Below are 144,179 nucleotides of genomic sequence, written 5' to 3' on the forward strand. Positions count from 1 at the left end.
GATCCTAAAGCTGTTAGACAGCCTAGTTATTATATTTGGAATTATTGCTTAAATTATGTTTCTTTTGATAATATGTATTTATTTTGACAACTATCAAGCACTTAACAGTATCTATATAAAGGTGGATTTTTTTCATAAATCACACTTCAGCAGAGAACTATCCTGATATGCCAAATCAATAGATGCCAGCTGTGACAGTGGGAGTATTGCTATATAGTTTTCTGCCCCCATGCTCCAAATTGAAGATCTGTCCAAGTTATCAAATTTTCTAAGTAACATCATTCTCAATTTCATCTGGCAATATTTTCATCTGGCATATAAAAAATGCGAGGGACTCAGAAGAAAATGAGAAGAGTTGCTATTTCTAGGCATCTGTCTAGAAATCAAAATATAAAGACTAGAGTTCTTGAGTGGAAGAAGTTTTATCATTGAGTACTGGGAAATAGATATCATGCATGCACAAAAAGTAGAAATTTAAGGTCAAAGATAGGATATGCGATGCGTGTGTGCTACGTCACTTCAGTCCTGTCCAGCTCTTTGTGACCCAATGGACTGTAGCCCGCCAGGCTCCTCTGTCCATGGGACTCTTCAGGCAAGAACATTGGAGTGGAGATGCAATTCTTTTGTTGTTTTTGTTGGGCTGGGTCCTCACTGCAGCATGCTGGCTTTCTCTAGTTGAGGTCAAGGGCTCCTCCTGATGCAGAGCACAGCCTGTAGAATGCCCAGCCTCAGTAGTCGCGGTGCACAGGCTCAGCTGCCCCATGCTATGTGGGATCTTAGTTCCCTGAAAGAGAGGGAGAGATCAAATCCATTTCCCTGCTTTGGGAGGCAGATTCTCAACCACTGGACCACCAGAAAATGCATTTCTATTTACCTCCATGTAGTATACCATCTAGCTTTTGCTGACTCAAGAGAACCTTTCATTTAATCATCCCATTCTTTCTCTCAATGACTACATTCAAGAAAACAGAGCAACTTTTCTCATATCCTGATCTTGTCTCACATGAAGGCCTTTGCTTCTCTCTCTATCTGTGTTATGGATTAAATATTGTGTCCCCTCAAAATTCGTAAAAGTCCTAACATCTGACATAATGGCATTTGGAGGTGGGGCCTTTGGGAGGTGATTAGATCATGAAACAGACTAGAACAGCCTGCTGTATACTTCCTTTAGATTTCCACGTCACTAATTCCTTGACACCCAGATCTCCACTCAAATACTCTATCCTTAGAATAACCTCTTTTCACTATCTTCCTATATGTCTTCTGCCATCACTTCCTACCACATTTTCAACAAATGCAACACTTTGCAAATCTTTTTTCCATTAAACAAAAACATCTTAAATAAATTAATCATAAACTAACAATCTCTCAAAATTTGTTATTTTTGTCTTTTTGATTGTATCAAAATACCTATACAAGGGAAATATGAGAAACTTTATAAAAATATTTCAATGGATATCCAATAATTTGGATTAATTTATAATATAAAATTTAAAAAAATATATGAATACATGTGTGTTATATACTTGTTTGCAAAGATGAACTACATAAATAGAACAAGAAAATTTTGGTTTTACAGTTTTAAAGAAAAATCTATTCCTTGTGATGCAGGGGTAAAGAACCTGCCTACCAATGCTGGAGACACGGGAGACATGGGTTCAATGCCTGGGTCGGGAAGATCCCCTGAAGGAGGAAATGACAACCCTCTACAGTATTCTTGCCTAGGGAATCCCCTGGACAGAGGAGCCTGGAGGGCAACAGTCCCTGGGGTTTCAGAGTCGTACATGACTGAGCATACATTCAAGCTCTCTCATCTATAGTAATATACTAGACAGTATGTTGATAAGATTCTGTGACTATAAAGCATACACAAAATAGAATTTAAAATGAATAACTATAGTGCATGAAAGAGGAGATAAGACAATAAAAGAAATCATTAGGAGTCAAAGCTATAAGGAAAATGTAAATCCAAGAAGTAAGCAAGCCCCAAAGCAGGTGGCTGCCTAAAGGGATATAACAATCTTCATAATACCAGAATCAAAGCAAATGCACAATGGAGAACAATGCTAAATAATGATACATAAACATGTGGACTATGATGAAGCAGAGAAAATGAAAAAAACTTTGGATTTATACTTGATCATAGCAGAATTTCCCTAAAACATTTGAATGTGAAAAATCATTTCACAGAAGAATCAGTACTATATAATTATTTTAATGCAAGATTCAAAATCTTGCATAAGTATATGTATAGATATACAGATACATAAGATACATATAGATAAGATACATATGAGTCATCCAATACAGAAACGTACACAAACGTATACACAGACTGACATTAACACACAATACTCTAAATAAAAATAAAAAAATAGTGAACATGACACTTAGGATATTGTCACATTGTTACCTCTGTTGGAGAGGGAGGAGAATGCATCATGGAAACAGCTATGAAGATGAACACAAAGACTTCAGGTATGATGTTTTATTTCTAAAGTAGAGGTGAAGATAGGTAGTCATATGCTTTAGTATTTACATCTTTTCTATAATACAATTATACTCCTTTGTATATATGAAATAGAACTGAAAAATATCTTTATAAAGTTAAAGCCGTTGCAAATTTATTGTTAGTGATATAACTATGGCAGACAGCATGAGAGTTCTGAGGGTTTGGTATTTTCCACAGGTAATATAAACTCCTTATTTTGTCAACTTATTTAATTAGTGAGCTAAAATAATTAAAGTGTTTTAAGAAATTCTGGACTATTTTTAGCTTGCTTTCTAAACTTCCTTTATCTCTTTCTACCTAAGAATGACTGTTAATTTTTTTTTTTTTTTTTTTTTTTGCAGAAAAATAGGGAACAAAACTGGTCTGACCTTCGACCGTTTCATTTCATAGCTCTTCTAAATGCAACTCTATGCAACTTAAGTCCTATCAGACCCTGGGCAAATCGCTCATTTATTCATTCATTTTTGTTCACATTATCATATAAACATCATGCATTGATATCTACTCTGTGGCAGGCACTGTGTGTACAAAGATGGATAAAGCATAAATCTGACAAATGCAGCTCACAGCCGACCAGAACAGGAGGGCTCTGAAATCAGACTGCTCTCCTAGCCTTGATTTACTTTCCTGTTGAAGTATGTGTCTGGAAACTTTCCTGTATCAGTATCTTTACTGGGATCCTGAGAACCTGATTTTCAAGACATGTTTGAAAAAGTAAGAGAAGGGGAGGGTCTTGACAGGGATTCTACTCCCAGCGTATTCCCAGAATGACATGTCTTTCTGTGCCCAGGACTTCCTGCTGCCATGCTTTTACTATCCCCTTAAGGATCTCTAGGGTATCCCTAAAGAAAGTCTATACTGGCCTGATAAATGGCTATTCCCATAAAACAAAACATTTTTATTTATGCAATTCTTTCTGTTTTTCACTTCCTCTCATTCATAGTCTCAACCCTGAAACTCCATCATTTCTCATAATTAAGCCCTCAGGACTTCACATGCTGTCTTCTTTTTAACTACTGAAGGAAACAGAATGTCTGTGAGAAAAACAGCCTGTGGGTAATTCCTGGGTTGGCATAGCTTTAGGGTGCTCTCAGGTCCTGTATGAAGTCTTTCTTAAACAATACCTCTGGGGACCCTTTCTCAGAATGTGGTTACTTAAGGTTTCATTTAAGAAGCAAATGCTTCTTGGCTGAGCAAGCAGAGTAGAAAGCAGCCCAACTTGTCTAACTGAAGATGAGGCAACTGAGTTTTACCATGTGAGGGCTTCGCTCGTGGCTCAGATAGTAAAGGATATGCCTGCAATGCAAGAGGCCTGGGTTTGATCTCTGGGTCAGGAAGATCCCCTGGAGAAGGGGAATGCCCATTCCAGTATTCATATCTGGAGAATTCCATGGACAGAGGAGCCTGGGGGAATTGCAGTTCATGGGGTCAGAAGCCACTAAGGGACTAACAGCTTCACTTTCACCTCATTGTCAGTATCCCAGAGACACCTACGAACCATACTGCATGGCTTGGAGACTTCTGAGTCCTGTAATCAAACTGCTAGCCTAAGATCTGGAGACTAGTGCTTCACCTAAGCAACAGGATGATGTCTGCTTCTCTCCCTAATTGCTGCATAAGGTGAAAATAAATCTCTATAGACAGAAATGGGCAAGTTCCATACGACATTGTAATAATGGATATCATTTTTCTTTCCAAAATTTCTCTGGGAAAATTGAAAAATGGCTAAATGAATTAAGGATGAAAATGAAACAAAATATCAGGCAGTCATCACATTATTTAATAATAGTACTTTTAGTAAAACATAAACAACTTTCTAAATCAAAACAATGATACTACAAAATGGGAATGTTTGAAATCTGAGCGACTGAACTGAACTGAACTGAATGGATGCATATAAAGTTCATCCTGTACATACTAATAAGCTTCTTTCCTTGAGGCCTTAAGAAAGATACTATGGGACATAGGATGATAAAACAGAAATGGCCTCTGACCTCAAAAGGATAGTATTTAAGGAGAGTAGATAACACATGTACAAAAATACCTAGAACAAGGTGTCAACTGAAGAATAAAAGCACAACCTAAAAGTTGAGAGTTATATGTTTAATTTGGCTGACATAATGAGGACTTCATACCAAGGACTTCAAGCCTGATGGGCATCATATCAAGTAACCTAGAGAAACTGCTCTGAGGAAGTGAGGGAGGTAGTTAGGATGTGTAGGAATTTTGCAATGAAGGGCAGGTAGTAGGAAAAAATATATTACTGTTAATTAAAAAGAAAAAAACTAGATGCCTCAAGGAATTTAGCACTTTTCTATATATGGGAAGATGTAAGAGTCTAGGCTCACAGAAATCCTTCTTTGGATATGCACCTCACCTATCTGTGTCTGCACATCCTGAGTTTCTTCAGGACTTACCTTCAGGAGTGGCTGCAGTCTGATGGTAGGTATTCTTTGTTTCCTTCCTAAGTTCCCTCTGGGCTCATGAAGTCACCATTGGTGGGCTGCAATCACTGATGATAATAACATCACTTGTTTACTGAAGTGGCAGGCCACATTTTATTCCTCAGATGTACGAACAAAATTCTCCAATTTGAATACAAAGTTTTCATCCTTGGCTATATAAGCAAAGAAAACAAACAATGACCAAATACTTAGGGAATATAAGGTTTGAGAAATATTAGGATATTTTGACTAAATTTTATATGACGGTTTTTAATTGTACAAGTTTTTTGGGGTAGGGGGAATTTCATAATTGTAACCTAATTTCTTTAAAGATTAATCTAGCTGCAAAGTTTGGAAATGGTGAGAAAAATGAGGCTGGAGACTATGTAATAAGTTATGTAACTGAGGTATGAATTATCTGGAAATATAGAAGTAGATATGGAATGGAGCAATAGTAATAAATATAAATCTTTCAGCCACAGAATGTATGAAATGACAAAATAATTGATGTAGGAATATTAAAAGTGTACACCCAAGAATTCAACTTAAAAGTTGTTTACAATACAGAAACTCACAGACATAGGAAACAAATTAATGGTTTCCCAAGGGGAAGTGGAAGGAGTGATGAATTGGGAGCATGAGGTTAACAGAAGCACACTGCTATGTATAAAATAGATAACAAGGACCTACTGTATAACACAAGGAACTATATTCAATATCATATAATAAACTATCACTGAAAAGAACTTTAAAGTAACACGCATACATATATGTGTATGTATAAGCAAGTAACTTTTGTTAGACATTTGAAACTAATGCAATATTGTAAATCAACTATACTTCAAGAAAAAACTGAAATAAACAAAAAAATTCAATTTAGCAAATACTTCTGAGTGAGTGCTTGTTATTTCAAAAAATATGTTTTATCCTCGGTTATTTGATTAAACTGTAACCTATATAACCAAGATGACAATAATATCACCAATAATAACAGAGAAAAATCAAACTGTCTTCAGGGATAATCTAATAAATTTTGTTTGAGCAGAAGTTGAGTGTGCCATGGCAGAGGCATTAAGAAAGCACACACTGAAGGGTATTTGCAGATTTGGAGGGATAGATGGAGAACACAGCAGAAAAGATAGATAGAGTGGGCATTGATTTTTAACAGAAAAATAATATCTGAAGTTATAGAGAAAAGATGAAAAGAGTATATTTGGAAAAGAGGAAAAAGTTTCCCCTACATGATTTCTTACATTTTAAGCTTTAAAAGGTAAAAAAGATGCTAATAAGAGAGATACGAACAGCCATCAAATATCTGTTAGGGAGGGAAGTATTTCAATGTGGCTAAGAAAAGCCAGAATTTCAAGAGGTCTGTGTAATCATAAAGCCAAAAAAGAAAGCATTACTTTATAAATTAGCCTTCTTGAAATGGTAAGAATGAATTTATTGATAAAACTTGATAATAACAGTTTATATTGAAGAACAAAGAAATCACAAGGTAATCGCTAAGAGACACATCAGTGATACAAAAGTGGAGACAATGACATTGACAACGTCTGCAAAAACCTTTAAGGTAAAAGAAAGGATTTTACTACAAAGGGAAGTCAAAGAGAAGCAGAGTCTAATTCTTTTTTTTTTTTTTTTGGTATAAATGAGGTCCTGTACGGTGGTGCGGTGGTAAAGAATCCGCTTGCTGATGCAGGAGATGAAATAGATGTGGATTCGATCTCTGGATTAGGAAGATCCCTTGGAGGAGGAAACAGAAAACCATTCCAGTATTCTTGCCTAGAAAATTCATGGACAGAGGAGTCTGGCAGGCTACAGTCCACGGGGCTGCAATGAGTCGGATGCTACCGAGTGACTGAGCATGCACACACACATACACGTACAAGGAAAAGGTCAAAGTACATGCAGGGAGGGGAAGAAATTGACAGAGTCAAGTATCTAGGTTAACTTTTAGTCTTTTGGCCATAGAGGGATGTTTGACCCACTTCTTTCTCAATTTCAGCTTGAAAATCTACCCTTTCCTTCTTGGTTTGTATGATAATGGTGGAGCTGATTTCATATCCCCTTCATTCCTTGGTGATGGTGGTTTAGTCACTAAGTCATGTCCAAATCTTGTGACCGCATGGACTGTAGCTTGCCAGGCTACTCTGTTTGTGGGATTCTCCAGGCAAGAATATTAGAGTGGGATGCCATTTCCTTCTGCAGGAGATCTTCATTTGCCTTCCCTAACTCAGCTGAGCAGGATCCACTCCCAACTAGTGAGAGTGCATGCATTTGTGCTCTGTTGTTTCAGTTGTGTCTGACTCTTTGCAACCCCAAGGACTGTAATCCACCAGGCTCCTCTGTCCATGGGGTTCTCCAGGCAAGAATACTGGGGTGGGTTTCCACGCCCTTCTCCAGGGGATCTTCCCAACCCAGGGATCAAATCCACAGCTCCAGCATTATAGGTGCATTTTTTTGCCCACTGAACCACCTGGGAATTGCTTTAGGAGTGGTTCAGTTCAGTTTAGTCGCTCAGTTGTGTCAGACTCTTTCCGACCCCATGGACTGCAGCATGCCAGGCTTCTCTGTCCATCACCAACTCCCAGAGCTTACTCAAATTCATGTCCATAGAGTGGATAATGACATCCATCATTCTCATGCCTCTGTCGTCCCCTTCCCCTCTTGCCTTCAATCTTTCCCAGCCTCAGGGTCTTTACAAATGAGTCAATTCTTCCATCAGTTGGCCAAAGTTTTGGAGTTTCAGCTTCAGGATCAGTCCTTCCAATGAATATTCAGTACTGATTTCTTTAGGATTCACTGGTAGGATCTCCTAGCTGTCCAAGGGACTCTCAAGAGTCTTCACCAACACCCCAGTTCAAAAGCATCAATTCTTCTTCACTCAGCTTTCTTTATAGTCCAACTCTCACATCGATACATGACCACTGGAGAAACCATAGCTTGACTAGACTGACCTTTGTTGGCAAAGTAATGTCTATGCTTTTTTTATGCTGTCTAGGTTGGTCATAGCTTTTCTTCCAAAGAGCAAGTGACTTTTAATTTCACGGCTGCAGTCACCAACTGCAGTGATTTTGGAGCCCCCCAAAATAAAGTCTCTCATTGTTTCCATTGTTTCCTCATCTATTTGTCATGAAGTGATGGGACTGCATGCCATGATCTTAGTTTGCTGAGTGTTGAGTTTTAAGCCAACTTTTTCACTCTCCTCTTTCACCAAGGCTTTGGCATAGTCATAAAGCAGAACTAGAGGTTTTTCTGGAACTCTCTTGCTTTTCCAAGGACCCAACGGATGTTGGCAATTTGATCTCTGGTTCCTCTGCCTTTTCTAAATCCAGCTTGAACATCTGGAAGTTCATGGTTCACATATTGTTGAAGCCTGGTTTGGAGAATGTGAGATGAGTGGAATTGTGCAGTAGTTTAAGCATTCTTTGGCATTGCCTTTCTTTGGGACTGGAATGAAAACTGACCTTTTCCAGTCCTGTGGCCACAGCTGAGTTTTCCAAATTTGCTGGCATGTTGAATGCAGCACTTTCACAGCATCATCATATAGGATTTGAAGTGGCTCAGCTGGAATTTCAGTACCTCCACTAGCTTTGTTTGTAGTGATGCTGCCTAAGTTCCACTTGACTTTGCATTCCAGGATGTCTGTCTCTAGGTAAGTGATCACACCATCGTGGTTATCTGGGTGCTGAAGATTTTTTTTTTTGTTGGTATTGTTTTTCTGTTTATTCTGTGTACCAAAGTTTCTCCTATGTACCAAAAGTTGAGGAGTGGTACCTGAACAAAAGTCTACCATATCGGAGACATTTACATTCAATTCTTGGGGGTTTGTTTGTGGTATAAACAAAAAGGATACATGGACTCATTATTCCCTTAGATCTGGTGATGATTTGAAATTATTTTGAAGTCTATGTGGGGACTGAAAAGGAAGTCAATGCAGCAGAATGCACAGGAGGAAAATGCGGGAGAAATAGTATCCTTGCAGCAACATTTAGTCCCTGGGTCTGACAATTCCTAAAGCCATTTATACCTATGGGTTTTTTATTGAAATAAATCTATGCATTTTTACTACTGCCTACATTTTATCACTTGATGAAAGAGTCTTAACTGATACACAGGTCTCATAGAGGGTGGAGGAAAAAAAATAAAGTAGAATATGGGTTTTGAGACTATGGAATAATTGGATAATATATATACATATAATTTTAATTAAAAACAGTAATATTAGAACATCATCCTTAATAGATGAGATAAGAATAGCTGCTGAAGGTAAAGGAGCAAATTAGTTTGGAGTACTAGAAATCACAGAAAAGTTATGAGCCAGTTACCATGCAGAATAAATGAGAGAGCTAACAGAAAATGATTAAGCAATTACTGTTATAGGGGAATTCATTTAAGCTGGTTGCTTTTATTTGATTTGGCCTGAATTAGGTCAATAAACTCTATAAATGTGTAGCAACTCAGAAGTGAAAATTAAGTGGGAAGTAATGAAGCTTGTAGTACGTCAAGACTGATAGAAAAATTCTAGGACAGAAAATTCTGGGGTTTTGAGGTTCTGGGATCAGTATAACATGGCTGATCATGATGCTCAGGTGGTTAAAAAGAAACATGTAGTTAAAATAGAGATGTGTTATTTACTACAATAAAGTGAGAAATTGAGAGATAAGTCATTCATAGTGTAAAAGGAAGTTCTAACTAGAAGCAAAATGAATTAAATATGCAGTGTAGAGGTTGTTATTCTGGTCCCAGAGCTTGAGATCTGATTAAGACTGTAAATGCTTTGAGTTAAAGCTCTTTCACTAGGTGACTTAAATAGAGGTGAAGTTTCTAAAAATAAGAATTAAAAAAAAAATTGTCAGCAGACTTAAAGAAGCATTAAGTAGCAGAGGAACTCTTTGAGGGCAATGGCATAGGTTCTGTGTGAAAAATGTCTCTGAGCTAGGGTGCAGAGGTTACTAAGGAAACTGAGCCAGGGCTCTCAGGGTTAGTAGCTACTGGGCTTGCCAGGTGTCTCAGTGGTAGAGAGCCCGCCTGCCAGTGTAGGAGACGTAGGAGAGCTGGGTTCCATCCCTGGGTCAGAAAGGTCACCTGCAGGAGGCCACGGCAACCCACTCCAGTGTTCTTGCCTGGAGAATCCCAGGGACAGAGGATCCTGGCGGACTATAGTCCATGGGGTCTCAATGATTCAGACGCGACTTAGCAACTGAGCATGAACACAAGACCTATTATCAGATGAGCAGGAGATGCTAAAAGACAGGATGATTTCAGAATAGGCGAGGTTTGAGAAAAATTGTGGCAGAATTCTCATTTGAATGAGAGCATATTAATTTTATCTTTCCTTCTGTGTTAAAAGCTACCTGGGATTTGTTCAAATTGCCAACATCTGCTGGATCATTGAAAAAGCAAGAGAGTTCCAGAAAAACATCTATTTCTGCTTATTGACTATGCCAAAGCCTTTGACTGTGTGGATCACAATAAACTGTGGAAAAGTCTGAAAGAGATGGAAATACCAGAGCACCTGACCTGCCTCTTGAGAAACCTGTATGCAGGTCAGGAAGCAACAGTTAGAACTGGGCATAGAACAACAGACTGGTTCTAAATAGGAAAAAGAGTCCATCAAGGCTGTATATTGTCACCCTGCTTATTTAACTTATATGCAGAATACATCATGAGAAACGCTTGGCTGAAGCACAAGCTGGAATCAAGATTGCTAGGAGAAATATCAATAACCTCAGATATGCAGATGACACCACCCTTATGGCAGAAAGTGAAGAGGAACTAAAAAGCCTCTTGATGAAAGTGAAAGAGGAGAGTGAACAAGTTAGCTTAAAGCTCAACATTCAGAAAGCTAAGATCATGGCATCTGGTCCCATCACTTCATGGCAAATAGATGGGGAAACAGTGGAAACAGTGGCAGACTTTATTTTGGGGGGCTGAAAATCATTGCAGATGGTGACTGCGGCCATAAAATTAAAAGACACTTACTCCTTGGAAGGAAAGTTATGACCAACCTAGATAGCATATTAAAAAGCAGAGACATTACTTTGCGAACAAAGGTCCATCTAGTCAAGGCTATGGTTTTTCCAGTGGTCATGTATGGATGTGAGAGTTGGACTGTGAAGAAAGCTGAGCACCGGAAATTGATGCTTTTGAACTGTGGTGTTGGAGAAGACTCTTGAGGGTCCCTTGGACTGCAAGGAGAGCCAACCAGTCCATCCTAAAGACCAGTCCTGGGTATTCTTTGGAAGGACTGATGCTAAAGCTGAAACTCCAATACTTTGGCCACCTCATGTGAAGAATGGACTCATTGGAAAAGACCCTGATGCTGGGAGGGATTGGAGGCAAGAGCAGAAGGGGATGACAGAGGATGAGATGGCTGGATGGCATCACCGACTTGATGGATGTGAGTCTGAGTGAACTCAAGGAGTTGGTGATGGACAGGGAGGCCTGGCGTGCTGCAGTTCATGGGGTCGCAAAGAGTGGGATACGACTAAATGACTGAACTGAACTGAACTGAGATGGGATTTGTTTTAATCATGTAATAATAAAACAAAGATGTGGAAATAATTGAAAGGAAGAAATTTATATTTACAGATTCTTAGAAATAGAAGGCACAACATACAACCCAGGGCCACATGGGAAAGCTTAGAGTGCCCAATACATAGTCTTGGGTGATTTAGGACAGAAGAAATGCCAGCCTGATGTGTGAGCATTTAATAAAGAGGGTGGTTAAAGATGTGGGCTCTTGTTTGGGTAGTTTAATATCAAAGATACAGTCTCAGGGGAGTTATTTGCCATGTTTAGGATTTATTAAGCCCTGGGGAGTGTCTCCAGGATGAAGGCTCCCAATGCCAGAGCATCAAGAATATAAGCAATGTGAATATAGACAAAACTGTGTAAGTACATATGGTGATAAATGTTAACGATACTTCTTGTGGTGCGCTTTTTCCAGAATATACAGATGCTGAATCACTATGTTGTATATCTGGAACTGTTAAAATGTTGTATGACAAATATTGTGTGTTCATGCTTAGTTATGTCTGATTCTTTTGTGACCCCATGGGCTCTGGCTACCAGGCTCCTCTGTCCATGGAATTTTCCAGGCAAGAATGTTGGAGTGGGTTGCCTTCTCCAGGGGAATATCCCGACTCAGGGATCGAACCCTAATATCCTGTGCCTCCTGCATTGCAGGTGAATTCTTTCCCACTGAGTCACCATGGAAATTCATGGCAAATGTAACTCAATAAACTATATATAGGCAATAAATTAAGTAAATACAAACAGTATACCTTTTGAGTCAATTAGCTATTAAAAATAGATAAAGTAATTACTTGTATTTTTCTTTTCTTTGGCTGGTTTACCTCTGAATGTAATTTTTTTTTTTTTTTTTGGCTGCATGGCATGGGGGATCTTAGTTCCCTGACCAAGGGTGAAACCCGTACCCCATGCAGTAGAAGCTTGAATTTTAACCACTGGACTGCTAGAGAAGTCCCTGAATGTAACTTAAAAAAAAATTGAGATTCAATTAATTTTTCTTGAAGCAGAGTTTAGAATGGTAAAGAAATTTATTATCCTAATAATAATAATAAGTACTCATTATTATAAGTGTCTACCAGTTACTGTGCTAAGAACTTTACATTATAATGTTAATCCTCATAACAACCATAATGAGGGAAATGCTATTAGTACTATAACTTTTTGCACCTAAGGAAATTGAAGGCTAGATAATTTAAGTCACTTGCCCAAGGTCAGAGACATAAATTCAAGTACATCTGAATTTAAAACCTAGCCTTTCCATGGTTGTGTTTGCACGTTAACCATGGAGTGTTTTGCTTACTGAAGAGATCAGCGTTCTGTATCATTCAATGGAGGCATAGTTAAGACAAAATAAAAAGAGTATAGAAGCTGGTATTACTTCAGTGGTTTCTGATTTGCTTAAAATAAAACCAAGTTTGCATTCGTTTTTCACTCAATAAAAACGGTCTTTACAGAGAGACATGGCACGCAGTCCATCTTAAGCTTTTATTTTGAACATGACAGTGGCATGTAATTTAAAGAAAAAAAATCAGCCTAACACTAAGTGTACAAGGCAATAAATCTTTAGTCCCCAGAGCAACATTTTTCTGCCACCCCCTTCCTTCGGACGTAAAAAGATGTGGGACTCCTGCCAGGGAAATAAAATAAAATGTAAGAACAGTTATAAATGAAATACAATCAGAGGCTTACAATCTGCTTCTTTGCTAGCTTGCTTTATTCCTTCCTTGAGGATTCTATTTCTTCCTCTGCTTCACCATGGTATTCCATTTCCCTTGCTTTCATTTTCCTATTTTTACTGCTATTTATAACATTTGCCCTTACATTTTATTCTCTTTTATGTGCTTTCTTTCTTGTTGAAGGAAAAAATCTATATGTGATTTTATTCCTATGTGTATTCAGACATAGGGTTTGCCTTTCTTACTGTCTTTTACTACTTTTTTAAAAACGGATATTAATTTTTTTTTCCTTCTGTGTCTTTTGTCTGTATTCACTTTGTGCTGATGCTTTGATCTTACTTCTATGTTGGAAGGGGTCAGTTTCCTATGGACTATCTTGTTTAGAGGGTTTTTTTTTTTTTTCTCTCTTACTAGAGCAAGTCTTTACCCTGCTCATGGGATCAGACATCAGAATTCCTAAGTCTAAAGAAAAATGCCAAAATATATTGAAGGAGTTCACTCATTTACTTCTGCAGGCGAGAATACACTTGTTCATTTTCTCTCTCCTCCGTCTGTCTAACCATCCTCCCATCCTTTTATCAGGTATTCATGGAGCACCTTAGGCTTATTTATTCATTCAGTCAATAAACATTTATAGGGCGTCTGTGATGTGCCAGGAACCAGTGGTAAACAATTATACAGAGTGAAGTAAGCCAGAAAGAAAAACACCAATACAGTATACTAACACATATATATGGAATTTAGGAAGATGGCAATGACGACCCTGTATGCAAGACAGGAAAGAGACACAGATGTGTATAACGGACTTTTGGACTCAGAGGGAGAGGGAGTGGGTGGGATGATTTGGGAGAATGACATTCTAACATGTATACTATCATGTAAGAATTGAATCGCCAGTCTATGTCCGATGCAGGGTGCAGCATGCTTGGGGCTGGTGCATGGGGATGACCCAGAGAGATGTTATGGGGAGGGGAGGTGGGAGGGGGGTTCATGTTTGGGAACGCATGTAAGAATTAAAGATTTTAAAATTTAAAAAATAAAAAAAAACTAATGCTGCCAAAAAAAAAAAAATAAAGAGCAAAAAAAAAAGTGAATGCAAGCAATAATGGATGCATTGTCAGTAGAGAATTTTAAAACAATAATAAAACCAACTAAAAGTCTGTTTTTTTATCATCATCATGTGCTGGAAATTTTAAACAATAATGGTGCTAAAGTGATTCTGCTGATGGTGGTTGCCCACTCCCTCCTCCTCCCCTCTTCCCCTTGGGTATGGCACAGTCCAGTGTAGAAGAAAGCAAAAATCTGTGGCCGCTTGAAGGTTATAATCTAGTAGAACACAGAATATGTTTGTATGACTATATAAGTGTAAATATAGAATTATATGTCTTATATATAATTATGTAAATAAAAATATATAATCCTATCAATTTGATTGGGAATACAATTATTCATAAATGCAAAGACTATAGTCTGACAATTAGGAGATTGAATATGCAAAGTAACAATTTAGTAGAATGAGAATGATAGATTCATTAAGGCATTACCTGCTGATAGTCATAATTGAGATTAATTGGATTTCTTATATGCATCTGCTCAAAGAGGTCTTAGATCTAACTGGGAATCAGAGTTACTAGTTTTGGGCAATGGGGAATAGGAAATGTAAACATTCTCCTGCTAGATAGAGGATAGCGTTAGTTGCTCAGTCGTGTCTGACTCTCTGCGACCCCACGGACTATAGCCCACCAGGCTCGTCTGTTCATGGAGTTTTCCAGGCAAGAATACTGAAGTGGGTTTGCCACAAAACTCCATGAAGAATGAATATGAGTTCAAGTTCTGACTAGGAGATGGAACTAGCATGACTATTGGCTTCTTTCCTGGAGTCGGACTCCAGAGGAATCTGAGTAGGGAAGATGGAGAAAAGCATGACAAAGCCCTGGCGAGACTGGTGGTTTTAAACTGGTGTGTGGAGGGTACTGCCGGGGAACAGGAGGCAGTCCACCACTGCTGAGGTCAAAGTAGGGTAGACATTATTGGGGTTTAAAAAGAAAACATTAAAAATCAATGATGTATGGAAGGACCTAGAGATGATCGTGCTAAGCGAAGTAAGAGATAGAGAAAAATAAATATATGATATCACTTACATATGGAATCTAAAAAAAAAATGATACAAATAAACTTATTTGCAAAACAGGAATAGGCTCACAGACATAGAAAACAAACATAGTTACCAAAGAAGATGGGATGAGGGATATTAGGAATTGGGATTAATATTTACACACTACTATATATAAAATAGATAACCAACACAGACCTATTGAATAGCACAAGGAATTACACGCAGTATCTTGCAGTTATCTATAAGGTAATGGAATCTGAAAAGAATATGTATATGTACATATATATATTTTATATATAAATGAATCATTTTGCTGTACACTGGAAACAAACACAACATTGTAAACCAACCATACTTCAATTTAAAAGAAAAGTTAAAAAGTCAGTGTTGTAGGAATGGGACATAGTGCAAAAATCAGTATTCTTCCCTGGAAAATCCCATGGACAGAGAAGCCTGGCAGGCTACAGTCCATAGGGTTGCAAAGAGTCAGAGACAAATGATGCACGGTATATAAGATGATAGTTATAACTATAAGATGATAGTTACAAGTTTAGATAAATCAATAGTTGTAATAGATACATATGGAAAATGTTATTTGCTTCAAAGATGAATTCTGACAGATTGTGGAAAACAACAAAAGTTACCTAGAACATAAATATAAGCAAAAATTGAAGGAAAAAGCAGAATTAAAGACATTTCCCACAGATATTAACACAAAGAAATAGTCATATTACTATTATATAAAATTAAGACAAAATTATTGAGGCAGAGAGTTTCATTATTTAATTTAATTCAATTAATTCAATTTCAGTTTGCCAAGAACACATAGCTTATTATAATAAAGCATGAATATATTAATTATTAATAATATAATAATTGAAATAATAAGTTAATTCAATTTCAGTTTGCCAAGAACACATAGCTTATTATAATAAAGCATGCATATGTGAAATTACCTCAAAATAAATGAAATACAAATTGAGGAAAATACAGGGAGAAATGGGTAAGTCTACAATTTCAGTTGTAGTTTCAGCACATAGCTCTGGTTTATTGATGGTTGTGTAGTGTGTGTGTTAGTTGCTCAGTCATATCCGACTCTTTTGAATCTCATGGACTGTAGCCCACCAGGCTCCTCTATCCACAGAATTTTCCAGGCAAGAATACTGGTGTGGGTAGCCATTTTTTTCTCCAGGGGATCTTCCCAACCCAAGGATAGAACTTGGATCTCCTGCATTGCAGGCAGAGTTTTTACGTTTAAGGAATCTAAACAAACATGGGGGTTTATAGATCTCTAGAACATAATAAAAAAGCTTCTACAAAAATAATCAGTGAAGAGACATTCTGCAAACACACAAGTAAAATTTCTCAGACTTTCTGAGAAACTCAGAAAACTTCAAAGACAGGTGTCATAAAGATGAAAATCTTAGATCATAGTGTAATTAAGTTTGAAGTTAATGATGTAATATAAATTTTAACATCCCATATATTTGGAAAGTGTGAAAACATATTGCTAATAAGATCTTGATATCACAAGAAATTATAATAATACTGGAATTAAATTAAAATGAAAACACTATATATCAAATTTGCAGGATATAGCAATACACTTTAAGGGAAATATATACTCTAATTACTTTTACTAGAAAATAAGAAAACCTCCAAATTTATGAGGGAAGGGCTTATCATAATAAATTAGAAAAGGAAAAAAAAAGGATTAACCTTAGAGAAATTAGACAATGGTAGTAAAAGTAGAGTAAAATTCACCAAAATTTAAACCAATAAATTTAAAAGGGAGTCCTATTTTTGTCAAGACAGGAGAAGAAGAAAAGAAAGAGACATAAGTGAATAAGACCAGTAATAAAAGGGGCTTCCCAAGTGATGCTTAGTGGTAAATAACCTGCCTGCCAGTTCAGGAGACAGAAGAGACCTGAGTTTGATCCCTGGTGGGGAAGGTCCCCTGGAGGAGGGCATGGCAACCCATCCCAGGATTCTCACCTGTTGAACCCCGTGGACAGAGGAGCCTGACAGGCTGTAGTATCTGGGGCCCCAAAGAGGCTGGTGGGCTGCAGCCCATGGGGACACAACTGATGTGACTGAACATACACACACAGTAATAAAACACACTTCACTAGAGGTAATGTGACAACAATTTTGCCAATCATTTAGGAAAAAATTAATGGGATAAATATTCTTAAGAAAGTATATCTTATTAGAACTTTATCAAGAAGAAAAATAGCATGAACAATTCTATAAGTATCAATGCATTGGAAACACAAATTTAAAATATTCCCACAAACAAAACACTAAGCTCAGAAAAATTGGACATAACTTGCTGCAAATTTTCAAAAACATCATGCCAAGTGTACTCAGTCTCTTACAATAAAAGGGAAATGAGAATGCCCTTCAATGGCATCAATGAGACAGTTATCAATCCTATATAAAAACTAGACAAAGCTATACAAGAAAGGACATGACTATAGATTGAAAAAAGAAGGTCTAAAGAAAATAATAAGAAATAAACACCCAAATATATAAACAAAATGTAATTCACTGTGACTGTCCTGATTTTATCCCAGGTATGCCAGGGTGATTTAATATTAGACAATCTAGAAATTTAATCTGACAAATTAAATGATTTAAAAGGAAAAAATCATATGATTATTTCTATGTGTGCAGAAAATCTCTTTATCAATATAATAATCATTTGTGAAGAAGATTATTAATAAATTAAGAATATAAGTGGGCTTTTCAGTATGATAAAAGGTACAAGAAAACTTGAGCAAACATCATCCTAAATGAGAAGAAGCATTGAGACTGCTTCCTTTATGAGAAGACGCCCATTGTATTAGTCACTGGGGTCCTGCCTCATGTTCACTTGACTCCACTTTACTCTGTCATTACGGCAACCGGCTGCATGTGGGTATAAACTGCCAAGCACATTGCCTCAGGTACCCCAGACGTTTTCACTTTCTGTCTCACGGTTTTCCTAACTCGGTGACTTGAAAGAACCATGAAAATTTAATGGGCATCCATGTATACCCACCCTGGGGTAATGAGAGATCAATGATTCATGGATAATTCTTGACCAAAGAGGGGCAGGAACCAGACCTAAATGCTCCTCCCTTCTCTCAAGTTACCAATTGTGAGGTGTAATCTTCACAGCATCTCATATAATCTTGATGATACTCCAGCCTTCTTTATCACAGAGGTGATCAATCAATGATTCACCCCTGTATTGGCTTTCTCTCCTTATATATTTTACTCTCATCAGTGTCCTACTCCTCTTCCCTGGGGTTTTCTCCACAAATAAATTACTTGTATTCCTGGGTTAATCCTTCCTAAGTGTCAAACTTTATTTTTTGAAGTTCCAAAATCACTGCAGATGGTGACTACAGCCATGAAATTAAAAGACACTTACTCCTTGGAAGGAAAGTTATGACCAACCTAGATAGCATATTCAAAAGCAGAGACATTACTTTGCCGACTAAGGTCTGTCTAGTCAAGGCTATGGTTTTCCAGTAGTCATGTATGGATGTGAGAGTTGGACTGTGAAGAAGGCTGAGCGCCGAAGAATTGATGCTTTTGAGCTGTGGTGTTGGAGAAAACTCTTGAGAGTCCCTTGGACTGCAAGGAGATTCAACCAATCCATTCTGAAGGAGATCAACCCTGGGATTTCTTTGGAAGGAATGATGCTAAAGCTGAAACTCTAGTACTTTGGCCACCTCAAGCTAAGGGTTGACTCATTGGAAAAGGCTTGATACAGGGAGGCATTGGGGGCAGGAGGAGAAGGGGATGACAGAGGATGACATGGCTGGATGGCATCACTGACTCGATGGACGTGAATCTGAGTGAACTCTGGGAGTTGGTGACGGACAGGCAGGCCTGGCGTGCTGCGATTCATGGGGTCACAAAGAATCGGACACGACTGAGCGACTGAACTGAACTGAACTGAACTGAAGACAGATGCTAACAACATTCTGTCCAAAACTGTACTGAGAGCCTTAGACTATGATTGAAAGTATAAGAATTGGAAGAAGGATATACATTCTAGTCTGTTTTTTTCTGTAATCATATATGGATGTTAGAGTTGGACTATAAAGAAAGCTGAGCACCGAAGAATTGGTGCTTTTGAATTGTGGTGTTGGAGAAGACTCTTGAGAGTCTCTTGGACTGCAAGGAGATCCAACCAGTCCATCCTAAAGGAAATCAGTCCTGAATATTCATTGGAAGGATTGATGCTAAAGCTGAAGCTCCAATACTTTGGCCACATGATGTGAAGAACTGACTCATTTGAAAAGACCCTGATGCAGGAAAAGACTGAAGGCAGGAGGAGAAGGGAGTGAGAGAGGGTGAGATGGTTGGCTGGCATCACCAACTAGATGGACACGAGTTTGAGTAAACTCTGGGAGTTGATGATGTACAGGGAGGCCTGGTGTGCTACAGTCCATGGGTTTACACAGAGTCGGACATGACTGAGTGACTGAACTGAATTGATACAATCTAATGATACTTGCAGATGTTATAATCATTTAATTAGAAAAGCAAAAATAATCTACAGATATACTATTGAAGATAGTAAAAAGCATTTAGAAAGCTGGCTGGATATATGATTAAAATACAAAAATTAATTTCTGTACACTAATAGCAAACAGGTCAATATTAAAAAGATATTGTATACTAACAGAAACAGAACATCTAAGAATATTTAACAATACATATATAAGGACTTTATGAGAAAAACGTTTCATTGTATTAAGGTATATTTAAAAAGACAATAAAGAGGGACATTATGAATTATGTAATTAATAATATACAGAAATGATTCATTCAATCTGTAAATTTCATTCCAGTTAACAATTCCAACAGTGTTCTTTTTGGATCTTGATGATTTGAGTCTTAAATTTTGTGCAAGATTTAAAGGCCATGAATATTCAAGACATTTCTGAAGAGGAAGACAGTCTTTTGTTTAGAATATACTTTAAAACTAGAGGATTACTTGAAAAAGATTTGAGAAAAACAGAAATGTGAGAAGATCCACTGGATTAAAAAGGAAGATAAGTGCAGGGTTGAAGGTATTGATAACTCTGGTATTTAGAGGAAGGTAATATTATGCCAACATCCATTGGATCATCAAAAAAGCAAGACAGTTCCAGAAAAAGATCTATTTCTACTTTATTGACTATGCCAAAGCCTTTGACCATGTGGATCACAATAAACTGTGGAAATTCTGAAAGAGATGGGAATACAAGACCACCTGACCTGCCTCTTAAGAAATCTGTATGCAGGTCAGGAAACAATAATTAGAACTGGACATGGAACAACAGACTAGTTCCAAATAGGAAAAGGAGTTCATCAAGGCTGTATATTGTCACCCTGCTTATTTAACTTCTGTGCAGAGGACATCATGAGAAACGCTGGACTGGAAGAAACACCAGCTGGAATCAAGCTTGCCGGGAGAAATATCAATAACCTCAGATATGCAGATGACACCACCCTTATGGCAGAAAGTGAAGAGGAACTAAAAAGCCTCTTGATGAAAGTGAAATTGGAGAGTGAAATAGTTGGCTTAAAGCTCAACATTCAGAAAACGAAGATCATGGCATCTGGTCCTTGATGGGGAAACAGTGGAAACAGTGTCAGACATTATTTTTGGGGGCTCCAAAATCACTGCAGATGGTGACTGCAGCCATGAAATTAAAAGACGCTTAATCCTTGGAAGAAAAGTTATGATCAACTTAGATAGCTTATTGAAAAGCAGAGACATTACTTTGCCAACAAAGTTCCGTTTAGTCAAGGCTATGGTTTTTCCAGTGGTCATGTACAGATGTGAGAGTTGGACTGTGAAGAAAGCTGAGTGCCGAAGAACTGATGCTTTTGAACTGTGGTGTTGGAGAAGACTCTTGAGAGTCCCTTGGATTGCAAGGAGATCCAACCAGTCCATTCTGAAGGAGATCAGCCCTGGGATTTCTTTGGAAGGAATGATGCTAAAGCTGAAACTCCAGACTCATTGGAGAAGACTCTGATGCTGGGAGGGATTGGAGGCAGGAAGAGAAGGGGATGACAAGGGATGGCTGGATGGCATCACTGACTCAATGAACGTGAGTCTGAGTGAACTCCGGGAGTTGGTGATGGACAGGGAGGCCTGGTGTGCTGCGATTCATAGGATTGCAAAGAGTCGGACATGACTGAGTGACTCAACTGAATTGAATTGAATATTATTAAATATCTTGAAAGTGAAAGTCACTCAGTTGGATCAGACTCATTGTGCCCCTATGGATTATACCCTCCATGGGATTCTCCAGGCCAAAACACTGGAGTGGGTAGCCTTTCCCTTCCCCAGGGGATCTTCTGAATCCAGGGGTCAAGCCCAGGTCTCCCACATTGTGGGCAGATTCTTTACCAGCTGAGCCTCAAGGGAACCCAGGAATACTAGAGTGGGTAGCCTATCTCTTCTGCAGCATATCTTCCCGAACAAGGAATCAAACTGGGATCTCCTGCATTGCAGGTGGATTCTTTACCAACTGAGGTAGGAGGGAAGCCCTCATTAAATATCTTAGGTACCAGAAAATAAGAAATTTATGTTTACTCTAAGGTAAAGAAAAAAAAATAGAACATGTATAATGTGATGTAATTTTAAAATACATTTTATAGGATACACTGAGGAGAAAGATGTGAAAGAAAAGCCAGATTGGGAAGCTTTTATTGGAAAAATTGCTTTATTTTTTAAATTTTTATTGGAGTATAGTTGTTTTGCAATGTTGTGTTAGTTTCCTCTGTAGAGTAAAGTGAATCTACTATACATGTACATATATCTTACTCTTTCTGTATTTCCTTCCTATACAGGTCACCACAGAGCCCTGAATAAGAGTTCTCTGATCTATACAGTAGGTTCTTATCAGTTACCTATTTTATACATAGTATCAACAGTGTGTATATGTCAACTCCAATCTCCCAGTCCATCTCATCTCCCATCTCCCCACTTGGTGTCCATATGTTTGTTCTCTCCACCTGTGTTTCTTTATATGTTTTGCAAATAATATCATATGTGCCATTTTTCTAGAGTCCACCTATATGAATTAATATGCAACATTTGTTTTTAAATTGCAGGAAATAAGTAATTATTATAAGTAGGGTAAGAACAACAGATAGAAGAAAGAAACAATAAAACTAGCATCATTTTAAGCAGAACCTTTTATGTTCCAGGCACCTGACATGTATTACTTATAATCTAAATAATCCACAAAAAGGATCTTTATTTTTAAAATAGTCTATGAAAACGGAGATTTAGAGAGCTCAAATTATTTTCCACAAGCACAGTAGTAATAAGCGATTGAATTAGAATTTTTGCTTTAGTTACCCTAATATTCCTATTACTGACATATATTTATATATATATAATTGTTAATACCTTCGATATTTCATAGTGGAGACTAGTTTTTTTTTTTTTAAAGAAAATACTCAGTAAACACAGTAGTTGTGGTATATGGAGATGGTAGCAGAGAGATGCAGCACTATATGCTGTAGCCTCTTGGTGCCATATATAATCATTTCCAGAAGAGTTTAACAGATTATCTGAAACTCAAATACTCCAGAGTGGAGAATAAGGCCCAGAGGGAACAATTTAAATTCATCTTCATATTCATAACCTGGACCTAGATATTACTGTGAAAGAGTACCCTTAGGGGTTCTGAGTTCCCTTAGTCACATCACTGATTCATCATGTGATCTTTGGGAAATCCAGACAGCTGTCTGCCCCTTATTGCCTTTTATCAGTAAAATGAAGATTGCAATGACAGCCTGAATATCTCATGGCATTACTCTGATAATCAGATGAAGCAATGACTGGACTCATTTCTACATGAATGGATTGCTAATCATATACCATTCATTGTAAATATTAAAATGTGCATGAAAGCAATGAATTAATTAACAACCAAACTACTGTCAAGAGCTAAGAAAGAGAAGAAAAATTGTCCTATATAATAAGATAAATATTTGACGAAGAGGTCTTTTTCCTGATTGTCCTCAAGGGAAAATGAGACATTAATTGGATCTGGAGTAAGAATGATTAGTAAATGGCCCCTTTAGAAATCTTAACTCCATCCAGTGCCTATTACTTTACTGAAGTCAGGAATGGGGTGAATTTTTAAAAACTTGCATTGAGTAAAATTCAGAAGTAATCTAAAGCACACTCTTAAATACAATTTGAATACCTCAGTGAAATTAACTTACTTCAATTCCTTATACCCCCTCATTGTATAAGACTTTAGAGTCTTTTATACAGGTAATTCTTTAAATGGATATGATTGTTCCCATTTGTGTCATAGTAACTTCTACCACTCAACTTCAATTAAACAGGCTACCATTTTTAAAAATATATCTATATTTTCCTGAGGATCACTGAATGAATGTATATAGAGGATAGATTTCAGGAACGTAACAAAGGAATTGGAGATATATATGCGTTTGTGTACACAAATATTTCCTAAGGTCACATCACTTGTGAGCATTATTGAGGAGGGTTTTTAAGCTAGGTTTGTGAGGCTTGTTACTCTAGAATACTGATTTTAACCAAACCGATATCCGATAATGAAACAAAATTGTCACAAAACAGAGAGATTAGTAAACTTCGAACATTTTCTTTTGTCCAAGAGAACGATCTTATACATAGCTTCCAAAAAGCTTATACATAGCCTTGGATATCTACCTTTGCATAGACTTTGGTTTTTGTTTATTGTCCCAGCTAATTACCTTAAGAGACTATTCTGTTTTGTGGTTCTCAGAGAGGAATCAAGCAACAATTTTATACACTAATATTTGTACATATAAATACTCATTTTGTGTACACACTTCTGGATTAGGAGTGAAGTGTGTGTAAAGGAGGATGGCTTCTAGTTTCTCCACTTGGTCCATGCACATATCCATCATCCTTAGGGACTTTCTGTTGCATAAATATCAGAATTATTCCTACGCTTGGTTACTATCTCCTTTTGAATATTCTTAAGGGACTCCAATTTAACTTATTCAAATTGAATTCTATCCCTGTATATTGGTTTTATGATACAAAGGTATGTTGCTCCAATGATTAGCTAGGTCTGATTTCATTTACATATTCTAGCCAGCAATCATAAAGCATTCAGTGATAAATTCATATTTACAAACTTCAAACAGCTGACATAACTTGAGTATATTATTGTATATTAATTAACGTATTTGAAATTAGTCTAAGTATTTCTGAATCTTTTGCATACTTGTGTCTGCCATAAGAAAAAATTTGATCGGAATCTTATACCTTCCATAGTTACTAATATATGTTACTCTTTTCTGAGTTTGACCTTTGGAGTCAGTAATATTAGGTCCAAAAAGAACAAAACTTGTTACATATCCGTAACAGAATATAAAAATGATGAATTGCTACATGAAATTCAATTAGTATTTTATTAATAACCATGAATACCTGGTAGCACATGTATTTTAAACTTGAAATACCAGTTCTAAGATTGGCTTTTGTTATTATCGTTTTAGTATCATTGCATGTGAATGAGAGATTAAACAGAAGCACCGAAGAGAAGCTAAATATCTCATCCTCAGCAGATATTTTTGACTAATTTAGCGTAGCTATGGGCACATCTCTCGCTTCAATATTCATCATTGCATCCTTCAGTTGTGCTACAGAAGACACAAAAAATAGACTTAAATGAACTTTTTCATTTTCACATTTATGGGACACTGAAAAAACTGTACCTTTAAAAGTTTCTTTTTTCAGACTAGAAGTGATCAGTTCCAGATGATTTATACTCAGTTTTAGATGTATAATTGCAATTATTGGGCTTCCCTGATAGCTCAGTTGATAAAAAATCTGCTTGCAATGCAAGAGACCCTGGTTTGGTTCCTGGGTCAGGAAGCTCCACTGGAGAAAGGATAGGCTACCCACTCCAGTATTCTTGGACTTTCCTTGTGGCTCAGCTGGTAAAGAATCTGCCTGCAATGCAGGAGACCTGGGTTTGACCTCTGGCTCGGGAAGATCCCCTGGAGTATTCTGGCCTTCAGTTGTGCTGCAGAAGACATAAAAAATAGACTTAAGTGAGCTTTTTCAGCTTCATATTTAAGGGACATTGAAAAAATTCCTTTAAAAGTTTCTTTTTTCAGACCAGAAGTGATCACTTCCAGATGATTTATACTGTTTTAGATGCATAATTACAATTTATTGGTTGGTTTTTTTAGAAGCTCTCAAGGGTTAAGGTATATTTTTTCTCATGTTTATTTTGTGATTTGTTTTTGTTGTTGATGATTGGCATAGCAAATGAAACAATGGTGCGAATAATTATAAATTCTTTGTTCTGTATTCAAATATTTATCTCTGATTGAAAGTGGAATTATGTATCTTAAAAGATTGACTGAATGGCCGGAACAATTAGGAAGCAAAAGTGGAAAGGTTTTCTCTTGTTTTACTATAATAAACTTGCTGAGGTGTTAGACAAATGTATTGAGCACCAGCTATTCACACGGCTACATGCGTGCCAAATCGCTTCAGTCATGTCTGACTTTTTGCTATCCTGTGGACTGTAGCCCACCAGGCTCCTCTGTCCATGGAATTTTCCAGGTAAGATTCCTGGAGTGGATTGGCCCTACTCTGGGGGTTCTTCCTGACCCAGGGGTCAAACTCACATCTCTTATATCTCACGAATTGGCATGAGGGTTCATTACAACCAGAGCCACCAGGGAAGCCCTAATTCAAGTGTCTACTCAGAACAAAGCATGCAATCAACAGAGAGAATAGAGCAGACCTAGGACACGTGGTTTAGATAATTATTTTCATAAACTGTAAGAATATGAACAATGGAAATATAGACTACAACTATATAGTTGTCATTTAAGCCATCCTAGCTATTGTTTCTGGTATGGTTCAAGAAGGCATCAGGGAAGAAAAAACCTGAGGGATTTTCAAGATTAAAATGGAGAAAAAGAGCAAACAGCCTGCTGAGGGTGTAAATATTTACTTATAGACAATTTATAAAAATTAGGATGAAAATGAAAATTGAAATGGTAGATTTTAGGATCTGAATAACAAATGAAAATTTTTGGAGTTTATTCTTTAGAAAATAGAGAACAGAAGAGCAATTGGATGACTGGACTAGAATATTATTTTAGGAAGAAAACTATGGTAATCATAGGTGCTTTGTTTAAATATATGGGTGCAAGAAAGTTACTCCAGGAAGAAATAATGAGAGTGGAGAGACCAGCTGGAGATTGGTACAGGCTACAATAATCAACTATATATTTTTTGAAATTTCTGTTCTGACCCCATTGTCCCATACAGGTAACAGCTAAGCCATTTTTAAGTTTATTGTTCCAGGAAAGGGATTGCACGTAAGAAAAACAGAATATTTAGAACACTTAAAATAAAAAATTAAGGTAGACATTTGAAATGTATGTCAAAGACAGCATTGAGGTAATAAAAAATTATGAATTTTGAAAGCCTGTGTTTTAAAATATTTTATGCCTTGAATAAATTGGGTTATACACTTATGTCATAAAAAGAATGTTGTAAGACTATAGACTACAGAGGTGAAAACACCAGAGTCTGTGTCTCCTGTTCAAGGCTAAGAGATATGAAAGGCAGTGAAGTTTATTGAGTTCAGTTCTGCCATTAAAATTGACTTGTGCACCTAGTTTAAGAGGAAGTGGTACAATGTCACAATTCTTTTGTCTATGGAGTGCTTTAGGAAAACCAGCACATTTTCTCCCCCTCTTTCCTCCCCCATCTGCCACCCCAAACTGCCTTCCATCACACCCAATAACACACATAACATAAACACAGGCCCACATTCCTAGAAGAAGGCATATGTAGTGTAGGGGGGGATACAGCAGTGGTCCATGAGTGTTCAGAACAGGAGATGGGTAAGACAGACCTGAGAAATGCCAATGTCTTCAGGGTAGATTGAATGTAAGTGAGACCAGAGACTCCTCAGTAACCCATTTCCCTCTGTTACTCCTAACATTCTATTTGGCAAATAGAAAAGAGGGTGCAGACCTTACTGAAAAACAAGTTAAAAAAGAGACACATGTACCCCAATGTTCATCGCAGCACTGTTTATAATAGCCAGGACATGGAAACAACCTAGATGTCCATCAGCAGATGAATGGATAAGAAAGCTGTGGTACATATACACAATGGAGTATTACTCAGCCGTTAAAAAGAAGTCATTTGAATCAGTTCTGATGAGATGGATGAAACTGGAGCCAATTATACAGAGTGAAGTAAGCCAGAAAGAAAAACACCAATGCAGTATACTAACACATATATATGGAATTTGGGAAGATGGCAATGACGACCCTGTATGCAAGACAGGAAAAAAGACACAGATGTGTATAACGGACTTTTGGACTCAGAGGGAGAGGGAGAGGGTGGGATGATTTGGGAGAATGGGAATTCTAACATGTATACTATCATGTAAGAATTGAATCGCCAGTCCATGTCTGACGTAGGGCGCAGCATGCTTGGGGCTGGTGCATGGGGATGACCCAGAGAGATGTTGTGGGGAGGGAGGTGGGAGGCGGGGTCATGTTTGGGAATGCATGTAAGAATTAAAGATTTTAAAATTTAAAAAATAAAAAAAATAAAAAAATAAAAAAATAAAATAAATTATTGGAAAATAGATTTCATTTATACCTGAGATCTTTACCTTTTACATTTATATTATAATCTTCTATATTATAGATATATCTATAATCAATCTATATTATAAATATACTTATATGATAGTTTATATTATAATCATATATATATAATTTATATTATAATCCATAACATTTTAGGCATATCTCTTCTTTTCTCTCTGCTTTGATCCTCCCTGAAAAGTAGATAAAGCCAAATCAATCAGAAGATGCAGATTCAAGCTGTCAGGTAGCTTCCTTGTTCTGCTTAAGTAAAATGGCTATTCCTTTATCCATGGTGCATGTGCATGCTCAGTTGTATTCAAATCTTGGTGGCCCCATGGACTGTAGCCCACCAGGCTCCTCTGTCCATCAGATTTCCTAGGCAAGAATACTGGAATGGGTTGCCATTTCCTTCTCCAGGGGATCTTCTCAACCCAGGAATCAAACCCAAGTATTTTGAGTCACCTGCATTGGCAGGTGGGTTCTTTACCAGTTGAGCAACTGGGGAAGCCCTTTAAACATGGTAGTGAGAAAACAATAAATACATATGATAGATGTTGGATACTGTTACTAGAAAACAATGGAAACTATGTCCTTTAAAATACAATTTTCTCATCCTAAAAATACAGACAATAAGACTACATGTTAATCCTTAAAAGAAAACAACCTGTGATCATAAGATGTTGAAAGATCATGACAATGTAGAATTAAACAGAAAAGTGAAACCTAAATGGCCCTTAGTTATGAAAGAAATTGTGGACTAAAAGACAGGATTAAGTTTAGAATTAGAAACTTTAATACTGTTAAGTATTTTCTGAAACTCTTAAAAGGATAACATCAAAGGGACAGTTCTGACAAATGGTACATTTAATTGCTGGATTCCCTGAAAAAGAAAAGCAGCTATGAGATTACACTGCTATGCTTCACCTGGATTTATGCTCTTTATAATTAGCATGATTTATTGCCTGCATATAGAAAATAACTTCAGTCGAACAACCCTATCTAGGCCATGTCCCAGGAAGAGCACTTGTCAACAGTGGGCAGAGATAAAGAAAGAAAGATAAATAGGTCAGCCAGAGTCATAGGAAATTAGTAGGAGGAATGAGAGATAGTGGCAGCAGCAAATATGGGATGAGGTCAGGGTGTGAGAAGACTCTTGAGAGTCCTTTGGACTGCAAGGAGATCCAACCAGTCCATCCTAAAGGATATCAGTTCTGAATACTCATTGGAAGGACTGATGCTGAAGCTGAAACTCAATACTCTGGCCAACTGATGTGAAGAACTGACTCATTGGAATGACCTTGATACTGGGAAATATTAAAGGTGGGAGGAGAAGGGGACGACATAGGATGAGATGGTTGGATGGCATCACTGACTCAATGGAGATGAGTTTGAGTAAACTCCGGGAGTTGGTGACGGCCAGGGAAGCCTGGTGTGCTGCAGTCCATGGGGTCTCAAAGAGTAGGACAGCTCTGAGTGCTGAACTGAACTGAACAGGGTGTGGTTATTGGGAAATCAAAGGATAGATCCAATTTCTAAAAAGACAAAGTAAGAGGATAGTTATTAATTTAAACTGTCAGGAGTAAATGAATCTCCAGATGAGAGGTGCTGGGCCTTCACTTGGACAGCATATGGTCTAGGGTGTTTTCAGATACAGATAATAAAAATTCTAAATCATACTGACATAAAACGTAAGAAGCATATTGACAAGTAACCTAAATGTATAGTGGTCTCTAGGAGTCTGTGACCGGCGCACTAAGCACAGGCTGCTGCGACTGGCACACTAAGCACCGCCGAAAGGAGTTACTCCATGTCCGAGGTCAGGGGCAGAAGCCTGGAGGACCCCATGCCTGAAGGGCGGTGGCCAAGAGGAGTTACCCCCCGTCCGAAGACAAGGGCAGTGGCTGAGGGTGCCAGGCTGCGATGGCACAGGAACGGCAGAGAAGAGCTACCCTGCGTCCGAGGCCAGGGACGAGGCTGAGAGGAGCCACCACGTGTCCAAGGAGCAGTGCCTGCACAGGCACAGGAGGGCCTAGAGGAGCCATCCCCCGTTGAAGGTCAGGAATGCCGGTGATGAGGAGATACCTGTCATCCAAGGTAAGGAGCAGTGGCTGCGCTTTGCTGGAGCAGCCGTGAAGAGATACCCCACTCCCAAGGTAAGAGAAACCCAAGTAAGATGGTAGGTGGTGGAAGAGGGCATCAGAGGGCAGACACACTGAAACCATACTCACAGAAAACTACTCAATCTAATCACACTAAGACCACAGCCTTGTCTAAATCAATGAAACTAAGCCATGCCTGAAGGGCAACCCAAGACAGGCGGGTCATGGTGGAGAGATCTGACAGAATGTGGTCCACTGGAGAAGGGAATGGCAAACCACTTCAGTATTCTTGCCTTGAGAATGCCATGAACAGTATGAAAAGGCAAAATGATAGGATACTGAGAGGAACTCCCCAGGTCAGTAGGTGCCCAACATGCTACTGGAGATCAGTGGAGAAATAACTCCAGAAAGAATGAAGGGATGGAGCCAAAGCAAACACAATACCCAGCTCTGGATGTGACTGGTGATAGAAGCAAGGTCTGATGCTGTAAAGAGGAATACTGCAGAGGAACCTGGAATGTCAGGTCCATGAATCAAAGCAAATTGGAAGTGGTCAAACAAGAGATGGCAAGAGTGAACGTCGACATTCTAGGAATCAGCAAACTAAAATGGACTGGAATGGGTGAATTTAACTCAGATGACCATTATATCTACTACTGAGGGCAGGAATCCCTCAGAAGAAAAGGAGTAGCCATCATGGTCAACAAAAGAGTCCGAAATGCAGTACTTGGCTGCAATCTCAGAAACGACAGAATGATCTCTGTTCATCTCCAAGGCAAACCATTCAATATCACAGCTATCCAAGTCTATGCCCCAAACAGTAATGCTGAAGAAGCTGAAGTGGAATGCTTCTATGAAGACCTACAAGACCTTTTAGAACTAACAGCCAAAAAAGATGTCCTTTTCATTATAGGGGACTGGAATGCAAAAGTAGGAAGTCAAGAAACACCTGGAGTAACAGGAAAATTTGGCCTTGGAATGCGGAAAGAAGCAGGGCAAAGACTAATACAGTTTCGCCAAGAAAATGCACTGGTCATAGCAAACACCCTCTTCCAACAGCACAAGAGAAGACTCTACACATGGACATCACCAGATGGTCAACACTGAAATCAGATTGATTATATTCTCTGCAGCCAAAGATGGAGAAGCTCTATACAGTCAACAAAAACAAGACAGGGAGCTAACTGTGGCTCAGATCATGAATTCCTTATTGTCAAATTTAGACTAAACTGAAGAAAGTAGGGAAAACCGCTAGACCATTCAGGTATGACCTAAATCAAATCCCTTATGATTATACAGTGGAAGTGAGAAATAGATTTAAAGGCCTAGATCTGATAGATAGAGTGCCTGATGAACTATGGAATGAGGTTTGTGCCATTGTACAGGAGACAGGGATCAAGACCATCCCCATGGAAAAAAAATCCAAGAAAGCAAAATGGCTGTCTGGGGAGGCCTTACAAATAACTGAAAAGAAGAGAGGCAAAAAGCAAAGGAGAAAAGGAAAGATAATAGCATCTGATTGCAGAGTTCCAAAGAGCAGCAAGAAGAGATAACGAAGCCTTCTTCAGTGATCAATGCAAAGAAATAGAGGGAAAAAACAAAATGGGAAAGACTAGAGACCTCTTCAAGAAAATTAGAGATACCAAAAGAACATTTCATGCAAAGATGGGCTTGATAAAGGACAGAAATGATATGGACCTAACAGAAGCAGAAGATATTAAGAAGAGGTGGCAAGAATACATGGAAGAACTGTACAAAAAAGATCTTTAACACCAAGATAATCACGATGGTGTGGTTACTCACCTAGAGCCAATCATCCTGGAATGTGAAGTCAAGTGGGCCTTAGAAAGCATCACTACGAACAAAACTAGTGGAGGTGATGGAATTCCAGTAGAGCTATTTCAAATCCTGAAAGATGATGCTGTGGAAGTGCTGCACTCAATATGCCAGCAAATTTGGAAAACTCAGCAGTGGCCACAAACTGGAAAGATCCGTTTTCATCCCAATCCCAAAGAAAGACAATGTCAAAGAATGCTCAAACTACCACACAATTGCACTCATCTCACATGCTAGTAAAGTAATGCTCAAAATTCTCCAAGCCAGGCTTCAGCAATATGTGAACCATGAACTTCCTGATGTTCTAGCTGGTTTTAGAAAAGGCAGAGGAACCAGAGATCAAATTGCAACATCTCCTGAATCATGGAAAAAGCAAGAGAGTTCCAGCAGAACATCTATTTCTGCTTTATTGACTATGCCATAGCCTTTGACTGTGTGGATCACAATCAACTGTGGAAAATTCTGAAAGAGATGGGAATACCAGACCACCTGACCTGCCTCTTGAGAAATCTGTATGCAGGCCAGGACACAACAGTCAGAACTGGACATGGAACAACAGACTGGTTTCAAATAGGAAAAGGAGTCTGTCAAGGCTGTGTATTCTCACCCTGCTTTTTTAACTTTTATGCAGAGTACATCATGAGAAACACTGGACTGGAAGAAATACAAGCTGGAATCAAGATTGCCGGAAGAAATATCAATAACCTCAAATATGCAGATGACACCCCCCTTATGGCAGAAAGTGAAGAGGAGCTAAAAGCCTCTTGATGAAAGTGAAAGAGGAGAGTGAAAAAGTTGGCTTAAAGCTCAACATTCAGAAAATGAATATCATGGCATCTGGTCCCATCACTTCATGGGAAATAGATGGGAAACAGTGGAAACAATGTCAGGCTTTATTTTTTAGTCTCCAAAATCACTGCAGATGGTGACTGCAGCCATGAAATTAAAAGACCATTACTCCCTGGAAAAAATGTTATGATCAACCTAGATAGCATATTCAAAAGCAGACACATTACTTTGCCGACTAAGTTCTGTCTAGTCAAGCCTATGCTTTTTCCATTAGTCATGTATGGATGTGAGAGTTGGACTGTGAAGAAGGCTGAGCGCTGAAGGATTGATGCTTTTGAACTGTGGTGTTGGAGAAGACTCTTGAGCATCCCTTGGACTGCAAGGAGATCCAACTAGTCCATTCTTAAGGAGATCGGCCCTGGGATTTCTTTGGAAGGAATGATGCTAAAGCTGAAACTCCAATACTTTGGCCACCTCATGCAAAGAGTTGACTCATTGGAAAACATTTTGATGCTGGGAGGGACTGGGGGCAGGAGGAGAAGGGGACGACAGAGGATGAGATGGCTGGATGGCAACACTGACTCAATGGACGTGAGTCTGAGTGATCTCCGGGTGTTGGTGATGGGCAGGGAGGCCTGGCATGCTGTGATTCATGGGGTCGCAAAGAGTGGGACACGACTGAGCGACTGAACTGAAATGAACTGAGACATTGGTTTGCTCAGGGAACAGACTCCGTTTCTCTGCCCTCCTTGTGTATTGCTTTGGTCCTCACACTGGCTTTCCTTCTGATTTGCAAACTAGCTGGTGACTGCAACACAATTCCTTAATTATATCAAGCTGATATGAAAATTCCTTCTCTTATGAAAAAACTAGTCTTTCCTTTCTTTCCTTGCATTTGATTGGTTCAGCTTAGCAAAAGACAGCACCCAAATCAGTAGCAACCCCTAGACAAATGTTTTTCATTGACTGGATTAAACCTGGGTCCTTCAGTCAGTCAGTGAAAAAGGAGATGAAAGTATCATGGTTAATTTAGGATAATGAAAATCAGCTTCCTCTTATACAAGGCTGCATAATTATAATTTATGAAACAAAATTAGTATTCTGTAGGGAAGAAGGAGAAAATGATTTACCCATTTTACTACTTTAAAAATAATTTTTATAAAATACAGTCTTCTGTCAGGTCCGGGAGAGGATTTTTCCCCCCAGATTTTAATATCTCTAAAGTTGGAATGCATCTTACAACCAATGGTATATTAAGGTTAAATTGGTAATAATGTATTTTATCTGCTTCATGATGATATATAATACAATGTTACATGTTACAGGCAATACATCATAATTGATTTCAGGTAATATGGCATTTTCTTTAAGTATTCAAAGAAAACTAAAGGTGTTCATTTCAGTCACTCAATGTGAAAAACAGATAAATTTAATGGAAAAAAAAGTAGTCTTAAGGATTGGAAGAACATAACCAACAGTATGATGTAGATGTGATTGGAAGGAAGATAAGAATATTTGATTCTCACTCATCCACACATTTATAAGTCCAAGAGTCTCAGTAAATGCCAAGCAAGATAAACCCAGCAAAAATCGCATTTACATCTATCACAGTCAAACTAATAAAAATCAAAGATAAAGAAATATCCAGAGAATAGCCAGAGAAAAACAATTTATATAGTATACACAGGGGAAAAAAATGATACAACTAAAATCTGACTTCTTATCAGAGACATTGGAAGCCAAAGCATAAGGTAAGAACATCTTTAAAATGTGAAAAGAAACAAACAAAAAATCCTATGAAATAAGAATTTTCATCCAGTCTAAATATCTTTCATAAATATATGCTGCTGCTGCTGCTGCTAAGTCGCTTCTGTCGTGTCCGACTCTGTGCGACCCCATAGACAGCAACTCACCAGATTCTGCCATGCCTGGGATTCTCCAGGCAAGAACACTGGAGTGGGTTGCCATTTCCTTCTCCAATACGTGAAAGTAAAAAGTGAAATTGAAGTCGCTCAGTCATGTCTGACTCTTTGCGATCCCATGGACCTTCATCCATGGGGTTCTCCAGGCAAGAGTACTGGAGTGGGGTGCCAAGATAATCTCAGGAAAAGAAAAACTAAGTCCCCAGGAAATCTGTGTTACAAAAGAAAAGCATGAGGAAGTTCCTCATAGTGGAAATATGGATCTATGGAGCGGATTAAAAATGATAAATAGCTTGTAAATATATACATCTATATGTAATTTTCTCTTACTTTTGCTTATATAGTTATTTGTTCTCTGAAGTTATCATCACCGATGTTAAATCAATGGCATTTGTCTTCTGACAAACACCAATACAGTATACTAACACATATATATGGAATTTAGAAAGATGGTAATGATAACCCTGTATGTGAGACAGCAAAAGAAACACAGATGTATAGACAGTCTTTTGAACTCTGTGGGAGAGGGAGAAGGTGAGATGATTTGGGAGAATGGCATTGAAACATGTATAATATCATATGTGAAACAAACCTCCAGTCCAGGTTCAATGCATGAGGCTGGGTGCTCGGGGCTGGTGCACTGGGGTGACCCTGAGGGATGAGATGGGGAGGGAGGTGGGAGGGGGGTTCAGGATGGGGGACACATGTACACCCATGGCTGATTCATGTCAATGTATGGCAAAACCACTACAATATTGTAAAGCAAAAAACAAAGCAAAACAAAACTGAACACGAGAGAACATTGTATAACAATCCAGCTGTTCCTTTAGTGCAATACAGTAAAACTCTGAAATTAAAGAGAGAGAGAGAGAGAGAGAGGGGAAAACATCGTGTCTGTGGCGTTTCTGACAAAAATAAATTACCTGAAACTAACCATGGGCAAACATCAGACAAACCCAAACTGAGGGGCATTCTAGTCTCTTTCAAAAACATGAAAACTCAGAAAAGAAGAGCAAAAGCAAAATTAACCAGATAAAGGATAAAGAACTATTCCAGATTCAGGGGAAATAAGATACTGAGACCAACTGCAATGTGTGATCCTTGATTAAATCACAATTATAGGGGAAAATCTCTCAAAAGTGTTATTGGGACTATCTGAATATGAATTGTTGATTAGATAATAGAATTCATCAATTCTCATTTTTCTTATTTTGATTTTTTAAGGATAAACCTGTTCATATCTTCCCCTTGTTTAAAATTAGCTAAAGGCATTACTGGTCTTTTAAAAATCCAAAATCATTTGTATCATCTAAATGGCATGTTCAGCGTGCTCTGTCTTCTGACTGCTTAGTTTCTTTCATATCAACATTTTGTATACACTTCCAAACACAAAATACCTACATGTGCACTCTGCCTTTCTCATCATGATCTTTACTTTGTTTCTCAAAGATTTTGATGTAACAACTGTCCTTTCTTGTTTAGGGTCTTTGCTCCTATTCACCTCACTCAAAAATTTCATTCCCTACCTGACCCCTATACCGCTTCAAAACTCACCTTAAAAAAAAATTTCTTCCACACAAAAATCTTTCTTCTTCCTTTTGTATACTCTCCAAATATTATATATATCTAACATAAAATGTAGACTAATTTTAATAATCAACTATATTACTAGTTGGATACCAGTCCTTCCCACTAGAGTGTACACATTGTGAGGGTAAGGAATGGGCTAATTCTCTTTAGTGCTTTTATCTTCAACATTTAGTTCAATGCTTGCGATATAGACACAGTATATTTTTGTTTTATGTGTATACAAGAAACAATGCAAGTGTGGAAAAGAACAAGTGTATGTGAGTTTTGTGGGTACACAGAGAGAAGTTAAGAAAGCTCTTAAGTGTCTTCTGGATCTCTAATTTCCTTCTAATGAAAGTGGTTGCAGCTATTGACACCTAAGAAAAATCGATCTAATTTTGCATCACGCGCTTATACTTCATGAGCCTCAACGTATTGACCAATAGATCACTCTAACAAAAGCCATGCACCTAGCGGTTAGAAACAGTGGAAAGCTTCTAATTTCTGAGATAACCTCACGTGTGAATGCTGTGCCTTACTTCTGTCCTGAGTTCTATACTGCATGATGACTGATTGAACTAATAAGCATCTGACTTGGGTAGGAGTTCAAATTTCGGACAGACCAGAGATATAGAGATTATTTTTAAAGAATGGTAGTCATTGTAGAAGAAGATATAGAAAATAAAAGAAGAAATTAAAGTAGAATACCAGAGTACTGAGAACACTGTCCTTTGAATGACAGTCTTGAGAATAAGGAAAAGCAGATATCTTTTTTTTTTTTTAATGGGTGATAGACACAATAGCATTACCACAATATTCTTGGTCTTTCCTGTTGTATATTGAGAGGCAGGGACTCATCCTACTGTTTTACTTGAGATCTAGTTGTGTGGTTGCTGTCATGATTTCTTTTGTTTCTTTATTTTATGTCTATCTTCATAAGCAATCATCACTACTTGGATAATTTGATCTTGTGACTCTTACTTCTGACACATCTTTTCTGTCCTTCTGACAAATCTGCTCTGAGGAAAAAAAATCAAGATTATAAACTGTGTTCTAAGGTTAGTCAGATAGTCAGCAATGGTAATCTTTTATTAGGGTACTGATTATATTCTTGTTGTAAAATTTTATCATTTATTTGGGTAGGATTTTCTTTGACGAAAATCAATTTTTGCTACAAATAAGTAAAACATTTGTGTTAATTTCCTTTAGTATCTTATGTATTTCTAAGTTTATTACAATTATCCACACTTACAATATTAGTATAACTTGAAAATAATGATTAACCTACACAAAATTATAAACAGAATTTTATACATTCACCAGGTTATCAAGTTCATTAGATCACTTACCTATTTGCCCTGTAATCAGATTCATGCTATAGCTAATAAAATAGACTATTCAAACATGAAAAGTCACATACGTGTGCAAACACATGCTCTCACAATATTCCGTGGACTGAAAACTGCATTAAATTTACTCAGTCATTATTTTTTTATCATAACATTTGAAAGCTTGAAAAAGTTTGTCAAATCTGAGGTCAGTATTAACTTAAAAGGACCCTATATATTTTACAAAGGGAATTTTATTACTTTTCTTTGTTCAGTGTGTGTCTTGGGAAAAACATAACAGATTTGATGGAACTGAGCACTAATACAGTGATTTCAGTTAAATACATATTTTATAACAATGATACCCTTTATTGTTGCTCTATGTGTCTTTTCAGGAAAGAAAAAAGTAAATGTTCAAGTTAGGGTCAAGACCTTGAAAGACTCTCCTGAAAAGATATTTGTCTGAAATATGTCATTAGAGATTACACAACCAGTAAAACAGCAATTTCCAGCCATTCAAGAGATGATAAACCACCGCAAATAATCTTGATAAGGACCACAATTAAAAAAAACCAATCTTACCCAGGCCTTGTGCTATGTGCTGTGCTCGGTCTCATCCTATTATTCGCAGCCCCAAGAACTGCAGCCCTCCAGGCTCCTCTGTCCATGGAACCTTCTAGGCAAGAATACCTGAATAAATTGCCATTTCCTACTCCAGGAAATTTTCTTGACCTAGAGACCCAAGGAACCAGTCTCTTGCCTCTCCTGCATTGCAAACTGATTCTTTCTGGCTAAGCCACCGGGGAAGCCCATCCAGGCCTTAGGGCTACCATAAAAAAATCCTTTCAGACATCTAGTCAAGAAAGCCAAATTTTTAACACTGGCAAACATTTATTAAGGTAACTTGGACCCTCAAACGAATTGCTGACAGAAGATGATGCTTGAATCAAACAAGAACATTTCTTGCCTCCTCTATCTCGTTGCATCATTATCTTTGGGCAACGTTCCTCTGTACATTGCCAAGTCTTCTGCTGAGATGTGTCCCTTCCTTTTGTGCTGGTCCAGCTGTCCTTGCTCAGTTACCTGATGTATAGACTGGCATTAGATCCATGTCCATTTATGACGCATTTTCATGTGTGATCATTAAATGCTTTAAAGTGTAGCTTCAAAAGAAAAGAAAAAAGAAAAAAATATTTTAAATGCATTTCAAAATGTTGAAGTTCTATCTTAATTATGAATTTTATAGACATCCTAGAGTATACTTAATAATTATTGCATTTTTGTTTTATAACAAAATGCAATAAAGTAGTCAATTTTATATCAAGTAATGCTTAATGCATCTGGTTTTGGATGGAACATATTGATATCTTTATCATGCTGTGGTTTAACATTTGATAAACATGAATGTTTTGATAGAAATATATTGTTATATTCTCAAATAATAAAAAAGGAATGCTAGCTTAGAAGTGTTTCAGGAAATAGACCTTAATTATTGTATAACAGAATAATATGAAAGAGTGAGTAGGTAATATGACATATTGGTGAATTTCAGTTTGTGGGTAGAATGGAATATAAAACTGTCATCACTTCAAAGAATCAGACAGAAAGTTATGAATAGAAAGTATTAGGGTGAACATTGACCAAAAAGAACTTTTTGGAAAATCCAATTCGTTCTTCCCTAGTCCCCTCTTTGTTGTCAGATAATGAAGTGTAACCATCAAGAGCTTTAATATTTTACTAAGAAAAAGTGAAATCTTTGATAAAAACAATTGAGTTTTTCCTACAGAGGAAGTATAAAATAGGGATCCCCATTATGAAATTAATTACAAATGCAGTTGATATCAGAAAATTACATACCATCACTCAAATTTATAAACTCAAATATTGAAAGCAGAGTGGGTTACTAGTTCTAGGAAAAATTACTTTATCAAATGACACATTTAAATACTCTAAAAGTTCAAATAAAACTGCATGGAAAACTTAACTGTTAAATCTGCATCCTTGATGATATATCTTTGCAAAGGAGGTGAGAAGTGCATTACCAGTAGCTTCCTATTCTTCTGAAAATATCTTGTGAAAAATGTCGATTTTTACGAATAGTTTAAATGACAAAAGGTAAAAAGTTGGTGGAATAATTGCTTGAAGGGGAGAGAGTATGGTTTGGAAAAGCATAAAGTAAGCTGGCATATAGAAAACATTATAAATGTGATCTATCTGAAGACTCTTTTAAAAATGAGTTATAATTGTAATAATGATAATAATTTGTGCTAGTTTATCCCTAAGTGCCTTGAATATACTGTCTGTACTAAAAAGCTTTATTTCTGGAAACATAAGCCAGAGAGTGTATTTGAAATTATTCTAAGAATAATAACAGCTACACTTTACTGAATGCTTACTGAATGAATTCACTTTGTGTCTTTTCTTTTCACAACAAACTACAGGTTAGTGTTAGTGTCCAAGTACATCCACAGAGCCCAAATTGCTAGAAATTTACTTTTGTGTTGTTTAATCAGTAAATTCTGTCTGAATCTTTTGCAATCCCATGGACTATAGCCCACCAGAGTCCTCTGTCCAAGAGACAAGAATACTGAAGTGGGTTGCCATTTCCTTCTTCCGGAACTAGTGATTGAAGGGATTTAAAGCCAAATGGTCTGGTTTAGAAATCTGTTTCCTCTCTACTATCCATATTGTCACTAAACTGTGTGTCAACAAAAAACAACCTAGAAGGCAAGACTCAAACAAAAAACATTTATTTGGTCAAATAATTGCAATTCAGGCCATACAGGTTCATATATAAACCCAAACCCTGTTGTACTAAAGAGCAAAAGGAAGGGGCTTTTAAAGGTTAAGACAGGGGTTTGCATTACAAAGCATTTACGTTGGAGCATATTTAAATTGTAGTTGGAAGCAGAAGTTGGTGGTGGTTTAACCACTAAGTCCTGTCCAACTCTCATGACCTTGTGGACTGTAGCCTGCCAGGCTCCTCTGTCCGTGGGATTCTCCAAGCAAGAGTAATGGAGAGGGTAGCCATTGGGTCAGTCCCTGGGTCTCATGCACTGCAGTCAGGTTCTTCATGGTCTGAGCCACTAAGGTAGCCCAGTCCCTCTTGGCAAAACATGATTCATTGTTTAAACTGTCACTAGTGGTGGTGGTTTAGTCACTAAGTCGTGTCTGACTCTTGCGACCCCATGGCCTATAGCCTGCCAGGCTCCACTGTTCATGGGATTCTCCAGGCAAGAATACTGGAGTGGGTTGCCATTTCCTTCTCCAGGGGATCTTCCCGACCAAAGAATCAAACCTGGGTCTCCTGCATTGCAGGCAGATGCTTTACCAAGTGAGCAAGGGAAGATCCATAAAACTGACACTAGAGGGAGTTAAAGTAAGGATTACTGACTATGCCAAAGCCTTGACTGTGTGGATCACAAAAACTGTGGAAAACTCTTCAAGAGATGGGAATGCCAAACCATCTGAGCTGCCTCCTGAGCAATCTGTATGCAAGTCAAGAAGCAACAGTTAGAACTGGATATGGAACAACAGACTGGTTCCAAATAGGAAAAGGAGTACATCAAGGCTGTATATTGTCACCCTGCTTATTTAACTTATATGCAGAGTACACCATGAGAAATACTGGGCTGGATGAAGCACAAGCTGGAATCAAGATTGCTGGGAGAAATATCAATAACCTCAGATATGGAGATGACATCACCCTTATGGCAGAAAGTGAAGAGGAGCTAAAAAGCCTCTTGATGCAAGTGAAAGCGGAGAGTGAAAAAGTTGGATTAAAACTCAACATTCACAAAACTAAGGTCATGGCATCTGGTCCCAACACTTCATGGCAAATAGATGGGGAAACAATAGAAACAGTGAGAGACTTTATTTTTGGGGGCTCCAAAATCAATGCAGATGGTGACTGCAGCCATGAAATTAAAAGATGCTTGCTCCTTGGAGGAAAAGCTATGACCAACCTAGACAGCATATTCAAAAGCAAAGACATTACTTTGACAACAAAGGTCCATCTAGTGAAGGCTATGGTTTTTCCAATAGTCATATATGGATGTGAGAGTTGGACTGCGAAGAAAGCTGAGCGCCAAGGAATTGATGCTTTTGAACTGTGGTGTTGGAGAAGGCTCTTGAAAGTCCCTTGGACTGCAAGGAGATCCAACCAGTCCATTCTGAAGGAGATCAGTCCTGGGTGTTCTTCGGAAGGAGTGATGCTAAAGCTGAAACTCCAGTACTTTGGCCACCTCATGCGAAGAGTTGACTCAGTGGAAAAGCTCTGATGCTGGGAGGGATTGGGGGCAGGAGGAAAAGGGGATGACAGAGGATGAGATGGCTGGATGGCATCACCGACTCAATGGGCGTGAGTTTGAGTGAACTTCAGGAGTTGGTGATGGACAGGGAGGCCTGGCGTGCTGTGATTCATGGGGTCGCAAAGAGTCGGGAACCAATGAGTGACTGAACTGAACTGAACATGATAAAATAAATATACAGAGAGCACATCCCAACATAATAAAAGGTATTCATGACAGACTCATAACTAATGTAGTGCTCAATGGCAAAAAGCTGAAAGCCTTCCCACTAAAATCTGGAACAAGACAAAGATGCTCACTATCACTACTTCTATTCAACATAGTATTAAAAGTCCTAGCCACAGCAATCAGACAAGAAAAATAAATAAAATTATCCAAATTGAAAGAGAAGAGGTAAAATTGTCATTGTATGCAGACCACATGTGTAAAAATCATAGATTTGACTATACAGACCTTTGTCACCAAAGGAATTGAAGCTAGTCAAGATGAGAGTTTCAAGAGGAGATGCTGTGAATCTTTTATATCTCCAACCACATAGGGAAAACATTTAAATTATAAGTCTTTTAATATAAATAGGGGATGTTCTGGGAAAATTGAAGTGCCTCTTCAACTTTAGTTTTAGATTTGGAAGACTTTGTGGAATAAGGACCATTCCTCCCAATTCTTCAAAGAGTTAGGCTGTAACCTGGATGCTAAAGGACTGATAAATGCTTTCACCTATGTTGGACATCCTACCCCCACCCCAATGGGTACATTTAGCCTAGAGGAGAAGGGCTCTAAATATCAGCTTCTAATTTGACCAATTTTTTATTAAAAAGTTACACTAAAATTTCTTTTTAATATCTTGTCAATTTTTTGTGATGTGCTTAGTTGCTCAGTTGTTTCCCACAGTGTGACCCCATGAAACTGTATCCTGCCAGGCTCCTCTGTCCATGGGGATTCTCCAGGCAAGAATCCTGGAGTGGGTTGTCATGCTCTCCTCCAGGGGATCTTCCCAACCTAGGGATGTTCAATTCAGGTCTTCCACATTGCAAGTGGAATCTTTACTGTCTGAGCCACCAGGGAAGCCCAAGAATACTGGAGTGGATAGCCTATCTCTTCTCAAAGGGAACTTCCCAACTCAGGAATCCAAGCAGGGTCTTCTGCATTGCAGGTGGATTTTTCACCAGCTGAGCTACCTGGGAAGCCCCTGACAATTTTCAGTTGAGCCAAACAGTAAACATTGGGGAAATACTGAACACCTCAAAACAGTTCAAAATATATTATCTTTACAAACTCTAGAGTCACTCCCAAAGATAAATTAAATAACCAACAACTAATGTCCTAGGCAGGCAGAAGGATAATTCTCATTCTTGGGATATAAACTAAGACAAGCAAGAAGACAATAGATTTTGGGGGAGAGATCCTTAGGGAAAAAATGGGGTCAATAACCAATAGGTATGGATTGGGAATAAAGGAAGATAAAAATGTGAAATTTTATTTCCCTGTCTCAACTGGATATAGTAATGCAGGGGGGCTGATTCTAATAAAAATTCTCACCCTTAGTGTTCTTCTTTTAGTTTTTCCAGAATGCCATCTGCAGGTTCTGAGTCAGGTTTAAAGTTGGGAGTGCGATTTCAATATTTCCTAGAAATCAAGAAGTTTTTCTCTTTTTTTTATTAATTTTTAATTTCACCTCTGTTGCTTAAGGGAATAAGACAGCAGTTTACCAGATAATTCTTGAGTCTTGCCAGCTCTTGGAGAGGCACACACTGTAGCCATCCTTCAAAGTTAGATATGGAGTGTAACTTAGTGGATTTTGTTTACATTTAACTAGGTTTTTTTTAGGTACTACTTATCCTTTTTATTATTATTTTTTGCAATGAAACTTTCAATAAAGCCATGTTGAAATTAGAATACTTTGCCTTTAAGTAAACTCTTTTCTAAATTTCCTTAACCTCTCTCTCTCTTTTACATTTTTAAAAATGTAGTTTAATAAGAAGATAATTATTTTACAATATTTTGTCAGTTTCTGCAGTACAACAATGGGACTCAGACTAAGTATTCATATAACTCTGCCTTCTTGAACCTCCCTCCAACATCTCATCCCACCTTTACAGATCCTCACAGAGCACTGGGCTGAGCTCCCTGTGTTCTATAACAACTTCCTACTATTTTATACATGATAATGTATATGTGTGAAAGTGGTATATGTCTTATCAGAAAGTGAAGAAGAATTAAAGAGCCTCTTGATGAAAGTGAAAGAGCAGAAAGAAAAAGTTAGATTAAAACTCAACATTCAGAAAACTAAGATCATGGCATCTGGTCCCATCACTTTATGGCAAATAGATGGGGAAACAATGGAAACAGTGACAGACTTTATTTTGGGGGGGGGCTCCAAAATGACTGCAGATGGTGACTGCAGCCATGAATTAAAAGACGCTTACACCTTGGAAGGAAAGTTACGACTAGCCTAGACAGTATATTAAAAAGCAGAGATATTACTTGGGCGCCAAAGGCCCATCTAGTCAAAGCTATAGTTTTTCCAGGAGTCATGTATGGATGTGAGAGTTGGACTATAAACAAAGCTGAGTGCCGAAGAATTGATACTTTTGAATTGTGGTGTTGGAGGCGACTGTTGAGAGTCCAACCAGTCAGTCCTAAAGGAAATCAGTCCTGAATATTCACTGGAAGGACTGATGCTGAAGATGAAGCTCCAATACTTTGGCCACCTGATGCGAAGAGTCAACTTATTGGAAAAGACCCTGATGCTGCGAAAGATTGAGGGCAGGGGAAGGGGACAACAGAGGATGAGATGGTTGGATGGCATCACTGACTCGATGGACATGAGTTTGAGCAAGCTCTGGGAATTGGTGATGGACAGGGAAGCGTGGAGTGCTGCAGTCCATGGAGTCATGAAGAGTCGGACATGACCTAGTGACTGAACTGAATATATTATGTGTGAATGATTTTAATCTGACTGGAACATTCTTAATAATGGCCATTGTAATCACTGGAGGGTTGGGAGCAGTTTTGTAGGAACTTAGTTGCAAACGTTCAGCACACATTTCTGTCCAGTCATATTTTGGCATCCTCAACCTGATGGTTACCAAGTCAAGCTCTCAGGACATGAAACATGCTCAGTAAGATTTTGCCATCTTTGCAGATATTTACAAGTGTGTCAAAGTGGTACTCGACTCTTTAGAAATTAAAGATCTCATTCAATTTGCCCAGTCTTAAATTGTCTATGGTAGCTATTTTCAATCCACTAGGACCAAAATTTACAAGAGAAAGACTGTGATTCCTCAGTACAAAACTAGCTAGAATCCTTGAGGTAGGAGTCTCTAGAGGAGACTAAGAAAAGACAGTCCAATAATGTGGAAAAATGCACACACAGAAAAGAGTAGGTTGATACTTAGCAAGCAGGGAAACCCTTCCAGTGGTAATGAAAAAAAATAAAATGTAGAGTGCTCATCAAATAGGGAAACTTCTACTGAGGAGAAGCCTTCCAGCAGCGGTTGCTCTGGACCAACACAACTGTACCTTCTCTCAGAGAACGGTGACTCCTTCAAACAGAAGGGGGAATATCAATGCTTTGAGGACTCATGGTGAGAGGAGCTGCCATTCACCAACACCGTGAGTACAAAAGTCTCATACACCACTCCAGGAGACTCCTGTCCTACAGCAGTGAGATTGCCTCAGGTCCCACTTCCAACACAAAATATGTCAACCTAGGCGAACCCAGAAGGCAACACTCAAACAAAAGTCATTTATTTGGAATAGAGTAATTGTAATTTGGGGCATATAGAATCAGATAGTGACCCAAAGAGTGTCTTAACTGGGAAGTAAAATTCAGGGGCTTTTAAAAGCAAAGAAAGGAGATGTATATTTTAAAAAATTAATTGGATTTGGAAATAGAAGCTAGTCTTGGCTAGCAAAACATGATTGATGACTAAGGCTATCACTAGAGGAAGGTAAAAATCTATTACTTTGACAATAGTGTTTTCATAGAGCCCATGAAATATTTGTGTTTTGGCCCATTTCAAAAATTCATGATTCTGCCTGGTGAAGATGTACCTTAGATCTTTTTGGTCTCCTGGTTCCATTTTAAAACCCCTTGACATAAGGAGTTCATTTTATTTCATGTTTTACACATGACAAATTCTTTATCTCAATAAATAGTATGGTAGAAAGTATTTTTAAAAAGAAAAAAAAAAAGGTGCATTTTTCAGCCATGGAGAAATATGTGATATGGAATGGAGATATTTTTCATAAAGTGGAAATTACAGAGAACATTTTCATAATTATTTTAAAAGGTTTACTACATAACTTCAGTCTGTGTATTAGCTTAAGAATATAAACATGAATTACACACAATTAATTTTGTTGATATCATTAGCATGTTTTGTATATTACATTTAAACATAGAGCTTCTTTAAACTATAATGCAAGTATACTTATCAATTTTATCATAAACATTTTGTTTCTGACAAGTGGAACTATAAGTTACTGAACTTTAAAGACTCTTCAATCAGATTTTTCTTTTAATATAATTATTCAAGACTATAAAAGAATGATAACTATAAACTTTGCATAAAAAATATGACATGCCATCTTTATATCTTTACTTTCACATTTTAGTGTCAAGCAGATATGCAAAGTAGTTTTCTTCAGAAAATCTGCTGAGAATAAACAGAAATCACCACTCATTTCTGGTCCTCCTTGGTGGCTCAGCAGTAAAAGAATCCATCTGCAATGCAGGAGACACGGGAGAGGCGAGTTCGATCCTTGGGTCAGGAAGATTCTCTAGAGAAGGAAATGGCAACCCACTCCAGTATTCTTGTCTGGAAAATCCCATGGACAGATGAGCCTGGCAGGCTACTGTCCATAGGATCACAGAGTCAGACACGAGTGAGAGACTGAACACACACACAGATACACACACACACTCGCTCATACACCCCACTCATTCCTGCCCCAAGTGCTTCTCTTCCTCCACACTCAATGAGCACATTATCTGTCAAGTGGATATGCCTGAAACCTCATTTAGAAAAATGGTGTGCATGTTGGACTTCCCTGGTGGCAGAGTGGATAAGAATCCACCAGCCAGTGCAAGGTAAATGGGTTCAGTCCATGGTCCAGAAAGATTTCACATTCCACAAAGCAACTGAGCCTGTGTGCTGCTACTACTGAAGCCCATGGGCCTGGACCTGCGCTCTGCAGCAAGAGAAATCACTGCAATGAGAAGCCCATGCACTTTAATGGAGACCCACTGCAAGCAATAAATAAATAAATATTTTTTAAAAAGAGGTGTATTTTGTCCACTTTTATGGAAAGGGAGTAAGACAATGATATCTATCTCATGTTAACTAATGTATTACATAATTTATTCATGTAATGGGTGGTGCTAGTGCTAAAGAATCTATCTGCTAAAGCAGGATAGTCAAGAGATACAGATTCCATCCCTGGATCAGGAAGAGCCCCTGGAGGAGGAAATGGCAACCCACTCCAGTATTTTTGCCTGGAGAACTCCATGGAGAGAGGAGGATGGTGGGCTACAGTCCATGGGTTTGCAAACAGTCAGACATGTCTGAGCTTCTGAGTACAGCACATGCATATAATAGTATGAGTGAAAGTGAAGTGGTGCTATTTGCTCAGTTGTGTCCAACTCTTTGCGACCCCATGGTCTGTGGCCCACCAGACTCTTCTGTTCATTGAATTCTGCAGGCAAGAACACTGGAGTGGGTAGCCATTCCCTTCTCCAAGGGATCTTCCCAGCCAGGGTCTCCTGAATTGCAGGTAAATTCTTTACCATCTGAAACAAAAGGGAAGCCCCAATAGTATGAGTACCTACATAATATTTTGAGGATTAAATGTAGCAAATATACAACACCCAGTTTGTGGTATACAGTAAAAACTCAATATCTTTGAGAAATCAGATCAGTCAACAAATGAATATTAGTTACTTAGTATGAGCAACCTTGGAGAAGGAAATGGCAACCCTCCAATATTCCTGTTTGGAGAATTCCATGGACAGAGGAGCCTGGAGGTTACAGTCCATGGAGTTGCAATAACACTTCACTTTCAAAATGAGCCACATACTTTGCTGAGTGCTAAAGAGTTTCCTCAATTGTCTCCAATTCTTTGAGATCCTGTGTACTGTAACCCACCAGGCTCCCTTGTGCACAGGATTCTCCAGGCAAGAATACTGGAGTGGGTTGTTATGCCCTTCTCCAGGGGATCTTCCTGACCCAGGGATCAAACACTGGACTTTCCTGCATTGGCAGGCGGAGTCTTTATCACTAGCATCATCAAGTGTAAGTTCAGTTCAGTTCAGTCACTCAGTCGTGTCTGACTCTTGGCAATTCCATGGACTGCAGCACACCAGGCTTCCCTGTCCACTACCAACTCCCAGGGCTTACTCAAAGTCATTTCCAAAGAGTCAGTCATGCCATCCAACCATCTCATCCTCTGTTGTCCCCTTCTCCCACCACCTTCGATCTTTCCCAGCACCAGGATCTTTTCCAATGAATCAGTTCTTCAGATCAGGTAGCCAAAGTATTGGAGTTTCAACTTCAGCATCAGGCATTCCAATGAATATTCAGGACTGATTTCTTCTAGGATAAACTGGCTGAATCTCCTTCCAGTCTAAGGTACTCTCAAGAGTCTTCTCCAACACCACACTTCAAAAGCATAAATTCTTTGATGCTCAGCTTTCTTTATAGTCCAATTCTCATATCCATACATGACTACTGGAATAGCCATACCTTTGATTAGATGGACTTTGGTTGGCAAAGTAATGTCTCTGCTTTGTAATATGCTGTCTAGGTTGGTCATAGCTTTTCTTCCAAGGAGCAAGTGTCTTTTAATTTCATGGCTACAGTCACCATTTGCAGTGATTTTTGAGCCCCCCAAAATAACATCTCTCAGTGTTTCCCCATCTATTTTCCACGGAGTGATGACACCAGATGCCATGAACTTAGTTTTCGGGGTGTTGAACTTTAAGCCAACTTTTTCACTCTCCTCTTTCACTTTCATCAAGAGGCTCTTTAGTTCTTCTTTGCTTTCTGCCATAAGGGTGGTATCATCTGCATATCTGAGGTTATTGATATTTCTTCCAGCAATCTTGATTCCAGCTTGTGCTTCATCCAGCCTGGCATTTTATATGATGTATTCTGCATAAGTTAAATAAGCAGGGTGACAGTATACAGCCTTTCCCGATTTGGAACCAATCTGTTGTTCTGAAGAGGAAAACAGAATTCTTATATAACCTCCTGCTCCTTCTGCCTCTGTAACTCAGCTTGCTCCTTGCAAAGTCTAGATCACCTAGGTCTCAGAAAGTGGGGACTCACAATATTAGGACCTGAACTTATCTTACTCACCCTTGTCCTGCACTTTGCAATTGCCCTAGCCCCTGAAAATCTGCAAACCAATTAATCATGCCTGTCTGTGTATAAAACCTCTGTAACTCCTTTGTTTGGGGCTCAGAGCTGAAATGTTAAGTCCTCTGGGCCCGTCAACATAATAAACCTGAGTCCTCCAACTCTCCAAGGGTGATGCTTGGTTTCTCAAGTTCTGGTTTCTGCAGTATTTCTGGAGGCACCAGCGATATTCCAATCACACCAGTTGCTTGAGCGGCCAGACTAATGTCTGGGCCGGGCTGGAACAAAGGAACCCCGAGACGAGCAAGGAGGCGCACCACCTGATGGTGTTCCAGGTTCTCTTTCACACGGGTTTTCTGACTCTCCAGACGGAGAGCCCCAAATGGACTTACTGGAGGGATGGACCAACTCACCAGGAATGGCCACAGGATCAGGTAAGGCCCCGGGGCCAGTCCCCAGTCAGGTCTTACCCCAACAGGTAGAAGAGGAGGCTGGTCTCCTCATTGGTGCTCCCAGGAAGGGAGCAAACATTAAGCAAACCCGGGGACTCAGGAGAAGGGAGGCATTGTGATAGCTTCTGAGTGATTGTGAGTGCGTGATTGCTGATTGAATGGAGTGAGGGAAAATTTTTTTTTTTTGGAAGCTGTAAAACCAATTCTTTTTTGCATACGCAATTAAAAACAACTGGATTGTTAAAAGACCTGCCTAGGAAAAAGCTTGAAGTTAACCCTTTCCATGTCCTTGAAATACACAGCCAACTTTGCCTAAAGACCTCAGCCTTGGGTGAATTAGATATTCAAGCAAAGGAAAAAAAAGAGGGGCCAAAGAGATATTTTAAATTTCAAACAGAAAGCCATAAGATCTCTGTCAGTCTGTCTGTCTGGATTTATGTATGTCTCAGTGTATGTCTTTTCTCTTTTTTTGATAATATTGTTTAAGTTGTAAATGAGTTCTAATTTAGTTAGCCTAAAGAAAAGTAAGCGCTTACATATCAAACAATTCTAAATATAAGAAAAATCAACCTAAACAAATTTCAGATTTATGTAAACTGGGAAATATTCAATATTAAATATCTAATATTAATGTTTATTTGCTAATCTAATAAGGAAGTAGGATGTATGTTTTTAATAGAGAAGATATAAAAAATAAAATCACATTTTATAAAGGGAAAACAAAGTAGGTCTGACTTACACGTGGCTGTTACAAAGAGTGTTTAAAAAGTTTGTGAAAAGTGGACCCTGAAAAAAAATTTGCACATGGTTAGGACTGACTAAGTTTAAAATAAATTTAGTTAAGTTTTCCAAATGAGTTTAAAGTAAGCTGGTACAAAAACTTAAATTCGGCCTTTTTCTGTTAAAAGGACATGCTTTCTTCAGATGTTAAACTGCTTTTAATAATAGTTTTAACTTTCTTTACCTCTTAATTGATCTGTTCTGTATTTACCTTTGAAATCTTTCGCTGTCTTTGGCTAAGTAAATAGCTATTATTTCACAGTGACTTATATGGTCCTACCTGATTGAGTGTTATAAACTCTTTAGATATTTATCAACAAAACTTCCTAAATAACTTCTAGCTAACTTTGGGATGCTTCAGTGGGCCCCTGAGACATCAAAAAGAGCTATTAAGATACCTGGGTTCATTGGACATGTTAAATTACATGGGAAGTACTGTTAAAGGGGTGATAGATCTTTCCGGGTTATACTCTATTGGTTGATGTATACTGGTTGATGTTACTAATATAGATATCCAAATATTATGTAAAACTCATATAGATATGATATGTCCTGATAAAATATAATCAATTATAATTGTAGTTATCATATTAAAGTGTTACATATCACAACAATGATCAGGTTTCTTTGTTAACTGCAATAGAATCAGATTTTAAACATGCCTTCTATGGTTTTACTCTCATGCCTTTAGAAGAATACTGCTAGTTCTTCAAGCTTTATGGAAAAGACTTTCTAAGATTAACTGATAAACAAACTTTGTTATTGACAGTAAGCTGGTACCAGACTAGAGTTTGGTCTTCTCTATGTTTAGAGAACAAGATTGTCTTAGAATGCAGCTTTCAATAACAGATTATGAATTTCTTTGCCTATAAGTGATTTATATTTGTTTTTAAATCTTTTTGTTACTTTGGTAAAGTAAATAAACATTATTTAAGATTATGGTACACGTCCACAAAGCTCATTCTGCTTCTACAAGAAATAATCCATCATGATAAGACTTTTGCTATCATGATGTCCTTAAAACACGGCAATAGTCTGCTCCTAAATCAAAAAATTAAAAATGGATAAACAGCTAAAAACAAAGAGCCAGGGCTATGGGAAATCCAAGATGGCCACTTGGCTTTTCCCCAGCTCCCTGACAGACTTCATTTTCATTTGATGGATTAAAGTCATCCCTGGCTACAGTGTTAATGCCCTCACAATGAGTTCTCAAAAAATAAAAAGAAAGTATGTTTCACTGAATATTAAGCTCTAGTTTTGCTAATTAAGGTCTGTGCTTACTAAGACCTACTTCTGAGATAGTTTCTTGTTATGTTATATTGCTAAAAGGTTTAATTAAGTTATTAAAAATGATACTCTAAGATTATTTCTAAAGTTTATCTCAGTAACCAATCTTTGGATAAATCTCAGATGCTCCATGAAGTACACCCAGGAGATTAACACTTGGCTATAATCATTTAACTGAGTCAGATGACCTAGGGTATACCGGGCTATACCCAATGAAGCTCTTGACTTAAATTCTTGCTTATGACCTTACTAATAACTGCTAGCTATATTATTTTCTATGCAGCTTATTTCAGAAGATTATTTCTTACATTATCATATAAGATCAATGATTGTAATAATGTAACTCTAGATATGAGAGGCAGAGAATGCAATGGCACCCCACTCCAGTACTCTTGCCTGGAAAATCCCATGGACGGAGGAGCCTGGTGGGCTGCTGTCTATGGGGTCGCACAGAGTTGGACACAACTGAAGCAACTTAGCAGTAGCAGCAGCAGCAGATATGAGAGGAGGCCACAAGAGGAAGTATCTTCCTGGACTAAGAGGCTAGTAAGACAAGTATGGTCCAGAGACTTGCTTACTTACAAGGCCTGGTCTAGTGATAACATTGAGTGGCCTGTTAATGGAATCTTTGTTGGACCTGGGAATGAGCCTTCTCAGAACCGCAGGACACACTGACCATAAAATGCCCCCAAACGTGGTCAAATATGTCTATGAAGGGGCCCTGCTGACTGGGAGTTGGCCCTTGCCAGCTGCCTCTACAAAGATTAAGTCATGACCACTATAAGATGGTGACCTTCACCACCCCCTTGAAAGGAGTTCAGGGAGGAGACAAAGAATAAGGCACTCTGTACTCTGGGAGAAACCCAGGAAAACAGGCCTTCAGATAGTGAGATGTTCTCAGGTAAAGATTTTTATGAGTCCAAATTCTTGCATCTTCTCATACCTAGAGAAACACTAATGTCACGAGCCAATGTCTGGACCTGGGTATCCTGACTAGCCCCCCAGAAGTTTTCCTACTTCATTTATCTTTGGGCCATGTATCTTTAACGTCCTTGTTAAATTTGTTTCTCCAAATAGTAGTACAACAAGAATCTCCCATGGCCAACACCCAGACAATGCTGGAACAAGCTGCCTTATCATCCTGTGGACTCTCACCTCCCTCTGTAATTGCACCCCAGGGTCCTCAGGCTATTCTCCCTTTGAGATCTTATACAAGAGACCACCCCAGTGATAGAAAAGCTCAAGGGAGGCCACCAGCAACTAGCAGACCTAGGGATGTCCTGACACCTCCAGGCCCTGGGAAAGTCTTCTGCCATATCTCCTGAGAAACCTTAGAAAGAACACCCATTCCCTTGAACAACTGGGTTCATCCCTATCAGCCAGGAGATGAGATATGGGTTAAAGACTGAAAAAAGGAACCACTTCAGCCAGTTTAGACAGGTCCTCACATGGTCATCCTGACAACCCCTACTGCTGATAAAGTTACAAACATCATCCCTTGGATCCACCACCCCAGAGTCAAGAAGGCAGTGGCTTCCTGTGATGAGGACCCCTGGAAAGCAGTTTGGGACCCCAAAAGCCTCCTCAAGGTCCAGCTCCAAAGACAACAGCCCTCACCCATGAAGAATACTAAGCCCTGCTCCAGCCACACTCTGGGAGCTGGCTGGTCAACACACGGCAGAAGCTTGAGGATCCGGCTGTCAATCAATATCAATGGATTTTCACTGTCAACCCTGGTCTCTACCCCTAATCAGTATTATTGCTGTGCTCTCCATTACAGGATCAACTAGACACCCTGGCTGAGGTGGTTTTAGAGAACAGGAGAGGCTAGAACTACTGACAGCTGAAAAGTGGGAACTCTGCCTCTTCTTGAATGAAGAATGCCGCTTTCATGTAAACCAATCAGAAATAGTCAGGGACATGGCCTGACAGCTAAGGGAACAAATCATAAAAAGGAGAGAGAAACTAGCTAATTCCTGGGGTAACTGGAGCAATATCTGGAGCTGGGCATTGTGGCTTCTTCCTTTAACAGTTCCTCTGTTCATGGTCTTTGTGGTACTCTTGTTTGGCCCTTGTATTCTCAATACAATTACCTAGTTCATAACCTCTTGGATTAAATCCATAAAGTTACAAACTGTAATAGCTCAATATAGCCCCCTAAACAATGGGGAACTCTGAATGTCCTACCAAAACATGAGATGATGCTTTCTAAAATGAGAGATATAAGCATCAAGATGGGGGAATGAAGAAGAAAAGTTAAAATTTTTATATAACCTCCTGCTCCTTCTGCCTCTGTAACTCAGCTTGTTTCTTGCAAAGTCTAGATCACCTAGGTCTCAGAAAGTGGGGACTCACAATACTAGAAACTGGAGCTTATCTCACTCACTTTTGTCCTGCTCTTTGCAATCACCCTAGCCCCTGCAAACCCACAAACCTGCTGAATCATGCCTGTCCCTGTATGCAGATTCTGTAATCTCCTTTGTTTGGGGCTCAGAGCTTGAAGCATTCACACCTCTGAGCCTGTTGGCATAATAAACCTGAGTTCTCCAACTCTCCAAGTGTGGTGCTTGGTTTCCCAAAGTACTGGTTTCTGCAACAGTTCCATGTCTACTTCTAACTATTGCTTCCTGACCTGCATACACATTTCTCAGAAGGTAGGTCAGGTGGTCTTGTACTCCCGCCTCTTAAAGAATTTTCCACAGTTTGTTGTGATCCACACAGTCAAAGGCTTTGGCACAGTCATAAAGCAGAAGTAGATTTTTTTTTTTTTCTGGAATACTCTTCCTTTTTCAATGATCCAACAGATGTTGGCAATTTGATCTCTGCTTCCTCTGCCGTTTCTAAATCCAGCTTGAACATCTGGAAATTCACCATTCATGTACTATTAAAACTGGCTTGGAGAATTTTTAGCATTATTTTGCTAATGTGTGAGATGAGTATAATTGTGTGGTGGTTTGAGCATTCTTTGACGTTGCCTTTCTTTGGGATTGAAGTGAAAACTGACCTTTCCAGTCCTGTGGCCAAGGCTGAGTTTTCCAAATTTGCTGGCATATTGAGTGTAGTACTTTCACAAAATCATCTTTTAGGATTTGAATTAGCTCAACTGGAATTCCATCACCTCCACTAGCTTAAGGCCCACTTGACTTCACATTCCAGGATGTCTGGCTCTAGGTGAGTGATGACACCATCGTGGTTATCTGGGTAGTGAATATCTTTTTTGCATAGTTCTTCTGTGTATTCTTACCACCTCTTCTTAAAAAGGCATTGCCGACTCAATGGATGTGGGTTTGGTTGAACTCCGGGAGTTGGTGATGGACAGGGAGGCCTGGCATGCTGTGGTTCATGGGGTTGCAAAGAGCTGGGTGCAACTGAACTGAACTGAACTGAACTTCTTAATATCTTCTGCTTGTGTTAGGTCCATACCATTTCTGTCCTTGAGAACCGCATGAACAGTATGAAAAAGCAAAAAGATAGGACACATCAAGTGTCAATACACATTATCAGATTACTGTCTAATGCTCACAGTCTTCCTCATACCAGTCATACAGAAGTTTTATTTACAGGGCAGCAATAGAGAAACAGACATATGTAACAGACTTATGGACATGGGAAGAGGGGAGGAGAGGACGAGATGTATGGAAAGAGTAACATGGAAAGTTACATTACCTTATGTAAAATAGATAGCCAACAGGAATTCGCAGCATGGCTCAGGAAGTTCAAACAAGAGCTCTGCATCAACCTAGAGCGGTGGGATGGGCAGGGAGAGGGGAGAGAGTTTCAAAGGAGAGGGGATATATGTATATACCTATGGCTGATTCATGTTGAGGTTTGACAAAAAACAACAAAATTCTGTAAAGCAGTTATCCTTCAATTAAAAAATAAATAAATTAAAAAAATAAAAATTATGTTAAAGGTTGTGAGAGGAACTAAAGAAGTCCCAAATAAAAGGAATTATAATATGATATTGAGAAGATTCAATATAGTTAAACCTTGGATTGCTTCTCAGAGGGCCTAGCTCTGGGTATTTCCAAAGTCACCCTTGGATTAAAGTGATTTTGATACAACTTCCTTTCAGTTTCTCTAACTACATTTCATGGCAAATAGATGGGGAAACAATGGAAACAGTGAGAGACTTTAACTGGGGAGGGTGGGCTCCAAAATCACTGCAGATGCTGACAGCAGCCATGAAATCAAAAGACGCTTGCTCCTTGGAAAGAAAGTTATGACCAACCTAGATAGCATATTAAAAAGCAGAGACATTACTTTGCCAACAAAGGTCTGTCTAGTCTAGGCTATGGTTTTTCCAGTAATCATCTATGGATGTGAGAGTTGGACTATAAAGAAAGCTGAGCGCAGAATTGATGCTTTTGAACTGAGGTGCTGGAGAAGACTCTTGAGAGTCCCTTGGACTGCAAGGAGATCCAACCACTCCATCTTAAAGGAAATCAATCCTGAATATTCATTGGAAGGACTGATGTTGAAGCTGAAACTCCAATAGTTTGGCCACCTGATGCGAAGAACTGAATCATTGGCAAAGACCCTGATGCTTGGAAAGATTGAGGGCAGGAGGAGAAGGGGATGACAGAGGATGAGATGGTTGGATGGCATCACCGACTTAATGGACATGAGTTTCGGTAAGCTCTGGGAGTTGGTGATGGACAGGGAGGCCTGGCAAGCTGCAGTCCATGGGGTCCCAAAGAGTCGGCCACGACTGAGTGACTGAACTGAACTGAACTACACTCAGATCTTAAGCTCCTAGGAAATGGCAACCCACTCTAGTATTTTTGCCTGAAGAATCCAGTGGGCAGAGAAGCCTGGCAGGCTAAATTCTTGGGGTCGCAAGAGTCAGACACAAGTTAGGAACTTAAGAGAGAGAAAACTGCCAAGCAATTGCTCTATTGTTATCAGTACTTTCCTGGGGGGACAAACTGAATCACAGAGTAATCAGAACAAAGTTCATCTCCTCAAAAGAACAGCTTCTGAGTCAATGGAGATTTTTTTCTGACTCCCTCAAAGGCTCTTCCTAACTCTCTTTCTCCATTTTTCCCTGAAAAATCAGCTTGTGTATAGTTTACCCTCTATTCCAATGATCTAGCAATTTCTTCCCTGCTGCTCTTTGTCACAGCTTCCACTGTTTTAGAGAGCGTCCTTAGGCTTGATCTTCTCCACACTTTATCATAAAACAGTCAATTCCTTTGGGTAGGGAATTTGAAGCTCACTGTAGTCATGGTGCTGGAGTTGGGGAAAGGGACTGTGAGATGAAAATATCTCCGACCATATCAATAAACAAGAAATATCCCAGCCACCGGCAATTTGTGGTCTCCAAATGTGAATACATCTGTGCTCAGTCGCTTCAGTCATGCCCGACTTTTTGTGACCCCACGAACTGTAGATCACCAGGCTCCTCCGTCCATGGGATTTCCCAGGCAAGAATATCAGAGTGGATTGCCATGCCCATCTCCAGAGAATCTTCTTGACCCAGGGATTAAACCTGTGACTTGTGTGTCTCCTTCATTGCAGGCAGATTCTTTACCCACTGTGCTACCAGTGAGGGCTCCCAAAACTATGATCCAGCAGATGCCGTCACCCCCCACCACAGTGATTGCTGAGGAACTGTGGTTGGGGAGTGGGGGTTGAAAGTAAGAAGCAGCCATCTGCTATTCCTTAAGGTGAATGAAGAAACAGGATTCGTTCCAGATAGCTGAGATGCATATGAGAGGGACGACTTCAGTGAGCCAGAGGCTTGCATCTTCTTATACAAAGAATGCTATGTTCCTTAATTTCAGATATCATCTTTCATTTTCAAACTACCTACTCCTTGGAGCAGCTTTCTTTGAGCTACTAAGCTGCTGTCTCCCAGGCCTGGAGTCCTACACATTCCCACCAAATAAAATAGCTCTCTATTTTCAGATTGTGACTGTACTTTTCAGTTGACAAGACAATGGCCTGTTTGTCTCTAAGCAGTGTCCTCTCTTCAGGAGCTCTGTGCCTGATGGACATGGGCGGTGCCTCCAGGTCTCCCTAACCTGCCTCTCTTGAATTGAGAATGTCCAGCACAGGAGACTGGGGCCCCAGGAGGCTCAGCACGCTCAGGGCAGAGCATCTTTTTAATAAGTGCGGGCTGAGTGACAGAAGGGAGTCTCTCCAGTTCTCAACTACACTCAGGTAAGAGGGAGCTGCAAGCTGGTTGAGAAAAGCTGACATCCTGCTCCTCCCAGAAAAATAACCTTCTGAATGGGATCCTGGGGAAAATGAATCCAACCCTATGATCTTGGCTTTAGTCAATTCAAGTGCTGCTAGCTGCAAAGGGCTCAGACAGTAAAGAATCCACCTGCTGTGTGGGAGACCGGGTTCCACCCCTGGGTTGGGATGATCCCCTGGAGAAGGGCATGCCAACCCACTCCAGTATTCTTGCCTGGAGAACTCCACAGACAGAGGAGCCTGGTGAGTTACATTTCATAGGTTCACAAAGAGTAGGATATGCCTGAGAGACTAAGCACAGCTGGAAAGGAGGAGGAACGTATGGGTCTTGATTCAAATGCATTAATTCTGGTAGTTCCTAGCAAGTTTTAGTATAATGTCTTGAATAAATATTTCCTTACTTGCTGTAAAACCACTGAGAGTGGGTCAGTGGAACTCCACGTGCTATCATGCCAGAGTTGGAACTTCTTAGCCCTTGTTTCTGGTTCCTCAGTTAAGAAAGCAAGCACTCTCATTTCCTATTGCTTAGTATCTCACACACGCCTATGGTTTGGTGGTTTAGTCGCTAAGTCGTGTCTGACTCTTGTGACCCCATGGACTGTAGCCCGCCAGGCTCCTCTGTCCATGGGATTTTCCAGGCAAGAATACTGGAGTGGCTTGCCATTTCCTCCTCCAGGGGATCTTCCCAACCCAGGAATCGAACCCAGGTCTCCTGCATGGCAGGCAGATTCTTTACCAACTGAACTATTGCAGTATGACTGTTTCCTTTTTTTTAATGCTTCCTTAAAAATGTGGTTCAGGTGTTATCACGAACTATGATTCATCCTCTACACACATATGTCCATTCATCTGTACATATTGCAAATCACTGCTAGTTCAGATACCATTAACTGTACATTCAAACTCTTAAGATAACAGCTAAAAATATCTTCTAAGCAAATTATAGGTGGGTAACAGCTATTCATTTTCTTCCAGCATGCATGTTAGGCTATAATATTAATAAATGATATGGCATTAAAGAAAATATGTTGCTACTTTAAAAAGGTAAAAAGAAAAAACTAGTTCTCTCTGCTTACTCTTATATGTGTGTGTAAATGTATATATATGTATATAAGTTAATAATTTACATAAACTTTCATAGAGTACAATTATTGATTAAAAAGCAAAGAGGGTAGATACAGTTCTTGTTGCTACCTTTTTAAAGGCGCTAACAATGCTCAGGCCATTTCACAGTTCAGATGCTTTTGTCTCCTTTTCTCTGTGATTTTCATTCCCCGCCCTCTCTGTACACTTTCCAGCAGCTGCACACCTCTCTCAATTTCCTCCATTTTTACTGTAATAGTGTCTTATGAAGACAAATGATCTGAACTAATGCAAGCTTTAGTTCTATATGCCACATCTCATTTAAGGTGTGTGCTGTCATTACTGCTGTGGGAACATGGAAGAGAGTATGGACTGAATTGCTCATCAAAGCAGGATAGAAAATAAGCCAAATGAAGCAGTATTTTCCTGTTACAGTTTAAAAAGTATATTGAATTCAATAAATAAGAAACTTACCTTAAAACTTCTATTTATTTCAGAGGAAATCAGTATACCTAGTGGCTATGACTCAGCTCTGATGCCCTGTTCTCTGAATTCTAGCCACAGCTTTGCTATTTATGAGCTGTTTAACTTAACAAAGTTGTTTCACATATTTATATCCATTTCGTCACTGGTTAAAATGGTGTAAATAGCATCTATTTTGAAATATTATTATGTAAGTTAAATAAATTAATTCATACAAAAGTGACTATGCCAATGCCTGAGACACAGTGAGTACTCAATAAATATTATCTATTAGCATAATTACCCAATACACTGAAGCTGGTATAAGTTACCACTATCTTTAATTCATAAATCTCCTTGAATTTGTTTATAGAATACTTAGCAATTTCTTTTTACATTTTTTCAGTTCAGAGATGCTATTTAGATATAATTCTTACATCTAAATACAGCACAGAGATTACTTCCAATATCTATATCAAAAAAATATGTTTATAGCTAAACACTCTGCTAGCTTTTAAATTGTACTTACTGCTAGAAAAGTGTAGGCATTCAAATATACGTTAAATGTACAAATGACTTCATAATATATTATTAAATTTTAAAATTGCTCTTTCCATTTTCTTTATTGTTTTTAATTTTGGCTTTACTAAAGATGTTTACTATCAACATAGATTATGACTCCTTACAAACAAGGATTGTTTTATGCCTCTCCATGTGGCCTAAAATTCTGTCGATAATGAAAATGTCATATAGAAGTGACAGTATAGCTGGATTCTATAAAACTCATCAGCAACTAAACCAGGCCTCCTGCCATCTATGGACCTGTTGTTCATTGCTGACTTCTCATTTAGGCTGACTGTGCTGCTTCTTCCTGCTCCGTAAGGTACATATAAATGACTTGTGGTCCTTAGGTTTGGCCTGGGCACAAAACATGGTGCTTTTGGGGAGATACCTCCTTCGTCTCACTTGAGATAAAAGACTGAGGTTGTACTTTTATGACAGTGAAAGAGATTTTTTCTCATTGGATTTTGATCTTGAGGCATGAATTAAGGGGAACTTTTCTTTATCATTTAGTTTAGGGCCTCAGTTAACATAGCACAAAGCAAGAACTCTCCATATTTAAAAACTTTAGAATAATTATTGATGGTCTGAAAAAATGTGGACTGTCTGCCAGAAATGTAGTAAAGAACAGACATAGTCTGATAAGTCAATAAAAAATATTAAAATGATTAAGTATGATAACTATAGCACTACCACAGGAGCTAGACTTGGCTAGACTTCATTGATTTTTCTTGTAATCTTATCAAAATTACCTTTACTCTGCGTACTTTCTTGTGATGATCTTTTTGAGTTCCACTTTGCAGAGATCATTATTTGCCTTAGTTTGAGATCTGTAAACAACCAAACATTTTGCAGGTAAAAGACTACCTTAGAATTTTATTTAGCTGGAGCTAGAATTTAGTGAATCACAGGTGCTTTAACATGTTCCTTCCTGCAACAGATTCTTTTGCATTCCTTCCTCAATCTAAGAGAACTAACTAGTTTATTTGGACCTCATTTGGTTGGCATAACAAACAAGGAGGTTTCTGATTTCTAATATTAAAAGCTGTGGATATCTTACCTTATGGAAACTGCACACTTGGACTTAATATGACAGGGATAATCCCAAAGAAATTCAAGTAAATTAAAAATTTGAGAATCTTCTATAAGCATTCTACTTTCACGTATACTGTCTTATATACTCCTAACAACACTGTGATTGGAAATATTATGCTTCTTATTTTAAAAATATGGACCTAGGGCTCAGAGTAAATGAAGCTGATAAGTATCAACTAGATTTCAATTTAGGGCTTCCCAGATGGCAGAGTGGTAAAGAATCCACCTGCCAATGGAGGAGATGTAAAAGACATGGGTTCAATCCCTGGGTGGGAAAGCGGCCCTGGAGGAGGGCATGGCAACCCACTCCAGTATTCTTGCCTGGGAAATCCCATAGACAGAGGAGCCTGGTGAACCGTAGTCCATGGTGTCCAAGAGAGTCGGACAGGACTGAGTCACTAAACAACAACAACAATAAAGATTTGAATTTAAATATTTTGACATTTTTTGCTTCACCATCTTGCTTGTATACTTAGTGCTCTGTATAGAAAAATGTCATATTTATTTTTATATATTAATCTATCTTGCTCCTCACAATATACTGAATTAATCATATGATTTAATATTATAATTGCATTTTACAAATTCCATACTATATGTAAGCAATACTAATAACAAGTTCATAATATATTTTGATCAGGAAGATATTTTATGAATGATGACTGATTTAAGTGTGAAATCAAATGTCTTGCATTTAATTTGTATAATCTAAATGATCCTTTGGCCCTGAAAGCCTCATAAACAATTGAATTTCAACTGTTATTTGGATCATATGTCACCAGATAAACAATTTCACTTAGAATTTGACTTGTGATATGCCTGGGGTTTGACCTTTGACCGTATTTTCATTAGGCATAAAATGATCTGTACGTGAGTAGTAATAAAGTTTCTGTTAGCTTTTTTTGATATTTTTGTTTACAAGGGTGGACAACACTAAGCCACATCAGGTTCACAAATAGAACTTTTTATCCTGAGTGTACCCGTGCCTCACATGAATTGCCTTAAAGATATGAAACTGAATTCATGTTATACAGTGAATGAGAAAAAAATTGCATAGGTTTTTCTTTTACTCTCTTCAGTTTTTTTCCCCCCTTTAAGTCACCTACTCAGATTTCAGAACAGTTTCTCTGGAGTTTGTGAGTGGAAACCATTATATTATCTTAAATATAAGCCAGATTATTGAAAGATAAACCAGTCTTATGTATGACACTTGAATTTGTACTGGGGAAATCCATCAAATTCATACAAAAAGAGACTTGTAAAATAAGAGCACTCATAATCACCACTAATTTACTCCATTAGAATTTAAACCACAAGATCCATGTTTATGAATTAATGCTGAACATTCCTGCCATCTCCTTGTTCAGAATATAATGCAGAGAAAAGGATTTATATGACACTGGGCAGTTTCAAAAGGCACTGGTCATGCTGAAAACGCACTGTAAAGGTCACTGCTTGAAAAGGAATAAATGTTGCCTCCCGAGGTATACCATCTTTGTTATCTCCTGGAAAGTTCTTAGATGCAATATCACTGCAAGATTTATAGAATGCCTAACACTGTCTTCCACTGGGCAAAGTTCATTTTTGAAGTCCTCAGTGTTTAACAATTTTCCTTTGGAAATTTAGGTTGCAGCAAAAAGCCCATGAGTAATCTGAAATAAGCTTGAGCAGCTTCAAAAATTCCGCTGTGCATTCTATGAAACACAAACAGCTTACATGGAAATAATTTAATTGAGTACATCTAATTAGGCATTATATATTGAAGCTATGCATCAGCAATTGTAGTTGTATCAATGGACTATTTCATTTATCGAGTTTGACAGTCTAAGTTCTTAACTAAAAATGATAAATGACTTCCTTGCAGCTGAATAATACTTCACCTTGCAATTTCCCTTGCCTTATTTCAGCATGAAGGCAGCAACCTATTAATAAATACTGTAAATGTCTACCGTTTGCTTTGTTCAAACTCAATAGTTATTTTCATGCAATTAGCATCTCATCTTGTATCTATTTCTAGTGGTAATGATAACATAGTTTAAGCATACAATCAGAAGAACAAACACAAGAATGGCTTAATGACTTCTTTGAATATTTCACATTCTGATGTGCTTCTGAGAGGAAGAAGCAAGTTTAGTCACTGTTTCTTTCAACAAATACTCATTTAAATGATTTTGTGTGCCCTGCACTTTAAGTGGATGCTTTCACTGGTAACTTCACTCAACTGGGTTAAATAAAGAAATGTAACTCTCTCAGTTACATTTCCTTTACTGTCTGTCTGTTAACAGGCATTTAATATCTAACTTAATAACCCTAGAAACAGGTTTCAAAAGTTTTAAAGAAGAGCCTTATTAAAAAAAAAAAAATCTTGATGCCTGGAAAAGTGAGACTAGAACATGCTACCTTCCTAATACTATATGTTATATGTTTTAGCCTACAAAGCTCCCCTGAACAGAACAGTCGGGGCAATATAAATAGAGCAGCAACAGAGTGAAGGGAAAGTCTGACCCAAAGGAAAGCTAATTAAAACTGTACACATGGGTAAGTAGAAGAATGAACAAAAAGGGAAATCACTGTTTACAATGAGAAGTTGGTGGGTAGAAGCTGATTTAAAAGAACAGACAAGGAAGAAAATGGGATTCAGGCTCCACAGTTCTGGCAATTGATGCCTGCTGCCCCGACACATAGCAACGCTCATCCCACGGGGCACAGCATATATGGTCTGAGGCTAAAGTCAAAATGTGGTACTAACTCTCTGTCTGGGAACCTTAAAACCCAACAAGGTCACGGTAAAGTCATCCTGTTCTTTCTCCTGACAGGCAGGGCAGAGAGCAGGGTCCACACTTGATCTGTTCACCGCGGTGCCCTCCGCTGAGTGTGCCGACACAGTGCCTGTGGAGGGAATGGTCTGCTAGAGGTTCAACAAAGCAGGAGTTACAGACCGCAGACCTGCTAGTTCGTGAAATACGGGCTCCTGCAACGACTGCCAGATAAACCCAGCACAGTGCGCGCTGCTCTGATGGAGTGGGGAGAGGTGCCAGACTCGCTATTCCAGCTGTGTAAGTGGGAGATGGGACCGGCTCAGGCGGCCACTAAGGCTGAGAAGTCATGTCAGTGTCAGATTTGTGACATCGGTACCCTGCCCTTCGATAAATCGTTCAGCAAGACTGGGGTTTAGCCTGCGCTTGTCTTTTCTCCAGCTTGGAAGGGTCTGAATTTTTGGAATAAACAAATGGAGGATAGAAGAATTATAAAAATGCTTCCTAGGATTCAAAATTTTAGTGTTAAATGTTGATTCTTTCACAGTAGGAACCCAAGTGAACTGTGATATGAAACACAGACATAAAGAGTAAAATGTACCAGATGCTGCTGTAAGAACCTTACAAATAATTGCTTTAGTGCTAGTAGCCCTCTGAGGTGGACACAAATGAAGACATGAGTAATCAGCAGAGGTGGCATTTGAACCCATGGAGGTTGGCTGCAAATTTTATGTTCTAAAATATTGTCCTGTACTGGTACTCTAGGTATAGAAAGAGAAACAGACAAGCGTGAGAAGTATATGCACATTAATTAAGAATCTGCACCACAAGCAAGATAAAGAGATTGGCTAAGAGAACCTGTAGGGACTTCCCTGGTGGCTCAAATGGTAAACAATCTGCCTGCAGTGGGAGAGACCTGGGTTCAACCCCTAGGTCAGAGAGATCCCCTGTAGAAGAGAACTGCAGCCCGCTCCACTATTCTTGCCTGGGGAATTCCATAGGCAGAGGAGCCTGGCGGGCTACAACCCATGGGGTTGCAAAAAGTCTGACACGACTTACTAAATGCACAAGAGAACCTGTTGGCTGTGAAAGGATGAACGCAGAATCAACAGAGGGATGGGGCTGAAGAAGAACTCTGCAGTGACAACAATAGAAAGCAGGGAGATCGACAGCTGCTTCAGAGCCATTACCTCTGAGGGGATTAAGAAACTTCTAATCTGAACATGGACCTCAGCTAAAGACTCAAAGTCTCAGAATGGTCAGAGTTTAGACCATGTGCCTGCCTGCTGGCTAGAGGGCCTGGGAGAGGAGGATTTGTCTCCTTTTCCTCCATATCAAGAAGTTGATTCTGGAATCATATTTCTTTCACTAATAAGACAGAAGACTCTCCCAAAAGAAAATAAAGATTTTATTAGTAAGGGGAATGATTATTAGGCAACTGATCGAATCCAGATGTTCTCCACAATGGACAAGTCGACACATGCCTTACAGTGTTAAATATCAAACTTTCTAAGTGCTATGCACCAAGTTGGATGGTGTACAGGTGCAGCTCAACATGGTATAATTGTGGGGAAAAAAACATGTTTTTAAATCAAGCACACTTAGTGGATAAGTTATTTAATCTTTTTGATCTTGGTTTTCTCATTTATAACACAGTGTTAGTAATTCTATTTCATGGATTTGCTGTGGGGATTAATTTAAGTAACATGTGAAGTGTCTACTAGTATGCTCTCAGTAATTATTTACTTGCTTCTTCAATTCAATTTCTAAGTCCTCAGATGTTACTAAATTTAATAAAAATAGCTACCTTTTATTGGACATTGTTTATATACTCTGCAAACATTTTCAAATACTGTTTCTTGCTTTAACCTTTCAGAGGGGTGAAGATGGGTTCTATCATACTCATTTACAGATGCAAAAACTGAAGCATAAAGAGGTCAGTTGCTATGTTGCTTGTAAGTGATGAGATACAAACTTAGATCTATACTTGAAGTCATTCTTAACTCCCCACCACACCATTTTGGGGCTTCCCTGGTGGCTCAACTGGTAAAGAATCTGCCTACAAAGTGGGAGACCTGGTTCTATCCCTGGGTTGGGAAGGCTACCCTCTCCAATATTCTGGCCTGGAGAATTCTGTGACCTGTAGCCCATGGGGCTGCAAAGAGTCAGACATGACTGAGCGATTTTCACGTCACACCATCCTACACTTAAAAAAGAAGAGAAGAGTTTGTAATATTATAGTGCAGGGTGACATTGTTATCTTAGCTTTTATTTGTTATATTCTTGAAAATACCATATATCTCATGATTTCACTTAAAATAATATCCATAGTTTACTAAAGTCAGTGAACTTGAAGCAGAATAAATTTTAATTATAAAGCTTATAAGCATTGAAATATTTTAAGAACTCAACTTATAATAATATAAGCATGCTATACTCCAAAAATAAATTATTAGCAGGTAAATCTAACAGACAGCTATCTTTTAAAAAATCACACACTAAGCACACATATAGAGAAATTTAGTTATACAATTCAATTTAGAATTGAAAATGGATCCTTGTCATTAAATCCTTATGTGTACATGTGTGTGTTAGTCACTCCGTCGTGTCAGACTCTGCAACCCCATGGACTATAGCTGCCAGGCTCCTCTGTCCATGGAATTCTCCAGGCAAAAATACTGGTTGCTGTTGTTCAGTTGCTCAGTCATGTCCAACTCTTTGTGACCCTATGGACTGTAGAGTGGATTGCCTTTCCCTCTCCAAGGTATCTTCCAACCCAGGGATCAAACCTCAGTCTCCTGCATTGCAGACAGATTTTTACCACTGAGCCACTAAGGAAGCCTAAATCCTAAGCAAAATATAATTATTTAGAATTGAGACATAAACATATTTTGGGTAAATTTTTCACCTGCTGAAAAAATTATTTCTAATTTTAATCTAGTAAATTGAAGTACAAGTTAATGAAATATTTTTCTCTGACTCCATCTTAAAACAATAGGCCTTCCTATGTTGGAACTTTAGAATGCAAATATATTGACACACTGGGATTCAACAGAAATTCCAGGTGTAGGTAAGTTTTATTTTATCTTTCCTCTCAGTTTCAGGTTGGTTTTATGGGAATGTAATATAGGTTGGAAAAATGAAAAGATTCGTAGGCCTCCAAGGAGTTTTTTGAGAAATCACCAACACATGTGGTCTTGGCAGCAGCCTAGACTATATTCTTGGGTTAAGCTCAGGGAGGTTGCTGATGGGGCAGTTATGTCTTGTTTGACCCAGAGTAGTGTGATTGAGAACAAAGGTGGTACTTCTAGCCAAATAAGAACTCCCTGTTCACTTGCATTTCCTAGGCCACTCCTATCCTCTAAGAGGAAGAAACATTTGTCCTGAAGTCAACTAATGTTTCCATAATCTTCTCTCCATAGTCTTGGTCATCTGTCTCTTTACTTCCATATCAAGTGCTTCTCTGCAAATAGTGAGCTGAACTTTTTCCATTGTTGTGTTCGGTTACTAAGTTGTGTCCAACTCTCTTTGATCCCATGGACTGCATGCAGCATGCCGGCCTTCCCTATCCTTCATCATCTCCTGGATCTTGCTCAAACTCATGTCTGTTTTAGTCGGTAATTTTATCCAACCATTTCATCCTCTGTTGTCCCCTTCTCCTCCTGCCTTCAATCTTTCCCAGCATCAGAGGCTTTTCTGTTGAGCTGGCTCTTCACATCAGGTGGCCAAAGTATTGGAGCTTCAGCATCAGTCCTTCCAGTGAGTATTCAGTGTTGATTCCCTTTAGAAATAACTGGTTTGATCTGTCACAGCTCACCAAGAGTTAGAGACATTTCAAGTAAGGAGGACAGTGGGGCCTGTGTTAATCCCAGAAGAGCCAGTATAAACTCCTGTGTTAAATTTGAGTCTCATCTCAGCCTCCTTTTTGAACTGGGAAAGCTGAATTGGAGCAAAATTATACCTTTAAATGAGGTACAAGAACATGCTTGATCTCTTTGGAAACATTTGATTTCCATTCCTAATTGGTTACTAAAAATATCAGTATTTTATCCACAAATAGTGTTTGCTTTTGGCCTTTAAAATATGCACTAGATAGTGGAAATAATATTATAGTTGCTAAAGTACTTTGATTTAAGATTATGCCTTTCATTCAACCTCCCCAAATGACTAAACAATTGATAACAAACAAACAGATGAGATACATTTGATAGTTTTAGGTACTTTTCTAACCATGCACAAATCTAAAATCTTCCCCTTGCGTGCAAATTTTGTCTTTTGCTTTAAACTAATAGAATTGTTTGGCAACTTGTAATCTAGAAACACTGGAGAAGGGAATGGCAACTCCACTCCAGTATTCTTGCCTGGAGAATCCCACGGACAGAGGAGCTTGGTGAGCTACAGTCCATGGGATCACAAAAGAGTTGACACAATTTAATGACTAAACAACAAACAACAACCAAGAAATACTCTAGTAAGATATCTTTCTTTCATCAGATACAGTTGTGGCTGTCATTGGCCCTGTATTCAGTATCTCAACATTTTTGAAGAGGACATTGAGATTTGTATCTTATTTATATTAGAATAGATTCAACATCCATTCACCTGAGGCAAAAAGTCCAACTCACATAAGTTACTGAAAATATTGATGTCGGCTCAGGTCTTTATAAATAAATGCAAACTTCCACTTATTCGATGTGGCCTGTCACCCCTGCAAGGCAAGTATAGCTAGGTGAAGTTGACAGCCATTTCAATAACTGCTTGACGTTGCCCTATGGAAAGCATCGTTAAACTTGTAAGTGATGGTCCAGGCAGAAGAGGATATGTGGCCTCTGTGATAGAAAAACCTCGTTGTCCAAAAAGTAGTCCTCAACATCCTTGCATCTGGTTCCTTCATGTGTTTGCCAATTTCATGTGAGCCCGAAAAGATGAAATGCAATATACTCTATATCACCCATATTCTCTAAGAAAGTTGAGTAGATGTATTATTTTCTTTAGAAAATATTTTGCCACAGGGACTTCGTTTAGACTTTAAAAAGTAAAATCAATTATTGGCTCACTAGTTGGGAGAAAACACATTTTTATCATAAATGAAATATCTTAAACAGTTTATTGAGCATTGAAAGCCCCCAACAATTGCATGCCTTTCCTTCTTTCTACTTTAGAATTGTCACTGATGGAAGAAGGCTTTTCATTTCCATTGATTCAAAATTTAGGATTTAAGCTTAAGAAACCCGGAAATACAAGATAAATCAGTGGAGGATTTATCAGGCCACTCTTTTCAGTCTTGGCAAATTACATAACCATCTGTGAAAACTTGAATTTATCTGTACTTTTACTAAAGTATCAGCATGAAGATTGGAATACATGTATTTTCACTCCTAATAGAGAAGCTTTGGCAAGATAGACTTTTCAAGGTAGACATACATTTTAAGGATAACTTCAGAGACATGAAAATGATTCCAGTTATTCATTCAGGAAATGAATTGTGTTGGCAGTAGTCTTATAAATGTAAACATAGTTGTGCTATAAAATACGTAGTTGTGACATCTTTACTTGACTGTGTTTGTGAATAAGCAGATCACAGATCTACTGCAGGAAGGTACATGTGTGTATGAATGTGTGTTTACCACAACTTTCTGCTTAATTAGATTTTATACAGTGAATGATAATCTGGAAGACAGCTAGATATAGAATGATGAATACTTTGCTTAGGAAATAAAAACCTATAATCTACCTATGATTCTGACACTGACCTTAGATATAATCTTAGACAAGACACCCAATCTTTTAAAACCTTAATTTCTTAATTTTATCATCAATAAATATTGTTCCTAGCATTTGCCACTTCAGTATTTCAGCGTTATTGTAAGGGTCAATTGGAGTAATATATGTAAAAGTGTTTTGAATCATGTATTGATGTTATATAGTTTTAAAAGATTTAACTAAAAATATTTTAATCTATGTGGAAGAAAGTTTTTCTGAAGTATATTTCTTAGCAGTCACAGACTAGCAAGTTGGGTACTGTCAACATAAATTTCAGTTGAAGATTGGAAATTGCTATTTGCTTTGTAGGCTGTATCCCCATATGACTTTCTAAGATCTGATTTTCTGTAAGTGAGCCTGAGATAGGTAGGGATTCCTGTGTAGATGATTTATTGAAGGTGTAAGGAAAGCAAAATCAAGAAAGGAGTGACTTCACTTCGGGTGTGGCTTTGGATGGGACATAAATGACAGTGGAGTGCTGTGTCACAACGAGGCAATGGGGCTGACTTTCATGCCTCCATATCAATCGGTCATGGGCTGTAGGCTGGCCCAGGGTTGGCACAACCTCAGGGCAGTTCTCAACTGCCTCAGTGACAGGCTGTGCTAAGAAGACTTCCAAATAATGAGAGCAAATTCTCAAGAGTAAGGTACACTGGCAAGCTATTGGCAGCCCGCCCACACATAAGCCGAAGATGAGGCCACTTGAAGCTAATTAGGATCTAGCTGAACCACCACCAACTTCTACCTCGTTCTACATGCCATTGTACATCCAGAAAACACACTCTGACAACTTCTTATATATAGTACATACGTAACTCATTCTTACCTTCCAGGTGTATCAGTTTTACCCAAACCTTTAAGTTTCTACTTTCTGCTTTCTAGTTGTTGTTGTTGTCTAGTCACTAAGTCGTGTTTGTTACCCCATGAACTGCAGCACGCCAGACTTCCCTGTCCTTCACCATCTCTTGGAATTTGCTCAAACTCATGTCCATGCATCATAAATCAATGTCATTCTACACAATGATGGTCCCTGAATGGTGAAGTGGTAAATATCTCTGTCAATAAAACTGTAGCAAAGGATCAGAAAACTACTGTGTACTCTGTCACCTGAACCTGTTAAGATGTTCTGTTATTAGAGAGAAAAAAAAAAATGGCCCACGTGTCAGAGATCATGTGATTTTTTTTTTTCCAGAAAAAGGCCATGTCTGGAATAGCAACCATACTTGTAAATACCATTTGATTAAGTTTAAATCACTGCCTACCATCATCCATGATCACTGACCTCTTGCTCTGATCATAATCAAATATCCATATTTCTGAATCTTTCAGATATGCTTGGTGACAATAATTTCTGTGATCCTCTTAAAGAAATGGCATTGGTTTTGTAATTTCAATAATATAATAGTATCAAAATGCATTGATTTTTATTATTTCAATAGGGAGGGAGAACTTTAGAGATTTCTGGGTTACTTTTTCAAAGGTATAATGGGATAAAGTTAATCCTTTAACCTGAACTCCCTAATTCTCTAACCACTTTTTACTTTTTACTGTAGACCCTGGTGGCTTAGTTGGTAAAGAGTCTGTCTGTAATGCAGGAGATCTGGGTTCAGTCCCTGGGTTGGGCAGATCCCGTGGAGAAGGAAATGGTAACCCACTCCAGTATTCTTGCCTGGAGAATCCATGGACAGAGGAACCTGGTGGCTACACTCCATGGGGTCACAGAGAATTGACACGACTGAGTGACTAACATTTTCATTTTCGTGGAATTTATCACTACTAAAAAATTTTAAGTCTGTTTATTGTTTGTCCCTATCCACAGAATTCTAAGCTCCATGAGGGCAGAGATGATTGTTTTGTTCACTGAAATTTAGCCAGCATCTAAGAGTGCTAGATACAGAAGACACTTAATAAATATATGTTGAATTAGTTCCTTACTATAACTTTTATGAAGAGACAACTGGATTCAAATTTATTCAGTGTGGAATAACACTGAGGAAACTTCAGGCAACCAAATGAAATAAATAATTGAAAGCCACCCAATATCTCAAGCTCTGATGCTAACACCTGAAAAAATTCTAGGTGCATACATATCATTAATTTCAGCATGTGCATGCAGTCTCTGTCACTCAGTCATATCTGATTCTTTGTGACCCCATGCACTATAGTCTGCCAGGCTCCACTGTCCATGTGATTTTCCCAGAAAGAATACCAGAGCAAGTTGCCATTTCCTCCTCCAAGTGGTCTTCCCAACTCAAGAAACAAACTGCTTCCTGCATCTCTTGCATTCCAGGTGGATTCTTTACCACTGAGCCACTGGGGAAGTCCCTTCCTTTTATGGCTGAGTAATATTTCATTGTATGCACGTAACAGTGCTCACTCTCTCAGTCATGTCTGACTCTTTCAGACTGCACGTGCTACAGCTCGACAGACTCCTCTTTCCATGGAATTTTCGAGGCAAGGGAACTGGAATGGGTTGCTATTTCCTATTCCAGGGGGTCTTCCCAATCCAGGGATCAAATCCACATCTCTTGCATCTCCTGCATTGGCAGGCAGATTCTTTATCACCGAGACAGCTGAGAAGCATACAAGTACCATATCTTCTTTATCCATTCCTCTGTCAATGGACATTTAGGTGGCTACCATGTTCCGGCTATTGTAAATAATGCCAAAATGAACATCTGGGTGTATACATACGTGTGAATTATGTTTTTCTCTGGATATATGGTCTGGAGAGGGATTTCTGAATCATGTGGTAACTCTAATTTTAGCTTCCGTAGGAATATCCATACCATTCTCCATAGTGACCATACAAAATTGCATTCCCACCAACAGTGCAGGAGTGTTCCCTTTTCTCCATATCCTCTCCAGAATTTATTGCTTGCTGATATTTTGATCATGGCCATTCTGATTGGAGTGAGGTGATACCTCATTACATTTTTGCTATGGGTTTCTCCAGTAAATAGTGATATTGAGCGTCTTTTTATATGCTTTTTGACCACCTATATGTCTTTGGAGAAATACATGTTTAGATTATCTGCTAATTTTTTGTTTGGTATTTGTTTTGTTTTCTGATATTGAGCTGCATGAGCTGTTAGTATATTTTGGAAATTAATCCCTTGTTAATTGCTCGCAGTGCACAGATTTCTCTTCAACTTAACAAAAAGCAGTTCTGTGAAATGGTGTCAAGTTCAATTCAGTCACTCAGTCGTGTCTGACTCTTTGTGACCCCATGAGTCACAGCACGCCAGGTCTCCCTGTCCATCACCAACTCCCGGAGGTCACTCAGATTCATGTCCATCGAGTCAGTGATGCCATCCAGCCATCTCATCCTCTGTCGTTCCCTTCTCCACCTGCCCCCAATCCTTCCCAGCTTCAGAGTCTTTACCAATGTGTCAACTCTTCCCGTGAGGGGGCCAAAGTACTGGAGGTCCAGCTTTAGCATCATTCCTTCCAAAGAAATCTCAAGGCTGATCTCCTTCAGAATGGACTGGTTGGATCTCCTTGCTGTCCAAGGGACCCTCAAGAGTCTTCTCCACCATAGTTCAAAAGCATCAATTCTTCGGTGCTCAGCCTTCTTCACAGTCCAACTCTGACATCCATACATGATCACGGGAAAAACCATAGCCTTGACTGGATGGACCTTAGTCGGCAAAGTAATCTCTCTGTTTTGAATATGCTATCTAGGTTGATCATAGCTTTCCTTCCAAGGAGTAAGTGTCTTTTAATTTCATGGCTGCAGTCACCATCTGCAGTGATTTTGGAGCCCCCAAATATAAACTCTGACACTGTTTCCACTGTTTCCCATCTATTTCCCATGAAGTGATGGGACCGGATGCCATGATCTTCGTTTTCTGAATGTTGAGCTTTAAGCCAACTTTTTCACTCTCCTCTTTCACTTTCACCAAGAGGCTTTTGAGTTCCTCTTCACTTTCTGCCATAAGGGTGGTGTCATCTGCATATCTGAGGTTATTGATATTTCTCCTGGCAATCTTGATTAAAAGCTTGTGTTACTTCCAGCCCAGCGTTTCTCATGATGTACTCTGCATAGAAGTTAAATAAGCAGGGTGACAATATACAGCCTTGACGTACTCCTTTTCCTATTTGGAACCAGTCTGTTGTTCCATTTCCAGTTCTAACTGTTGCTTCCTGACCTGCATACAGATTTCTCAAGAGGCAGGTCAGGTGGTCTGTATTCCCATCTCTTTCAGAATTTTCCACAGTTCATTGTGATCCACACAGTCAAAGGCTTTGACATAGTCAATAAAGCAGAAATAGATGTTTTTCTGGAACTCTCTTGCTTTTTCCATCATCCAGCGGATGTTGGCAATTTGATATCTGGTTCCTCTGCCTCTTCTAAAACCAGCTTGAACATCAGGAAGTTCACGGTTTGCATATTGCTGAAACCTGGCTTGGAGAATTTTGAGCATTACTTTACTAGCATGTGAGATCAGTACAATTGTGCGGTAGTTTGAGCATTCTTTGGCATTGCTTTTCTTTGGGATTGGAATGAAAATTGACCTTTTCCAGTCCTGTGGCCACTGCTGAGTTTTCCAAATTTGCTGGCATATTGAGTGCAGCACTTTCACAGCATCATCTTTCAGGATTTGAAACAGCTCAACTGGAATTCCATATCTCCACTAGCTTTGTTTGTAGTGATGCTTTCTAAGGCCCACTTGACTTCACATTCCAGGATGTCTGGCTCTAGATGAGTGATCACACCATCATGATTATCTGAGTCGTGAAGATCTTTTTTGTACAGTTCTTCTGTGTATTCTTGCCACCTCTTCTTAATATCTTCTGCTTCTGTTAGGTCCATATCATTTCTGTCCTTTATTGTGCCCATCTTTGCATGAAATGTTCCCTTGGTATCTCTAATTTTCTTGAAGAGATCTCTAGTCTTTCCCATTCTGTTGTTTTCCTCTATTTCTTTGCATTGATCACTGAAGAAGGCTTCCTTATCTCTTCTTGCTATTCTCTGGAACTCTGCATTCAGATGCTTATATCTTTCCTTTTCTCCTTTGCTTTTTGCCTCTCTTCTTTTCACAGCTATTTGTAAGGCCTCCCCAGACAGCCATTTTGTTTTTTGGATTTCTTTTCCATGGGGATGGTCTTGATCCCTGTCTCCTGTACAATGTCACGAACCTCATTCCATAGTTCATCTGGCACTCTATCTATCAGATCTAGGCCCTTAAATCTATTTCTCACTTCCACTGTATAATCATAAGGGATTTGATTTAGGTCATACCTGAATGGTCTAGCGGTTTTCCCTACCTTCTTCAATCTAAGTCTGAATTTGGTAATAAGGAGTTCATGGTCTGAGCCACAATCAGCTCCTGGTCTTGTTTTTGTTGACTGTATAGAGCTTCTCCATCTTTGGTACAAAGAATATAATCAATCTGATTTCGGTGTTGACCATCTGGTGATGTCCATGTGTAGAGTCTTCTCTTGTGCTGTTGGAAGAGGGTGTTTGCTATGACCAGTGCATTATCTTGGCAAAACTCTATTAGTCTTTGCCTTGCTTCATTCCATATTCCAAGGCCAAATTTGTCTGTTACTCCAGGTGTTCCTTGACTTCCTACTTTTGCATTCCAGTCCCCTATAATAAAAAGGACATCTTTTTTGGGTGTTAGTTCTAAAAGGTCTTATAGGTCTTCCTAGAACGATTCCACTTCAGCTTCTTCAGTGTTACTGGTTGGGGCATAGACCTGGATAACTGTGATATTGAATGGTTTGCCTTGGAGATGAACAGAGATCATTCTGTCGTTTTTGAGATTGCATCCATGTACTGCATTTCAGACTCTTTTGTTGACCATGATGGCTACTCCATTTCTTCTGAGGAATTCCTGCCCTCAGTAGTAGATATAATGGTCATCTGAGTTAAATTCACCCATGCCAGTCCATTTCAGTTCACTGATTCCTAGAATGTGGATGTTCACTCTTGCCATCTCTTGTTTGACCACTTCCAATTTGCCTTGATTCATGGACCTGACATTCCAGGTTCCTCTGCAATATTGCTGTTTACAGCATCGGACCTTGCTTCTATCATCAGTCACATCCACAGCTGGGTATGGTTTTTGCTTTGGCTCCATCCCTTCATTCTTTCTGGAGTTATTTCTCCACTGATTTCCAGTAGCATATTGGGAACCTACTGACCTGGGGATTTCCTCTTTCAGTATCTCATCATTTTGCCTTTTCATACTGTTCATGGGGTTCTCAAGGCAAGAATACTGAAGTGGCTTGCCATTCCCTTCTCCAGTGGACCACATTCTGTCAGATCTCTCCACCATGACCCGCCCCTCTTGGGTTGCCCCACGGACATGGCTTAGTTTCATTGAGTTAGACAAGGCTGTGGTCCTAGTGTGATTAGATTGGCTAGTTTTCTGTGAGTATGTTTTCAGTGTGTCTGCCTTCTGATGCCCTCTTGCCACACCTACCATCTTACTTGGTTTCTCTTACCTTGGGCATGGTGTATCTCTTCACGGCTGCTCCAGCAAAGTGCAGCCGCTGCTCCTTACCTTGAACAAGGGGTATCTCCTCACCGCTGCCCTTCCTGACCTTCAACATGGGATAGCTCCTCTAGGCCCTACTGTGCCCATGCAGCCACTCTTCCTTGGAGTCAAGTAGCACATGGAATTAATTAGAAGGCTGGAGATAGATTCAGGCAGAAACTAGGTGGGCTTAACCTTGCCACATGAACAAACACCCCAGGACATTATTGTGACACTTTTTACAGCTTTCAACCGTAGGCATTTGGTGCAATGGTCCTGGATCCTGTTGAATCCAAGCACAGACCACCATGTTACTCAACTTTTAAGTGTGCCATTGATGGCATTAAAAATAGTCTCTTATTCAACACTATTCCTTTGTGTCAGGTTCTCAAGTTTTCAGATCTTGATGATAACACCCTTTTGGTCCTGTATTTGCATTTCAGGGGTTGGGGAAAGATATCCTTCTAAATTGATTTCTTTAGGAGGTAAAGGTTTGCATTCTCACTATCTTGGAATTCCTTTATAAATAATAAGGATTATGACAAAATCAAATACAATCATCCTGGTAAAAACTGAAGCCAAGTTTCAAAGAAGTCAAAAGATATAATCACAATTAAGCAGGTAATATGTAACACAGACGAGCTAGAGTCTAGATTTCCTGATTGTTAGTTCAGTGATAATTTTGCTAAATTAGATCTTTCTAACTAAGTCTTGACTGACTTAACCAATTCCTTACTAACTTAATGATTAACAGATTTCCCCATGATGCATATATATACAGGAAGGCTGTTCCCTATACCTTCAGCCATGTAATAAAATATATATCATTAAAGCTTTGTTATCTCAAGCCAAATAGTTTCACCTTACTGACTCTCAGTTTCTCTATCTTTAACATAAGAATCATAAAGTCTATTTGCCAACTGAATAAGTTGTTATAAGATATACAGTATAATACTCTTCATATATTTGGTGTTTTTAGTTTTATATATAATGGTATCAAAGGGGACAAATTGTGATATAGGTCTAAAGATTCTGCCAGGATTCCGTTTGTCAGTGCGTGATTCAATAATAGTAAAATGTTTCCATCCTATTGACCCAAGTCACTTATGTCTCCCTTCTCCCTCTTCAACCTTCCTAAGAAAGACCTATTATTTAAAGGAATAGCCATTAGTTTGCAGGAATCCTCCATAACCATTCTTGAACACAATGTCAGTGTCCATTCAAATTGCTGTATGCCTATTAAACTGACTGTAAAATATTTTTATATTACCTATATTCATTTTGTATTTCATATACTTATGCATATAAAATATATATATTATATATACATACATGTAAAAATCATGGTACATGATACACATATATGTGTGTGCACGCACATATATGATAAATTATTACTCATCATCAACTCATAACATAGATAACAGAGAATGAAAATAGTGTTATTTGAGGAGCAGTGGGCTTAGGAATTCTGTATTTACTTTTTTCCTATGGGTGAATTATATAGTGCTGACTATTTACATTGATCCAATTAGTTTTCCAATTGCTCCTCTTGGATCCAATCAGCCAAGATTAAAAATCACTACTGAACTGTGAGCCTTGTGGAGGAATATGAAGATTGTAATGCTTGTAAGAAGTAATGGTCCCTGAGCAACATCCTTTCCATTCAGAGTTGTATCTTCCTATTTTCAAATTGATTTCCCAGACAGTTAAGGGACATCTACCATTATTTCCATAGCCTTCTGTTTTGAGCAGTAAAGGACAACTTTAATTATACACATGCCATCCTATTCTCTGATTCTGGGAGGGCAAGAAGAGAAGAAAGCATCCTTATCTGTAATTTTATTTGTATCTATAATTTAAATGAATCTCTGTATCTACCTATCTCCCATTTCCATAAACACATTAATCCATAAGTGAAATAGGCAGGTGCCAATATTAGTTTTATTTGGGGAAAGGAAGGCAGTGGACTGAAAATACCTACACACACCTCTTTTTGGCCATGAAACTTAATATTCTGTTAGATGACCAAGGCTATATCTGTTAAAACATTCTAAATAAAAGAAATCTCTTCACTAGCACTCTGAGCTTTGGAATGCTTATGGAAAATGTTGTCAATAGCAATCATTTGTCACGATGTGAGCTGTGTTCTTGGTAAAAATCATGATGAAAGTGAAAGTGTTAGTTACTTAGCTGTGTCCGACTCTTTGTAACCCCATGGACTGTAACCTGTCAGGGTCCTCTCTCCATGGAATTTTCCAGACAGGAATACCGAGTGAGTTGCCATTTCCTTCTCCAGGGGAATCTTCCCAACCCAGAGATTGAACCCAGGTCTCCTGCATTGCAGGCACATTCTTTACCATCTGAGCTATTAGAGATTGGCAGTAAAATTGTGATAAATGATATTAAGTGAGATTTCATTATGAAACTTGGGCAGCATACAATCTACAGAGAAGCAAATATCCAATGGATCAGTTACTCTAGTCCTGGTACTGCCCATTTCCATCATTTTTACCCTTTATCTGACAGTTATTTGTTTTCTATTGTCCTGGATGTTGTAGATGCAAATATTAAAAACACTCAGAGGAGAACCTGGAGCAAGATGGTAGAATAAGAAATCCCAGACTCTTTTCCCCTCATGGAAATGTCAAATAAACAACTGCAGACTGATTAATGTGACTTCATAGAGCTCTGAATATCAGTCAGCAAACTGCACTAGCCAAGTGAGCACTCAATCAAGAAAGAGTCACACTCCGAGAGGTGGAAGATTCTGCAGCATTTTCGCTCGCCCTTGCCCAGTTCCCTCCCCTGCAGGGCACAGGGTGTGTTGAGAGAAGCAGAAGCACTTCCAGCCTACCTTGTGAAACCTGGAGAGAGCAGAAGGAGCCAAATTTGCAATGTGCTAACCTGTTTAGAGGGCTCCTGATTGGTCTCTGTGTCATGTAGCTCAGGGCCAAATGTGGCACAGATTAGATGTCAGTCTGGGAAAAGACTCCAGGAGCTGAAGGCATAATTTAGGAAAATCTCTTAGGAGGGCAAGAGATGCCTGGGGCAAGAGTCTATTCACTGGGTAATACAACAAAACAACTTCAGGTCCCAAGAAGGAGCAGGCTGAGAATTCTAGGGAAGTTAAGACATTTAAATGTAGCTGTGTACACCAGGGAGCTGGTTAAAGGCATATATTATTAAGGCCTAGGAAGAACACATGCTCAAAAGCTTGAAAAAAATGTTTGCCTTTACCCTGGGCTGATGTCAAGTCTCAGAACTTGCCCTGCTAATTATTGAAGGTCTGCATGGATTTCTTGGATATGACACCAAAAGAACAGGAACAAAGAAAAAGAAATAGATAAACTGAACTACTTCAGAATCTAAAATTTGTGTTTATCAGAGGATATTTAAAAACAGAGTGAAAAGCACTCCACAGAATGAGTAGAAGTATTTGCAAATTACATATCTGAATAAGGAGCTAATATACAGAATATATGAATAATTCCTACAACTCAGGTGCAGCAGAAACCAAACAGATTATAAATGAGCAAAGTAGTTGAATAACCATTTCTCTGAAGAAGGCATACAAGTAGTCAATAAGCACATGAAAAGATGTACAATATCCTTAGGGAATATACCTCTTCACACACATTAGAATGGCTAGCATAAAAAAAAAAAAAGAAAAGAAAAGTAAATTACAAAGTGTTAACAAGAATGTGGACAAATTAGGACTTTTGTACATTGCTGGTCAGAATGCATGACGGTGCAGCTATAGAAAACAGTGTAGGAGTTCCTTAAAAAATTAAAAATAGCATATGATATTTAAAATATAATCTAGAAATTCTACTTCTGGGTATGTATCCAAAAAGTTAAAGCAGAGACCCAAGCAAGTATTTGCACACCTGTATTTATAGCAGAATTATTAGCAATAACAAACAGCTAGAAATAATCTACATGATTTTTCCGCATTATAAAAGGACTTCTGACACATGCTGCAGAAAGGATGAACCTTATGCTAATTGAAGTATGTCAGTTAGAAAAGGACAAATAATACATGTTCCTACTTCTGTGAGGTACCTAACCTGGTCAAATTTATATAGACAGAAAGTAGAATGGTTTTTGCCATGAGCTGGGTCCAGAGAATGAGGAGTTAATTTTACTAGGTACAAAGTTTCAATTTGGGAAGATAAAAATGTACTGGAGAACTTAATATCACTGAACTGAACATGTAGAAATGGCTAAAATAATAAGTTTTATGTATAGTTTATTACCCAAACATCGTAAAAACATCTCTGATAGTATGAACTCCACCTGGTCTTAAAGACAAGTTTTCTTAACCTGTGTGGGATACTGATTACAACAGTAACACCATAAACAGAGGAAAAACAAAACACATGGAAGAAGAAAATCAGCTTAGGAAAATTAGACATGTGGATAAATGGTAATTAGATTGGAAATACGTGCATAGGCCAGAAAATGAAACTATAAATTACACCAAGGAGATAACATCTTAACTTAAACTCCTGGTGGTAGGTCACTGATAGATTTGAAGTAAAGCAAATATTGTGAAGTTAGAATGATCAGTCTGGTAGCTTTGAGTAATAAAGATTTCAATAGGCCACATAAGAGGTATGTTTTTGACTTTTCATGCAAAAAAAAAAAAAAAAAGCAAAACATACTTCTACTGTTGCCTCTAGTAAATCAGAGATGTTACTTGCCTACAAAGGTTCATATAGTCAAAATTATGGTTTTTCCAGTAGTCATGTATGGATGTGATAGCTGGGCAATAAAAAATGCTGATACTGAAGAACTGATACCTTTGAACTGTGGTGTTGGAGAAGACTCTTGAGAGTCCCTTGGACTGCAAGGTGATCAAAGGAGTCAAATGTAAAGGAAATCAACCTTGAATATTCATTGGAAGGACTGATGCTGAAGCTCCAATACTTTGGCTACCTGATGCAAAGAGCCGACTCATGGGAAAAGACCTTGATGCTGGAAAAGATTGAAGGCAGATGGAGAAGGGGATGATGGAGAACAAGATGATTGGATGGCATCATCCATTCAATGGACATGAATTTGAGCAATCTGAGAGAGCGGTGAAGGCCAGGGAAGCCTGGCATGCTGCAGTCCTTGGGATCACAGAGAGCTGGACATGACTGAGCGACTGAACAGCAACAACAACAGAGGTATGAAGAAAGGTTTCCCTTTGATTCACCTGGAACCAAACCCAGGTCATGGCAGCAAAGTGCAGAACCCTAACTGCTAGACCACCAGGGGCCCGTGGAAAGTTGTGACAGTAAACTTGGCAGAACATGATAAGCATGGAGGGAAATAAGGGGACTTGATATCTAAAACAAAGATCCACGGGTTGTTGGACATGATTAGATTAGTTCTTGGGGTAATAAAGGAGGAGGAGAGAAGATGATTTCTAGTTTAATCCACTAGATACAGTTTTATCTTTCACTAAGATAAGGATTCAAGAGGAAGAATGTGTGCAAAGTTCAACGTGGTTGAGAGAGAGAGGATAATGATTTATTTAGGTTTAACTTGGACCTTGTAAAGATTGAGGGACTTTGTGAGGCATTCAGTGTGAGATGTCACTAGGAGGATTATGTATGACATTTTGAAGGGATGCCTGTTTAACTGATTATTTTTTTTTGGGGGGGGGGCAATTACCAGTTCACAAATAGTAGCTAAAATCATGAGTATGTATTTAATCATCAAGGGAGTATAAAATAAGAACTTACTAAAAAGGACAGAATCCTTTGTATTTATTTCTTTTTCTAACCATTTCTTTCAGTAGCACTGTGGCAATACAATATCTATTTCCCTTGCACTCTGGGCCCGTCACTGCTTCTTAGGGCAATTTCAGAGTGAGAATCATTGAGTTTTGTGACATGAGGCTCAGAAGTTAAAGCGTCTGCCTCCAATGCGGGAGACCTGGGTTTGATCCTGGGTTTGGGAAGATCCCCTGGAGAAGGAAATGGCAACCCGCTCCAGTATTCTTGCCTGGAGAATCCCATGGATGGAGGAGCCTGGTAGACTATAGTCCATGGGGTTGCAAAGAGTTGGACATGACTGAGTGACTTCACCTTCACCACCAGCAATAGAAGTTTGAAGCCAGATGTACAAAATTTACTCTTTCCTTTAAATTTCTAGGTTCTGATAACTGCTCCTAAACTCTTCACTTTGTATCTTCAGGTGTAGGAGTAATAGTTGCTTCCTGAAATCATTACTTGTTAACTCGATGTTTCTTTTATTGTTTTATTTTTCAACCTCTGTGTGTCCAACTTTCTCTGTTTTTTAATTTAAAAATGTCTTTGTTTCGGGTTGTCATTGTTTAGTTGTTAAGTCATGTCCAACTCTTTGCAACTCCATGGACTATAGCCTTCTAAGCTCCTCTGTCCTGAGTTTTCCAGGCAAGAATCCTCGAGTGGGTTGCCATTTCCTTCTCCAGGGCATCTTCCCAACAGAAGTATCCTAAGCTGAGTCTCCTACACTAGCAGACAGATTCTTTATCACTTAGCCACAAGTTTGCAAGTCATCACTCTGTCCTAACAACAAGTAAAAAGCTGAACAAACTTAAAAAAAAAGAGAGAGAGAGAGAAAAAAAAAATCAACAGCTCTTCTTATCCATAAGGGAAATTCTTATAGTCTCAAGGAAAACTATTACTCACAAAATTGTAGCGATCTGTAGGCAAATATAAAGACTCACGACTTACTTGCAGATTGTATAATGAAAAGGGATCAATTCTCCAAGAAAACACAACAATTTGTAATGAGTATTTACCTAAAAATCTTTAATGTGCATTTGCCTAATAGCAGAATATCAAAGTACATGAAGTAGAAGCTAATAGAAATGCAAGGAGAAATAAATGAATCTATCATTGTAATCAGAGACTTCAATATCCCTTTATCAAAATGGGTGAATTCAGCAGGCAGAAAATCAGTAAGGACATAGTTAAGTTTAGCAGTGCTTCCCAGGTGGCACAGTGATAAAGAATCTGCCTGCCAATGCAGGAGACGCAAAGGGCCTGGCTTCGATCCCTGGGTTGGGACGATCCCCTGGAGTAGGAAATGGCAACCCACTCCAGTATTCTTGCCTGGAAAATCCCACGGACGGAGGAGCCTGATGAGTTAAAGTCCATAGGATCTCAAAGAGTCCAGCACAACTGAGTATGCATCCAAGACAAGACTAACAACACTAGCAATCCACAGGTTATACTGACCATGTATAGATTGCTTCATCTAACAACTACAGAAAATGTGTATTTTTTTAATCAACGTTATGTGAAACATTCCCTAAGATGATCACATTCTGGGCCATAAAGTATATCTTTATTTATAAAGTTTAAAAATAGGCAACTTACTATCTACTCTCAGATTATGATGGAATTAAAGTAAAAATGACAATACATGTGGAAAAGCCAAAATACAAAACACTTGTAAATAAGACATAGTTCATAAAAGAAATTTCAATAGAAATTTTGAAGTATGTGAATTGAATGAAACTGAAAATGTGATTTGTCAAAAAATTTATGGGATGCATCAAAAGTAGTTCCTAGAGGAAAATTTATTGACTATGTGTGTCAAGAAGAGAGGTCTAAAATCAATAATCTAAGTTTCCAACATAGGAAACCAGGGTAAGTAAAATCCAAACAGCAAGTAAGAGACGAAAAGTAATACAGATTAGAATAAAAATCAGTGAACACAAAACATAAAATCAATAGAGAAAGTTAATGATCTCAAAAGCTGGTCTTTTGAAAAGATCAATAAAATATTTAAGCCTCTAACCAGACTAGCTAAAAAATTTTAAAAAACATGCAAATTACTAACATCAGAAATGAAAAAGAAACATCTCTACAGATCCCAGAAACATTAAACAAGTATTAGAAGAATACTATGAACAACTATATGACTAAAAATTTGATACCTGGATGAAACATATCAATTCATTGAAAGGTATATCTGGCAAAATTCACATAAGAAGTAGACAATCTTAATAGGCTCACATCTAGTAAAGAAATTTAATACACAGTAACTAACTTTCAAAAACAACGCACCAGGGGAGGGAGGTGGGAGGGGGTTCATGTTTGGGAACGCATGTAAGAATTAAAGATTTTAAAATTAGAAAAAAAAAAAAAACGCACCAGGCCAGATGGGTTCACTAATAAACTCTACTAGATATTTAAGGAAGAAGTTGCACCAGATCTCTACAAAATTTCTTTCATAAATTGAAAGCAGAAGGAATACTCTGATTCTATGAGACCAGCATTACACTAATACCAAAGCCAGATAAAATTATTAGGAGAAAGAAAAAATATAACATATCAATATCTCTAATGAACACAGATGCAAAAATCCTCAAAAACTTAGCAAATTGAATTCATCAATGTATAAAAAGAATTATATACCAACTGGGATTTATTTTAGGTATTCAAGGCTGATTCAAAGTTTGAGAATCAGCACTGGAATAGACCTATTGGAGGACAGAAACTAAAGTATGTAGAAACAATTAAGTTTGAAGGCAGGTGGAGAAAGAAACGACAGAGGATGAAATGGTTGGATGGCATCGCCAACTCTACAGACACGAGTTTGAGCTAAATCTGGGAGATGGTGAAGGACAGGAAGCCTGGCGTGCTGCAGTCCATGGGGTTAAAAAGACTTAGCTACTGAACAACAACACAGTAATTTGAAACATACATGACATCCAAGCGTTTGGTCATTTTTATAGTAATTCATTTCCATTAAATTTCACAAAATTAATCATAAGCTATAAACTGAAATTTTACAAAATCCTCACTCTTCATCACACAGTGTTTGAAAATTACTGGATTAGATTTAGGATTTATGGTCATGGGGAATTCCAGGTGACTCCTGGTGGCTCAGTCAGTAAAGAGTCTGCCTGCAATGTGGGAGACCCGGGTTCAATCCCTGGGTTGGGAAGATCCCCTGGAGAAGGGAACGGCAACCCACTCCAGTATTCTTGCCTGGAGAATTCCATGTCAGAGGAGCCTGGTGGGCTACAGTCCATGGGGTCACAAAGAGTTGGACACGACTGAGTAATTAACAGTTTCAGTTTCAAGGTGAACCAATATGCGGGTGGGAACTCGGATGTGAGCAGGAGAGGGCAGCATGGTGTATGTGACAATGAATAATAAACGATAGGTCTGCAGAATCTGGGGAAGTCCAAGAGGGCAATTCAGGAACCAGATACCAGGCTCCCTCCTCCAATAATCCTTAAGTGATATCATTGCAGACTGTCATTTTCAGTATCTTTATATAGAAACGGAAAAAGTATGTGGTAGTGTAGAACACCCTTCTTTCACTTTTCCATCTGTGCTACACGGAAGATCTTCCCTAGAGTACCACTCTGATTCTCTACCTGGGAGAGAGGGAGCAATGTATTTTGAGACTTTAGGGAGGAGAAGCTGGGGATGCCTCTTCATCTCTGTTTGAGAATCACTCTCCCTCAATAAACATCCCTACACATCCCAGGAACATTAAAAGGAAAAAAAAAATACACTCAGTTATTTTGTGCTGTGATTTTGAAGGTATCGTCTCTCAAAAGGGGAAGACTGATTTACACTGCCCCTAGTTGAACAGGTAAGTCTATCTTGTTCATGGATAAAGTATATGAAGTCAACTCAGTTAACTGGCATAAAGTCATATTCTCTGGGATCATCAGTTTAACCAATAATAGAGGTGATTATTTGTATGATAATTTGTCAGACTCTTGTATCTATCTTTTGATTAATCCTTAAAAAAAATCTTTAAGCAGTTTATGGATCACAGGGTCTGGAAACTACTGCCTTAAAATGAGTCATAAATGTTTATGGGTCTTTTCAGGAGTTCACTTAGCTTTCTACTGATCAGTAAGATGTATCCAATTTCCATAATTTCATGCTTTCACAAATGGTTAGCCTTATATATTATAGTTTCCCCCCTCAATGAATTATCTGTCAAATAGAACTAATCAAATTCCAGCTTTGCAAAATTGTAACTTTGTGGCTAATAAATAGTACTGAGTCAGCAGGAAGAAAAAAGTGCTCAGAAGAAAGTTATACTTTCCTGAATAAGAGCAATAAATTCCTGAATTTACATGGTCATTTCTTAGTAGAATGAAAACTAAAGCTACACCTTCATGATATCACTAAAGTACTTGCTTTGTAGCTGATGATAAATCTGCGTTTTTCATCATTCATAGACTCAATGAATTGCTATACCTTTGTGAGTTGACATACTTTCCCCAATTTCTTTCTTAAAACTATTTTATATTTGTCCAATTTTTCACAATTGAATTACTGTATTTCTTTTTCTTAGGATATAAGTAGGGTTTTTTTTTTTAAAGTAAAAATGTTAGTCTCTCAATCGTACCGACTATTTGAGACCCATGAACTGTAGCCCACCAGGCTCCTTGGTCCATGGGGATTCTCTAGGTGAGAATACTGAAGTGGGTAGCTATTCCCTTCTCCAGGAGATCTTTCCAACCCAAGGACTGAACCTGGGTCTCCTGCATTGGCGGAGAAGGCAATGGCACCCCACTCCAGTACTCTTGCCTGGAAAATCCCATGGACAGAGGAGCCTGGAAGGCTTCAGTCCATGGGGTCGCTGAGGTCGGACACGACTGAGCGACTTCACTTTCACTTTTCACTTTTTTGCATTGGAGAAGGAAATGGCAACCCACTCCAGTGTTCTTGCCTGGAGAATCCCCGGGATGGGGAAGCCTGGTGGGCTGCTGTCTATGGTGTCCCACAGAGTCGGACACGACTGACGTGACTTAGCAGCAGCAGCTCCTGCATTGGTTTCAGATTCTTTACCACCTGAGCCACTATTTCAATTTTTGGATGTTGTCTGATAGACATAGATGATTTTTGAATTTTATACACCATGTGTTTCTCTTAACTATCTAATGTGACTATGTACAGAGATAGTTGGTTCATTAGGAAAATAAACTGTGAGAACTCAAGAAGCTGCTTCCTAAGTCTCCCAGCATTAATGTTTTTCACTAAACCAATCATAAAGTAATGGAACGTGTTTTGAAATTTTTTAGTTTTTATATGATTGCTAGCAAAGAGAATATCCTTATAGAGATCTACCAGTAATTAAGAGGCAGCCTTATCAATTCTGAATTAGAATTAGAATTAGAATTAGCTACAACATAATATAAATGAAAAGACAAGTACCCTCTAAGACTCTATTACTTACTAGAGAGAAATGTAGCTTTATTTCATAGTAGTTTGATCTCATTACCCATTCATTCAATTCTCACTAAATACCTACTGTGTGAACTGCACAGCATGTTCTTTTTCTTGGAAAAATATAAGTTACAGACACAAGACAATTAAAGATACAATTTAGATCTAATGCAATAAATATTAGAGAGGAATAAAACGCTGAAAGCACAGAGAAGGCAGGATTTAATTTTCCTTGAGCTTACATAGTAAGGTGATATTTGATTTGGGTCTTGAAGAATGGATATGGATTTCTCAGAAGAATAATTTCTGTAAGTGGATTTTTTTTAAAGTAAGCATAATATTTCAAAAGTCATGTTGTGTTATGGAAGCCAGAAGTGTTTCCCATGTGACTTGAGATAAGGAGAGAGAGGTGTTTGAAGTTGGATGTGGAGAGAAAATTTGACGCCAGATGGGAATATCTTACATTGGAACTCATTCAAGTGTGGAGTCAAAGAAACGTTAATGCTGGAACATAACGCAGCCATACTTTTCTTTTAAAGATAGTTTTGTCAGCACTGAAGATGATGGAGGAAAATAGATATGAACATATTGTTGGGAATTCTACTAGAAAATTTTTACAAGTGTCCAAATAAGAGATGATAATATATTGACATAAATATGGTCAGTTGGTTGAAAGCAAGGGATTTGTCTTCAAGAATACATTGATAATTGTATAAATATGAGATCTTAGGGAGAAAAGTAGAGATATTGAGAAGTCTGAAAATAATTTCCTGCCAAGCCTAGAAAAAGTTTAGTTTTGAAAAGAGAACACCAAAGACATTCTTTTCAGATCACATGGAAGTACACAATAGTTGTGACCATCATGATGCAAATAATAACATAATTCAGATCTATAATCAGAGAGTCTACTTTATAGTCTTACACAAAAAGTCTAAGAGTACATGTGTGCCTTCAAAATGGTTTACTGCTTAGCTGGGAAGCAATCTGAACATTATGTGTCCCACAAAAAGAAAGGATGATAAATTTGAAATACAGGCAGAGTACACAGGTAGCTGAGTGATTATAAATATAAAGAATAGCACAGAAATGTAATGTATCTGACATGACAAACTTTTCTTGACAGTAAATAAAGAGAAGTCAGTATCATGCAGGATATTGCAAAACAAACAATAATTCCTCAGTAGTATAGGTGATAAACATTACATTTAAAATGGACTGTGAACAGTTGCTAATATATACAATTTACAACAGAGTGGCCAGGTGTGAAACAGACATAATATTCTATCATAAATTATAATTGGATTCAAGAAACATGACAGCAGAAATTTGTAAAACAAACGGAAAAAAGTGAATGGACACGTAGGCCATCCCTTGGTTGTTTCTACCTAAGAATTTCAACAATTCACATGAGAAAGAGCCAGAAGATTGAAGGACTGACAATACAGGTGAAAACGTGAGGAAGGAGAACTGTATACTCTCTCTGAGTGTGTTAATTGGCTTTAATGTGTTGATTATGGAGTTTGGAATTATGTTATAATTTTTTTTTTAAGTAGCACATGTTAGGGACTGAATTGTATTTCTTGAAATTTTATGTATTGAAATCCTAATCCTTAGTCCCTCCAAGTGTGACTGTGTTTTTTGATAGGATGTTTAAAGTGGTGGTTAAGGTTAAACCAGATCATGTGAGTGCTGTGCTAAGTCACCTCAATTGTGTCTGACTCTTTGGAACCCCATGGACTATAGTCCACCAAGCTCCTCTGTCTGTGGAATTCTCCAGGCAAGAACACTGGAGTGGGTTGCCATGCTCTTCTCCAGGGGATCTTCCCAACCCAGGGATTGAACCCACATCTCCTCTGTCTCCTGCTTCCATGCTGAGACTGGGAGTGAGCAAGTCTATGTACCTGTTATTTAAGAATGGAGTCTCAGTTTCCTACAAGCCTTCAATTCCCTCTTATAAACCCCACTGGTTTTCCTGCCAGAGTGAGGAGAGAAAGAGGGAGAAACAGAAATTTCCTTCTTTAGTTCATGTAATCTTGTTTCTTTTCATACAGACTCAGCTTCTATCAGTCAAAAGAAAGACTCAGGAAGGCCTGAAGTCCTTCTTCTCCTAGGAAACGAGTGCCATTTGATCATAGAACATAACCTGTTTGCCTTATTAGAGAAATTCCCTAGATCAGTTTATTGATGTATTATGTATATAATTAGTATTGAAAACACAGTCTTTCCTAAGGGTCACTACTGAGTTAACTGGGCATTGCTTTTATTTATTCATTTTTTAATGCAACAAGGGGAAAACTCAAGGATTTAAGACTTTATTGCTTCTGTAGGAGCATTCATTTACTTCCAGCGACAGATGGTTTTCTAATCCACTTCATTTAAAGTGTGGATAATTACACTGGAGGGCTTCCCTGGTGGCTCAGGGGTAAAGAACCTGCCTGCCAATGTATGAGATGCAGGTTCGATCCATAGGTCGGAATGGCAACCCACTCCAGTATTCTGCCTGGGAAATCCCATGGACAGAGGAGCCGGGCTACAGTCTATGGCGTCACAAAAGATTTGGAAACAACTTAGCCACTAAACAGCAACAACAAATTACACTGGAAATGTCAAGGGAAGATAAAATTATATCTTTATCTTTTTTTCCTTTTAAAAAAAGAAAAAGGCAAATATCTTAATCTTTAAAATAATACCAGTGATGAAACCTATACCAACCATATGATTCATATATTATATATATAAAATGTATACTTGATTTTTTTCATTTCATTTATATTGGGCAGAAAGAAACTTGAAGCTCTATCATCCATAATTTTGAAAAAAAATAAAGTCCTTGGACTCTTCAAAAAATTACAGTGGTGTTCTTTCTACTATATCTGTATGGGTGTTCAATGAATTAACTTAAATGAAAGTTAACCAATCCCTTCATACATGTACTTATTAGTTCCAGATTTTCCTTCTTACACGAAAGTAAAAGTAATTTGAAATTTATAGAAGGATAATAAACATTTCATATAATGAAAACATTACTCCCATAGGCATCTTAAATTTTAGTATTTTTAAAGTAATGTTTTTGATGCTTTTTAAAATATATTTGAAAATATAGGCATTTATATTTCTCTTCTGAAATATCATATTTTTATGTACTTGATTACTTAGAATTGCATCCTTTAGTTAAGCAAATGCTTCCCAAGCTTGATTATCCTTTAGGATCATGAAGAGAACATTAAAAATGTAATGCTCCCTAAGCCAGAACAATGGAATCTAGACTCAGGAAGACTAAAATCCAGAATCAGAAATTTGTAAATTGCCAACAAGGTGATTCTGCTGGGCAATCAAGAATGAAAACCATTATTGTAAGAAACTTTTGTTCTTTTTTAAAATAAATTTCTCCTTTTTTCCTCAATCTACCAATTCTACAAAATTTTCACATTTTCCAAAACTTAACATCCCCAGAAGTACTGGTAGTTGAGACACGTAGGAAATACTTTTTTAAATGAACTGATTATTTGTGAATTAGGTATTTCAAAATCTTGCCCTGACTGTGGTGAAAGTAGAATCAAATGATATTTGAAAACAGGGAATCATTGATCCAAAAAATACTTTGAAATCTCTGCTATGAGCCAGGGTTCCTTTAGTCATTGGAGATAAACCAATAAAACAAAACAAACAAAAAATCCTTCTCCCTTAAAGAAGGACATGCTCTTGGGATATATCATAAAGTGAATTTCCTCAGAAGCACACACTGAGTAAAGTAGTTTACTTGGGAGATCATCTCAGGAGGTACTTGTAGGAGAATGGGGGAGTGAGGCAGGGGATATATGGAAGCCTGGTGTGGGGTAGGCTACTATCGAAGGCAACTGAGGTGGGTTCCAAGGGGGATTTCTAGGAGATGGTATAGAATGTTGATGTGTGTTATCCTACCCACAGATGCTGGAGTATTTATTCTTGTCTGGAAAACTCCATGGACAGAAGAGCCTGGCAGGTACAGTCCATGGGGTCCCAAAAGAGTTGGATATTACTAAGTGACTGAGCACACGCAGACACATACACACACACACATGACCAACTCCCACAACTGCAGGCCATGTGAGGTTGAAAGAAAATCTTCAGGAAAGAGCTGCAGGTGCTTCTAGTAAGATGCTGTAGGCTTGGACAGGAATGAAAAGAGCTGAGAAACTGTGGGCAAGGCTTCTACACCATCTATTATCAGTTCAGTTCAGTTCCGTCGCTCAGTCGTGTCTGACTTTTTGCGACCCCATGAATTGCAGTGTCCCAGGCCTCCCTGTCCATCACCAACACCTGAAGTTCACTTAAACAAACGTCCATCGAGTCGGTGATGCCATCCAACCATCTCATCCTCTGTCATCCCCTTCTCCTCCTGCCCCCAATCCTTCCCAGCATCAGAGTCTTTTCCAATGAGTCAACTCTTCTCATGAGGTGGTCAAAGTACTGGAGTTTCAGCCTTAGCATCGTTCCTTCCAAAGAAATCCCAGGGCTGATCTCCTTAAGAATGGCCTAGTTGGATCTCCTTGCAGTCCAAGGGACTCTCAAGAGTCTTCTCCAACATTACAATTCAAAAGCATCAATTCTTCAGCGCTCAGCTTTCTTCACAGTCCAACTCTCACATCCATACATGACCACTGGAAAAACCATAGCCTTGACTAGACGGACCTTTGTTGGCAAAGTAATGTTTCTGCTTTTCAATATGCTATCTAGGTTGGTCATACTTTTCTTCCAAGGAGTAAGCGTCTTTTAATTTCATGGCTGAAATCACCATCTACAGTGATTTTGGAGCCCCCAAATATAAACTCTGACACTGTTTCCACTGTTTCCCCATCTATTTCCCTTGAAGTAATGGGACCAGATACCATGATCTTCGTTTTCTGAATGTTGAGCTTTAAGCCAACTTTTTTACTTTCTCCTCTTTCACTTTCATCAAGAGGCTTTTGAGTTCCTCTTCACTTTCTGCCATAAGGGTGGTGTCATCTGCATATCTGAGGTGATTGATATTTCTCCCAGCCATCTTGATTTCAGCTTGTGCTTCTTCCAGCCCAGCGTTTCTCATGATGTATTCTGCATATAATTTAAATAAGCAGGGTGACAATATACAGCCTTGATGTACTCCTTTTCCTATTTGGAACCAGTCTATTGTTCCATATCCTAGTGGGATACAAACAAAAATAAAAACATACTGTTTGGTATGTTTGTATTGTGATAAGTATAAGGGCTATATAAAGCATGACATAGCAATGGGGGATGTATGTATGGAGAAGGGTGGACATGTAAAAGGATAGCAAAGGGGACCTTGGTGTGAAGGTGGTATTTGGTCATACCTGACGGAGGTAAGGGAGCAGGTCATGGGAGCAGGACTTCAAGTTATGTGGCTTACCTGTGAGTTATGTGACACTGATGGGTCAAGACTATAATGTCAAGGTCTTGAGGTTAATTTTGGACACTGTATGTTGGATTAACATTCGGGTGTTGTGCATGCGGCCTTGATGACTCTGCTATGTATCCAATTTGGGAATCAGTTGCCTAGCTAGGAGATAGGAAATGACATAAGTAAAAATTAATAAATATTGTGTGGCAGTTTCTTTGAAGATTATGAACTGAGATCAGAAGGCTGGAGAGTCTTATCAGGCATAGATTCAATAATGTAAGGCTTTATAACATAAAAGATCTACAACATAAATGAATGCGACAAAAACTCCTGAAGGGCTCTGGACCAAGATGATCTGATTCACACTGATTCCAAATCACCATGACTGTGGTGTTGAGGAAAATTAAAAGAAGAAATTGTAGGAAAGAGGAGCCTAATCAAGATGATTAAATAATACAAGAGAAAGATAACAGTGACAAGGATCAGAGAAAAATAAGGAAAGGGGATAAAGAGTAATCATATTCTGGATATATTCTGAAAATACAGTTTTGCATTTTCTGATGAACTGAATATAAATTGTGAAATTCAGAGATGAGTAATAGAGGCAAGTGTTAGTCTGAAGAATTTGACTTGAGAAACCAGAAAGATGACTTGTGGAAACTAGAAGATGTTAAGGTGGAAAACAGATACAAGAAAAAGTGGCTTTAGTAGCTTGGGTAGGGGATCAGAGCAAAAAAATTAAAAAAAAATTTTGGATGTGCAGAAGGTCTAAACAGACATTTCTCCAAGGAAGACTTACAGATGGCCAAAAGGTACATGAAAAGATGCTCAACATCACTATTAGAGAAATGCAAATCAAAACTACAGTGAGGTATCATCTCACACTTGTCAGAATGGCCATCATCAAAAACCTACAAATGATAAATGCTGGAGAGGATGTAGAGAAAACAGTACCATCTTACATTAATGGTGGGAATTTAAATTGGTACAACCACGATGGAGAGAGATATCTAGGTTCCTTAAAAAAAAAAAAAAAAAAAAAAACTAAAACTAGAGCTACCATATGATCCAGGGATCCCACTGCTGGGCATATATCCAGAGAAAATCATAATTTGAAAAGATACACACACCCCAATGTTCATTGTGTGTGTGTGTTAGTCGCTCAGTTGTGTTTGACTCTTTGAGCCCCCACAGTCTGTGGCCCGCCAAGCTTCTCTGTCTATGGGATTCTCCAGTCAAGAATACTGGAGTGGATTGCCATTCCCTTCTCCAGAGGAACTTTTCAACCCAGGGATGAAATGCCGGTCTCCTGCATCGCAGGCAGGTTCTTTACCATTTGAGCTACAGGGAAGTCCTTTTGTAGCACTGTTTAAATAGGCAAGACATGGAAGCAACCTAAATGTTCAGGGACAGATGAATGGACGAAGAATGGATATACACAATGGAATATTACTCAGCCATAGAAAGGATGAAATAATGCCATTGGCAGCAACATGGATGGATCGAGAGATGATCATACTAAGTTTGTCAGAGAGAGAAAAACAAATGTCATATGATATCACTTATATGTGGAATATAAAAAAAATGGTACAGTCGAACTTATATACAAAACAGAAAGAGACTCACGGATGTAGACAACAAAACTACAGTTAGCAAAGGGGAAAGGAAGAAAGGATAAATTTGGAATGTTGGATTAACAGATCCACACTATCACATATAAAATAGATAAAAAACAAAGACCTATTGCATAGAACAGGGAATTATATACAATCTTTTTTAACAATTTATAAGAGATAAGAATCTGAAAAAATAAGTATATATGTACATATAATTGAATCACGGCTGCACACCTGAAATTAAGATAGCATTGTAAATCAACTGTACTTTAATTGCAAAACAGTTGTTCTGTAATTGTTAATTTGCATGTCAACATGTTAATTTGGCATACCAGTTAAAATTCAAGTAGATTCCTCGGTTGCATGTACAAATAGAGTCTATGGGGAGAGAGCTGCAGTGGGAATCATCAGTATCGCTATGATATTTAAAGTCGCAAGACCAGATAAGATCACCGAGGGAACATATGCAAATACAGAATAAATCCCATTTAAGGTTTGAGTCTTAGGAACACAGTGATTTCAGGTTGGAGAGACTGGGAGAAGCTGGTGAGAAGACTGAGATGGAGGGCAGTGAGGCAGGAGAAAAAACAGGATGATTGAGTGGTTTGGAAGCAAAGTGAAGAAAACATTTCAAGAAAGTGAGGGGTACAACCAAATAAAAAGTTTCCAATAGGTTAGCAAGATTAAAGTATATGAAATTACTATTATTGTGGGCACAAGATGGGCTTCTCTGATGGCTCAGCGATAAAGAATCCACCTGCAATGCAAGAGGCACAGGTTTGATCCCTGTGTCAGGAAGACCCCCTGGAGGAGGGCACAGCAACTCACTCCATTATTCTTGTCTGGAGAATCCCATGGACAGAGGAAGCTGGTGGGCTACAGTCCATGGGGTCAGAAAGAGCTGGACACAACTCAGCACAGCAGAGCAAGTCTGTTAGTAGAAAGCTGTACTAAACTGTACGAAAATGGCCAAATATCATGTTTCTTATGGTTCAGTCTAAATAAGATGAGCACAGAGAGCTAGCCATTAGAAAATATGGAGCTTGGTAGAAAAATATGGAGCTTGATAAGAGTAGTTTTGATGGAGGAATGGGAGCTAAAGATTTATTTAAATAAATTTAAGAGAGAATAAGAGGAAAGAATTGAAAAGAATGAAGAAAGACAAAAAAAAATATTTTCTCTAAGAGTACACACTAAATTGGGTCTTGGACTGGGATGTACAAGTCACAAACTAGTTAAAGAATAAATGCTTGGATGTCCATGTGTTTTCCCCTGGCACAAGTTGATGAAGGATTTATTTATTTTACCAAACACTAGACAGACTACTTTTACCGGATGCTAAGGCAGAAACAACAGCAATGAGGTGAGTTTTGAGAAGAGTTAAAATCATAGAAAGATAAACCCCTTTCCACAAGGATTCCTTTCAGTGACATTATTTTGATGTCTATTACCATCAAACCCTAAATATGCCACTTGTTTCAAAAACTGTGGTACAGTACAATTCATTAGCCCATTCAAAAAAAAAAAAAAAGAGAGAGAGAGAGAGAGGGAGCTTTTGAAGCCATGCTATGTCTTAATGAAGCAGGTGATCCTCTCATTTTCAGAATGTGTACCTTCTGAAGTAAAAAAGACTGATGATCAATACAAATCACCCAGATCCAAAACTGGGGTAATAAGCACAGTTTTCAAAATCTTGGGTGTCAGACCTAGCAGAGCCCTACCTGCTCTAATAACCACCCACAACTGAGCTTTGGAATTGCTATTGCTGTGCTTTCTCCATGATGTTTTTTTTTTTTTTCCTCTCCTTTTTCCGTCTGTCCATTTGTGGCTGTTTTAATAGAAGCATATGTTTAAAGAAGGATGAAGAAAGAAAAAAGAGGGGTTTCTAGTCTTCAAGTATTTTATGTCAAATGAGAAAATCTGCTTTGAACAACTACAGTGTCACATTCTGACACTGTAAAAACAATTCAGTCTGATACAAGAGGTTCTTAATTTTCTCTCTTCCTTTTTATTTGTAGTGTCAACAAATCAAAAGGTGATAGTATTCTAAACCAAATTTGAATATTTATAATTACTCATTATCTTTTCTTTTTACTGTACATTATCCCTTATAAATAATAACTAACTAATAGGGATATGGCACTTTGATTTTGCTCAAAAGGAAAGCTTTCTTATGGCAATAAAAATATTCTTGAAGTGCAAATTAGAATTAAAAAAACCTAATATTCTCTTGTCTACCCTATTGACAAGCAATAGAATCAAATAAATTTAATTGGGATCAAAGATTTTAGGACAGTCTGGGACCTTAGAGGTGGTCTAGATAAATGCTCTCACTCTACAGATTAGAAAAATGAGGCTTGAGAATCGTTAATCACTCTACAGATTAGAAAAATGAGGCTTGAGAATCATTAAGAGACTTGTCAAGACCAGGCAGAATATTACTGGCAAGAGTGGTCAGAAAACTCTGATTGGCTGTTCACTAGCCCAGGGTCCCTTTCTTTATAAAATGCCGCCTTTCAGAGTTATGAAGGTAAGAGTCCAGCACCCCAGCATCTCTCTGACTAGTAAGTAACACTTACAATACATTAGTGATATAAAGTAACCTAATCTGTTGTGCATTGCAAGTACATAGAAACCTGTGAACACTCGGGAAGGCGAATGGGTGAAAAAAGCAATTATGCTAGTTGCTTCAAAAAAGAGAAGAAAGAATGAAATTGACCTTATTTATCTATTTAAAAGGTTAAGACAGAAACTGCTATAAGAAGCATCTTAGCGCCACCATTCAACCAAGAGCTAACGCTTGTATCGTTTTCAAAAAATGTAATCATTATTTGTTGTGGATGACTTTTGCCTCCTGTGACATTTCTCACACTGTAGTCAATAAATAAAAATTGTGCTGACAGAAAGCTTATGTTGTAAATCATGTAATTTACAAGACAGTAAAATATGTCATGATACTGCATCCAGTTCTTAGCTAAGAGCCTCAGCAACACATAAATCTTACCATGCTTTGATGCAATCAGAGTCTTGTTTCATGCTACGCTTTTCAATTGTAGCTGAGCATTCATGATTGCTCTTGTAATAAGTACCATTTTTATCCTTTTTCTTTCTTGCTCAAAGAAATGGTATCTGGAAAGTGCTAAAAATTTGAAACCTCCAGGAAATTGTCCTGAAACTGGAAACCAGCAGGAAATTGACCTGAATACACTACAGGCAATATTCAGAGCATTGTTTAAAACATATTCCTTTATAATAGCCATTAAATTTTTTTCATACGCAATAGCACTCATATCCAAGCTACTGAACTCTGTACATAGAAGTTGACCTGTAGTGCAGTATCATCATAAGTTATAGGACAAGGAGGTTTGCACTTTTTATGAGAGGAGGAGTTTACAGCATGTTCAGGATCTTTGCTGAATATCACAGTTGCCATTAATAACTTGCTAAGTGTCTGGGATGAAAAATTTCTGATGAAATCTTGATCCCTTAAAAAATCATCTAGAGATGATTTTTAGGAAAATTACTGTTTCATCTGTTACTTCCTGCTCTACTGTACTGAGCTTTTTGCATTGATTGTATTTTGTTTTTCCAACAGGTATCTTCAGCACTGCTCCTAAGTATAATGGTCCCCCATAGAGATGCTGAAACTGTTGTTTGCAGTTTGAAATATTCTCACATAAATACAGAGAAAGATGATAAACATAAGTCCTTTAGAAAATGTAACACATCACCCTCATTTTATTTGATTCTGAAGTTAAATTGTTAAGCTCTTGTGCAACTTTCACTTTAAAATTTTATATTTTACAGTCAACTGAACTCATGGGCTTGTTCTTTCTATATTATCTTCAGGTTACCTTTCTCCAGATGCAATTTTCTGCTCAGTCTTTTACGCAGCACACCGTAATCATGCATTTTGCTCTTTTATGTGGGTTTTCTTTGCATCTGCAGTCTGCTGCCTGCCCTGCCTCTCTTTACAACACCTAAGGGTGCATATGACTTTGAGCAATAACTTCCAATGAACTTCCATCCTTAGATACTATATGAATGAACGGAACTATACCGAGAACAGGAAGGAAATCATATATCTACTTCAGGTATAAAAGACAGGCATGTTTTATATACCCATTTCCACTCCCTATAGTCATTTCTACATTCTCAAATTCACAACGCACGAGCTACACACAGAACGTGAAAATCAGTGCTTTCCCTCTAGCCCTCTATGCTTTTGACTGAAATAAAAAATTAAAAAGTGACTCTAAATAGCTTTTGTTTTCTGACTCTACCTAGGATATCAGTCATATTTAGTAGTGTGTATAATGACAGTATTTTAAAAATTAGTCTCAAAGTAATTTCAGGGCTTTTCTATGCAATATTTTTCACAGTTTTAAGTGTAAAATTTATAAAACTTTTAAAGAATAAAGTGCAGAGGAAAAAAATTAAAAAATCGTGTGTCATTTCAAATCATTTTCACTGTTGCTTTTGTATATTACTGGAGGTATATATACATTTAATAAAATTGTGAGAATATTGTCCATATGGTTTTGTTTTCCATGTATATCGTAAGTTCTTTCCTATGTCATAAAATAGTTATAAAATAGTTCTTTCCTATGTTATCATAAGTTCCAAGTATATCATAAGTTCTTTCCTATGTTATAGAATAGTCTTCCATAATTTTCAGGATGTTTTCAATTTTTTACTGCTGTACAGAATGTTATGTTAACAGTTTTGTGCTTCAAGAATATTCTATGCTTACGTATCTGTTTAGAACAATTTCCTCAAGTCTGTTGGCAAATTATAAAGCTAAATTGTTTTTGTTATCAAATCTATCAATGTCTCCTTTCTAATTGTGCCTTTGCATTTATTGCATTCTGATAAAGAAATACAAAGACGTGGAGAAAATATAAAATGGTTAATATCTACCAAAAGCTCTCTTCTTGCAGAGAGTAATGTCACGTCCAATTCAACATCTTGTTAACTACTTGAACTAAGGGTATTAGGAATTCAAGAAACTATATTGAAATAATACCAGATGGTCGCCAAAGTACACTGTAATGTGAGAGGGTTCTATGAGTGGCAGAAATTTGAGGGTCTTTGAACACCTAGATGAATAAGGAAGTTAATTTTGAACCCAGAGTAACTGCTATGCAGCACAGAGAAGTGCATGACTCTTGTTGCCAAATGGGGAAAGAGAAATAAAAGAGACCTAGGGTGCTATAAGAAAGAAGAAACTGCTTTTATTAGGACCATGGATAAGCTGGCTGTAGTTGTGAAGGTGTGACAAGAAAAATTAAGAAAAAAAAGTAAGACATGAAAAGTTGAAATGCGCCCAAGACAGAGACAGAAACACCCCTTAAGGGACTCATATGAATCTCAAGGAACAGAAAATATATACTCTGGGGGGTCATTAGCAGAGGATCTTAGGGCCAATTTAGGTCCTCCTAAGTTAGGAAAACTTCTGAGAGGGAGTGGAATCCTAGCTACCTTGCTGGTGTTGTTTAGTCGCTAAGTCACGTCTGGCTCTTTGTGACCCCATGGACGGCAGCATACCAGGCTTCCCTGTCCTTCACTGTCTCTAAGAGTTTGCTCAAATTTGAGCTGGTGACCCTATCCAACCATTTAATTGTATATTGTCTTCTTCTCCTCCTGCCCTCAATTTTCCCCAGTATCAGGGTCTTTTCCAATGGGTCAGCTCTTCACATCAGGTGACCAAAATATTTGAGCTTCAGCTTCAGCATCAGTCCTTCCAGTTAATATTTAGGGTTGATTTCTTTTAAGATTGATGAGTCTGACTTCCTTGCAGTTCAAGAGACTCTCAAGAGTCTTCTCCAGACCACAATTCAAAAGCATCAGTTCTTCAGTGCTCAGTCTTCTTTATGGCTCAACTCTCATATCCATACGTGACTACTGAAAAACCATGGCTTTGACTATATGGACCTTTGTTGACAAAGTGATGTCTCTGCTTTTTAATATGCTGTCTAGGTTGGTCATAACCTTCCTTTCGAGAAGCAAGCATTTTTTTTTTTTAAAATTTCCAGGTTGCAGCCTGTGAAAAATTCTTAAAGAGATGGGAATACCAGACCACCTGACCTGCCTTTTGAGAAGCCTATATGCAGGTCAGGAAGCCACAGTTAGAACTGGACATGGAACAACAGGCTGGTAACAAATAGGTAAATGAGTACGTCAAGGCTGTATATTGTCACCGTGCTTATTTAATTTCTATTCAGAGTACATAATTTTTCACAGCTTGTTGTGATCCACACAGTCAAAGAATTCAGTCAATGAAGCAGATATAAATGTTTTTTTCTGGAATTCCCTTATTTTTTCTATGATCCAACAAATGTTGGCAATTTGATATCTGGTTCTTCTGCCTTTTCTAAACCCAGCTTATACATATGGAAATTTTTGGTTCACATACTGCTGAAGCCTAGCTTGAAGGATTTTGAGGATAAACTTACTAAAATGCAAAATTGGTGACAACCTAAAAGAAGCAGAAGAGATTAAGAAGAGGTGACAAGAATACACAGAACTATACATAAAATGTCTTAATGACCCAGATAATCAGAATGGTGTGGTCATTCACCTAGAGCCAGACATCCTGGAGGGTGAAGTCAAGTGGGCCTTGGCAAGCATTATTACAAACAAGCCTAGTGGAGATGGTAAAATTTCAGGTGGCCTATTTTAAAACCCTAAAATGTGATGCTGCTAAAATGCTGCACTCAATATGTCAGCAAATTTGGAAAATCAGCTGTGGCCACAGGACTTCAAATTTCAGTTTTCATTCCAGTCCCAAAGAAGGGTAATGCCAGAGACTATTCAAACTACCTTTATAACATAAGAAACTAGAAAAATAAGAGCCAAATAAACAAAGAGTTAGTCGAAGAAAGAAATAATAAAGTGGAGAAAAGGAAAAAAAATAGAGAAAATAAATGGAAACAAAAGCTGGTTTATTGAGATCAACAACCTTGGCAAGTACTTAGATAGATCAGGCTAAAAAGATAAGGTGAAAATAACTAAAATAAGAAATCACACTGATGACATCACTATTGCTTTTAAAGAGATGAAAGGATTATAAGAGACTACTGTGAGCAGTTTTTGCTGGACAAATTAATTTACCTAGAAGCAGATTCCTTGAAGTACACAAATCACATAAACAAACTCAAGAAGAAGTATGACATTTCAGATGACCTATAAAGAAGAAACATTTAAGGAATAGTTAAGGATCTCCCAACAAAGAAAAGACCTGGAACAGATCATCACTGGTGAATTCCATTAACATTTAAGGAATTAATAGCAAACCTTCTCAGGCTTTTCAAAAATAATTCAGGGGGAGCAAACATTTCCTATTTCATTCTATGAATCTATCATTACTCTGATATCAAAGCCAGGTAATGACATCACAAGAAAATAAAATCATATTCTAATAGCTCATAGATACAAAAAGTATAAACAGAATTTAGCAAATTTAATCTAGCAGCATATAAGAAAGATTATTCACTATGTCCACTTGGAATTTATTCTAGGAATGCAAGAGTGGATCACCATAAGAAAATCAAGGTAAAACAGCAAAATAATGGAATGATGAAAAACATCACGATAAGTTTGATTTAGGAAAAAATTTTGAAAAAGCTCAATACTTTTTATGACAAAAACTCTGAAAAAACTAAAAAGAGTGAAAATTTTACCTTTTGCCATATAAGGTAAAGTGAAAATCAAAGTGTTCATTGCTCATGTCTGACTTTTTGCAACCCCCTGGACTGTAGCCCTCCAGGCTCCTCTGTCCTTGGAATTCTCCAGGCAAGAATACTGGAGTGGGTAGCCATTCCCTTCTCAAGGGTTATTCCCAACCCTAGGATCAGACCTGGGTCTCCTGCATTGCAGGAGGATTCATTAACTTCTGAGCCACTAAGTCTGTCATATAATGTAACCAATATAGAAAAAAAAATCCAGGATACATTTCTAACTAAAAAAAAAGGAATCCCAAAGCACTTTTTAATGTTATATCACTCTTAGTATGGGAAAGGGTGAAATATAAAGCACATGTGGCAGGTATTAGTATTTGTTTATACTGGAATAAAGAAACATTGGAAGAATACAAAAAATAAATACAAAAATGTACTTTCTTCATAAAGAGCAAGGGGAAGATTGAGTGGAAGTAAAACAAAAGAGGGAGTAGCCTTCTTCACTATGTCTTATTTTACATACTTTTTGAATAATCTAAGCATATTAACTATTCAAAAACTTTAAAATTAAATGTGCTTTTTTATCATATTAAATATATATACTTGATTTGGTTTGAGGCTCTACATATTATATAAACCTATGTGTGCCAGTGTTTTAATATCTCTGGTGATTAAAACATTCCCTAGTATTTGATTCTGCACATGAGTCAACCAGCTCAAACCTTGCCTCTTATTTTGGTGCAATGAAGAATTCCTCTTGAGTCTTCTCTAAGGGTCATATAAATTCAGAAACTTGCAAATCCAAAGAAGCTCACAAATATGAAAGCAAGAAACAACTCAATTAACTCATTTTACAATAAATACATGTTCAAAAGAGGCAGCTATTTTGCCTAGTGGCAGGAATGGATTGCTCCCAAGAGACTCATTAGTTAAGTGACAAGAATTTCCCAGTTGGAGTAAGGCAAGCCAGGACAGTACTAGAGCAATGGCATCCAGGTGCGAAGAGCCCCCCTTGAGCTCAGAGAAGGCAGAGACAGTCCTCTCTGCTTGGGAAACAAAGCACATGTTCACATTGGCATCTGCACAATATGGAAGGAGAGATACAGGACTGACTGATGGAGCCTGATTTGGAAGATTTTTCATGGTGTGTGTGTGCGTGTTCAGTCACTTCAGTCATGTCTGACTCTTTGCGACCCCATGGACTGTAGCCTGTCAGGCTCCTCTGTCTGTGGAATTTTCTCATGGCAACTGGAGCGGGTTGCCATGCTCTCCTCTAGAGGATCCTCCCTACTCAGAGATTGAACCCAAGTCTCTTATATCTCCTACACTGGCAGGCAGATTCTTTACCCTAGTGCCACCTGGAAGACCAAGATTTTTCATACCATGCAGATGTTTCATAATAATATTAAAAAACAAAAAGACAAAACAAGCAAGTTACCCAGAATTTCAGTTTACACTGAGAAGCAGCATGCTCTATTTGAATCTGAAACCAATTGTGTCCCTAAGGAAACTAAGCATGCTCTGACTCTAGTGCTTTGATCATTAGTCTCTGCTGTTGTTCAGCCACTCAGTCGTGTCTGATTCTTCACAACCTCATGGACTGCAGCATGCCAGGCTTCCCTGTCCTTCACCATCTGCCATGTCCTTCACCATCTTCACCATGGTACTGTCTAGGACTGGCATTTATTTATTCTATTCCTGCCCTTCTCTTCATCTCTATCTCTCGTTATTTTTCACTATGCCCAGTTACAAAGTGCTGGAATAAAATGTTGCCTTCTCTGTGAACCCTTTTCTGACTTCCCATGCAGTTAACATCTCTTTCTATACAGTTCTCTACTTTGTGACGTATCACATTGAATCATAATCTACTTACTGCTTTTCTTCCTAAAGTTTCAAGGTCTTGAAAGAGAGGCTTAGATTTTAATCACCTCTGTTTTGGTGCCTAGCACTGCCTCTGACATTTGGCAGATGCTCTATAAGTTTTAGTTTAAAAATAATGAATTAATATCCTCAATTAGTTGATTCATTGTTCAAGACAATTAGCCAGGGACTGCTCAGTCAACCTGCACATAATATGAATAGAGAACTAATGTTGTTACCTTCTTTGGCTTCCCTGGTGGCTCAATTGGTAAAGAATCCACCTGCAATGCAGGAGACCAGGGTTTAGTCACTGGATTGGGAAGGTCCTCTGAGAAGGAAATAATAACCCATTCCAGTATTCTTTCCTGGTAAATCCCAGGGACAGAGGAACCGGGAGGCTACAATCCATGGAGTCACAAGAGTTGGAGCTGACTTAAAGACTAAACCACCACCACTGTTATCACTAACACAAACCATTGACTATTTCCCTTTCATTTAACTTCCTCTGCAACTGCCGCAATCTTCTGTAGTCTACATATATGCCAAATCTCTCTGCATACCATTTGTTTATATGTATTCGATAAAATATTATTTTCCAGGAATCATTTCCTGGGCATGATTCATAATATAAGCACTGCTTGGTCTGCAACTTCTAAAACAAATGGTTTAGGATATAGGCAAACTTTTTGCATCGTTTCCAACTGAAGCAAGTGTGGTGAGCCCACTAAAAGTAGCACAGCTGAGACAGACTGCTTCAGGGCAGAAGTGGGCTGAGAAGAGGCACTAGCCAGCCAAGTTTATGCAGCAACACCGAAGATCAGCAAACTGACACCTAGAGAGCAGACAGACTTTGTGTGAGCAGCTGTCCTGGCCAAGGATATATTGTGACTTTCTCTCCTAGTCATCACTGCCTTTGGGCTTCTGCTTTTTGAGAGCCTTTACTGCTTCCAGTGTTTGTCACTTCTGCAGATTTTGTATACCAGAAAAAAATTTGAGTTATAATTATTTTCTTAAAGTTGATAGCCCACATGATAATTTGCCATTGATATGGCTAGATATAGGAGATACAAAGAACAGAACGCTAGAGCGTTTTGGAAGTGAGCCTGAACCGTTTACCAGTTGAAGATAAGTGTTAGAATATGATGAAAGGATTTTAAGCAGAGAGTGATGATGTCATCATGTTTGTGCTTTAGAAACTTGATCTAAAAGCTTACACAGGCAGTATCAGGTGGCATAGAAATTAGAGGCAAAACATCTGCTTGCAGACTGTGAAATCAGTCCAGATGAGAGGCAAAGAAAGGTTCAGTTAGGACCGTGGAAGGTAGACTGATATATTTGATGGCCCACTGGAACTTCTCCCCAGTATCTGTAAAGTAAACCATAAACTTAAATCTATCCCTAAATAACAAAGAAAACAATGAAGTTGATTTTATTCTCTTCCAACACTAAGTAATTGTCCAGCCATGGATATATTTTATGACTTTGTAAGTTGTAGTTTTCTCATCTCAGCAAATAAAACAGTTGCATCTCCAAAGCTCCTATTTTTGGTTATATTCCCATTGTACTTCAGATATCTGAAGTTGGCAGTTATCTTGTAAGTATCTTGCTTCTTAAGGAAAATATAAGAACTCTTAGTTTGACTATAATGGAAATAGAGGAACATTTGTATTTAAGTTTCCCATTCTAATTGTCCTTATCAGAAAATTTCTAGATTCGGATACTTTTTTACTTAATTCTAGTAAAATCAATGTTTCCTGGTTTGGGGATATTGGAAAATGTTCATTATAAGAAATATTGAAGTGGGGCTTGAAATTTTGGAAAACATCCCAGTATGAAGACATCACAAAATCATTCCTGTGACTTGGCTAGTGTCAATGCCAAGGCAGAAAAGATCGACCAGATGATACATTTCTTATCTGATTTCAATGACTTTGAGTTGAAAGCCCCAAGTTTTCCTTTGACTCTGCTTGAATGCAACTCAAGTGGGCTGAGAAGTTTTGCAATATAAAGGCAAGTGCCCAATAAGTTGAGGTGCATTTAAGAAGCACTTAGCCTAAGCTATTTTTGATTGAGTGCAATAGCTGGAAGATGAGATTTCACAAGTCAATTTCTCTTTGCCACTATCTAGTGAAGTAATATATGCTTCTATTTTCTCAACTTGGAGAAGGAAATGGCAACCCATTCCGGTATTCTTGCCTGGAAAACCCCATGGACAGAGGGGCCTGGTGGGCTAGAGTCTATGGGGTCGGACATAAATTAGCAACTAAACAACAGGTAGATGGGGCAAATGAATGAGCCCTTTCCAACTGAGAACATGGGGCCTAGGTAGATAGAGTGAAATACAGCCCATATGGCTTGGCAGTGGAGGGGCCAGGGTGGAGCCACAGATTTCAAATCTATCTCACTCCAGACCATTACGGATTTTCCCCTGAGGTTGGGCCTACAGGTCCCCTTTCCTGGAGAATGGATACCTAAAGGAAATTTAATTTCTGTTAGCAAAGAAGAAGGGGACAGATGGTGATGAGCTGGCAGCAGACAGATGTCCATCACACATTCAGCCATCCCTGTACTGAGAGGCCGGTTGATTCCAGTTCCTCGGTCATGCACACAACACTGCAATCAGTAGCCTTGTATGTATATTATTAATACTTAGCTTTCATTTCTGAAGCTTAGATTTCCTGCTGGTACCAAGGGCTTGTGCATTTTGGCATTTTAAACTTTAATTTGTACTGCCTATTTCTTGCCAAAAGGGTCGTGGCGTCCACCTTCCCCGTCTCCCCATGCCCTCTGCAGCTTCCAGCCTATTTTCTTTCCACTGTCCTCTGCCATCACCCCTTTGGGAAGCATTTGCTGATTGCTAAACATACTAAGGGTGGCCCAGTGAGTCAGGATTAGTCCATTGCCTTCAGACACTGGACTCCTAGGAGATATTTTCCCTTAAAAGACAAATGAAACTGCTCTCGGACTAACAAGTTTCACCAAAGCTGCAACCACCAGGATCTCTGGAACTTGGGTTTTGATTCTTGATCTGCTTCATGGGTGGTTCCTTCTCTTGGTTGACTGGCACACACACTCTAATGTGCCTTATTCTGACTCTGTGCAGTAACTGATCCTCAGCCACTTCTGAAAACATTCCCTTTATTTCTTGTGTTCACTCTTAACTGTCTTAGAAGGTTTTTGTTTTCTTTTTGTTTTGTGTTTGGTTTTTACCTTTGAACAATTCAAAGGTAAACTGTGTCACGCTGGTTACCTGTCTGAATTCAAAACACTTTTGAAGAGGCCAGGTTCGTGAAGTTCGTAGGGAAGAGCAACGTTATACTGGTGAACTGTCTGGCATTCGTGCAGGAGTTAAAAAGAGCATTAAGCTTAAGTAAAGTTTTTGCTTAGCTTAAGTCTTTTGGCAATAATTTTGGATTAATAAATTTTTATTTTTAACTGGTGAAAAAAAAAAAAACAGCTGAGAACAGCTGCTTTGTAAGTTACTATTTACAAAGCAAATAATAGTTGCTTTAATGTTGGAGGAATTCAGCTTGAGAGAGAAGGTATAAATTTAGACATGAATCCAATTCAAAGCTTTTCTTGCAGTGGTCGAGGGTCTTTCCCAGTGTGATGATACAGCTTCTGCAGGTCATTGTGCCATTGTTCCGCACAACGGGGAAAATGATGACTGCTTGGTAAACAACAAGCCAGTGAAGATCTCAGCAGTTCTCAGGTATCCTTTGCCTCAGCACCAAGTCTGCATTTGTATGCTTATAAACTGAAGTTTTTCTTTTCTTTTTTCAATCACTGGCTATCTTGTTCCAGGGATCAGTTTTTAGATACAGAAAGTGTAGCATTTCCTGGATCACATAAAGAATCTGAGATTCAGAAATTTCTGGTAGTATTTGCAATTCTGCTTATTCCAGCCATCAATTTTGTTTTTAAATGGATATAAGTGCATCAATACTTGGAAATCTGTATCTGAATCAACATTACAATGTCATGAACATTTTACAGTCTAATAATCCAAGTATAATAGAAATATTTTTTTTCCAAATATGCATGCTTATGTCTTTCATTCAAATTTCCTTCTTTTTAGCTATTCCACTTTTGGAGCTTACTTCATGAACTTGGGTGTCTTAAATGTTATACACAAATCAGGTTTTTATAATTTAAATAGTTTTAACATATCCTTAGGGGTTTCCCTGGTGGCTCAGCGATAAAGATTCAGTCTGCCAAGGCAAAGGAGGCAGGTTTTGTCCCGGAGCCAGAAAGATCCCCTGGAAGAGGAAATGGCAACCCACTCCAGTATTCTAGCTTGGGAAATTTCATAGACAGGAAAGCCTGGCAAGCTATAGTCCATGCAGTCTCAAAGAGTCAGGCACAACTTAATGAATAAACAATAGCAACAACATTTTCAAAACTAATTAACACAGACAAATGAATGATCTTTAGATTACTATTTATATCATAAACTAAGAAATTAAGTTGATAAAACTATCTCAGACAGCAACGAATCTGCCTGAAATGTTGGAGACTGAGTCCAAGCCCTGGGTCAGGAAGATCCCCTGGAGAAGAGAATGGCAATCCACTCCAATATTCTTGCCTGGGAAATGCGATGGTGGGCTACAATCCATGGGGTCACAAAGAGTCAGTGCTGACTAAGAGGCTAACACTTTCATTTTTTAAAAAAAAAATTCAGAAGGTAAGTCTTCTTTTCTCCTATAGGGTATTACGAAAATTCTCTCACATTATGGTCTGGTGGGACACTAGTTTTTGTGAGAAAACGAAGTAGTTTTGCTACACCTATTTAATGATTGTCATATTCATATTTACCAAATGATGACTTTTTAAAAGTTCAGTGACACTCTGTTCCTATCAATATATTTTTGTTAAACATTTGTTATGTGCTACTATCACTATGAACAAAGCTAGTGAAGGTGATGGAATTCCAGTGGAGCTGTTTCAAATCCTGAAAGATGATGGTGTGAAAATGCTGCACTCAATATGCCAGCAAATTTGGAAAACTCAGCAGTGGCCACAGGACTGCAAAAGGTCAGTTTTCATTCCAATCCCAAAGAAAGGCAATGCCAAAGAATGCTCAAAATACTGCACATTTGCTCTCATCTCACATGCTAGTAATGTTCAAAATTCTCCAAGCCAGGCTTCAGCAGTATGTGAACTGTGAACTTCTAGATGTTCAAGCTGGTTTTAGAAAAGGTAGAGGAACCAGAGATCAAATTGCCAACATCTGCTGGATCATGGAAAAAGCAAGAGAGTTCCAGAAAAATATCTATTTCTGCTTTCTTGACTATGCCAAAGCCTTTGACTGTGTGGATCACAATAAACTGTGGAAAATTCTGAAAGAAATGGGAATACAGACCACCTGACCTGCCTCTTGAGAAATCTGTATGCAGGTCAGGAAGCAACAGTTAGAACTGGACATGGAACAACAGACTGGTTCCAAAAAGGAAAAGGAGTACATCAAGGCTGTATATTGTCACCCTGCTTATTTAACTTATATGCAGAGTGCCAGGAGCCAGCATGGGAGATCCTACCCATGGCAAAGTTCATGCAGAAGAGGCCTGACGGGCAAGGCGGATCAGGACTCAAGGGGCCCCCTGGATCTGCTCGAGCATCTACCCTTGAAACCAAAATCTGTCTGTTATACTGCACTCTTCTGACATTAACAGGGGCTATCCCTGACCACCTTTCTCTGGAAAATTAACTTAGAGCTCCAGTTAATAGTCTCCTGCATATAAAAGGAGTGTCTCAGCTCAAACCTCTCTTCTGGCATCTAGCTTGTGTGACAGGGTTATCCACACTCTTGCTACTACGCACATGATTGTTCACAACCTCTCAACCATAAACAGCACACAGAGGTTAGAATATTCTGAAAGTCTTAGTTAGCATATGGCTTTTCTAAAGATAAAAATCATGTTGCTGAAGGGTTTCATTGCTGAGTTAATAATTGCTGTCAGGCCTCTATAACCTTATGCACCTGGGATTATGTTAATCAATGTAATTGGAATGTAGAAAAAGAAATATAGTAGTTTTGATGTTAGCAATACTAGACTTTTGAGTTAATGAATTTTCTCTTTGTTATAAATCACTGTACTCCTCTTTCTTTGTTATAAATCATTGTATTCTTGCTATGTAAGAATGTAACTTTATCACTATTTTAAGACTAAGCAGATCTTAAGGGGAAACAAGTTTTCTGATTGACTAACCTTTATCGATAGAAAGATGGGGCCATAAAATGTTAATCGGTCTCCAGACCAGAAGATATTGTAAACAAACCTAAGACTCTTGTAAGAACAAAGGTATGCAAAGAACACTCAGTCTTTAGATAAGGGTCAGAGTAGCTGACCCTGTGTGACTCTGCTTCTTACATTTATCTCTATGTACAACTGAAAGTATAAAAGCTACCCTGAAAAATAAAGAGATGGAACCGTTCCATGAAAGCCTGGTTTCCCCTTGTTCTTTCTTTCTTTCTCTCTCTTACTCTTTTTCAGGCTGATCCCTTGGAGCACAGGGGCCCTTCCATGTTCACTTATTTGCCTGGGCTTCTAACACCTGAACGGGAAGGCGCTCTGCGTCTTCACTCCCTTGGGAGACAAGGAGGGTGCCTGCGGCCTACATGAATGGTGCAAGTCCCTTGTCTTGGGGTTTATTGGCTTTCTGTGTAAACCAAGGAATATCAGTCTCTATTCTATTCCTCTCTGTCCTCTCTTATCGCTGGTGCTGTTCCTCCTGAGGGAATCCGTGGATCCAACTGGGGCTGGACCCCAGTAGCAGAGTACATCACGAGAAACGCTGGGCTGGAAGAAGCACAAGCCGGAATCAAGATTACTGAAAGAAATAACAATAACCTCAGATATGCAGATGACACCACCTTTATGGCAGAAAGTGAAGAGGAACTCAAAAGCCTCTTGATGAAAGTGAAAGAAGAGAGTGAAAAAGTTGGCTTAAAGCTCAACATTCAGAAAGCTAAGATCATGGCATCTTGTCCCATCACTTCATGGGTAATAGATGGGAAACAGTGGAAACAGTGTCAGACGTTATTTGGGGGGGCTCCAAAATCACTGCAGATGGTGACTGCAGTGAAGTTAAAAGACGCTTACTCCTTTGAAGGAAATTTATGATCAATCTGAATAGCATATTTAAAAGCAGAGATATTACTTTGCCAACAAAGGTCCATCTAGCCAAGGCTATGATTTTTCTAGTGGTCATGTATGGATGTGAGAGTTGGACTGTGAAGAGAGCTAAGAGCTGAAGAATTGATGCGTTTGAACTGCGGTGTTGGAGAAGACTCTTGAGAGTCCTTTGGACTTCAAGGAGATCCAACCAGTCCATTCTGAAAGAGATCAGCCCTGGGATTTCTCAGGAAGGAATGATGCTAAAGCTGAAACTCCAGTACTTTGGCCACCTCATGTGAAGAGTTGACTCATTGGAAAAGACTCTGATGCTGGGAGGGATTGGGGGCAGGAGGAGAAGGGGACGACAGAGGATGAGATGGCTGGATGGCATCACTGACTCAGTGGACGTGAGTTTGAGCGAACTGTAGGAACTGGTGATGGGCGGGGGGCCTGGGGTGCTGCAATTCATGGGGTCACAAAGAGTTGGACACGACTGAGTGACTGAACTGAACTGCTTATCTACATTAGAATCTACCTTATGAAGTTATTAGATTAAACCAGCTATATACTCTATATCCTTCCCTGGTGGCTCAGTGGTAAAGAATCTGCCTTCATTACAGGAGACCTGAAGTCCCCTGGAGAAAGGAATGGCAACCCACCCTTGTAGTCTTGCCTGGAGAATTCCATGGAGCCTGGTGGGCTGTTCATGGGGCCAAAAATTCAGACACGACTGAGCAACTAACCCTTTCACATTCATGTACTCTCTTATTTGAGAGTTAAATTAGGTTTAAGTTAACATGTGTTATAATATTCCTAATGTAATGGTACATCATGTATTTGTACAGTGCTTATTGGTACATAATAGTGGTACATGATTCATAACATAATGGTACACATAATATTCAGTTCAGTTCAGTTGCTCAGTCTGTCTGATTCTTTGTGACCCCATGGACTGCAGCACACCAGGCCTTCCTGTTCTTCACCGACCCCCGGAGCTTACTCAAACTCTTTTCCACTGAGTTGGTGATACCATCCAACAATCTCATCCTCTATCATCCCCTTCTCCTTCCTTCAACCTTCTTCAGCATCACGGTCTATAAAAATGAGTCAGTCCTTCACATCAGGGGCCAAAATATTGGTGTTTTAAAGATACATTATTTCTCTAGGTACTCTGCTACCTGAACAATATGGAAACCCCTGTATTTCAGAAATGAAGAAAAATGGAAATAATAAAATAATGGCACTAATAAACATTAACAAAAGTAAGCAATAATTTGATTGTCATTTGACCACACTTACTGCCAATAACTCCCTATTTGAGGAAGCTCATGTGGAGTAATTGAATGCAGCAGCACAGAATCTGAGTATCCCAGGATCCTTAGAGCAATGCCATCACCACCTCACAGCTATATTCTAATACAGCTGTTAAGCTGTCCAAACGTTAAACAGCTTTTTGAAATTATGAAAATGAGTATTTGAGGAGAAAGTAATATCAATGTAATCTGAAAACAAAACTAGAATTCAGGAAATACTGATTGTAACTGGCTTCATCTCCCCCAATAGTGGGCGTGTACCTTAATCTGTCTGAGTCTCCATCTTATCTGTAAGTAGAAAGATAATAGCTGCATGGATCACATGGATAATAAATGATACTTTCTGATCCCTATTAACTAATCTTTGTATATTCAATTTTTCTTCAGTCTTTTCTCCAGGTATTGTCTGGACTTAACTTTACAAAACATTCATCTGCTCACCAAACTTTCACACTGGAAAAGGATTTAGTATATTCCCATTATATAGAAGAAAATTCTAAAAGTTCAAATTCTAATATTTGAGGCTATCTTCAATTCTATCTAATCTGATTCTTTAAGCTTTATAATGTCTCAGACTTCCCCACAAAGAAGGAAACTAAGTATTTATTATTTTATGAATAAATTGAACTTAACTTACTGCTGTGCTTTTGCATGGACTTTTCCCTCTATCAGGAATGTTCTTTATCAACTGTTGTAATTCTTCAAGATCTATCAGATATACTATCATATTTGCTATCCCTTCCTCAATAAATTCATCTGAAACTCACTCCTCCTTCAGCCATATATTTTACTTTTGCTCAGTATTCAAAATAATTTATGAACATTTATCCTCCTAAGAGATGTTCAGTTCTACTAGTGTTGGTAAACCTTGACAGAGCCTAACACACTGGGATTGCTCAATAAATGTTTGCTGAGACAAGTTAGAGTTAGTTGATTAATCTTTATAAACAATGAGCATTCTATTATTAATGTTACATAATAGTCTATGAAGATTATTACCTACTGCCTACACATCTCTGATTTATTTATACTAACTCACTGAACAACATTCTTTATTAATGCTGCTATTATTGGTAGGCTAATTATTGTGCAGCAGACTTACTCTTGATACCTTAAAGTCAGTACATAATATCTTACATAAGCAGTCAGCAGAATAGAGAAATGCAGAAATATACCTACCTCTAAATAATCTGAGCACATATATATGTATGCTTTTTCAAACTCTCTTCTCTGAGTTGTAAATATTGATAAAAACAATAATTGTGAAAGGGCACATCCGTTAAGCAAAGGATGGAATACTACGCATTGTTAACAGAATTAAAACTGTGGATTTGAAATTAACTCCACACTTTAGTTGCTATGTAACTTGAGGAAGTTACTTAAATGTTTTAGCTTCAGTTCTCTCAGCTGTAAAATGGAAATGTTAATAACATTGATCTTTTACAGTGAACATGAAGTATACGGGATAAACACACCCACACAATTTTCAGTCTTGAGTCTGGTACATCATGCACAATCAGTAATCATTAGTTATTGTATTAATGATAACAGTGATTAGCATTTTACTTTTGTCAACATAGAATGAAAATTGGGATTCTTGATGAATCTTTCATTTTTACTTAATTCTTGGGACAAATAAAGACTTTGTAATACTGTGATTAATCAATAGCTCATCTATGTTACATTTTATAGGTTCTGAGGGTTTTATTGAAATGGTTATGACCAACTTAGATAGTATATTCAAAAGTAGAGACATTGCTTTGCTGACTAAGGTCCGTCTAGTCAAGGCTATGGTTTTCCTGTGGTCATGTATGGAGGTGAGAGTTGGACTGTGAAGAAGGCTGAGCGCTGAAGAATTGATGCGTTTGAATTGTGGTGTTGGATAAGACTCTTGAGGGTCCCTTGGACTGCAAGGAGATCCAACCAGTCCATTCTGAAGGAGATAAACCCTGGGATTTCTGTGGAAGGAATGATGCTAAAGCTGAAACTCCAGTACTTTGGCCACCTCATGCGAAGAGTTGACTCATTGGAAAAGACTCTGATGCTGGGAGGGATTGGGGGCAGGAGGAGAAGGGGATGACTGAAGATGAGATAGCTGGATGGCATCACGGACTCGATGGACGTGAGTGTGAATGAACTCCGTGAGATGGTGATGGACAGGGAGGTCTGGCGTGCTGCAATTCATGGGGTCGCAAAGAGTCAGACACGACTGAGCGACTGAACTGAACTGAAAGCCATGTCTTGAATATAAAACATATATTAAGTGAGAACCAATACTATAAAATGTATAACCCCAAAAAGTAATGATTAGTTTATCAACCATTCCCTGTTTTCTCTTAAGTTAAATTATAGACTGTGTATAAGTGGACACTTCACAGGATCTTGCTCCATTCTTTACTGTTGAAGAATGCCTTGGGTATATTGTAACCAGATATTACTTGATGAGCCATGTCAGCTACTACGGCACTTCAGATGAAATTTTCAAGACATAAGAATACTGGAATTAACTTAGTTAACATATTTGTTGATGTTGTTTAGTTACTTAGTCCTGCCTGACTCTTTTGGAGACCTCCATGGACTATAGCCCACCAGGCTCCTGTGTCCATGGGATTTCCCAGGCATGAATATTGCAGTGGGTTGTCATTTGCTTCTCCAGGGGATCTTCCTGACACAGGAATTGAATCCACATCTCCTGCATTGGCAGGCTGATTCTTTACATTGAACCACCTGGAAAGCCCTACTTAATAGATATGATCCATTAATACACAGTTTCTGGTGTTCATTTTTTTATGATCTCTCAGAACAACACCATGCCTTTCTAAGGTAAATCCTCCCCCCTTTCCCAACAAATATTACTAAAACCCACCTTGAAGCTTCCAGGCGAATCTAACCTGGCTGTTTTATTAAACAAAGATCTTGCCTTCACACAGAATTAATATTTGACTTAGAGATATTAAAGTGAAAATTACCAATAGGTATCCAGTATTATCATTTTTATCTGGTGTTATTACTGTGCAAAGAAGAAAAAATGTGAAATTGAGTTTGACTATAGTTTACCTCTTATTATTATTCATGGTTCAGAATTAGAAATTTGAGAGTGAATTCTACTGGAATTGTGAAAATGACTGGAATTTTTGTGAATGTATAGTGTTACAGAACTTTCAAAGAGTTTGGTGGACAGTTAGCTGAAAAGCTGCACAATGTGGGTAAATTATTGTAAATATTTTGAGCTAAATTTTCTCTACCTGAAAATAGCAATAATTACCTCTTAAAGATATTGCAAAAATTACAGAAAATAATATTTTTCAAGTGTTTAACACAGTGCTTCACAGACTTCCACTTTTAGTTGCAGGGTACCTTTTAATTCTAGATAATTAAAACTGGATGGATAATATGATAAACAAATTCCAAAGAGCTCTACAATCCTCCAGATCCTATGCTCTGGTTAGTCAATAAATGTTGATGTCAGTATTGCTGTGAAGGATCTTACAGATGTAAATAAAGTACCAAGTCACTTGACTTCACAGAGTTTTCTTTAGCTTGTAGCAGAGGAGGAAATCAAAGGGAGCTGAAGCATAAAGGAGATTCAACTGACAATTCAACATTATCAGCTACAATTTTTTGAAAACATCCTTGGCAGGGACTAGCAGGGGATCTGTAGGAGATGACAGGAGCTCTGGCCAATAGCCAGAAAATGAGGATTACAGTCTATAAGCACACGGAACGGAATTAAACCACAATCTGAGTGAGCTCAGAAGTATATTTTCCTCCCCAGACCTTCCGTAAAAGAGCCCAGGTGTGAGACTGCTTCAGTGTGAGACCCTGGGCAGAGAACTCAGTTGAGCCATGTAGGACTTGCAACCAGTAGAAAATTGTGAGATGATAAAACAGAGTTGTCTTAAGTCTTTTTATTTATGGAAATTTGCAGAGTAGCAATCAGTTCCTTTCAGTTGCTCAGTCTTGTCTGACTCTTTGCGACCCCATGAATCATGGTACATCAGGCCTCCCTGTCCATCACCAACTCCCAGAGTTCACCCAAACTCATGTCCATCGAGTTGGTGATGCCATCCAGCCATCTCACTGTCCATCTCTGATGGACAGACAGCCATCTCTGTCATCCCCTTCTCCTCCTGCCCCAAATCCCTCCCAGCATCAGGGTCTTTTCCAAAGAGTCAACTCTTTGCATGAGGTGGCCAAAGTATTGAAGTTTCAGCTTCAGTATCAGTCCTTCCAATGAACACCCAGGACTGATCTCCTTTAGGATGGACTGGTTGGATCTTGCAGTCCAAGGGACTCTCAAGAGTCTTCTCCAACACCACAGTTCAAAAGCATCAATTCTTCGGCACTCAGCTTTCTTCACAGTCCAATTCTCACATCCATACATGACTACTGGAAAAACCATAGCCTTGACCTTTGTTGGCAAAGTAATGTCTCTGCTTTTGAATATGCTATCTAGGTTGGTCATAACTTTCCTTCCAAGGAGTAAGCATCTTTTAATTTCACCACTGCAATCACCATCTGCAGTGATTTTGGAGCCCCAAAAAATAAAGTCTGACACTGTTTCCCCATCTATTTCCCATTAAGTGATGGGACATGGATGCCGTGATCTTCGTTTTCTGAATGTTGAGCTTTAAGCCAACTTTTTCACTCTCCGCTTTCACTTTCATCAAAAGGCTTTTGAGTTCCTCTTCACTTTCTGCCATAAGGGTGGTGTCATCTGCATATCTGAGGTTATTGATATTTCTCCCGGCCATCTTGATTCCAGCTTGTGCTTCAGCCCAGCGTTTCTCATGATGTACTCTGCATAGAAGTTAAATAAGCAGGGTGACAATATACAACCTTGTTATACTCCTTTTCCTATTTGGAACCAGTCTGTTGTTCCATGTCCAGTTTTAACTGTTGCTTCCTGACCTGCATACAGATTTCTCAAGAGGCAGGTCAGGTGGTCTGTATTCCCATCTCTTTCAGACTTTTCCACAGTTTGTTGTGATCCACACAGTCAAAGGCTTTGGCATAGTCAAAAAGCAGAAATAGATGTTTTTCTGGAACTCTCTTGCTTTTTCCATGATCCAGCAGATGTTGGCAATTTGATCTCTGGTTCCTCTACCTTTTCTAAAACCAGCTTGAACATTTGGAAGTTCACAGTTCACATAGCAATTGAGCACCATAACAGATAAATGTTAGTTTTCTTTACCTCATAATCAATGTGCATTCTTTAATTTTTACTAATTTTTCTCAATATTTATCTTTTTGCTTTAAAAACAAAAAAAGTTACATTAAATATTTGCTGGTAAGATAATTGTCTTTAAATCATTTGATCTATGTCCTTTGCTTTCTACAAGTCTCCATCTATATATTAAGATATAGGGTCCCAAGGTTGTTTTATCTAAGGATAGAAAAAAATGTGCTTAATGTTGTTGGAATAATCTTGTCACAGTTGTACAATGAGTTACTGTCTCCAGGCAACAGTCTACCATGACAGAGAAACTCCAAATGTAACGGTCTTCTCTTGAGTCTCATCCTTGTTAGTATCATGTGGTACTACTTTTACCAATACACTCCCTGGATTTTACACATCAGCACAGTTATACTTTGAGCCTTACATCTTTTCTTCTTCATCTGACTCTGTGGCCATATCTGACCCTATAAAAATGTTTTCCGAATATCAGTGTTCCTCTCATTGCTTTCTTGCTTTGATTACATGTTTTGATTCATGGATTTCATCTATTCATGATTTCAGTTCTCACTTTTTTGAAGCACCTAACCCAGGGCTTGTCAGCAGCAGTAGCTCTTTACACATATAATATTTAAAACTATTAATGACTCCCAAGTTTATGTTTCTAACTGTAATTCCTCCCAAGCCATTGGAGCTCACATACAGCTATTTATGAGACATACTCATTTTGATGCAGAGTTTCCAAGTAAAACACTAGGGTCCTTGTTAACATGTTTTAAATAATAGAAATATATACCAAATATTGCATGGGGCATACTTATGCTAAAATACGGACTATTTACCTGAAATCCAAATTAAACTAGAGTTCATGTATTTTTATTTATTACATTTGGCAAATATAGTTTGAAGCACATTGAAATCTTGAAGTCAAGATTTCCAAACTAAATTAAGATTATTACACATAGCAGCAACTGTGATGTCCTTCATTGTTAGATTAATTGAGCCACTTAAGCTTGGTTCCTCAGCATAAATAAGTGGTGTAGCTGAGTAATTAATTAATAAAGCACAGACCTAGACCCCCAATTACAATTGATCAAGTCTACCTCTTAGCTTCATCACTTAACAGCTGTGGGCATGCTAAGACGCTTCAGTCGTGTCCAACTCTGTGACCCTGCCAGGTTCTTCTGTCTGTGGGATTCTCCAGGCAAGCATCCTAGAGTGGGTCTGTGCCCTCCTCTAGGGGATCTTCAGGACCCAGGGATCAAACTCGTGTCTCTTATGTCTCCTGCATCGGCAGATGGGTTCTCTACCACCAGCACCACCTGCAAAGCCTATAGCCAGTAGCAATCTACCAAATTTGCTAAAGGCTCTGTTTCCTTATAGTTAACAAGAAGATGATAACTGTATCCCATATCAATAGGCTCTCATAAGAATTAAAATATAGAATCATGCAAAGGACACAATCGGTTATCTTGGAACTAACTACTCCATTCTCTTTCTTCCCAATTTATAGCTCACAGTGCACAAATTAAGGTAATATTGGACTGTAGCAAGAATTCACAGATACTCAAAGAGTGTTAGGAAGTAGTGAGCATCTTGATTTTTTTCAAATATTATTATAAGTACATATTTATTTGGTAGCTTTATAGAGCAGAAATAAAATTATTCATCAGATGCATCTATTTATATCCTTGTAAAGAGGATCTGATTCTGTGTCTCTATCACAATATTAATTTTTCCTATTTATGAGAAACTCCTGTTTAAGTTTTCTACAAAGCAAGAGGCAACACATTATTTTAATTTTTTTCTAGTGAGGTTTGCAAAAGCCAATTTTCTTTTGATGGATCTTGGCAATTTGTGTCTTTGTAATAGGTATTTGGCTAGATTTTCAAATTCTGGGGAAAACTTGCTAGGGGGCTGAGTAACAGAAAACATTTTTTAAAAAATGCACACTGTCTAGTTTAGGGGAAATAGTGTATCAGTGGAAGTTGGAACACTTTCCGTTGTTTGTGTTTTCCCTGAAACTAATCAGTCATTTGGCAATGAGGTAATGAGGAAGTTTACATTTGTCGGGAAATTAATTATATTCAATATTTCTTCTTACAAAAAGTTCTGTGGCTTGAAGTGGTTAAACTGGATCTATAGCATTCTGAAGTCAGCTGTAAAAGCCTTGGAATAATTTAATACTGTAATATATTTGAATATTTCCATGTGTTTAGATCATTAATTGATCATTAGTAACTGAACCTAAAAGTACCTGAGTGTGTACTGTATATGATTCACAATGCTAAGGACTATATTACGCAGGGAGTGTTTATAAGGAAGAGCTTCCATGGAATCTGCACCTTCAGGCATGCGTGCCTGCTAAGTTGCTTCAGTCAGGTCCGACTCTTTGCCACCCAAAGAACTGTAGCCCACCAGGCTCCTCTGTCCATGGGATTCTCCAGGCAAGAATACTGGAGTGGGTTGCCATTTCCTCCTTCAGAGGATCTTCCTGACCCAGGGATCAAAGCGGCATCTTCTGCACGTCCGGCACGGGCAGGCAAGTTCTTTATCACTAGCACCAAAGGCAGGTAAACAGAAATGACAGATAGGACAGACTGGAGAGGGGATTGGAGGAAACAGTAGTGATAATCTATGCGTGTTCTGAAACAACGCCAGTGTAGAATAGTCCAGGTAAACATCCAGACTTGTGCTCAAGCCATGGCAGCACACTGAAGAGAAAGCCAGGCAATAATCCATAATGTCTTACTTAGAGTGGGACAAAAGTGGAGGAGAAAGGAACTCTCTGAAAGACCTTCTAAAAGAACACAAGGTCTCATTATTACTTAAAATACCCATTAAAGTTAAACATAATGATAATCTTCAGCCAGGAAAGGGAGCTGAAAAATCTAACATTAAATGAACTGCTTCTATGTAAGTCAGGAATATTAGACCTCCTAGGTAATTTCCAACAGAATTATTTGACAAAAGCCTCTTGACTTGGACTGTGATATGTCACTCATAATGACTCTGGCAACAATGATTCTGCAAGGAATGAATCAGGCCATGAGATAGCATCAGGTCAAGGGTCAATTTGTTCTTTGGAAGGTCAATTTGTTATCACTGGATAACAGATTGGACTCTGCAGCTCAGTCAAAGCTTGAATCCAGCTGCTACCAGTCACTCGCTGCCCTACACCAGTAATTTATATCAATCAGAGCACTCCTGGGGTTATCGCAAAACCTGAAATTGGGCCCTGGCATTTGAATTCTAAAGAAAACATCCCCTTCTTGCCTCCTAACACAGTTGCCTATTTAAAGTGTTCATACTAAAAATGTACTGTGTTCAGATTTTCTTATGTGTCTTGTCTGAAAAGTTATGATAGGATTTAGATATTAAGAAGAAAGAGTAAAGAAAGAAGTTTTCCCCTCTATTTTCAGCTATAGTGGCAGACTTTGCTTTGTTTTCATTTGATTTGGAGATCTTTGAGGAAAGACATTAATTTAATTTAATGAATCTGAAAAGTTCCCTTCAATAAGGCCAAAGGTAGAGAGAAATTACTATTCCTAAGCCTTCAAATAAACAGGGCCACAAACAGAAAATACAAGAGCTCAAATAGCTGGTCCAAATCTTAGGTGACAAGGAAGCAAAGCATATGGCAAAGTCTACTCTTTAATGACCATAAGATTTATATAGAATTTCAAGATTGAAATGTGCAGGAATTACATCTCTATATAAAGGCATTGGAAGGGCTGATATTGAAGCTGAAACTTCAATACTTTGGCCACTTGATGTGAAGAGCTGACTCATTTGAAAAGACCCTGATTCTGGGAAAGATTGAGGGCAGGGACGACAGAGGATGAGATGGTTGGATGAGATCACTGACCCAATGGACATGAGTTTGGATAAACTCCGGGATGAGGGACAGAGAGGCCTGGCATGCTGCGGTCCCTGAGGTTGCAAAGAGTCAGACATGACTGAGTGACTGAACTGAACTGAATAAAATCATCAGAATTACTTACTATGATATTATTTTACATGGCAAAATATTCCTATCATATATCTATCATGATTACATTACTTGCAACTAGAGGACAATGTAAAGCCATGAGATAAAACAAGTATTACAAGACCCTTCCACTATGCCTTTATGTTTGTTCCCAAGTCTCCAATCTGTCTCTATCAAAAAAGAAAGAAACATAGTCATCAAATATCAGGATTGTTTCTAAACCCAGGAAAGTTTGAGACAAAAAATGTGATTGTTTTTCTATTTTATTATATCAGTAAAACAGTTATTTTAGATAACTTTTCAGCCATATGGTTTTTAGTTAACTTCTGCCTCAGTCTTTAAACCCTTGTCTCTCCTGACCTTTAGAGCAGTATTATGCTAATCATAATTTCTCATATTTATTTTTCAAGCCCTTCTGTTTCCATCTCTTCCTAAGTACGCTGGAGTCCTTCTTACTCTCCATTCTTTCTGCTTACATATCCTTACTGGAAGATCTTAAATTACCTTAAAGATTTTAATAATCATCCATAGGTGAAAAAGGTTTCCCAGATAACTCAGTGGTAAAATATCTGCCTGCCAAAGTAGGAGACACGGGAGTCAGGGGTTCAGTCCCTGGGTCGGGAAGATCCCTTGGAGGAGGAAATGGCAATCCACACCCGTATTCTTGTCTGGGGAACCTCATGGACAGGGGAGCCTAGTGGGCAAAGCCTGTGGGGCTACAAAGAGTCAGACATAACTAAGACTAAGCATGGTGGTGGTGGTTTAGTTGCTAAGCAATGTCTGACTCTTGCAACTCCTTGGACTATAACCTGTTAGGCTCCTCTGTCCATGGGATTCTCTAGGCAAGAATACTGGAGTGGGTTGCCATTTCCTTTTCCAGGAGATCTTCTCAACCCAGGAATCGAACCCAGGTCTCCTGCATTGCAAGGAGATTTTTTTTTTACCAACTGAGCTACAGGGGAAGCCCCAGGCATATAGGTAAACAAATTCCAAACCACTGTCTAACTATGACTTCTCTATGACTTTCAGATTTAGAAATCTAAATATCTGTTTGACTCTCCTTAGAAAACTATATTGGAGAAAGAAATGGCAACCCACTCCAGTATTCTTGCCTGGAGAATTCCATGGACACAGGAGCCTGGCGGGCTACAGTCCATGTAACCCTTCCTGTCACAAAGAGTCAGACACAACTGATCGACTATAGCTCAGACAACTATATGCATTTTAAAAACTCAATATGTACACAGTTAGACACATTATCTTCTTTTCCAATTTATTCCGGCTTCACCAAGCATAGTATTTTACTTCATGCTGTAGAATCTTCTCATTCAATATCTTTCTAGAAGCCACTTTCACTGTTTCTATCATTCTTGTTAGTCTTAGTTATTTCTAAAACCTGCCCTTCTGTGGCTTTCTTATTGTCAAGACCTTAGTTGAGTCCTTCCTCACTTCTAGCCAAGAAAAATGTAAAATCTTCTTATCTCAAATGTTTATCTTAAAATATATCTTGCCTACCATTGACTAATTAGTTAATTCAAAATATACTTGTTAGCTAATTAATATATACCAGATACTAGTAAGGGTGTTGAGATTTTACAACAGTAAAATAAGAAAGATATGACTCCCCTACCTTCAGTAATTTTTTTGTTTGTTTGTTTTGGCAAAGTGATGAAAGAAAAAACATGTAAAACTTAATTAAACAAGGTAATAAATAATAAAATTGCTAATGCTGATAAGCGGTGTGCATAAAGGAAACAGTGTACTTAAGATGAAAATAATACAATAAAGAAATTTAATTCCACTTTCAAGGAATACCTTTCAGAGGAAGTGATATATAAACCTACTCTAAAACATGACAGAGAGCTAGCCATGGGAAACGTTTGTATGTATGAGGGGGTTTGGTTGTGGTGCTGTAGAGCCTTCCAAGAAGAGGGGACAATAAATTCAGAGGCTGCTGGTGGAAAAGAGTTTGGCATAGCCAAGGAATAAAAACCCAAAACAATGACAATAACAAAAACAACTGTCACTAGGTCTACTGTTTTCTCCCGTGTATTAGTTTTATATGGCCATCTTAAAAATGACCACACTCTTGGTGGTTAAATGCAACACCAGTTTATTATTTTCAGTTCTCTAGCTTGCAAGACTGACAAGAGTGTCACTGGAATAAATCAGCCACTGTATTGCTGTATTCCTTATTGAAGGCCTAGATGAGAATTCATTTCCTTGCCTTTTCCAGTTTCTAGAGGCTACTTGCATTCTGTGGCTCATGGTCCCTTCTCCACCTTCAAAACCAGTTCTGTGGTATCAACCATGATTTCCTTCAGTAGCCTCATCTCCCTCTGATTGCTTCTCCTGTTCTGTCTTTCCCATCTATACTTAAGGACCCTAGGATTACATTGAACTCACCAGCAATATTTAAGATAAACTCCTTTTTAAAAATATATATGTATTTGTTTTAATTGGAGGACAATCACTTTACAACACTGTGGTGGCCCCTTCCACACATCGACATGGATCAGGCATGGCATAAACTCCCTATTTAAGGTCAGAAATTTAGCAACCTTATCTATGTTCATCATCTTAATTTGACCAAAATGAAATTTTTCAGATTTTACTCAGTAGTTACTGGTGACCCATTGACCATTATAATCTTCCAGAGGAGAGGTAGAAAAGCTAGGGAAGGGTTTCAGGCAGGATTGTCTGGCATTAAGTTTACAGAGGTACACTGGAGAAGACACCGCCCTGATAAAACCTCCTTTTAAAACATTTTTTAACAAGAAAAGTACATTTTAAATTATTTAAAGTTCACAATTTAGAGCTCCTAATGTCTTAAATATTTATTTTTCCACCTTAGTACTAGTAAAATGCTAAGGCTTAATAGAAGAATTGATTACTGAAATTCAATTGATTGGGTTGAATCATCTACTTACTTTTGTGGAGTAATATTTTTTACATTAGACAAATATTTCTCAATTATATTGATGTATATTCATAAATATGGGCTTTCTCTGGTGGCTCAGATATTAAAGAATCTGCCCATAATGCAGGAGACCTGGGTTCAATTCCTGGGTTGGAAAGATCCCCTGGAGAAGGGAATGGGTACCCACTTCAGTATTTTTACCTGGAAAATTCCATGAACAGAAGACCCTGGCGGGCTGCAGTCCATGTGTTGAAAAGAGTCGGACATGACTGAACAACTAACACGTTCACTTTCATAGTCTAAATATTGCACTCAGTATTTTTTGTATGCATTTTACACAGCAAGTTAAGTTAGAGGCATGTCTTGCCTGTGAAGTGTCTTGTTAATTAACTGGCGTGCTTATGTGTACTCAGTCACTTCAGTGTGTCTGACTCTTTGTGACCCAGGGACTGTAGCCCAACAGGTTCCTTTCTCCATGGAATTTTCCAAGAATACTGAAGTGAGTGACCATGTCCTCCTCCAAGGGATCTTCCCGACCCAGTGATTGAAGATGTGTCTCAGTCGAACATGGCTTTTGCATTGGCAGATGGATTCTTTACCACTTGAGCCCCTTAATTATTTGGCAATGAAGATAATACAAGGTACTGTATTTACTCAGGGTTTTTGCAGACAACACTCTACTAGATACATTCCAGTTTGAAGGGCTGTGTTCAGGCTTGAAGATAACACTCCAGATAGTGTCCATTCAATGTAAACACAGTGGGTTCAGATCTCCTATTTTCTCATTGCAGTGCCTCTGTTAATGAGTCCTCTATTAAAACAAACTTTGCACAAGGTGATCTAGTAAAAGAACTGAGAAAACATATCATGTGAGAAGGAGCACAAGGAAATGAAGATAATATGTCTGAAAAGAAAAACTGAAGAGGATATTGGTCGTGGCATTTTAAAATACCTAAAATCCTATCAAATGGAAGAGAAAATGAAATAATCTATTGGGTGAGTTGTAAAAAGGAAGCAAGTTTAGGAGCAATGTGAGGAATATATGTGTGTGCTACCTAAGAGTGAAACAGGCTGTTTCACTTTGAAAACAAAACAAAGTAAAACAACACAAATTATTATCTGTTGGAAAGATGCTATCATTGGTTCAGTAACTGGAGTGGATGACCCACAGAATTATTTCCAACTCTGTTATATTGCATGTAAATTATTCTAGCCACCACATCTATAGAATAAGGAAAACTTTGGTTCTCTAATTGCTAAATTCTAAATTTCTCAACAAGTGAACATAAAGATTGACATTATCTTAAAATCATTAAATCAGAAGTAGTTGATTTTATATTGATGTTACATCATACTACAGGTTGAAATCCAGTGCATTGGTGAACTTGGCAAGCTTTCCTACAGTGGATCTTTAAGAAACAGAATCAGAAATATCTAAGAAAACATGAATGTTGATGAAAGTACAGTATTATAAATTATTATTCCTTAGAGAATAGAAATTGATTTCCTCAAACTAAGGATAATATCTGAAGCCTTCTGCTGCAATAAAAAATTGAGGACATGTGATATACCACAAAACTGTATTTTATAGGCTACCAAATTCAAAGAAATAAGTAAAATATATTATGTGTACATATATATGATCATTATTGAAGGGTCACAGTTTAATTTCTTAAACAGAAGAGAAAACGATGAGCCATATTTCTTTGAAGCTACAAAATATGCCTACTTGACTGAATAGAACTTGATAAATTTTGACTGAATTTTAGTCTATTTTCAAGTTTGCTTGAGCATTTTTAATTTATTAAATGTAATATCATAAAAATAGTTACTTTCATATAATGCTGACAGGACTGTAATTTGGTACAAACTTTCCAAAGGGCAATTTGATAATACATTTCAAAAGTCTTAAGTATTTGACAACCCAAGGCCACCTTTTAAGATAAATCTGAGAAAAAATCATGAATATGGGCAGGGATATAGATACAAGGCTATTTGTTGCAGCAAAGCCTAAAGACTGAAAAATAAAAATGCTTTACATATCTAAAATTAAAGGTTTATTCTTCCATAAAATGAGATGGAATATAATCAATCAATTTATTATAAATTAATGTTCAATAACATGGGCTATTATTTATAATAATTTTATATATATATGTTACCAAACAGAATTTATAGTTCTAACTAATTTTTATTAAAGAATAATTAAACACAGTGTTAACAGTGATTATTTCTGTTTGTGAATTTTACTTAAAGCTTTCATATTGCCTTATTTTGCTTATTTTTAAAAAATATTCAATGTATAGTGTAATTTAACTTAATAATGAGAAAATATTTCTAACAAAAACAATTTTTTAAATTTTTTATTTGTTAGCTAATAATTGCTTACAACTATACCTGAAACTTAATGAACACAAAAATAAATTCTGATGACTCATTGTGTGGTAGTTGTGGTCTATAAAAATGTGAGTTTGCCAAGACCTGAGTTAAACAAGAGCAGAGTTAGACCACTTGTATTAAGTAAACAACTGGAAGGGGTTAAATTAAAATAGTAAAACTGATTACCTTTTAAAGTTTTTCTTACTTTCTAACTTGCAGTATGTCTGATATTTTTATTTATTATTAAATAGATATCAACAACTACTTATTAATACACACATGTGCATACAGTATGTTGATTGTGTCAGGGAAAAAAATGTTGACAACTAAATATAAAACATGAGATAAAACAAATTAGCAAAACATGACATAAAGACAAATTAGCAAACACTGCAAGGTTATAATAAAATTTATTATTTTCTAAATCTTGAAAACTATTTGCCACTCATCAAGTAAAGACATACGCTCCTTCATGTGTAGATAATTTTGGTTCATTCACATCATTAATTTATCTTCCCAAGATAAACTCAAAATAAAATAGTACTGAAATAACTCATGTCTAAACTCATTAAATGTCTTTATATAACTTTCCAATACAACTGATTATTCAGGGAGCCCTAATTTCTTTCCTGCCAAAATGCCTTGGAAAGGCAAGTTATGCAGTGTGAGTCAAGTATGTTCACACATGGCACCGTTTTGTAAAGATCATTAAGCCAGGCAGATTCTCTTACACAAAAACAGTTACTATGTATTTCCTTCAAAAGGATGCATTTCTGGAACCACTGGAACATGGGATCTCTATTACATTTAATGAAATGTACTGGAATCAGTGAAGGAATCAAACCCCTTCACTCCTCATTTCTTTTAGAGACCTTTGTAAATAAGTAAGGGCTTCCTAGATGGCCCAGTGGTAAAGAATTCCCTCAAAGCAGGAGACTCAGGTCCAGTCTCTGGGTTGGGAAGATCCCCTGGAGGAGGGGATGGCGACCCATTCTAGTGTTCTTGCCTGGAGACTCCCATGGACAGAAGAGACTGGTGGGCTACAGTTCCTAGTGTTGCAAAGAGCTGGACACGACAAGTGACTTAGCACACACGCATGTACGCAAGTAAAACTATATGTCATTTTGGACTGAGTGAGATTTCAGTTCAGTTCAGTTCAGTCACTCAGTCGTGTCTGACTCTTTGTGACCCCATGAGTCGCAGCAGGCCAGGCCTCCCTGTCCATCACCAACTCCCAGAGTGAGATTTAGGCATGCCTATTTCCAGAAGGAAAGAAAAGCTCAAAATAGTCTTGTGATTTCACGTTCAAAAATACAAATTATTATACAATAAATAGAAAGGCATTTCTTTAACATTTTCCCATGAGGATATAATCAGAAGGAAAAATACTTTAATAAAGGGAAAAACACTTGACAAAGTCAAGTGTGTAAAATGAGATTATGTTAAAATTCATCATTATCATGCAACCATTTAACATCAAGTGTGTTATTGAAGTTGAATCACTGAATGAGAAAATATTATGAAAAGCACTCAATGCAAATAGAGAGAAATCACTTTAAAATATTTATGAGCTGCTCTTCATAAAATTTTGCTCAATACATTAAATAAGAAAATTTTATGCCAAGAAAAGTTTGTATTTTAGGAAATCTATTATTCTTCAATATAAATTATATACTTAGTTTGCCACAGATGAGAAATCCTTTGCATATCAACAAATTACTAAGCTCTAAAAATATTGCTTTTGCCTTTCTCAAAAAAAAAAAAATAAAGCATTGCATTTGATTCTGCTGATATTTTATTTTTAATATAAATTTATTTATTTTAGTTGGAGGTTAATTACTTTACCATATTGTACTGGTTTTGCCATACATCAACATGAATCTGCCACAGATATATTATTTTAAATCATATGGTTGTCATAGAATTAGAAAACATAGTAGGATAGATGGTTTAGAAATAGCTCATTTCATTTTCAGGAATTTAAGGTAAAGAATTTCTCCCATTCATGTAGATTCTAGTTGAATATCTGTATCTAAACAGAAATCTTTTTAAAATGAATGTTTTATGAAGAATCATCACTTTTTTTTTTCAAAAAAGATATGATGAATGAGTCCTGTTCTTACTCATAAACATCCCCTTTAATATTTCTTTTCTTACACCTTTTCTTAGTACCTGTTTTGAAACAGATAGTCTTTTAGTTAACATCTCAGACAGGACTCTTAATGGTCCTTCTTTTCCTCCACCTAGTCCTCAGATCAGCAAGTCTCACATTCACCTGAGTGCTCCCCCAAACCAAGAAATGATCCTTTGCTTCTCTTTTCTTCAAGGGCCCCTCCCTCAGCAGCTGACCTGTCAAATGCACGTTTCATGACTCACTTCTCTCCATCTGTGTTGTACTACCCTTGTTTAGATTATTGGTATCACTGATCCAACTTGCTAGCTAGTCTCTTCATCACAGGCCTCCTGATGGGCCTCCCTCTTCTCTGAACTCCAGTCTACACTCCACTAGCTAAAATCGTCTTATTTAAGATATGTATTGGATTCTGTGGGAGAGGGAGAGGGTAGGATGATTTGGGAGAATGGCATTGAAACATGTATACTATCATGTAAGAAACAAATCGCCAGTCTGTGTTTGATACAGGATACAGGATGCTTGGGGCTGGTGCACGGGGATGATCCAGAGAGATGATATGGGGTGGGAGGTGGGAGGGGTTCAGGATTGGGAACTCATGTACACCTGTGGCTGATTCATGTCAATGTATGGCAAAACCAATACAGTATTGTAAAGCAAAATAAAGTAAAAATAAAAATTTTAAAAATTAAAAAAAAAGACACAAAGAATTTTCAACATGAGTAAATGGGAATGAGAGTTGAAACAAACCATAAATAACAGAAAAAAAAAAAAAAGATATGTATCAGGACATGGCATTGGCCTAAAACGCTCTGATATTTTTATGCTGGATTAGGAAATAAAACAAACAAAGCAACAAAAATCCCTTAAAATCTATACCAGGGTCTTCTCAGACCCTATTGAGAACTAGCTTCTCCTAACTTCTTTAAAGAAAAGTCGGAGAGTCAGACATGACCGAGCAACTGAACAACAAAGTTCTTTACTGCCAGCAAGACCACTTACCTGTGCTCTGCACTCCAACGCTAGTCCTCTGTGTCTTCCTCAAACATGCCGACCTAATTGCTTCAGGGTCTTTGGTCTCACCGCTGCCTTCCCCCTCTCTCAGACAGTCTCATCACACTCCCTTCTGGTCATTCACGTCTCAAGTCAAATGTCACTTTCTCAGGGACCTTCTTTGCTCCCCTTGCAGTAAGTTTCCAACCTCCAACCATCACAGCATCCCATTTTATTTCAATGATTCTGTGTTTATCAGAAACGTAAAAAAAATATTTCATTGCTCAGTTGATTAGGGCTTCCTTTCCTGTTTTAGAACTTGAGCTTTGTTTACTGTTGTTCCTTCAGAACTATACTCAGACAAAGTAAGTGTTCAGTGAGTTATATAGCTGAATAAGGTGATGAACCCCATGGAGGAAAACATCAATTCTTAAATGAGAAATGTAAGATTTCTGTTTTTATAAAGCTTTGTGGCTCAGAGGTTAAAGCGTCTGCCTGGAATGCAGGAGACCAGGGTTCGATCCCTGGGTCGGGAAGATTCACTGGAGAAGGAAATGGCAACCCACTCCAGTACTCTTGCCTGGAGAATCCCATGGAGGGAAGAGCCTGGTAGGCTGCATTCATGGGGTCGCAAAGAGTCAGACACGACTGAGCGACTTCACTTTCACTTTATAATGTACTTAATGAATTAGTCTGAAACATTAAAATCATCTTATAAAGTTTATTTTTGCATATTTTGAAGCTTTATCTTTTCAAACTTGTGTGGGTTACTTTTTTCTTTTGGACTTGAAATCTTCAGTAGATACAGCAGTATATTTTCATTTTCATGCGTCTTTTTACTTTAATCTTCTTATTAATCTGCCATAGTGTACTCTTTATTGCTGTGTCAGTTAAACCATTCTTGTCATCACGTATATCTCCGTGTTTACATTATAGCGCATTTACATGCTGGCATTTCCCCCTCAACTATTGCTTCTCTAATTGCCAGCATTATAAGTGACAGCGAGAATGTTTTAATAAAACACTTATATTTTATTCTGTGCCTTATTACATGTTATGAGAATTATGACAAGAAGAAAATGCATTAGGAAGCATATATCAACAAATCTCAATTTGTGTCACAAGATTATATGCCCATATGAAGCTTCATTCCCTTCCTAGAAGATGGTTTTGATGTCAAACCTAAGAGTATTTTCTGATACCTCAGTGTCTGACATGCTGTACCTTTATAAGTCTGAAAATCTTACATTCATGTTACAAGATTATGAAATATTTGTATATGACTTATTAAATATTGTTATATGGCATAAATCAAATGAACTTTGAAGTCTGCAGAGTAAGAACAAAGTTTGGTAAGCATCCAGTGCTTATCATGACTAAGAAGGCTAGGAAAGTAAAATATTAGGTTAGGTTTACAGTGAAATTTAGTCTCTCCAAATGTGATATTATAAAAATTATTATGTATGTATGTCTGCCTCCAGATATCTCTCCTGTTTCCAGACTTAATGAAACCAGATGTTGTCTTTTGGTTGTATTATTATTATTATTTAGATCTTACAACCAAGTGTGATCTCGGCAGTGTCATAGATAAGCTTAGACATATGGGGTTAAATTGGCAGTGTTTCAGTCTTTTTTTGTTTGTTTTTTTTCAATTTCCAAAGCACTCTGCTTTATATATAGCTTTCAGCAGTTTTATGGGACTTGCCCCATTGGCTCAGGAGTAAAGAATCTGCCTACAGTTTAGGAGACGGAGGAAATGTGGGTTCAAAACCTGTGTCAGGATGATCCCCTGGAGAAGGCAATGGCACCCCACTCCAGTATTCTTGCCTGGAGAATCCCATGGACAGAGGAGCCTGGTGGGCTTTCATATGTGGGATCACAGGAGTCACACACGACTGAGCACACATGCACACACGGACAGTTTTTGTTATACAACTCTCTACTCTCTCTCCCTCAAAAGCGTCTAATTGGCTGTCTAATCAAAGGTCCTCAAGTAGTGGTGGACATAGATATGTATGATTTGTGCATTCACTATACACTTAAGAAATACATGCACTTTTTTCCAAGCATGAGCTTGATTGTGCTGTGCTGTGCTTAGTCACTCAGTCAGGTCCAACTCTTAATGACACCATGGACTGCAACCCACCAGGCTCCTCTGTCCATGGAGATTCTCCAGGCAAGACTACTGGAGTGGGTTGCCATGCCCTCCTCCAGGGGATCTTCCCAACCCAGGAATCAAACCCAGTTCTCCCACATTGCAGGTGGATTCTTTATCATCTGACCCACCAGGGAAGCCCAAAAATACTGGAGTGGGTAGCCTATCCTTTCTCCAGGGAATCTTCCTGACCCAGGAATTGAACTGGGGTCTCCTGTATTGCAGGCAGATTCTTTACCAGCTGAGCTGCCAGGGAAGCCCATTCCTATAGCAGCTCAGAGAGATATGTTTCCTACTCTCAGAAAGATGTGGTTGATGGAGATGATAATCACTTTACCTGATGAGAGTCATGGGAGCTAAAGCATAGTAACAAAAAGGCCCTTGTCCATTTGCTGTGATCCTGTAGTCATCTCACTACAGGAGATTTAAGACCATTGAATTATGGCGGCAATTTGATTATATGGTAAAGATAAAAGTATCAAAATATTTCTATTGCAGTTTATAATATAAGCATTTCTCTCATGTACTTTCAGTACAAACATCACATTAAGTACATTTCTCTGTCCATTAGTATTTTTTCTCTCTATCATCTATCCATTTCTGTACACCCAATTTTCATGTAAATTTCCTCTGAATATATAGTTTTCACTGAAGGTTATACATATTTTTTTCTATGCATCAGTTTAAATGGATGCAGAATGCAATTTATAACTGATTTTTACTTCATAAGAATCTTCTGAATTTGAGTGTATGGTGACTGGAAGCAGGAGCTTGCTCCTTGTCTTCTTTGAAGAAACAATTTAGTGAAGAAACTAAACTAAACTAAACTGAAAGAGATGAAGCATTTACTGTAAGCACAGTATGTGTGGAAGAACACATAGGTGAACTCTGAGTGAGTGGCCCCCGATAGGGGTGGTCTGGGTTGCTTACACGGGGCTGCCTCCTGGGTTGACTCTCACCAATCGTGTCGCTTGTGTCCTTATTTGGCCTGACTCAGGGTGCTTCCTGGTAGGTGCGCACATCCCTCAGCCAAGATGGATTCCAGTGGGAAGGCGTCTAGGACGTTGCAGAACATTTTATGGTTGGTGTTTCCTCCCTCTGTTGGCTCGTCCCTAGACTAAGGGCCTTCTCTGCGCATGTTCTGGGCTGGGAAATCCTCTTGATCATAAAAATTGTGTCAGTTTGCTTCCACCCAATCAGGGTCCCATCATCCTGCTAGTATCTTATCTTGAACTTTCAGCTGGAAACTGGATACAGCTGCTCACCCTGGGGCCCATTCTATTTCCTACCTACTTCCATTAATTATTTTATCCCAAATGATGGCCTAATGAAAACAAAGATAATAGGTTAGAAAGTGTTAACTGCTCATGTTTCATATGTCTTTAAGGCTAGACATTACATATAGTCTTTTACAATTTGCAGACCTAGATATGTGTTCAGTTTTAGATGCAGAGTAGAATACCTTTCAAATTCCACACTGTTTCTAAAGTTGAACATATATCTAGGTCTTCAAATTCTAAAAGACTATATTTTCCATACTCATGGATAAAAGCTATTAAGCACAATTTTATTTCATTTTTGTCTTTTCCAAATATTAGAAAGAAAAATTAGAAAATCCAGAAAACTTAGAGCACATGTTTTATAATTATTCATTTATCTTATCAATTTATGAATATGCAATATCTATATTGTTTTCTATTGCATTCCAGTTACTTTCTACATGTCAGCATATAGTAGTAACTAAACAATTATTTTTAAACTCACAACATTTCTTAGATGCGAATATATTAAACTGAAGTCCCCTTGTCAAACTTATGGCAAGCTTGTTTTAAGAATGATTGATTATGGCAAAGTGCCAGAAAAATGGAAAAACCTAAATAGTTGCTCTAAATCCTAACCAGATAATGGATTGACTATTCCAGACTTTAAGCTAAACAATGTTTCTATTTTTACTCATAAAGGAAGTGGAATGTCAATTATATTCCAAATCCAGCAATATCTAAAGTTTATTCTGTATAAGTTAAAAAAAAAAACTCACTCCCTAAATATCAGTGATTTCACCATTGATTCCAACTTGTATGCTAAGAGAACACAGTGTCTAGAATATAGAAAATTGCTTTTAACTTCTTTTTAACTGAAAATAGGCTACAGGAAATTTAGATTGCTTTTCATTGAAATAAAGAGAGCCATATTTCTCTTTGCCATGAGTCAGTACAATTACCTTATCCATCCAAAGGCAAATTTAAATATCAGCCAATATTAGTAGAGCAGATCAGTTTTTCTTTAAAGAACAATATACAATTCTTATAGCCAAAGTATTATTTGTAAATTATTTTCCTCCAGAAAAGAGACTTTTCAACTTCTCTACCATGAGTTCTGATTTTATGAATCGGAATCCCATCAAAGGAAATCAGTAAAGAATATAGCTTATAGGTTAATTATTTACCTAGACATCGAGGGAAAAAGCTGTCACTTTCTTTTTCTTTGTTGAATAAATAGGAATTACAAAATCCCATGATTCCATGCAGACACTGGCTAATTTGCAGTTGGGGGACTTGAGAGAAGATGACAGCTGCAGACAGTGTGGAGGAAAAACCACCTTGCAACATATTTTGTCTGGCTTTGACCTAGGGCCAGTATTCCTGGAGACATGATGAAGTGTGAAGAGTATTGGCAGGCATTTTAAACTAAAAAAAAAAGTTATGCATTAAGGGAAAAGGCGACCAGGAGAGATTAATATTTGTGAGGTTTATAGCAAAAAAGAAAAAAAAAAAGGCAAAGCAATAGGAAGTAAAGAAATCCCCAAAGGGAATTTCTTACAACAGCAGCAGATTAGAAACAGGATGGACCAGAGCAGGAAGCTTATTTTTCCAGCTGGAACATTTCCCTGCAAACCTGAAGTAGATTTTGAAATGACAGACAAATGCCAAGGAAATGTAAAATCAAGAAATCATGATAGAATTTACAGGGGCTGGGAAAGTCTGAGGACTGGGAGGAAAGAAAGAGAGAGAGAGAGAGAGAGAGAGAGAGAGAGAGAGAGAGAGAGAGAGATGGAAAGAGTGGGGGTGTTGTGAAGAGAGGAAGGGGTAAAATCCAGAAGAATGGACCAGCATTCCGAACTTGGAACATTTCAGGAACAGAGCAAGAAAGCAGAGTAGTGTTTCTGCTACAGAATGAAGGCTTTCAAGTTAGAAGAAGAGTCTGAGGTAAGCCAGTCTAGATATTTTTAAATTTTATAGCCAAAGGAAATAAACTTCAAACCAAGTCATATGCACAGTCTCCATAGAGATACAGCGGAGCCCATCAGCTTTGACTGGAAGGGGCAGTGTTGGCCCTGTATGCACTGGCCTCGACTCATGCCTGGAAATTGACTTCTGGGCACTTTGAGATCTTTAAGGCTTTTCAGATTGCTTGAAAATAAGCCTGGTGTCACCTACTCCTTCCTTTATTATTTAGGAAACAGAATCTAAGGTCTTAGGGCTTGCAAATGTGTATTTTGAAGACCTATATGCTCTAAGGCTCGTTGCAGTTACCTGATGCCCTGGGTTCTGAATTTTCAGGCTCCTCCTGCTGAAAATAAAGGTCTTTGAACCTCTCTCAACACATTGCAGGTCATTGTTAATACTCCTTCCTGACAGACTTAACAATAGACTGATGAACTCCACTTTCACTCCTAGAAACAGAGAGGATGCTTCTCTTCTGCTTGAAACAGACGCTTTCACTGGGGCGGTGAATAAGGCAGGGGTGGTAGAAAATGAGGCTTCCTTTGCCTGCAACTCTGTCTGCTCTCACTGGGGCCTTCTGCCACAGATGGGGTTTTCCAACAGTTTTCTTCAGCCTCTCCAGCTTGTAATGATTTCTTTAATGATCATTTCAGCCACTGCCTGTCAGCTTTTCAGCCATGGCAGGTTCTACTGGCATTAACTTTGCTTCAGATGTTCAAGTTCGCAGCTTCTGCTAGCTCCTCTGGTAGGATAATGGTGTTCCATGATCACTCAGTACCTGGCAGAGAAAAATTCTTTCACTGTCAGTACTGCCTCTGCAGTGTCCTTCTTAGAAGTACTTCTATGAAAGCTTTTTTTAAACCACAGCTACCTTGCAGCACACCTCTTTCAGTGCATGATTTCAGATGTCCATATAGTTTCTTTCAGAAACCACATCTTTGTATATACACACATTGTCACATTTATGTTACTTTTTTCCCTTTAACTTTGCCTTGAAATGAATTCTGACCTTGTTGGCAGAAGTATCAGGTGAGTGTTGTCTATTCCACTTTCTAAAGATGTAATATCAAGAAAACTGTAAAATTTCTAAGAAATCTCTTATCTCTTAAGTGTTCAGATGGAGATAAATCCTAATCAACTCCAGAGATACTGGAAGCCTCAAGTAAGTCACACTAATGTGAAAATGTTTTCAAAATTGTAAACTATTATGTGAATATAAGGGATTGTATAACCACAGTCAAAACGGTATCAATCTGTTTCCTCTGCCTTCTTAAGGCTTAAGGCTCTCACTGAAACAAAGGGGGCTCAGACAGTAAAGAATCTGCCTGCAATGCAGGAAACCTGGCTTCAGTCCCTGAGTTGGGAAGATCCCCTGGAGGAGGGCATGGCAACCCACTCCAGTATTCTTGCCTGGAGAATCCCTGTGGACAGAGGAGCCTGGCAGGCAATAGTCCATGGGGTTGTAAAGAGTCGGACATGATTAAGTGACTAAGCATACACATTCAAGTCAAGGAATCTAGTTTAGTAATATGCAAATTTAGACAATAGGATAGTTGGCAAATTCTCCCAATTCTTCATTTAGTCCCATGTACATGGAGCAATTATTTTTAAGTATTGAGTAATGAAAATATTTTCTAGTATCCCATAATTTTCTATATAAAAGATACACAAGTGTACAATTCTTGGGGATCAAATATCTTTTTTGTCAGTGAATGAGCTCATTGAATAATTTGATTTTAATGCTTTCAGCATCCAGTTGATCAATCTGGCTGTTAAGAAATTTGTGTGATTGTTACATGCAACTTCACCAGCATGATCTTATTATCAAATAAACATACACACACATATGTTTATTCACAATAAATATTTAGTAAAAGTATTTCACTTACAGTATTTGCAACCTTGCTTGCCTCTTCTCTGTTCCATCTCTCCACAAAGCAGATTCTGACTTTCAGTGGCTTAAGCCAGAATCCAATCCTTCATACCTTGACTCTTTCCTCTTACATTTTATCAATCACAGAAGACTCCTGATTCTATCTCCTAAATGTGTTTTGAATTTATCCATTTCTTTCCATCCCCATTGGCATTTCTCTCTTACAGGTCACTATTACCTCTGACATTCATGGCGGCAACAGTTTCCAAATTAGTTTTCCTGTCTCCAGTTTTCCCGTCAGTCACCCTACAGCAATCTACATGCGATCTAAATGCAAATTTAGTCCTATAAACCAGAAAGTAAGCTCCATGAGATCAGGACCTGGGTCTTTCTTTCTCACCTCTGTATCCTGTGACTTATGCACTGATTTTTTCCATTCAGCAAACATTTAAAGAGTGTTTACTATATACAAAGCAAGGTTCTAAGCATTGGAAATTCAATGCAGAATAAGACAGGCAGAATGGCTTTGTCACCAAAGAAACTTACATTTCAGGAAAAGAAGACAGACACAAACAAAAGTAAAGAAAGTATAAGGAAGTGAAAAGTGCTATGACACAAATAAACTTGCGGTATGACAAACAGTAGCCCACGGGCTGCTTTGGGTAAGGCATTTCAGGAAACGCTCCTTGAAGGAACTGATGGGCATTAAAGGCTGTCACTCTCCTCCTTATACATTTTCTGGGGTCATCATTGTCCTCATGAGATAGAATGAGGTCATGATTTTTCAGATTCTTATCTTGTATTTTTCAAGGATAATCTTTAGCCACTTTTGAGCATTCTGTATTATTTAATTTCAATTTTTCTTATATGGTTCTCATACTTTACCTGGCATTACAGTCAGAGGAAGGTTATGTTAAAACAAAGATTCCAGGCTCCAATCCAAGGGTTTTTATTCATTTGATTTGGAATGGAGGTGGGGATGTGCATGTCTAACACATTGTCTCCAGGTGAGGCCAATGATACTGGTCCAGTGACCAACACTGCACACTCACACAACCACCTGCAGTTTTCCTTCACACTCTTCGGCTGTGTCTATGGAGTTTCACTAGCCTGCCCCAACTCCTTTACCTTTTTTGCATTGTTTGCTCTTATTCATTTTGCATGTCTCAGTAATTTTTTATCTACTCTAAGGACATCCCCTAAATACATATTTTCCTCTCTTCTAGGTGCTCCATAAAGTCATACTGCACCCCAGTCTTATTGCTCTTATTATGTTTTCTTATTCCTATATTTGTATGGGCTTCCCAGCTGGCGCTAGTGGTAAAGAACCTGTCTGCCAATGCGGGAGACATAAGAGACACAGGTTCAATCCCCGCGTCATGAAAATCCCCTGGAAGAGGACGCAGCAACCCACTCCAGTATTCTTGCCTGGAAAATTCCCATATATAGAGGAACCTGCAGGTTATGGTCCACTGGGCAGCAAAAATTTGGACATAACTGAAGTGAATTAACAGGCAGCATGTTTGTACACCTGATCCATGCCTCCTTGTCTGTATTTTTCACTGGTATCTCTTTATTGCCTCGCATAGTGCCTGGCACTTTTCAAATACTTTTTATTCAAGAAATGCCAGTGCTCTAATGACTGCTAGTTTGGTCAAATGATTTTCTGCATAAGCTGTGTGAATTTGGAAAATGATTAGATGTAACAAAAGCCTAATAATTTGTAAATGCCAGAGAGAGGAGTTCTTAAAGGAGTAAACATTTTGAATGAATGGATGCCTTCTATTAAAACTGTGATTTATGGATTGAACTTCAAGAACATAATCCCTATCTCACCTTGAAGAAAAATGGCAAAGTATTTTTTAATTATGGAAAATACTACAGGAATAAAAATAATGATATGTCTACCTGTAGATTGACAGAAGAAGTTAATAACTTTTTTTTTCCTGTTTCTGTCCCATCACTTCATGGCAAATAGATGGGGAAACAGTGGAAACAGTGACAGGCTTTATTTTGGGGGGCTCCAAAATCACTGCAGATGGTGACTGCAGCCATGAAATTAAAAGACACTTACTCCTTGGAAGGAAAGTTATGACCAACCTAGACAGCATATTACAAAGCAGAGACATTACTTTGCCAACAAAGGTCTGTCTAGTCAAGACTATGATTTTTCCAGTAGTCACATATGGATGTTGAGTGTTGGACTATAAACATAGCTGAGCACTGGAGAATTGATGCTTTTGAACTGTGGTGTTGGAGAAGACTCTTGTGAGTCCCTTGGACTGCAAGGAGATCCACCCAGTCCATCCTAAAGGAGATCAGTCCTGAAGCTCCAATACTTTGGCCACCTGATGTGAAGAGCTGACTCATTTGAAAAGACCCTGATGCTGGGAAAGATTGAAGGCAGGAGGAGAAGGGGATGACAGAGGATGAGATTGTTGGATGACATCACTGAATCAATGGACATGAGTTTCAACAAGCTCTGGGAGTTGGTGATGCACAGGGAGGCTTGACATTCTGCAGTCCATGGGTCGCAAAAGAGTCAGACATGACTGAGCACCTGAACTGAAATGAACATTAATTAATTAATTTGACCATGTCAAATCTTAGCGGAGCAGTCAGGCTCTTCTTTGCAGTGCTCGGGTTCTCAGTTGTGGCATGAGGGCTTCTCTTTAGCTGTGGTTTGCAGCTTTAGTTGCCCTGAGGCATGCAGATCTTAGTTCACTGACCAGGGATCAAACCTGTGTCCCCTGCATGGGAAGGTGGATTCTTAACCACTGAATCACCAGAGAAATCACCAAGAATTTTTTTGAAACAAATATTATAATATTCCCTTTAGTATTTTAATAATTATTTTCTTCCATGTATTTTACATTGAAGTGATTCTGAAACAACAAAGGAAGTGAACAGAAGAACATTATCATTGAGCCAAGAAAGAATAAGTCCTCTTAAGTGCTTTTAATACATGTTTTCTTAGGTGCGAAATTATGAGAAAAAAAATGGTATTGTTCATTAGTCAATCAAGGCAATGTTAATTAAATTGAAAAATTATCAACAATTTCATCTGGTTGATACTTAATCAAAGGAAGGATATACGGACAGTGTGAAATAAATTTGAGATAGGAAATCTTCCAGACCATCTAATTACTCAGCTTCTTGATTTTCCCTGCCATCAGTGACAGTACATTCACTGCCATGGTCTAAGTTAATGTGAAACAAGGGGCTAACATAGATCTCCACTAAAACTGAGCTTTCCAGTATGAGAAATCAAAGTGGAAGACAGCAAGAGGAATGGTTAAATTTTTAAAGAGGAAAAATTGTTTCTCAGAGATGATACATATTTAGTAGAGCATAAAATGAATTTGATCTGAGTTGGGAATTCAAAACATAAGAGCTTTAAATGATTGCTAAAACCCCAGTACCTACATTTAAGAAATCTATTTTCCACCTTGGAGATTTAGAAAATAACAAACTACATGTCAGTAGAGGACTGGGGATAGGGCTTTTTGGCTTCTGGAAAGTCTTGAATGAGTCACTCAGTATCATATAAGATATAAGTGTTATTCCTACAAAATCTATCATACCACAAAAGCAAAGCATTGCAAAGGACATTTGAAAGTCACCTTAAGCATAATCCCTGTCTGCACACATGCCAATTTGAAAATTATTACAGGCCAGTTTTATTTTTTTTTAATTTTTATTTTTACTTTATCTTACTTTACAATACTGTATTGGTTTTGCCAGTTTTAAGTGAATAAATACTTCTCCATTCCATTAGTAATCTGGTACAGTACTTAGCAGTTTCCACTGTCAGAAAAGTCTTCCTTACATATTATATAAATCCCTTGAGTTTCCTATCTTTCTTCCTTCCTTCCTTTTCAGCCTTGTTGCTTTCTTGCTTCATTTTTGCTTTCTGTCAATTCAGTCTTCCATAGAGGTGGAGAACAGTTAGTCATCATAAATTATAAGTATACTCATCTTTTATATAATAGGCAAATATTAATTTCTCTCTAGTTGAATAAGCTCAGTTATTCAATCTTCTATTTAGTGATTTCAATCATTCTTTAACCTTATGCAAGATCTATTTTTTTCTCACCTAGACACCTGTTTCTATTTACTGCCTCTCTTACATTGTGTCAAAGATCCTGCTTATTCCTTATGTTTCGAGTTAATGAGGTAAAGCAGGCTATGGTTTTTCATACAGAATTTTATCCATTATTAAAATAATATAAGCATCTGAACTTTCACTTTCACTATGCAAGTAATATAACCAATTAGAAATTGTATTACATGTTGCAAAATTATTTCTCAAGTTGATCCAAATGAAGTAGAAAAGCAGACATACAAACACACCATCAACTAGATTACAAAATAAAAAATACTATAATAAAATATGGTAAGATATTAGTGTAACAGAGAAGGACTTTTTTTCTTAATAACAGTCTGGTAGAAACAGGAAAGACTATATCTTGATTATGTCATTTTAGTCACTACTAAATGAGGACAAATAGAGGTTTCCTTAACAGAAAATGGAAGACAAAAAACATTAAAAAAACAATCATATATAGACATAAAGCATAAGAAAGTGTGTGCTTGGATAGGTAAAAAGCATACAAAGTCCCCTGAGTTTAGCTTTCAAAGCTGGATCTATTTATGCTTTCTTATCTTTTCCTCTATGCAAGGTATAAAAGTACAGCCTAAAATTTCCATAGTCAAGCTAATGTTAGACCTCAGAGGATAGCGTTCGTCCCTTCCTTTCATGCATGAGGCATTGTAAGATTCTTTTTGAACATGCAGTTGTTAATATAGCTGTCACAGAAGACACTAAGAAATGAAGTTAACTTTTAAAATTATTTAACCTTTATTTATGGACTAGTTTCAAAGAACAGAGAATTATGGAAAAATACTTTGATTCCAAACTTCTTATGCATGTGACCTGATAAAAATACTGAAATTCAGAGGAAGATAGTCAAAGGGCATAAATTTCCTGTTATAAGGAGGATTAGGAATGTGATATACATTGTAATGACTATAGGTAACACTATTAAGAGAGTAGATACTGAGAGTTCTCATCACAAGAGTAGTTTTTCTTTTTTATAGCTACATGAGATGATGGCTCTTAACTAAAACTATCATTTCACAATATATGTATCTCAAATCATCATGCTGTATATCTTATACTTACATCTTAAACTTGTAAACTTATACAGTATGTCAGTTATTTCTCATTAAAACTGGAAAGATTTAAATTATCTGAGACTAAAGAGCCTCATTTCTTAAATGAGGTAATAATAAGGTCTACTTTTACAGGGACTATAAAAATTAAGATGTACATGGTGGCATTATGAGGACTTTCAATTGGACTTATAATTCCCTATGTTAGGTATCAAGTTTGTCTATTTTTTCTCCTGTCTTCATACATTATGTCCATGTATTTTACCAAATCATACAGAAATTTGCAAGTGTCCATGGTGTTTGATAAAGTCATATTGTAGGCAAGTATGTTATTAAGAGTTAAGTTTTGCTTCTCACAAAATGCCTGGACATTTCACTGATCAATTATTTCTAAATTGGATAATAAAGACTAACTCAATTGTGAAATCTGGGTTATTTTTGATGGCTTTGTGGAGATATAATAGACATACAACATTACATAAGTTTAAGTGTGCAAGGTGATAATTTTAATATATTTATATGTGTTCATACACTTTCACAAAGTATGTTCTACTGGCACTAGCTTTATGGATCTAACAGAGAATAATAGGCCCACTATTGGTGCTGAACATATAAGGCAAGGAACTTTATGCTTCACTCCAGAAAGACCACAGCAGAAAAATTGTGGTACCTTCTGGAAATTTCAAAGTAGACAGGAGCAAATGGATGGCAGAAGTCAACATTGAAGGAGTATCTATTCAGTGCCATATTGTCTCAGGTGGTTTATCTGCATTCTGTCTATAAATTCTTACAATCAACCTGAGGCAGAGTTTTTAATATGAAAATTATGAGATATAAAATATTGAGAAACAATTTAAAATCAAGCACTAAGATAAAGTAGGACTATTATGGCAACATTCACCTCTATAAGTTCTTTCTATAAGAAGTTGTCTCCTATACAATATTGTAAAGTAATTAGCCTCCAATTAAAATACATAAATTTATATTTTTTTAAAAAGAAGTTGTCTCCTTAGTAAAGAACTGTCTTACAATGTGGGTCTTCCCCGGTGGCTCAGATGGTAAAGAATCTGCTTGCAGTGTGGGAGACCCAGGATGGATTCCTGAATCTGGAAGATCCCCTAGAGAAAAGAATGGCAACCCACTCCAGTATTCTTGCCTGGAGAATTCCATGGACACAGGAGCCTGGTGGGCTACAGTTCATGGGGTTACAAAGGATTGAAGCTGACTAAATGACTAACACACACACATCTTACAATGTAGATATTGGAAGTTAAGGGGATGAGACAGGATACTTCTCCAAATTAATCTCATTAGCATTATACATTTCTCTACTCATCCCATTAAGACCTACTTGCTCAGGCTAGGAGGTTTCATATATTTGTCTTGCTTCTCTGGAGCTTTAAACTTATTAAAATACACAGTAATCATTTTTAAAAACTGTTTTCCACATGCATTTTCAGATATGCATTATGCCTGGCCATTAGGCTCAGAGTCTGATCGAAATCATATACCAGGATAAATGTAAAATGGGCCCAAAGGCAAACTACTGTTTGGGTTATAGTGCTTTGCACTGTGGGCTTACTATTAAATTTGAAAAGTGACTTACTTTCTCATCTGAACTGCTACTTGCCGATTTCAGCTGGGGGAAAAAAAATAGCATCAACTTCCCATTATTGTACTCAGAACAAAAGACTTGTTTTTTTTTTTTTAATGATTGGAATGTCTGGTAAATATCTATTCCACTGATACTGCAGAGAGCTGATCCATATCTCCTCTGTGTTTCAAATGCATTTGTTTTAGTAAGTGAATAATCAAAAATAAATTACTCTTTCAACAGAAACTGCCTGAGACTTGAACTTATGTGTGGAAAAGCCTTTCATCATGTTTAAAGGTATCTAGAGGAACGTAATAAAGCAC

The sequence above is a fragment of the Ovis aries genome, chromosome 21, assembly GCF_016772045.2.
Source record: "Ovis aries strain OAR_USU_Benz2616 breed Rambouillet chromosome 21, ARS-UI_Ramb_v3.0, whole genome shotgun sequence".
Taxonomy (NCBI): Eukaryota; Metazoa; Chordata; class Mammalia; order Artiodactyla; family Bovidae; genus Ovis; species Ovis aries.